Raw genomic sequence first — 144179 nt, 5'->3', positions numbered from 1 at the left:
ACGACGGCGCCATCTGGACCAATTGTTCGACACCAGCGTCGCCAACGGAGTTGGTTGGCACAACAGGACGGCAGTCATCGTGGCGAGGGAGGTCGAGGACACAAAAGCGACGCCTCCTCCTCCCACCCTTTTAGCATTTAAATGGAGGGACCTCTTTACCCCGGGTCTGGTGAAACCATTATCCCACTGTGGGGGATCGAGTCTACAACAAGAAAAAAACAAAAATTGAAGAAGGGACAACGTAGCAGCCGAAACGCCACGCGTCCGACACCCTGCAGCACTCACGTCACGCATGCTGCAAAGCCAGAGGGCAGCCACAGCGGAAACTGTCTCGTCGAGAAGGGGAGGGGAACCAAAAGCGCGACTTTTGTCGTGGCATAGCCACCGCGTGGCGTTTCCCGAATCCCGAAACGTGAAGTGAGAGGGGAAGAAAGGAGAGAGACCAGAAGCCGGCGAATACCAAAAGCGGGCGCTAGAACCGCGGCGCAGAATCTGTAGCCCAACCTCTGTTCAACGCGTTCGGATGGAGCCAACGGCGAGTTGAGAGAGGTCTGTGGCGTGCATAAAAGAGCGTGTAAGTCGCCGCTGCTCAACTATATGCGCGCATACTGTAACCGCGCCGCGCTGGCACCTTTGTTCCGGCGTCGGGGCGCTGCTTCCCGAGCCTGCCTTTCTGAACCCGCTGCGCAGACGCCGCGTAGTCGGCACAAAAGCTTGCCGGGACAGAAATGGGGCTTTCGTATTAAGCCGGGCAGGAGAAGGGGAGAAGGATAAATTCGGTTAGCTGTGACGGGGAAAGAAGGCTGATATGTATAGCTAGACTGAGAACGGGCCCTGGAAGCCCGGCTTTGCTTACAAACTTGTTGGGTTGGTTGGAGGGCTGTAAAAGGAGCAGCGCATAGCACGCTTATGTTAACTATATGGCGCATAAGAGAGGGGTAGGTGTACCGGTATCTTTCCGTAGCCTAATTCGCAAGCGCCAGATACTTTTCTTATTGCCTTTGCAGGACAATGCAAGAAAGTGGATAATCACCTTTGCTCCGGCACATAGTGCGGTTGACTGCGCTTCTTTCTGAGGACACACAAACCAGTCTGCTCGTGCTATCATCACGGATGCTTGGCAGTCCTCGCACCTGTTCAAACAGAGGCGCTAAGCCAGGCTCCTTGCTAGGAATCAGAAATAGTGCCCCGTTTGACTACACATCTCATTTCTCTCTCTATCTCTTTTAGCTATTCAAATAGATACCTGATTTGTAATGTCAACAAGCTGCAGCTGCAAGAAACATACACCGTGACATGATGAGTCGCGGCTCCATCTCGACTACTGTCGCAAACAACTAAAATTTTCAATCCACTTTAGCCGTGTATACGCAGTATCGTAATTAAGTTCCTTTATTGCGAAATCAATTATACGCACCCTCAAGGCGCATTCGTGCCGTCGATGTTGACGCCTCCACCACCGCCGTCGTGCTGACCGAGTTGGAAGGATTCTGCTTCTGTAGACGCGCAGTGCACTTGGCCAGGTTTGGCTTCAAAAGAAAGGCAGGCAAATGGGCTCAATGGCTTCTGCTTGAGCCATCACAGCGTTCTGGCTTCCACTGCGGACATGAGTGCCATTCGCACACACATTAGCTTTCCTGCTGAGCCGCTGTGTGACACCGCTCTGTGGCACATACACTGCGGTCTGAGCAGGACGGACAGGAAACGTCCCACTAAATCTATCTAATGATTTTTTGACACTGACAAACGGCGACTATTTTCCTTCGGTCTCATCTCGTGCACCATCGACGTGCCGCGCCAGCAGCGCCCACTGACGGCGACCCTCATCACGTCAGCGTTGGGTGACGGCCTTCATAGGAACGCTTAATCCTTGCTATCACTTTCAGTGCTTTAACTTCAGGGAAAACTGCAAATTCGTTTACTTGTGAAACCTCTCTTTGGAAGACACCTATTCTTGGCGAATTACACTCGCGAAGGCTGCTGCACAGTAAAAAGAAATATCCGTGTTTACGTCCTCTCTGTAACCAGGAGCTCAAACAGTAGGCAGAGAAAGAAGGAGAGGAGAAAGGCAGAAAGGTTAACCAGAGCAGAAGAATCGGTTGCCTACCGTACACTTGAGGAAGAGGATAGGGAGGTAAAAAGATACGAGAAAGTATATAAAGAGATAGATAAACAGAGGGCACAGATCCCCCACACGATCATATAGTCATGATCACCGGGCAGTACCACAGCGGCACAGGGTCACGTGCACCACCATGAAGACCCAATGAAGGACAAATTCCTTTCTCCAGGTTTGTTGTTGTTAAGAATGTATATCGCGCACAGGTCGTCGCCTTATGCGGCGGTGGCTTATGAGGCGGCATCCTAAAATGGTTGGTTTCGACAATGGTTTGCGCTGTAAATGCCAGCTGTCGCTGTCGCGAGCGATCGGTGAGATTGTCTGCGGTGTCTTAGTGTCCATTCGCGAGGCCAGCCTGGCCAGCATAATTGAATATAATATATCGGATGCCGAGTATTTGCTTCCGCTGATAACAGCCTACACCGGGTTGGGTTCACACTTCAAATTTTTTAGTCTAGTCTGTTAGTGAGCGGCTGCTTCACAACTACGGGCAGAGCCAGCATATTCGATGTTTTGCTTCCACCCTGTATATAAAGGGTGTTTTTAAAGGCGAAACTTTTCTTTGTGGACCTAGCCAGGTTTTGGAGATCGTGGGTGCTGCGTGGCTGTTCTTTAGCACATTAGATCAACCAATCACAGTGGAGGACGCACGTCCCACGCGCCGCTGGTTTTCTTGCACCACCAGCCGATGGCGCTCGCCTCCGCGCATTCACGGCAGCAGCGGCGGCATTCCATCAGCCTCTCTGCAATTCCTGAAAAAATATTTCGTGTCACTTTGTGCGGATATTCAGTAAACACAAATTCGCGTTTTCATTATTTATATAAAGCTTGGCTGTATATAGATTCCAACTCGTTTGATCTGCGGCATTATTAGGCCATACAGATTGTTTTATAATAAAGTACTGAGTGCAACAAATATGGCACTTTTGCAGACGAGTTCCTAAGCAAGGCGGATATACTTTTCCGCTAACGTGAGCTTCAGAAGGCTAACAAACATTCACAAATTAATTTTTTATTAGTGCCTTGGGGGTAGTTGTCTGAATGTCAGATTTCGAGGCAGCGACATTTTCATGCACACTATTTTTTAAATCTCGGAAATCGCTCATAATTCGAGATATTCATCACCAAATTCCAAACCTCAATCGAGGTGATATCGAGACTGAGCGTGTCCCGCTGCGCGTCACACGGCAACGTCCCGCAAAGAAATGTGGGGTGCAGTCTGAATCATAGCATGTCGTGGCAAATCCTGACCCGACACACATCCGCACATGCTTGTCAGGTAGGCAAAGGGTGTCGTATCAGGAGCTGCCGCGACCAGCCGAGACCTTCAGTTTCAAACTTTCTTGCGCTTGTCGTCACGGGGCGTTTCGATCTGATAAGATAAAGGGGCAGCCTTTCCTGCGATCCCGCGGCGCTCGGTTGCGATATTGCCCGAATTTACCGTGGAAATTTGATGACAAACATCTTGAATTAGGTGCTACTTTGGGGATTTAAAAAAATAAAGGTTATTTAAATTGTGAGTGCCTTCGAACTCGCCATTTCAACAATTGCCCCAAAGGCACTAATAAAATCGTGAATTAATAGTTTTTTTTAATTAGTCTTCTGAAGCTCAGGTTATTAGATGCAAAGTATGACAGCTTCGCCCAGAAACTCGTCTGCAGAAACACCACGTTCGCTGCGCTTATAGTCTTATTGAGAAAATTTGTATTAAAAAACACATTGTATATCACTTGCATCAGGTGCGTTAAGCGCGAGCGTGCAGCTCTTATAATTCTTCCTGACTTCCTCTCAATTAAATTTATACCATCGCTCAACACTGTCCAGACGTGCGAAAATTATTTAATGACTGTAGGAGTAATTTATTAAGCGAATTCTCGCTTGCCTCGCCGCTATGTTGATGGTCAGCAACAAAATCATCATTTCATCTCAAATGACCTATTGTTTGTCAATAAGAGGTAGCCGTCACTGAAGCATTTTGCCAAAAGAACTCTCGACAGAAGAAGACATAGTCTTTTCTAGCTATATAGATTGTAGCGGCACCCCTTTCAACTGTAACACTGTCAACGTGATCACAGCGCGAGCATGAGAAACGCAATTCAGGGAGAGATGGCGCGCAGGGTACGCTTCATCGCTTTTATGGTAAATGTTGACTCTCCCCAAGTCGAGCCATAAACCAAGAAGTTCATTTTACTGACAGAGTCCAAGGGTAAATATAATATAGTTAACATCCGATAGGAAAGGACGAGAAATGCGCTCAATGTCAGCCTTGAAAAAAATTTTTCTTGCCTTGGAGTAATGTCGAGAAACACTCCGTGTGCACGCGTCCGTGTTCTATACAGCCAGTGGTGCACGATCGATATCCGAGACGACGTGCCCGCAGAGTCGCGCATGCGCAACCCCGCAGGAGTGAAAAGCCCCGCCCGCCATGGAGTCGCATTGGTAGCGAGGTGAGGGCGGCGAACCGCCGTTATCCACTTGACGTTCCCGAAGAACGGCCACATAGATGATTCGCGGGCAACAAATGCGTACTGGGTCGGGCATTTGCGCAGGCAGCAACTGGACGCGCCAATTAGGCGCCATTTCGCAGCCAGTTCGTATAGACAACAGAATGAACCTGCACAAACTTCAGTGTGAGGACAGTCTGCGGTTGCAGGACAGACAGCAATTTGACACAATTCAGCGCAGTTAAGCACCAGCAGACATTGAAGAGGTCTCTGCAAGCACTATTATCAAGGACGCACGACAAGCCGGAAGCCCGACATGACTGAGCATAGAAAGAAAGAAAATACGTAATCTGCTTCAGCAATGACCTCCATGAGCTAGGCAGCACACCTAACTTGAACAAAACTTCAAAAATAGAGCGGTGTAGGTTAGGCGAATGAAACCAACGGAAAATTTTTCGTAGTCTCTTTGAGTTGCTCAAAATATTTTTTGAAGAGTTGTAAATTAGCTAATTATTTGCGTTTAGTTTTGCAAAATCTGCAAAAATTTGCACAGAAGCAAACCAGGGACGAAAACTGTCAATATGAGAGAATAGCTGAACGCTTCCAAAAAGATATTTGACTTCTTAAATAAATAATATGCTCTTGAAGGCATATATTTCTTGAAGGGACGATATTTATACAGAGTTAGTTATTTTATTGTGCAGTTGCGTAGAGAACAGAACCGTTAAATAGCGCATGCATCTGTAGCGGTAGAGGGGGAGGGGGGGGGGGCTATAGGTGTATTGTGATACGTTTTTGTTCACTGGCCGCAACTTTATCACTCTCAGCTTAGGCTTATAATTATGTGTATTAGGAACTTATGATTGTGCCTATAAGTCGATAGATCGATGCGAATGTATGCGCCGTGGGATGTAAATAATTTCATGAATCATGCGTGCGGATCGAAGAATGGGAAGATCCCGTCTCGCGTGTGGAGTAGCAAATGCACCGAACAAAAAACCTCATATGAACGTGGTAAAAAAAAAATGATCGGCCAGTCCTACTTCCAAGGTACGATTTTTGCACCCATAACATTGTACTTCATGTATTGCCCAAGCTTCCCCCATACGTATATGGCGTTTGGAAGGAGCGCCACGGTGTGTACGTGGTGTACGCCGTTAAACGCTGCAGGGCGTACGCAACTACGCTGCTGGAGCAACGCCATACGTGACGTGCAGTCACCGCAGCAGCAGTCGCGCATGCACTTTGCATTCGAACTCCAACACCACCTCTCTCCCCACCCTTCGCCCACATTCACTGCTCTCCACGGGTGAAGGATCGCAGAGCCGCAAAAAAGGCCCCATTATTGTCTCATTGGATTTTGCGCACAACGGTCTGGAGTCCGGGATTGCCCGCCGGCACCTCATCCTATAACCGTCAGATCGCACTCATAAGCCGTGTAATCAAGCCAGTGCATTGTGCTCAGTGCATTGTGCAAAGTTTGAACACGTGATCTCTCTCTCCTGCGGTCTATACTTTTCTCCACCATCCTTGTCGAGTGTGGCCAAACTCACACAGACCCGTAGGCCTGCGACAGCAGAGGCTGGCCCTTCAGCAGTGGCTGGCGAGTTCCTTCCCCGTTTACGTACTAGCCATGGCAGAGCTCGATCACGAAGCTAGGCTTGGCAGCAAACTAGGCCAACGTGTCGGAACCTACGGGCCTATTTTTTTGTTTTTGTTTTTTCAACTTAAGGTTCTCCATCAAAAAGAACGCATAGCGCCATCGAAACACCACGCTAAATGTGCTGTTCGTTTATTGGAGACACGTTTGAGAGCACTGCAATCCCAAGGCGCAAGCAGGCATGTCACGTGCTTTTTTTTTCTATTCATAATGTGCGGGTTTTCCGTAAGACGTCGGAAAAATTATTACTTAACAAGTACGAAGCTCCAAGCTGCTGAAATACACAATTGCTAGAACGAGAACGTTGCACAATTTTCTTGTTCTAAGGGTTGCCCTAAAATTAATACTTGCGAAGTGAATGATTATTTTTTACTAATAATACAATCAAGCAAGCACGAAAGGCACTGAGTGGCTCTATACAATAGCCAACAGCATGCATTTAATCGTGTCTTCCTACAGTGTATCGGCATATTCTTAAACCTAGACTAAAGTTAGCTGGGACGTCTAGCAACAATATTGTAACTCATAATGTGAATTTACTATGCGTGCCGCTGGAACCCCGCCTCATACGTGGCTTTGTGACATGCGGGCATGATGAGTTGCTAGTTAGCTACAGTCACCGTGTTTCTACATACGTAATAAACATTAACTTCTTCCTACTCCAGGTCCTTCTCATTCTGTTCAACACGTTTACGTCCTCGTTTAAAATACATTCTGTCAACGCGTGAACCCATGACAAGAGATATTGCGTTTGCTATGTTAATTCTATCTTTTGCAAGCACTGTTGCACAGTTTACTGAAGCGAGTGCTCCACCACTTCGTCTCACACGATGAATTTACAGTGTAGTAGGCATGTCGATAACGTTTATGGGCGGTGGCATGTGTTGCTTGTTTCCCAGCAGCTATTGCAACAGGTGCAACGAAGTTGTATTAGAATGCTACGGGCGTCCACAAAACATATTTTATTCATTTCTAAATGTTTCGTGCTTCCTGTATTGTTATTAGCCAATTCGTGCATAGATTTGAACGTCTATGCTTGCTTTTAAAACGGTATTTTTCGAGAGGAAAAAATCCGTCCTATCGCATTATATCAAGAACTCGCAGGTCCTCGAACCCAGGAAGAGATATATGTTAGACTGATGAAGCACTCAAGCTCATAAATAATTCACCAAAAATCAGCCGCTCCTCTCCTGTCGAGGAAATGGGGTAAGCCAAGCTTGTCGTGTGTTTCTTCGGTGTTCCTCGTAACAAATTGCACTCACGAGTACCACGTTGTGCTCTAACCACGACAAGTCACACGCACCGCAGCTCGCTTCGAAGTTCCGGCTGAGAAACTCGCGTTGCAACCTGGCCGTCACACCGGGGAAGTTGGCGCTAACATTATCGAGGCGTGCACCACCAATGTCGGGTACCTGGAGAGTAAGACGACGCTGATGCTTCACCTGGGCTTCGGAAGCCCTGACGCTAGAATCGGCACGTCGACGACGAGCCCTTTCCCGAGCTAAACTTCATTCCGAGTTCGCGACGCCGTTGCTCAAACACAGCCTGCTCCTCGGCGGAACACACCACGCATAGCATTTCCAATCGGTCCAACTTATCTGAGGCAGGGAAGCCCGGAGGAGCGCGCGCCAACTCCCTTTCCTTTCGTTTCCTTCCCCGAGACACACAACACGACCCTGATTGGTCGCGCGCGTCACGTGATCCGGCGCCGGCTCCCTTTCGCGACAGCTGCTCTTTCATTCTTTCTTTCTTACCTTCCTTCTTTCTTGCCCCTGGCTCATACCCGCATATCCAAATCGGGTATACGCCACACATGAGTTTTTGAGCGACTACAATGCCACCAGAACTTGTGAGCCAATACAAGCTTGGTTTGAAAAGTTTCATAAATCTCTGCAGTTCACTCAATATCTCTGCAGCTCGTTTGTTAATTTATTGATGCCGTCACTAACTGGTGTCTTGCCGAGAATTCGTTCCAAGTGGATCTGCCTTGCGAACTACACGGCTACAATTTGTAAATTGTAATATGTGCCATCAGGTAATTAGTTAAAAACTTAATTACTGATTTTCGTTAATTATTTGATTATGCATTTCCATTTCTTGTGCAAGCAATGTCCGTCTCTTCGAGTAGACCAGCTCATTAACTAGAATTAGGCTATCTACCACAGGCAACCTTAAATAAATTTTGAAAGTGTTCGCTGACGCACCCTGTATACTAATCTAGCCATGCACTGCACAAACTGCAGAAACGGTGAGTGTAAGCAACAGTTCAGTGGCACGCAGATTATTTTTCGACACAAAGATCAAGTAACCCGCGAAATAGTCGAGGCGTACCATATTAGAAAAAGGGGTAGCGATTGCGTCAGTCAGACTAAAGTCCCCAGATATTTCTTTGCTTTTTAAACCATTACGCTGTCTGATAGAGAGTATGCGTATCTGGACAGAAAACAATTGCGATAGACTTTTGAGGGGGTAAAGCTTTGGCGCTCCTGTCTTGAATGTTTGAACGCTCTTGAACGTTCCTGTCTTGAATGTTTTTTGCGCATGCGCGAAAATACTGTAACATCTTTATAAATGTTTTTCTGTGCAATAAAAAATCAGTTGAGAGCCAAGCGCTGTCCTGTCTATTTCTTTTCTGTGTCCGTGTCTACAGTGCGCTTCAATCAAAGTCAAATAGAAACAAATGCCTCAAGTTACACTATTATACAACTTGTCGTGATGTCCAGCTGCTTCCGTCAATGTTGGGAGCTTTTGATGAAAGAAGGACCCTAAATACAGGATGAGGAGACATTTCTTGTGCCGTCACCAAAGACGAATGCATGGACATAACGCTTCACCTGTGGGTGATTAATTCATGACCGTAGCAACTGACCACTGTCGAGGGCAGCTGATTCGCTATAGCCTCTAATATTCATAGCCCCCACACAGGCTGCAGCTGACCACCTGTCTTCCGCCGCGGTCGTATATACAAAACGCGCTCGAGACGACGGCTGATTAGGGACTCGAACGACGCGTGCAGGCAAGTCGTGAGAAGTCAGTAGTCGAGAATTGGCCTCTCTTAATGCGCGCGCACATTGCCAACTGCCGCGTCAAAAGCATCGAGCTCGTAGTGACGTGAGAGCTGCTTTCGTGTCGATGAGCGAGTCGTGACTGGCGAGTCAAAGCAAGTGCCTAGCGAGCAAGTAATTACGATTTCTGCCCGGTTGACCAGCCTACACTCGAAATGAGAGCCCTACACGCGGGGATTGCATCGCTTAGCGTGCATTCTTCCGTATCTCCGTGTTTCTAGTAATAAAAAAGCACTTCCTCAGATGTCTATAACAATACACTGCCTTCCTTTTCATGTGTAACGGAATACCCTCATGCGTAGTACAAAATGAAGTACTTTGCCTAAATTTTACCATAGGTATAAACAGCATCGTATGCAGCATGCCTTTACGGGCATACCTACTAACGTGGCTGCCGAAGCCTCATATCATATAAATAAAGTATGGCACAGTTTGTTGTTATTGTTATCGTTCTTTGGCTCAAAAGCCAGCGCCAGTACTTAAAAGAAAAGCTCGTATATACTAGAATTGTTCGCGGGAGTAAATTCCAGCCCATTCTGGTGCTCAAGACACTAGCAAAGGAGGCCAACCAACGGTAAACCACTTCCGAATAAAAAGCTTCGTGAACTTTGCCCAATATCGGGCCCAAAAACGCCAGTACAACGTTTATAACTGCTTGGATAGAACGACGATATCAACAGGAGTGGTGCTTGACCATGATATTAAACGGGACGCTGTAGGGGTCTAAAACTTCGTTACTGTATAGATACCCACAACACATATATTAATTCAAACTATGGAAACACAACTATGGACAAGCTAAAAATGCTGTATGTAAATAACATATGAAGGAGCTCCAGAACCTCTTAAGAGTTCTTACCTAGATCAAAGCAGAGGCGTAAGTCACTCTTAGTTGTATACTTTATAACAAAATAGTTGCGCTGCCAAACATATAAGTGGGAACGTTGCACGACGCGCACGGCAGCCACCTCCGTTCCTTGGCGCCGTGTATCCGCATACGCAGCACTGCATTGTGCATTATTAGAGAGTTTTAGATAAGGAGGCCCCAACGCTTGCGTCTCCCCAATCTAAAACTCTTAAAACTCTCTATTATCATCACACGCAACATTCACCTCACTGCTAGTCCGCAATTCTGCAAGGAGATAGCACGGGAGTGTCGGCTTCTAGGCAGTCATCATCGTAAGGGGCATTCATGAAGTACTCCGCAGGGCAAAGCCTGTTCTGAGATTCTAGATTATATTTAAACACTTTATGCGAAACCGGTATGGCTAAGCGGCTGTTATTTGCTGATACGAGTTTCCTGATTACTATGACATGTGCTTTTCAAAGCATGGGACGAGTGGATGGTTCCAGTAAATACACGTTCTTGGATATAGTAATATGTGTATATGTAGTGTTGTTTGTGTAGATAATGTGTTTGTGTGTATTAGTATGTGTGTTTTGTGAAGTTGTCACTCTGACCAAATCTGACTGATCGGACAGCAAGTCTTTGTCACATTGTATTATACAATCATCACTCATTATCCTCCCCAACTTTCCTGCGTTTTCTCCTTGCCCTTATCCTAGCGCCTATAGTGTGGAGTAGCAGGTCAGAGGCAAACTCCTCAGGCCAACATCTCCCCTTTTTCACTCATTAAATCTTCTTCTTTTCTCCAAAACTAATATTGTCCTGCTTCAACAGAGCCCATTCCCGTCGCCCGATATTCTCTCCTGCCACACTCGGCTGAGTTAGTCTCTTGGCGCTCACATTGGCACCATAACCGAGTGCTAGTTGTCTATTCCACTCAATTCGTCACTTGTTCATCTATTTCACCACCACCTCCAAAATTCGGTAAAAAGAGGGCGATTCTATTACTAATTAGTGCCTTATAAAAGAGCGTCCCCGAATGTAAGAAAACACGTAAATGTCACCTGGTGTATTCACGAAGCAACAATTAAATGAAATTAAATTATGGAGTTTCATGTTCCAAAACTATCGTATTATTACGAGTTACGCTGTAGTAGGAGGACTCGGGGTTCATTTTGACCACTTGGAGTTCTTTAACGTGCCCCTAAATCGAAATACACGAGCATTTTTTTTCTTTATTTCTTCTTTTTAATTCTCCCCGATGCGCCTGCCACGATCGGGATCATACCTGTGATATCAAGCTTAGCAGCCAAGTCACAGCCACTGGGCTGCCGCGATGGGTCACAGAGTATTCTTCGTCGCTGACCGCCAGCCTGCGCTCAGAGGTATGTTCAGAACTAGCACTGCCTAAAATGTTCTCCCACGAACAAATCTAGCTAAAGATCTTTTAAGTGCGGAGTACTTTAGGGGCCCGGAATGTCGTCCCTCGTCGGTGGGTGTTACGCCCAACACAAGGTCTACGCATGACAAAATTACCATAAAATTCCCCTAAAATATGGATAAAATTAAACCAAATAACTATACAATAATATAAAATACGGAAAGCATCATGAAATAACGCATTCATTAACCAAAATTAATGGAAACTCGATCGGAAACGCGAAGCTGATACCGAAACTAGTCAAGAGAGGACGCCGCAGCCTCACAAGTGGAAAAATTGCGCTAGGGCGCGCAGAATGAGAGCCGTACCACAGCCGTTCGTGTAGTAAGGCTAGAGAAACGGTGGAACATGTTCTATTAGAATGTGAAGAAATCTACCCAGCTGCAAGTCTAGGCTCCTAGCTCTGACCCCCTTGAAGCCCTTGGGTTCAGGGATAGCGGTACAAAGTAAAACATGTCTGCCATAGAGACTAGAAAAAGGCGGTTGGAGGTTCGGTGTCAGAAAAGTAGGGAGACCACAAACAACGGAGACGTACAGAAGCAAAGTTACTTCCAGTAAAGGTTTAAAGAGGTTGATGCTTGGAATTCTTTGTGTTTGTTGATGTTTGGAATTCTTTGTGTCAAAAATAAAGGTAGGACATGACACAAAATAATAGGAGCTTGGTGGCGCAACCCACCACCCTGTTTCAAAGGGGACGCTCATAGCATCCATCCATCCATCCATCCATCCATCCATCCATCCATCCAAGGCTACGGGACGCTCTTTCCCGCCATGGGCGCCGAGCAGCAAGCACGCTAGGAGCGACAACGGGCGCTCGATCGCCCGTGAAAGACAGCGCCGACGCAAGGCTCATCAAGCGGTGCTCGCCCGCGAAGCTGTATACTTTCATTGAGGGTCCCGTTGCAGTCTTGTACTTTGGGACCCTCGTCTGTATATTTTATATGCCGTCATTAACATACGATGTAATAATAATATTAATAATAATAAACTGATTTGATTTGATTTGACCTGCTCGCCAGTGCAGGCAAGCAAATCCGAACATCGTGAAAAGAATAGCTAAACACAAGATAAACACATGATAAAACAAAATAAACACAAGTCAAACACAAGGGAAACGCCGGCGAATCACTGCTCCGCCCTTCCTCAGCTTTCACGTTGAGTGGAACTACATTTTTGTAGAGGCCGGCCCCGGGTACGATCAGTTTGTGACTTCTTCAAACTGTAACCACGTTCTCCCGAATGAACCAAGCTTATACATTGACAAAATCGCACCACGCCAATGCCGGAGCGTTGTAGACGTCCGCCGGTGTGGGGCAGCACTGGTGTTGCGATTCGACACACATGGGGCTTCATTCGTGCGCGAGTTGCCCAATCCCGTAAGCGAGAATGCCCACTGCCTTATATGGGTGCAGCCCGATGAAGTCGAGAGCAGGTACAGCCACTCAGACATAGGAAGGCAATCAAATAATGTCGAAATTGACCTGCCCATCGCTAAACTCCGACAAAAAATAATAATAATAAAGTGCCTAATCGTGAGCGAGGGAGCAAAATAAAATAAGTCGCAGATAAATAGCGGAGGCGGCCATTGAAAACAGTCGCGTGTGTTTCATTCACTCGCAGCGTATACGTGACAGGTATGCAGAAACCCGACGGCCCACGTTCTTTCCCACGAACTCCCGTAACATTTCGAGCCACGCCACTAAACTATATTACTACACGACTAAACGGCTTTGATGCGCCCGGAGCTAGCGGGACGGGCGGCCTCACGTTCAGCAGTTCGCTGTCGCAGCATTGGTCTGATTCTTGCTCGCACGTGTCGGACGGCGGCTCCCCCGCCAGTGCACGTGCCCTGCTCCCTGCCTTATTTTTGCCGGCTGCAGTGGCGCCCCCATCCGAGCCCTGAGTCAGCGCATAGGCGCGACGTGATCTGCCAATGCCACGAGTGGCAACAAGAATTTACGCTGACATCCGATGGGAGAGAGCATTTATACAGTGGAGGGAGCGTGGCACCAAGCGGACGTGGGAGGGAATTAAACCTCTCTCGGAAGCTTTCGATATGGAAGGCTGTGCTGCCTTCACTTTGGTGAAGTTTACTTTTGTAGTCGGTCCTTCTTTTCTTTGCGCCTTCATATCTCTAGCGAGTTTGCCCAATGTTCTGTTATCATAACCGCAAACTATGTCCATGCATCTATCCATCCATCCACCCGCCCCACCCATTCTCACCCACCGTCGTATGCGGTCTGGGGGAACCCACACAGCAGTATTAGGCAACCCACCGCTGAGGTAACCCACGCAGGAAAGCTGACAAGTAATCACGAAACGTAGACTGATCTTGCGCCTGTGTAGGCTTCATGATTATGTGTTAGTGTTGCTATATGTCTTTTACATGAGCAGCGCAACTTCAGGCGGTGGCTCTACGATTGAAATATATATATATAATATAGGAGAAGACTGAATATGACTCGAGGTCCTGCGTTATAATTTGATGTCCTTGCGTGTTCGTAAAACAAGCTTGCTCAAGACTCGTTCCATACGGATGACGAAGTTTTCTGTTTCTTTTTAAGTTTTTTTTTTCATTTTCGGCGATAATTTCTTATATAGGTTTACGAATATTCAAGTAAAGAATGCAAGGAGATGATTTATGTCCTTCCATATATACTCCTAATCCATAGAAGCATATAATCGCTTCTTTCCTTTCTTTTCCTGAAACTGCGCATTTGTTCCTGAACCGAATAATCATCAGGATCCGCGTGATGCATTGTTGAGGGGGCATCTGGGAAAGCGGCTGGGCAATTTCCGCGCATGAGTGCGCCAACAAAATTTATGTTCAGATTTAGTTGCCTCTCAACTTCACGCTGCACTGGATGAATTCGATCGTATATACTAGATCGGCTTTCTTCTGTCTTGTCAGACCCACTCGCGCCCTCTGTGTTCCCGTTGTTACACGCTCTGCCATATTTATATAACATACACGTTTTGCGACTCTCACTATACGCGTACTTTCAAGTATTTGTAACTCGTAGAAACGGATCGTAAACTAGACGCTTTGTTGCAGCACACTCGCGTCGTACGGGGCCTGTTTACTTAGTTATAGGACGGCATTTCTCCGGATAATAAAAACGGTTGGGACCGTCACTCGGTACAAAGCGATCGTGATTCTTTTGTTGCTTTGTTGTAGAGCTAAATAGAGCCCTGCCTGTATTATCATTCTGTAAGTTATATTGTTCATCCAACACCGCCATTAGCTTGCCAGGATGTCAGCCAGCCAAACATTCCCGTATTTACATAAAGACAGATCTATGTTCAGCGCATTTCTCGAAATATAATTTGCGAGGGCTTGAATAAAGATGAGCGCATTTCAGTACGCGGTCACCACATAAACCCGGCATTTCCTAATGATACAACAATCGCACATATAACTATGTGAAATAAAGGAAAATTGCATCGTGGTGTTGCCGCGTGATAGCTGTATCTTTCAAGACTTATGCTTCTTCCATGTTCCTACGTCTTGTCATCATCACTGGATTAGGAAAACCAGGAAACTGGAATTTAAACAAACAAGGTCTCATCAGGTTATGTTCAATGGAACCTTGCAACGTTCAAGTCCAACTTTAAGCTGGCTTAACAGGGCTTTTGGGAAATTATCAGAAGGGGTGTAACAACATGGGGTGTTATCCGGCTTAGCGACCTAATACATACTCAGTGTTAAAACCGGGCGCATTATCAGCTACAGAGGCCTTACTGGTAAGAGAGAGTACTGCTTGGCGTCTGAATGTACAAAAACATAGCCTTGAACATCGATGATTTAACAGCATTTGCGAAATGGTACTGCAGTCATTGAAATCAAGCTAAATAAGAAGCAAACTAAAGGTAGCTATTACCTGGGCAACCAAACCCAACAATCACGATGATGAAGTGAATCGCTGTTCAGAAATTCGTGTTGATGCTCTATGGTTGTCCTTGCTTCTGTTCAGTATATTTCGCCTTATTTAGTTAGAGCATTTCGTTTGCTAAGTGGCGAAGACTAGACGGTGCCATCTGAAAGCTCCGACATCTGTTATCAGCATCGTGTCACTTAAAAAAAAGTTGAATAGTTAGATGAGGACGCTTTTGGGAATGAGAAAAGTAAAAAAAAGAAAAAAAATGGAAACGCTTTAAAGTTCTGAATGGTCGTGCCAACGAGAACTATCGGCGCCCTTCAGTGAATGGCGCAGGGAATGTGACGTGGAAGGTAATGACAAAAGGCTCAAACTTATTAGATAAATAAATAAATCGCTGCTAGTATACAGGCGCAATTCAAGCGATTAATGGTCCCTCTAGTTTGATTAAAATTATGGGGTCTTACATGCCAAAACCACCATCTGATTATAAGGCAGTGGGGGACTCCGGAAATTTGGGCATCGCTTCGGTCGCACCGCTGCACCGCTTCGGTCGAGTCATATTTATGGCTATACGGAGGGAGAGAGAGCCATCAAGTAAAAAAAAAAGAGAAAAAGCGTAATCACGAAGGCCGATTCTCACGCTAACGGGGTATAGGTAACGACCCTGTCAATCAGCGGAGCAAGCTATGGGGTGGTCATGCGCATCAAACAGCCTCAGCATCAGACCTGCTTGTCGTGCGCATAGCGCGTTGTGCGAGGCAAAAAGGAAAAAAAGGAAACGTCATGCCTCATTAAATGAAGCGCTGGCTTTCGGCACTTGACCTTCTCCCTCTTCCCACCACGGGCTCATGCACATCCTCTCAGCGAACGCCATCTGGTGTTGTTTCAGATGAACGAAACGCTTTACCGGCATTGACTGCACACGTTGAGCTATGCCTACCCGAGCGCAGCGACTTCATTTTGTGCTTTTGTTTTGCGCATTTTCGCCTGCATACCTGTTTCGTTTTAACGCCAACATCGGTTTATACATATACAGTTGATCATGAAAAACTCTAGCACGTCTAAACCGGTGGGTAAAACGGTCCGTCAACGCCAAGGCGTCTACAAACCATCGCTGCATGCAGCGGCCGGTTTCCGCGGGTATATCGATCTGGTCATTTTTTAATGTAAGCTGCGCAGGAATCGGTAACGTGTATGCAAAGAAATATTGCTTTCATCTTGAAAGTAAAGCAGCACGTGTTGACGGCCCCGTAGAGAGTCGTTTGATAGCATTCGGCGGTGGAGATATTGTAAATGTCTGTGTCAGCACTATTTGCTTCCTCGGTTCCCGAACATTGCTACCTGCACGCGACTCACGAAAATTACAAAAAGAAATCTTGCCTGCGCGGCATCACCTCGTCCTGCCCAATTTTGTAGTTTTATGTTCCTCTGACCACGCCTGGATACGAATTGGTGTGTGTGCATGTGCGTGTGTGTGTGCATGTGTGTGCGCGCAAATGAGCAACGATATGTTATGTAGAATACACTCCAGCTTAGCATAGGGCATCCATGAAAGGGTTTTCCAATAAGGTCACCCGCCGCGGTGGCGTAGTGGCTATGGCAAAGCGTTACTAAGGCCGAGGGCGCGGGATCGAATCCCGGCCGCGGCGGCCCCTTTTCAATGCAGCTGCAATGTAAAAACGCCTGTGTGCCGTGCATTCGGTGCACGTTAAAGAATCGTTAAGGAAACTTTAAAGAATCGTTAAAGGGGGGTCAAAGGTAAGCCGGAGTCTCCCACTAAGACGTGCATCATAATTGAATCGTGGTTTTAGCACGTAACACCTCAGAAGTGAATGAATTTTTTGAAATAGGGTCACTTTTGTACGCAATAAATTAGCATAATGAGTATGAAATCTTACAAGACCGCAAAGGCCAGCCCTGAAGTGCTTATTCACGATTTTCGCGTCTGTTCTTGGTCCTCTGTCCATATACAGTCATGCTTGCATGCAAGGGCGATGTCCAGACTCCACGTATGCAAGCAGGCGAATTGAGGTATAGCGAATTTAAACTCCGAAACGTGTGAGTACAGTATGTCTGAAGTACATAGCAGTGAACAAAATGTCATGTAAGCTTCTAAACGAGGACACAATTGGTCAACCTAACATTCGGTATAACGTCCCAGTTGGGGCGTCACTGGAAGGTTTCGTCATGAGCGGTATATTTTAAAATATTGGATCTTTGGGGAGAGCGATTGCACCTCGTCGTTCTGCTGACTTTAGCGCAACTCAGGATAAGTGAACTAAATGTAGAAAAAGAAAGACGAAAGAAAGCAGAAAGCAGAGGGAGAAGAGGGAGGGAGGGGGGGGGGGGACGGATGCTCTAATGAAACAAGAAGGGGGGGGGGGGCGCTAGTGAATGCATCCTTAACGAGTGTGTGGCTAAATCTTAAAGCCTGTAATTAACAGAGTTGCAAGGCACCGCTGCATCAATGAGCTCATGCAGTTCCCCTTCCTGAAATCCTCTCGATACGCGTAACCGCTTTTTCCCAACGCTCGACGCCTGGCAATAAATGGATCGCGCTTTCTGCCGTAACAGCGAGCGGCGGTAGGGGGGCGTTCCGGGCCAGCGCGCGCTCGCGTTCGCAGTCACGCTCCGTGCTTTGCACTGACCGGCCGATATCAGGAAGACCTGCGGCTTCTGCTGCGACTGCCGCCCATTACCACTATCAGGGTCATTAAATACTTTTGCCACTGTGTGTGTCTCTTTCGGCGCTTTCTCTTTTCCACGCAAAAAGCCGTAGGCTAGTTTGACCTTGGACCTGACTCTACCCCCGATCAGCGCGCGCTTCCCACGATCCCGAATCGGAGATCCCAAATGTGCTGAACTTTCACCGAATGACTTTCATTGCAAGAAGCGCAGGCAAGCATGACCAGTATACCACTGTCGCTTGATGAAAAGGCACGTGCGCCTTTCCATCGAGTGATCGAACCTGTACACACCGGAAGGCGAATTTTGTAATTGCCGCACTACGTCTGCAATAACCGCGGAATATACTGCCACTTTGTAGTGACGGTGAAGATCCTGTGGCAGTAGCAAAACTGTGAATAACTAAATTACCGCTGTATCGTGCGAACTTGTGCCCCCAAAAGAGAACAAGTGACACTCGAGCACAACGATATCGGTGAGCAAATTCGTCGGCCGTCGAAATGTGAGTTCCGGGACAAGAGCGTTGGCTAATTATACATGACGGATCGTACATTCCAGCATAATCGCTGGCGCTCACATTCGTTGGAGAATGTGAAGCACTGTTCTCTTTAAGCATGCAATTTGATTGGGCAATGTTCTTACGCCCCAGAATCGGCGACAACGTTCAGGAAAGTTCTGATACATGTATACACAGGCGCGTCTTGCACCGAGCGATAACTTTGTAACAGTGGGTATAGCGACTGAAGTACGGTCACTGGAAAAGGATAAGCAGAGTGTTCGTGACAACATACTGTAGGGTGCTCGTTCGTTTTGAGTATTTTTGACTATTTTTGACTAGTTTTGACTATCTGCATATTTTTAAAATACAATTGTATGTAGCAGACTTGTGCGACCTTGCATCATTGTGCACAAACCAATTTCCCGTGAAGCTATTTCTTTTGTGCCGCTACAATAAGCACTTCAGTTGCTTGTAATTAAATCACATGATATACATTGTTGCACGGACATGCCATGGTTCGTTGGTAACCTTGGCAGCATTGAACGCTTTCGCGAATTTAATAAGAAATTTTTACAAAGCCAGTAATTCATATGCACCTATTACTTCGCCAGAGCACTGACTGCTCGCATCATTTTCCCGCTAAATTTGATCAAGTTTGTTTTCACCGTTCTATCAAGACAAGCGTATAAATTCTGCGTTGTTCATTAAACGCCGATCCAACACTCTGGATCGCTCGCACACGTAATTTACTGCTAATGCATTAATTAGTCCACACATTTTGACCCTCACCTGCACATTACCTATATAACCTGCCTCACATAAAAAAGTATAGACGAGGTGCCTTGATTAGCTCACCGAGTAGTACACCCACAAGGTAAATCCTTACGAAGCTTGTATCACGCATAAACAAAAAGAAAGAAAAGCCGGGGTTCAGTAATTACTTGCAACGCTTTTAATTAGACCAGGAACGCTAAAAGTTTGCCGTGTACGCGTTGTATTTAACATGACCACCATTTCCACAAAATATGAACTTGGTGTGAAGTACAGTTTTCTCAGTACATTGATAAGTATAGCTGAAAACTGCTGTGACACTTTGGAACACTTGATTGTATATTTTTTGATTACTTTTTTTGTAAAGGCTGCAGTTCATCCACACGCATCTAACTTCACAAATTGATTTTCAGTCGCATTCAAATTCGCACACATATTTTCCCATAGCGATCAGCACTATTTAATCTTCGTTTGATCTTGGCGGCAATTGTAGGTATGCCAACGCAGCGGGCTCAATTGTGCGACGCTCGTTAAATACGCTCCTATTGCTCGGGAGCATTTGCATACGTATTTATTGCAAAAGCCTCAATTAACGCACGCACTTTGAACTTTGCCTAAACATTGCTCAAACCATGCTTCTTTTTCTCGCTTAATGTAAACAAGGTGTGTTGTTTAGTTCACCGAGGTAAACGAAGAACCCCTCTGTAAACCCCTTATGACGCGCATAAATATAGGAGGGGAGGGGGGTGGGATGACAGTTCAGTGATTATTTGCAAAACTTCCAATTAAGTCAGGAACGTGAAAGTTTCGGAACACAATAAACCTAACATTGCCCGTATGTTAACTTAACTTGAAGTTGCTGCCTTCTACAATTATGTAAGTACTCTGCGCAATACTGCGTATAACGGCAATATGACGCGTTAATTGAAACATTTGGTGAAGAAATTTCATGCAAATGCAGTATGTGACCTGCGCGCATTGAACTGCGCGCAGAGATTTGCCATAGATTCTCTCCACCCGCTCAGCATCGCAACATTTCATTTTGGTGCCATTTCCGATTATACCAGGGCTTCGTGCTCGTTAAATACGCTCCTATTGCTCTGGCTTCGCGCTACTCGTAAAAGTCAAATATACAGGGTGATCATTTTTAAGTTACATGGCATTATTTAAGATCACCTGTGGCAGATAGCACAATTCTTGTGCTTAAGCTGGATTATTCGAATAGGCGGACATTACTAGCATGTGAAATCACAATACCTATTCGACTAATTAACAAAAATTCACTAATTAACTTATCAATGAATTACGGTACGACGCATACTTCTATTTAGTAATTGTAGCTTGTCCACTGGAAATGAATGTCCAGGATGACGCCAATTTCGAAATAACATTTCTAAAAGTGTGGAACGAAATACATGAGCGTTCCAGTTACTTTTGGGCTTCAATTCATAAAGGAGCGCTTTCTTTAAAAAAGTAAGTGCAATAACAACGCATTTTTGCGGCTAGCTTGATGGCGCATGTCTCCAAACTGGCGTCGTTCTGGAAATTCATTCCAAGCGGATATGGCTTGCAATCTCGCCAGCTACAATTTGTAAATTGCAATATGTACCCTAAGGTAATTGATTCAGAAGAAGATTAGTGGATTTTGTTAAATAATTGAATATGTGTTACGATTTCTCGTGTAATCCAGCGAAAACACTGGGAATGCGGGAGATGGAAATTCGATACGATGAGCAACACGAAAACAAGGTGAGAGCAGGAGCCAACGTTTCGACAAGCGGACTTGTCTTCTTCAAGGCTACATATGCTCTCCTCGGCACAGTATATATAGGTAGGGTTCTTCCAAAGGGGAGAGAAGGTCTCCTGGTAGTCGGTGGAGTAATAGGCTACTGGTAGTCGGTGGAGTAATTTGAGGCAGCGCCGTGTGTTAACTGTTTGACATGCCATTGTAGGTTCCCCTTTTCGTGGAAGGGGCCTTGACGACGGGAGGGGCTGTATCTTCTCCACTGGAGGTCAGTGAAATGGGGCGGTATCTTCTCCACTGGAGGTCAGTGAACTATCGTGTCTGAAAGAGAGAATAGAAGTAGCGGCAGAAAAATCTGCCACAGGCAATTTTAAAAAAATATGCATAGTTTAAAACATTTGTCGGCCCTTCCACTCCGTGAAGATGGGTGTTAAGAAACAAATTGAGGGTATACATACCCGTTCACAGTGCTGAACGCAGGCAGTTGCTGAACAGTGCTGAACGCAGCAGACACAAGGTCTGCTCTTAAAATGCACTGATAACGCTCGGGAGCACTTGATTACGTAATTTATTGCGAACGCAGCAATTTACCAACATAAGATTTTGCTACATATTACCTGTAACGCGCTTTTTACTTGAGCCAAATATAAACAAGATGCCTAGTTATAAAACCAAATATACACGTACGCCTATATGACACATAAAAGTAGGGAGAAAAGGAGGGTTCTGTAATTAGTTGCAATACTTCTAATTAGGCCGCTAGCTTTCCCTTATTTCCACTGAATGTGAAGTTGGCGTTATGAACATGTGTTTTAGAAGACCATGAGAAACATTGCGGATATTGGTGATATGACCTCGTGGAACGCTTGAATAAGTAAACTTCTACAAGGACTTCAATAGACCCACACAGTTTTAACATTTCACGTTTGTCACCCACAACATGCTCCCTTCTTCAACGAAATTAAACACTGTGTCTCGCATATTTCACCGAGGAGCCCGAGAAAAAGCAACTGCATGTGTGCCTCGTATAAGACGTAAAATTTGGACGAAGACCAGTATTCAGTAAGTATTTTGAAAGCACCGAAGTGAGGTACATACTTCATACTCTCGTTACACGTCATACATACAATGGCCCCAATTTCCTGCAAGTATAAAATTTGTGCAGTTTGTGGTTCTCCCCGAAACATGGGGTAAACGTTTTAAGCATTTCTTATATATAGTACCTCTTAATGGATCAAAAACAAGAATGCAGTAATTTTCATTTAATCTCTAACTGACATAAAACTTCAAAATTTGCCGATAGTACCTCTTAATGGATCAAAAACAAGAATGCAGTAATTTTCATTTAATCTCTAACTGACATAAAACTTCAAAATTTGCCGGCATATTGCCCCTAAAATTTCTCACAATCTCTTAAAATGTAAAGTTCGTGAAAAAATTTTCTTGTTCTTGTCTTTAAAAAACGTGATAACGTGGCATAAAACCTTTTTGAGCGCTTAATTCTAGTCGCATGAACAGCTTCCTGTAAAAAGCTATGGGCGTAGGGAACGCCGCGTTTTTGCAGAAGATTTGCTAGGTAAGATGGACGTACTTTGCCGCTATTAAAGAAAGCTCGTAACACCTAGTTAATAAGTTTTACACATTTTTGCACCTTTCGGGCATTCGTTTACATCCCTACTTTGGAGACAATTGCATTTTAATGCAGTCACATTTCATCTGCGAAATCGCACCTAATTGGACATATTCATCATAAAATTTTACGCCCAGTACAGGCAATATCAAAACCGAGCGCAGCATATATAGGCAGCGCGGTTATCACGACAGACTGAAATACCCCGTGACAAAGTGTGAAATGAAGTTTGAATGATTGTATGTCACGGCAAATACTAATACGGCACGTCGCGGTCAATGTTTGCCAGGCAAGCAGTACAGCAACATCTCAGAAGTGCATGTAACAGGTCTCAGTCGTGTCTCAGAGATTCACAGAAGCACTAAAGACACCTCTGAGGATGCGGTTGTTTCGATGGCTTGCGCTGATGGTCATAGCCCCCATGTTTGAAACACCAATTCCCTTCAATCGAGTAGCACTGCCGAGATTGTAAATAGTATACTAATATGGCATCCTTCGCGACATGCAAAAGCTATTTACATTTGGAGCTCCACAGGTGATGTTCTGGCTGTAAACAAGGAAACAAGAAATTTAAACATTCCGCAGCATTGCACAGTATCTTCTTACTGGCTATATCCAGCGCTTGCATTAGACCTGATGATTCTGTTTTTATATCGGAGGGCCCGCACAAATTAAAAGCAGGCAACCAAGTCGACTCTAATTCCCAGATCACTTGCTGCGCTACAGTACGCACTTCGAAGCCATTTGTAGCCGAACAGGTTGCAATCGCGCTGGCTGTGCTCTATGGTCGCAGAGAGGTAATATATAGCGATTCTAAGGCGGCCATTAAGGCCTACCGAACCGGGATGGTCTCCCCTCAGGCCCTTCGCATTCTCCAAAGCTTGAAAAGTATCTCTCCGCATTCTCTCATTTGATTTCCCGCTCACTTGGGGTCGATTGAGGGCTCTCCCTCTAACCCTAACGAGAGCGCGCACGAGGCCGCGCGAGGACTCACTGACCGCGCCGCCTCCGCAGTCCCCCTACCCCGCGGGGAACCATTGATGACGTATAATGAGATCACTAAGCATTATTATCTGTCAAGACGGGTATTCCCCCTCCCGCACCCTGCCTTATGCAGGGCGCGGGCGGTGACCCTTCGACTTTTACAAGCTCGTGCGTATCCTAACCTTGCGGTTCTTCACGCTATATACCCTGAAAGGTATCCCAGTGCGGACTGCCCTGCCTGTGGAGTAACGGCAACATTTAACCATGTGTTGTGGGAGTGTAAAGCCATCGGCTCCGCCTTCAGCGAGGATAGGTGGGCTGCGCTTTTGGGCAGCTCCGAACTCAACGACCAAACCCTGGCCGTCCAGAGTGCCCGCGATCGGGCCGTCAAGCTCGGCTTGCCGGTCCCTACGTGGGACTAGCCGGGTGGCGCGGGGTGTCCCCTGCGTCTTCTCTGGACCTCAATAAAGTTATTTCACTCACTCACTCACCAATTCAATACCTGGTTGCCTACTGCGAAGTTCGTGAGTTCGTGTCTATACGTATTAAACCAATAACTTAACCTGTAACGTTATATATAACTTAACCTGAAATATGAAATAAATGAAATAACTTAACCTGAATGTTAGACACAAATAAATCTGCCGGGCCTGATGGCATACCAACTGTATTTTTACGACAATATGCCGAGTGGTTATCTTATTACCTTTGTATAATGTATCAAAAATCCTTGAAGTGTTGCTTGCTACCCCAAGACTGGCGCAGTGCAATAGTCGTCCCAATATTTAAGAGTGGTAATCGATTCTTAGTAAATAACTATAGACCTGTATCTCTGACACCTGTATGCTGTAAACTGATTGAACACGTAGTAGCAAAACATATCCGAAAGTTTCTAGACAAAGAAGATTTCTTATGTCGTTTCCAGCATGGCTTCAGATCCGCTCTTTCTACCGTTACGCAACTCATTGAAACAATTCATGATTTTTGTATTTCTTTGAATGCAGGTCAGAAAACTGACGTTATATGTCTCGATATCGCAAGGGCTTAAATTTGAATAAAGTCTCCCATCATAAACTGCTATTTAAAGCAATGTAGGAATCGATACGCAATTGCTTGATTGGATTGGTTCATATTTGTCACATCGTCAACAAGCTGTTAAACTAAAAAACAGTGTGTCGAGGAAATTAGAGGTTTATTCAGGAGTACCGCAGGGCTCTGTATTAGGGCCTCTCATGTTCCTGTTATATATTAATGACTTTGCTTCAGTTGTCGAATCGCCTGTCAAAATTAAGCTTTTTGCCGACGATTGTTTACCTTATTTATACTGTCCAGTTGCATGCCGAGATGACCAGCTTAAAATTAACCACTCTCTTCAATCATTAAGTACGCGGTGCAGAAAATGGGGGATGGAAATTAATTATCAGAAATCCACTTACTCACACATAACAAGAAACAAATCTCCGCTTTTGTTCAAATGTAACATTGAGGAAAAAATTTTGAGCAACGTCACCAGCTTCAAGTACTTGGGCGTAACAATTACAGATAAAATAAATTGGAATCATCATGTAGAAAATGTATGTTTATCAGCATATCAAAAATTGTGCTTCTTGAGGAAAAAAATTCCGAAAGCGACGAGAGACGTGAAATTAATTATTGGCATATAGAACTTATATCCGCCCTATACTCGAATATGCTAGTGCAGTTTGGAGTCCGCATCAAAAGGTTCGTAAGAATAAACTGGAGCGTATTCAGCGTCTCTCTGTACGTTTTATACGCTCGAAATATAGGCGCACAGACTAGTTGACGGACATGTTAACAGTATGTGATTTGAATCATCAGAATTAGGAAGGCAGAAGTGCCGATTAAAAGTTTTTTTAGATAATGCATGAGAACGTAAAAATAAAAAAGAAACATACATAAAGCCCCAGTTTAATGAAGGATACCTACGAACAACTAACTCCCTCCTGGTGTAACCAATAAGAACCCGTACTGATTTGTTTCGTTTTTCTTTTTTCCTGACGCCATAAGCTTATGACACAACTTACCAGAAGAATCTGTGTAGAATAATAATATATGCGATTTTCAAACTTTCATTGATAGTCATTTCTATTAATATGCTGTCATTTGTTAGTTGACCATTGCGTAATGTGGGCTTGTGTTGAGAACTTTATTCATGTACCCTCCCTGTAACGACCCTCAACAGAGGGTCAACAGTATGACAAAATAAAACACTCATAATCAATCCACAGGATGCCACATGAACATCGGTCGATTTGCACCGGTCGATTTGCACCGGTTGATTCCCAATGCATGTGCAAACTTGCAAGTGCCGAGTTATTCGTGGTTCTAACCTCCATCGCATCGCTCAATCACGTGAGTCGACAGAACCCACGAATATTTAAAATCTTTACTTTCGTCCGAAGATTCCTGCTCCTTAAATGGTGACATGCGCAGCGCTCGAGGCTCACAGGGCGACTCTCAGCACCTTTTTCGAAAGGTATAGTGAATCGCTTCGCAGATCCACTCAAATTGAAGACTTCTTTGGCTGTGTGCGCTAGTGTTCATGAACTCGTGTGATGGCAGGGAGCGTGTTACATTGAGCACCTTCAAATTACGTTCCAGTCAACCCTACTTCTCATGCTCTAAACCCTGTGCGACGATAGCCTATCTATCGCATAAATTTCTTTTCATTTGTATGTACATGTAGACCTTAAAGCACGCAGCATTGCTAGAAAATAATAATGTCAGCTACTAAAAGCACAGCGAAAAAGGCGCAATATGAAAAATAGAGAGGTTAACAGGAGTTACCTACTTTGCCACTCTACGCAGTGGAAAGCGAATACAGGGATGAATATAAACAAAACGGGTACATATATATATATATATATATATATACATATATATATATATATACTACAAACTATGAACTTGCGCCCTATCAATTTTTGTTAATCATTGTCAATAGAAAATATATGCACCAAAAGCAGGCTGAATAATATGCCACCTAAATAATCACAACTTGTAGCTAACTTAGATGGTCTGTACTTCTGATGGTGTAATAGGACAGCGTAATGCGTATTAGGAATTAACCAACCAGCCCAGCAAGAAGTAGCGATGCCTTACGACGCTATTTCCTGTACTGGTCTGACTTCACATTCTTTCGCGTCCTATCCCACCCTAATAACCTAACGACCCCACTCTATAGACAGTCTATAGACCAGTAATCACTAAATACAACTTCACTATACTGTTCTCTGCAGACCCTCTGCGGAGCACTGTTAGCCTATAACAAGTAGACGTTTACTTTTACCTGAGGACCGTCTACGATTTCTTTTTTTATCGGCAAGAGGGATACAGAACGGCACAGCCGTCTTTCGCACTTAACCACACCCTCCAAGACTGTCTAATTGAATTTTTGCAAGGCGCGACCAAAACAGTGTTTGCCAGGAAGGAAGTAAAGAAATCCATACTGAAAACTATAAATGTGTGAGCACCGCCAACGAAAGAGGAAAAGTTAGAGGCGAGGCACCATGTGCTCGAAACGTGCGAAATTGAGTACACCTCTCAGATTTCAATTTAGGCCTTCTTTGAGGCATCCGCTTTGGCCTTTCTTCTCTCTAGCTCGCTCTCTCTGTAGGGTACATTTTTTCTGCCCTCTACAACGCAGCATTCTCGCAACTTCGGCGCCTTTGTATAGTGCGTCAAAAGTGAGCTGATATACACAATGTGCCTACATGCACCTTCGTTAAAAGGAGAATTCCGGCCTGCTCGTGGAATTTTTTACCAGCAGGAGTGGAAGCCTCCATGGCTTTTTCTCGGCTTTTACGGTGCTCACTGCGTACTTCTGGGGCGACATTTTGCTTTTACTATATACATAGTCGGGGAGAAGAACTTGTTATAAGCCACCACTTTGCTTTTTCTTTCTCTTTTGCGAGAACGGGAGATTAAGTTCCAAGGGTTTCAAGGGCCTGAAAAAAAAAGAGACCTTTGTTGGGACGTGCCTATTTATCCTTCCAGCTTTCTGCCGTGCCTTCGCTTTGTCGAGTGGATGCGAAGAGTCCGCGTTATAAAATCACTTCTTCGGTGGTCTTCTTGCTGAAGGACAGTTTTCATACAACGGTGCACTATGTGAAAGCCGGCCCGTCTCCCGAACGCTTGGTCTCTCAAAATCAAAATAAGAGTTTGCTTTCTCAGTTGCTTGAACGCGATAGCTAAAAAGTTCAAAACCGTCACGTGGCAGGTTCTAGTTGTCAATGTGCATGTGCCATTAAGCCGCTCGGTCGCCCTGCTGAAGAGCGCCATTGAATTTTTTTTCATAGGTCATTTTTTTATTTTTTCGTGTGTGCGTATCACCGTTCTTTTTCCTTGAGACCGTGGGCCCACGACTGCACTTACGAGTGAAGTATCGGCGCCCAATTTCCAACGTGTCGGGGCCACCTGGCCCGCCTCTGCCTCTCAACGACTAAGAAAGTGTTGGGCTTCAGTCGATGTTCTGAACTGCGACCTGCAGTTTAAAGATACGAACTGTGAACAAAGGAGAGCCAGCGTGGTGCGAGCGAAGAATGTGTCACGGGCTCCTCGAGGTTAAGGCGATCACGTGAAGGGGTCTGATGATGAAATTGATTTCGCTAAAGCTATGTATATACCTTGTTAAACCTTGTGAAAGGTACGTGCAGCCTCAAACAATAAGCAGAGAAAAAAGTTGTCGCAGTTTCACCTGAAAGGCGAAGCATCAATTGCGATAGCAAATTTGTAGAGAGCTATACGGAGTAATGATAGTAGCTTTATCAGCTGTATAAACTTGGACATGCTGCAGCACCGGCAACACGCAGAACTGTTGTCGACGCCGTCGGCGTTTTGCCCGCGTTCGCACAAAATGCGTGCGGCGTTGCTGACTGTTGCCGGAGCCTCTGATATAAATAGGCACTTGGTGCCGCAGCTAAACGTCGCCTCCCTTCCCTCCCCCCCCCCCCCCCCCCCCCCCCCAAGGCCTTTCGTGCATCGGAAGAAGGCGCGTTTGCTCTACATATGGTGATTGTAAAGAAGGAAAGAGACGCCTACTTCTGCAGCCCTTAAGGGAGCACGGCGCAGAACATGCATTTGTTCTCCGCCGTGGGTTCACTCCCCGTGAAAGCGCGCGTCCCTCGCGCCCTTTCACTCTCACATACAGCGTTCGGCGGCGCGCGGCGACGATTTCATCTCCATTGACGTCATACGGAACCTGACGGCGACGGCGACGACGACGCGACGGCAGAAATCTGCTTTGGAGTGTCCATATAATTGCTATCGCAATAAAAAGCCTGAAGGACCCAATGAGTGATTATCTGTAGCATGTTATCACGTGTTCTGGCCTGGCTTCGTCTCAAATAATTACTTAACCCACCTTTGTTTTGCTTTTTCTTGTTTTCATGTGTTATACGAGGTTCGTAGTCAGTTTAACCAGTGTCCTCGGTGAACCAAACAAGGCACCTTGTTTATACTTGTTGAAAATTAGGGGCATCTTATGCCCCCTATCACTGTAATATTGTATTCTGCCCCATATGTGAAGGCGAATTTCAGAGTGTGTGGGCTAAGTACGATATTAGCCGCAAATTGCGTATGGAAGTGATCCGCAGTGTTATAAGTATTTTAGGAACGACACAGGGATTTGTCCTGCCGCCCCGAAAAAGCCATGAGCGAAACCTAGATCAGATTTAGCAAAAAAAAAAGAAAGAAAAGCGAGGGGTGGAGGGAAGAGGGGGGAGCGGAGAGAACGATATGGTCATTGTTTTGGCGAAGTAATATGAGTGTGGATGATTTACTGACTGGGTAAAAAATCTTTAACAAGTTTTCAAAAGCATTATATCCGAGAAAGGTTTCCAGCGAGCCACTCATATACGGGTAAAGCTTTAAATTATCTGATTTAACTACAGGCAACTCAGTTTTGTTGCAATGGTTTGAAAGAAAAATGCTCTGTTTATGATTACGCAAGGTCGCAAAAAGTCTGCTGTCTTCTTTTGTTTCATTTTTTATTATAAGTCAAGCAAAAAATTACCATCGCCCGATGCAAACTAATTTCTTTACGTGCATCATTAAAGACATAGCCAGCCCTACCCCTGTCGAGAAAAGGGGGGTAAGCGACACCTGGGGCAAGACGACGCGGTCGCAGGCGTTCCCTTTCGTTTGCCCTAAACTCAGGGTCGGTGGCTTTTCGCCGACGTTTGGCCTCAACATTGCGCTCCCAGCAACTAGGGATCCACGGCCCTTCGCAGACGTTTCGCCTGGGCTTCGGTAGCCCTCACGCTAGAATCGGCACGTCGATGACGAGCCCTTTCCCGTGCGAGTTCGCGGCGCCGTTACTCAAACGCAGTCTGCTGCTCGGCGGAACGCACCACGCGCGGCTTTCTCATCCGTTCGGCGAAGCTAATCTGAGGCGAGGGAAGCCCGGCGGAGCGCGCGCCAGCCCCCTTTCCTGCCCTTTCCCTCCCCGCGACACACCAAACAACCCTGATTTGTCACGTGATCCGGTGCCGGTGCAGCCCATGCAACCAGTATAGATGGTAAACCAGCGGAGCTGAAATGTGCGGCCCCGGTATGAGCCACACGTGACTTCTTTCTTTCATTCTCTCTTTCTTTATTTCTTTATTCCTTCCTTTCTTGCCTTCCTTCTTTCTTTCTTTCTTTTTTTCTTGTCCCTGGCTCATACCCGCATATCCCTGGCTCATACTCGCATATCCAATGCGGGTATGCGCCACACGTGATTTTATTGTCGCGACCTAACTGACGCGCATGTGATGTTATTGATGTCATGACCTGTCAGTCATGTTAGTAATACATGCGTACTCTTCCATGCCAATTTTTGTATATACCAAGTGAACGAGGCGCGCGTTTTCGACAGGTTTTCGATAGGGTTTTAGCGTGACACCACCACCACCACCGTTGTTCGCTCTTGTGAGGCAATACAAGCTTCGCTTGAAAAAATAAGAACCTTACTTGCAGAAATATTGACAATCCAGAATCAGCGAATTGATGACTTTCCGCTTGTTACGGGCAACGTCAGGGCCTCCATACATACACGAGCAAGTACTGTAGGCGCACGTATGAAGGCTGCCTACGTATGGTGCGATGCCGAGGGCCGCTAACGTAGTACCGTCACACCACGTTGGTGCACGGGATAAGAGCGACGGAGAACCGCAGGCGTTTCCCAGCTCCAAGTATAAGTATTACAGTTAAAGCTAGACGTTTACTGTCCATGACGTCCAGAGCGGTGTTTGCACGTAGCTGCTCAACGGTAACGCTGGAGGCCTTATGCGAAATTTCTGCCACCTATCGGAGGTCTGACGAAGCTACCGATGCGGCGCCATGTTGAAGGCATCTGTCCGAGTCGTATTGCTGTCGTTGCTACAACTGTTTGCTTATATGCGCTTTGATCGTAATAAATCTGCGCATAAAAAATCTCCAACGAATGCTGTACGGACCTATCCGCGTTAATGGCAGTTCCTAATGACTTAGTTGACAGTTATTACGCGCAAGAACTGCTTCACAACGGTAATGAAGCTACAAGTTCGTCACCGAGTCGTATGTGAGCCTGACGTAGTTGAGAACGCAGCAGTGCGCATGGTAACAATCTTCCTCCTTTTGTTTTCAGTGGAGCGCATAAAGCGTTTTCAGTCATCTGAATATAATGGGTGCAGTGTGCGTGAGAGAGAGAGAGAAACAACTTTATTTACGGTTTAACCGGTAAATTAGTTTGCAGGTGGCCTTAAAGGTGGTGGGCAATTTCTTGCCACTACCGTTTCGGCCCAGTTTGTTACTTCTGCTTGCATCTGGTAGTCATGTCGCTGACAGGAGTGACTCCCATGTCTCATGAGAGGGAGTTGGCAGTATTGACTGTGGAGGAGGGTTTCCCTCGCATTCCTAAAGAATGTGATTTTAGGTACCCTCCAAGCAAGTGCAATGTTGGCCCAAGAGGAAAGGCTTTCGCGCACCAAGGCAGGCTTACAAATTCAGTGTGCGAAGGTCATGAAGAGGCTTTAGCGTGCGACGCGCCCAGGCGCAGCGACGACGATACGAGCAAGAAGCTGTCTGAGCAACGTTTGTTTCAGAAAGTTTGAGTGCAGTAGGGTGACGACAGGATCTTTCCGAGATGTGTTAGGTCAATAAAATAAGCGTTTCACTCCGCCGCCTCGGTGACGACGGTGGTCTTGTGGATCTCGCCGCATTGCAGCTAGGCTCTATTTTCCGACGCCGAGGAAACGCTGACAAAAAAATACCTCGACGAAACCAACAATCGCGTACCCACGGTGGAATGTAATTCATTTTCCGGAACTGTATTTCATTGCGATAGCAATTACATGGACACTCAAAGAGAGTTTCTGCCGTCGGTGTCGCCGTCACCGTGAGGTTCCGTATGACGTCAACGGCGATGAAATCGTCGCCGCGCGCCGGACGCTGCATGTGTGAGTGAAAGGGCGCGAGGGACTAGCGCTTTCACGGGGAGCGAAAGCACGGCGGAGAACAAACGCGCGTTCTGCGCCGTGCTTCCTGAAGGTCTGCAGAATTAAGCGTCTCTTTCCTCCTTATATATATATATATATATATATATATAGAGAGAGAGAGAGAGAGAGAGAGCAAACGCGACTTCTTCCGTCGCGCGAAAGGCCGTGGGGGGACGGGAGGGAGGGACGGAAGGAAGGCGACGTTTAGCTGCGGCACCAAATGCGTATTTATATAAAAAAGTTGTCGCAGTTTCACCTGAAAGGCGAAGCATCAACTGCGATAGCAAACTTGTAGAGAGCTATACGGAGTAATGATATTAGCTTTATCAGCTGTATAAACTTGGACATGCAGCAGCATCGGCAACACGCAGAACTGTTGTCGACGCCATCGGCGTTTTGCCCGCGTTCGCTCAAAATGCGTGCGGCGTTGGTGACTGTTGCCGGAGCCTCTGATATAGTAAGTGGTTCGTGAGGAAAGGGAAAGGTTGACGCTATCTTCTGCAGCCCTTGAGGGAGCACGGCTCAGCGCCAACAGGGAGGGGTAAGTGGGAGATATAATAGGCACTTGGTGCCGCAGCTAAACGTCGCCTCCCTTCTCTCCCCCTCCCCCACGGCCTCTAGCACGTCGGAAGAAGGCGCGTTTGCTCTACATATATGGTGATTGTAAAGGAGAAAAGAGACGCCTACTTCTGCAGCCCTAAGCGAGCTAGCGCCAACCTTTCCCTTTCCCTCAAGAAGCACTTATCATCAGCACGGCGCAGAACGCGCGTTTGTTCTCCGCCGTGCGTTCACTCCCTGTGAAAGACGCGCCCCTCGCGCCCTTTCACTCGCACATACAGCGTTCGGCGCGCGGCGACGATTTCATCTTCAAATGACGTCATACGGAACCTCACGGCGACGGCGATGCCGACGGCAGAAATCTGCTTTTGAGTGTCCATATAATTGCTATCGCAATAAAACGTAGCGACGCGAGGAGGTGGTAAACACTTCAGGCGCTGCTCGACGAGTTTCCCCGTTCTGATCTCGTCGAAAACCTCCCGGCCACCCCCAGAGGCCCTGGCAACAGTCACTGACGCCGCGCGCGTTCAGTGCGAACGCGGGCAAAACGGCGACGGCGTCGGCAACAGTTTTGCGCGTTGCTGGTGCTGCTGCATGTCCAAGTTTATACAGCTGATAAAACTACTATTTTTACTCCGTATAGCTCTCTACTAAGCGCAATTGATGCTTCGCCTTTCGGGTGAAACTGCGACACTTTTTTTTTATTTTCATACGAGAAGCGCCAGACACACCTGAAGCTCCTGAAAACATTCCATAGCACATGGAATGCTTGAAAAAATATGCACAATGAACCATATCCCATCATATGGTATCTTGTGAAACTCTACAATCGAAAACAAACTAAAAACAACCGTCTCCAGCCCAATCTGTGTGACCCTATAACACGCACAAGTAGCCCTTTTAGCGTGCATCCGTTATCGAAATGCAATAAATGAACTAATTATTTGAAAAGTTACGTAGGTATGCCCGAGCAGCCGCAATGCGCCTTTAAAGCTCGTATACATGAAGGCAGCTTGTCTGTGAATCAGATGGTAACGTAAACGCAACGAAATCCGTCTCGTTTCGGCATGAAGCAAAATGTGTGATCACGTGCGCAGATAATATAATCGTATTTCCTAAGACGAACGTAAACACGACCTTACTCGTTAGTAACGTGAGCACTGGAGTCGTGAGCCAGAGCACTCGAAACGTCCACAGCGAAGGAAAATAACAATTCGGGGGTAGAGTTTACTGCTTACCTTTTTTCCTAAGGCATCCCGATTTCCTCTCTCTGAAGCAAAAAATGTAAGCAGTAAACTGTGGCTCTTATCAGGCACCGCACGTTGATATGTAGTACGCTGCGTACGCTCACATGCGGATTGCGCTTAGCCTCCAACATGGCGGGTATGCACACGACGGCCGCCAGATGGCAGCAGATTTTGCATAAGGCTAGGGAGCCTACATGCAAGCGCTGTTTGCATGTAGGCACCCTACATAAGGCCTATAGTTTACGTGAGAACAACGCTCATGCGAGCATCGTAAGGCAGAATGCCGCTCTGACTCCACTGCCGACCTGCCTGAGCGGTACTTGATGGTGCCTGTGCTTGGCTTCGTCGTTTTGCAGCCAAACGGCGAGAGCGTCGCTCGCATCTCTGGAGGCCGTCTAACGTACCAAAAAAGAAGCGCACCAGCCTTCTCTCCTTAACTTATTTTCACTCTCACCCTTGCAGCCGCCAAAGATCACGTAACCTCCAGCGTACGGTGCGTGGGCCGCGCATCCACCATTCATACTGGGACACCACTGCGTCGGCGACGGTGCGACCGCACCTATTGTGTCAGTGGCACTCAAATCAGACAATCATGAATTGCGCTATGAACTTCATGGCACGCCTCCTCGTGGCGTCCACAGATCCAGTCTATCCGTTCTCCATCTCTAGGTAATTAATACTGGCTTCCACCTCTCTCTTAACAGTAGTCTGTCTTGCTTTCGGCTGCAGTTGCGGATAAAACGCTTACACCGTGAGAAGATAAATTTTCCGTCTCTCTCTGCTGCATCGTCTTATTCCCAGTTGTTGCGAGATATTGACTTGGCGATCGAAATCTTTCCCAGAGCAATAACGATGGCCTTGCAAGACCTCGTGCAACGTGTGTTGCAGGAGAAACCCGGATATATCGTGCCAATTAAAACATTGCGAACGTGTTCAGACACTGCAGAAAACGACGCTGATTCCGCATCACGAGCGCGCTCCTGACGCTGGCTCGCGCATGCTGGCTCGGGCCTCGACGGAGCAGAGCGGGCAAACGGGAACACCTGCTGCCGCGGTATTGCGTGAGGGGACAGGGCATCGGCGCGACCGCGTGCGCACCCTTTCCATTAGTGCTTCGACGAAGTGGTGCTCACAGTTCACGTTGGCGGCGTCCATACGCTGGCGCTCAACCCGCGTTAACAAAGTGCAACGTCACTGCAACTATTTTACTGTCAATGTCAAAGAACCTTATCATCACACCTCTACAGATATGTATAGGTGACTGGCTCTGTTCTATAAGGAATTAGGCAATGGAACTACAAAAGGTACCGAAATATTCTTTGTGCAACAAGTCCATACCTTCAAGCGCATGCTTTCTTTATTGTAGCGAAGGTTTTTATGCCATCCCTTCTCGTGTTTCGCGCGCGTGCTCTTTCCGTTCCTTGACAATAAGATAGACCTGTCCTGGAGATATTGCAATATAGGGAAGGATTCTACTTTCGGTAAGACTTTTGACATGCCGATTTGGGTCGTTTTCTGTCATGCCCATCTTTGTACTAGTGACCCTTCTGATCATTCTAGACACCTGTTTTACAGATGTCTGAATGCGGTGGAGGTTGACGTAGCATCTTTGGTTTGACTGAACCCACATGCCCAGGGTGCGAATGGTGGTCTTCTCCTCTATCTTTGTCCCAGCCATGTATACCTCTCATTTCTGCTGCACATCCGCTGGGACCAATTGGTTGCCCTTGCCTTTCCATATACTAATTCACTCTGATTTTTGTGGGGCACAGTGCATGCTGCGTTCCATTACGTATGCCTCGATGATGCTTGCGGCTTCCTGCAGTCTCTCCTCCTTTTGCCCCAGCGAGCTTGTGGTAGTCCAGACCGAGATGTCGCCCGCATAAATAGCGGACCGTGTATTCGGCTGGTTCTGCAATGTCCTAGCTAGGCCTAGTATGGCTACGTTGAAGAGGGTTGGAGAGATTACTGCTCCCTGTGGTGTTCCGCGATGTGGCACTTGTATTAATCGTGATTGTAGGGGGCCGATCTTGATTTCAGCCGTGCGATGACTTAGAAAGGCCCTAACGTATTTGTAGATTCTTTCCCCGCCTTTTGTGTCAGCGAGGCCGTCCAGGATCCCCTGATGCCTAACGTTGTCAAAGGCGCCTTTTATTTCAACTGCCATGACAACGTGCTCGCATCCTGCGGTGGGTTGTATCAGCAACTCCTCTTTCAGCTGGAGGAGGACGTCCTGAGCTGAGAGGTGGAGCCTGAAGCCAAAGATGTTGTGCAGCATTAGGTAATTGTTTTCGAGATGGTCCTGGAGCCATTTTTTACCCCCCTCTCGTACAATTTGCCTATACATGGCGTGAGGAAGATGGGCCGCAGGCTTGCTACCTCCAATTTCTTGCCGATCTTTGGGATTAGGTTATACCCCTGACAAACGGGCACTCTAAAGTTCTTTAGGTAAGCGGACATCTACCGGAAAGGCGTTAAAGCGCAGTGACACACGACAAAGGAGTATCTCTCTCCCGGCAAATTTTCTTTGCGGGAAAGAAGATCGGGCATCTACTTTTCGAGCGGAAAGGTGTACTCTCACATACAGCGTGCAGAACTCATCAATAGAGGAAAACCTATTACAGAACTTCGATGACCCGTAAGTATTTTTTTACCTTGGAAAATGTTTTAATTTTTAGCGGTAATGAGATTTGTTGAACAATGAAGATTTATGAACAATGAACAAACGCCTGCTCCACGTCGCTAGCACCGCCATATTGAAATCCGAATAAGCCCATTATGAGCCATAAAAATGGGAAAAAATGTTTGTAGGTTCTACAATCACTTTAGGTAATCTACATGCGCAGCTTCTTGTAAATGTTTTCTCTCTTGTTGCTTTAACAAGCAGCACTTTTTTTCTTTTTTAGCGGCGTTCCTTTGAGGAACCACCTAAAGAAGTTGGTGCGCTGCTGCGTGTCATCGGCGCAACTCCTTTCTGCAAATAGCGCTTCGGAGTAGCAAAAGGGGTTTCCTGCAAAGGACTTTACTTTTGCCCGTGTGTCAAGGGTATTACCTGGACATGTTTCCACTGTGGCGGAATGGTGTCATTCGCTAATGGGGGCGTCCAACGCACGGTTGGGCTTTCCTTGATATTCTGCGTCGTAGGAGCGGGGCGCCATGTCTCCTCCAAAACATTTCTCCTCCACCTCGGCCAGGAATTCCTCCTCCATGCCTGCGTACGTATGGAGCAGGCGTTCTAACGCCTTATTTTTTTTAACCCTTAGTTTTGGTCGGGTCAGTGATAGCTCTGAGTATTCCCCATATTGTGCTCGTACTGAGCGTTCCGTCCATACTGTCGCAAAATTTGTTCGCATTACTATCATCAAATTCTAGGGCATAGTACTCTGCCTCCTTTGTGATTTCAGCAATGCGGATTCCGAGTTTCCTGTTTAGTTTTTTGCCTCTTCCATCGTTTGGTGAGCCCTATGCAGGCTTCCCATGGGTGGAGCAGATGCGGATGGACGCCTGGAGCTTCCTCCGTGGCGGCCACCTTATTGGTGACCGTCGTTTTGTGGCTGCGGAGGTCATCACACCATTCGTCCAAGGTTCCTATGTCGAGATCCGCATCTGTTGTTCGTTCCGTGTACGCGTGCCAATCCGTGACTTCGGCGGCGCCACATTTCCTTCTGATTTTGCGCGTTTCAAAGGAGGTGTTGAGTATGTAGTGATCACTTCCCAGGTGGTTAGAGCGTTCAGCCATAGACAACCAACGAAATTTCTTCCCATTGTTAGGTCGGGACTAGTGTCACTCTGTCCGCTATTGTCTATACTTGTAAGGATTGTGTGAACAGTGCGCTTGAGAAATATGGACAGCTCTGTTCTGCTCTTCATGCTCACATCAATGGTTAATGGACTCCATAAAAAAATTGTTTAGAGGACGGCAGTCTTTCTGAAACTCAGTGTCAGCTGTTTTGTGAAAGGACTTCTAGCGAACTTGTATTAAATAATTGCAGTGGAGTGGACTTGTAGTGAAGGAGAGAGTTACGGATTTGTGAGCTTTGTACTTCTATTTTTTAACTTACTGATTTGCAGAATATTCGTAAAAATAACGTGGCTATGAATCAAGATTCTGCTTCCTACCATTATTAAAATGAACCCTTTTCTCTGGAATGCAACCAGTTTGATTCAAGTGAGTCCCACAGTTGTTTAATGAGATAATGCGTTTTACTTGTATTTGAGCAGCGAAATAAAAGTTACCGCCCCCAGTTACAGCTTCTCCTTAACGCGCGTGCCTATGCAGGACTTCCATTACTTGCCCAAAGGTAAACGTCTGTCCATACCCGCAAAAGTTCTGAGCATATAGGATAAGGGTCTCTCGTGGCTATAAAATGTTACGCACGAGTATAATATCCCCATATTATCTTGCAAGTTCCGAAGTATGTCCTCAAAAAATATGTAATATATGATACACATACAAGCTGAACGTCGTATTGTAAGCTTCAGCGAGTACGATTCGCAGATTTTTGTGCGGTTCGGTGTTTGTTAGGGTTTAGTGCCGAGGTCATGAAAATTTCCTGGGGAGGGCAAAGCAACCTATATATTTAATCGATAATTCTCGAACGGCCCTGCGGTCCTGCCCAGCAGCGAAAATGCTGCAAATGTTCTGATCTTGGATTATACTCTGGGGTTAGGAGCGTCACCAAGGCCAAGTTTTGCACAAATTGGGAAATCATTTTGTATGGGCAATGCTCTCGCGAAGTAAAATGTGTGTGGATCCATTAAAATTCCTAAGAAGTGCTGGACAGCGTTATATGTAGCCAAGGTTTCAAACAGGCCAGTTTTTGTTGTGCGGACAACGTTTCAAAGTATGTGGTTTAATTATATGCAATTGCAATTCTGAAGTGTTCAATAGAAACAGCTGCGCTAGAAACTGTGTGCATGCGTGCATGTTTATGTGCGTGCGCGCGCGCGCGCGCGCGTCTGTGTGTGTGTGTGTGTGTGTGTGTGGCTACGGCGATGCCATGAATGTAGGTTGTCCTGAAGTCCTCATAATGGTCATCACTCATCATTGTAATCTAATACAAAAAATACAATTTCGTCTATGACACGAGAGAGGGACGCGATTGCTTCCCGATGTTACACGCAGCAAGTCTTTCACTGTTCCGTCTGGTTGGAGTATACATGCTCCAAGACTGTGCGCGAGCACTCCTCTTTCGAGAAGAGGTCAACTTCCGTCAGTGTACACAGCATATTCAGGGTCGCCTTCCTATATATGTGCAGTCTGGCACTCCCCGTTTTGAAACAAGTTGAGGAACATGGCATGTTCCTTCTCTTTACTAAAAATGAATCGTAGAAGCACATTAATTAAGCTGGGTGAGTTGGTATCATTGCATGGCAAAAAACCGGCGCACGAACAGAGAAAAGAGGAGGATAGTTATTAAGGCGAAAGCCTTAGGTTTCTTAGGTTTCTGCTCTTGGCGGTGACCTTGACGGAACTGCGTCGTGACGAAAAATGGCCGACGCTGCAAAGAGCACCCATAAAAAATTTGCGCAGCTTGCACTAAGTGGTGCAAGGCTGGAAAAACAGTGGAGCTGGTCATCACCTAGCTTCTTCCAGTTTCGCTAGGCTCGGCTAAGTTTTGCTACGTTCGTCTAAGTTTTGCTACGCTCCGGATGACACTCCCGATGAGCACGCAATCGCCGCATTCGTTTTCGGCTGGCGGCACGACGAGCTTGCAGCTGAGCGGCTTCTTCTTCTATAGTCTTGTACTTCTTCGGCCGTCCCATGTTATATTTACTCAGTTCGAAGTCTACGAGAGTTGTGTGTGCCGCCGTCGCGGCGACATGATCTTATAATCAGTGTCACGTCATGGCCAAGCTTCACAAAGTGTTGTCATGAATAAGCAAAGCAAGAATTGCGACGCGAAGCAATGACATGGCTGGGCGGAGCTGTGTAAGTGATTGCTAGGCGACCGCATTGACGGAGCGGGTCTGCTGGAACGCGGTGTAGGCATTGGAACGCGATGTCGGTGTTGCAAGCTGTGCTATGCAACGCGCAGTGACGTCATTGTTGGCGCGGCGGCGGAGGAGCAATGCCGCAGCTAGGAGAAGCGAGGCGCAGCTGTTGCAGGTGGTTGCTAGGCAACGCAGGTGACGTCATCGTTCAGCAAGGTTTTTTAAAGACGATAGTCTTTCTTGGGGAACTTAAACGCTGAAAATTTGGTCTGTCTGTCTGTCTGTCTGTCTGTCTGTTTGTCTGTCTGTCACCCGATTCAGCCACCCGGCCAAAGTTGGACCACTTGCTTACCGCCCACACTACTTAAACTGGTACGGCTGTTCATACTTGTGAACGTTATCGATCACAAAGTAAATATTACGCATATCTGAGGCGCAACATCACTAGGTAAGTATTAGGAGGTGTGTTCCTTTAATAGAAAATACATAGATACGTAACTCTAAAGACCCTAGTTTCTTAAGCTGCGCTGAAAATGCCATGCTATGCGCGCCGACGAATGACGTTCCACGACTGCGCGCCGACGAGCGCCCTCTGCCATGGAGGAAGGAAACCCTCTGCACAAGCTCATGTTTCCGATGTATCGCCAGATGGCGTCCATGTCTCACGCAGCGCCTCCTCAATTTTATCAATGCCAGCCAGATGCGGCCGATTCAACATAAAGGAAGCGCTGTCTGAGGCAGGCCAAAACAAAAATGGCCGCTTGATGAAATAATGCGGTAAAATGAAATCTGTTCAAACAAACCTCCATTGCATTTATCATGCCAGGACGGAAATGGTACGAGAACAGCATCACGGGTGGCCGCGGATCAGACCAGCACTCATGTAGTACGGCCGGCAGAAGACTATCGTCTTTCGACGACATTTGCAGCGAAGCACGCAGATACGCGGCAATTTTTTGTTAACGCGTCACGGACTGATGGTCGGCCTAAACAGCTCCGCTGTTAAAATGCTCGGCTTGACGTCACATTTTCTTAGGCAGGTTCCTGTAAAAAAAGTAAAATTGTAGCTTGGCAGCGCCCAGCGCAACGTTGGCTTCCGAGACTTGAGGTTTGTTTACGCGACGCTGGTCCGGCGACGCACGCTGGAAAGCGGCCGCAGTATCAGCTGTAGCAGACGATTAGTCGTCCGGCCGCCGACGATGCGAGCGTCCGCTCTTGTGCAAGCGAATACTTCTCTCATTTGTGCCCCGGTGCTGCGGCGGAAGCCCCGGTGCCGGGCGCTGACGCGAAGTGGCGGTCGCTGGGGTGTTGCGGAGCACAGCGTAGCAACACCCCAAATAAAAAAATACTGCTCCAGTCAGGTAGACCGCTCCCTCCCTGATAGTGAGATTATATTTGGATCATCAAAACAGTGATGCGTTTATTTAGGAATAGCATCGAGCCCTTAACAGCAGCCACAGTTGTGCCTACAAGTTTGGCAGGTGACAGTGGTCTGCCTTTTCCCGTCCTTCGGCTATTCTTAAATCACGTTTCAATCACGTTTCAAACAATTAAACAATTAAAACATGTTTTGTTTAATTTTGAGGACTTACTATTGGATGCTGAATTATATGAAACGTGAAAAGTATTAGCTGGTCGCTAAAGTTGGAGGGCAGACGACAAGGTTATCGCTCGCTTTGGAACAACTTGTCGTCTGTTCTTTCTTTTCTTCGCTTGTTCCTGCATTTTAGGTGAGTAAACTTTATTGAGAGATGTAATATGAGTGAATGAAAGCCGTTTATGCAGATTTTATTTTAAGAACGCAGTATTTGTGTAGTCATACCCACGTTTTAGACGAAGCCTCGTTCAACAACAGCCAACACAAGCCTCCCAGACACTCCTTTAAAATCACCATATATATATAAAGCAAACGCGAATTCTTTCGTCGCGCGAAAAGCCATGGGGGGACGGGAGGGAGGGAGGGGATGCGACGTTTAGCTGCGGCACCAAATGCGTATTTATATAAAATATTTTCGCAATTTCACCCGAAAGGCGAAGCATCAATTGCGATAGCAAATTAGTAGAGAGCTAGGGCCGTATTCTAAAACGTTCCACTTCGGCGAAATTTCTTTTTTTGCTTTCAGGCGCGCGCTGATTGGCTGGTTGAGCAAAATTTAATGTCGTCGGGCTCAACCATCCAATCAGCTCATCCAATTTTGCTAAGACAGCCAATCATCGCGTGCCTGAAAGCGAAAAAGAAATTTCGCCGAATTGGAACGTTTCAGAATACGGCCCTTATACGGAACAAGGAGAGTAGTTTTATCAGCTGGATAAACTTGGACATGCAGCAGCACCAGCAACGCGCAGAACGGTTGTCGACGCCATCAGCGTTTTGCCCGCGTTCGCAACGAACGCGCGCTGCGTTAGTGAGTGTTGCCGGTGCCTCTGGGGGCGGCTCAGAGGTTTTCGACGAGATCAGAACGGGAAAGGTGATGGAGCATGCAGTATATAATAGGGTCACTAGGCATATCGAGGATAAAGAGCCCTTTCCACGTAACATGGTAGGCTTCCGGCCGGGTCTCTCCACCCAGGATGTGATACTCCTGATTAAGAGGCAAATTATCGACCGACAAACCCAAGATATTCGGGGAGTATTGGCCCTTGAACTCGCCTAGGTGTTCGATACCATTTCACATAAGTTCGTCCTGGAGGCGGTCGAGAGCATGGGGCTGGGACCAAAGTTCCACGCCTATGTTCGTGCCTTCCTCCGGGACCGCACAGCAACCATAAAGATTGGCCAATTAAAATCGAGGGCCTTTACCCGGGGTGCGAGGGGCACGCCGCAGGGAGTGGTCATTTTGCCTCCCTTGTTCAACGTAGCCATGAAAGGCCTCTCAGAGCGTCTTTCCACTGTAGCGAATACCAACCACGCGATATATGCGGACGACATTACTGTCTGGTGCATGGGAGGTTCGGATGCTGAGGTGGAGGAGGCGCTTCAGTCGGCACTATCTATCACCGAAAGTTTTCTGGGAGGTACGGGGCTTCGACTCTCCCCCTCAAATCGGAGTTGCTTCTCTACAGACTGGTTCGGCCCGGGAGGAGGCCTTTCACGCCGCTTGATCAGGTACAGATTACGCTAACCACAAGGGACGGGCTGTCGATTCCCAGAGTCAACTGTATTAGAGTGTTCGGCTTGCTTCTTGAGTCCAACGGCAGGAATTCACAGGTTTTGGCCCGCATCACCTCCAAGACGGAGAACATGTTCAGGTTGATTTTAAGGGTCTCAAACCGCAGGGGAGGGCTGAGGGAGAGCAATCTCCTTCGGCTCTATCAGGCGTTCCTCATGAGCCATATTAATTACGTCGCATCGGCACTGAATTGGTCTAAAAGCGAAGAGGATAAACTAGACACTTTAATGCAAAAAAGTATCAAAAGGGTGCTGGGACTCCCCATGAGCACCGGCACGGACAGGCTCATGAGCCTGGGCATGCACAACACCCTATCGGAGGTGACTGAGGCACAGAAACTAGTTCAGGTCGCGCGGCTCTCCTCCACCAAGGCTGGGCAGCGTCTCCTACAGTCGCTGGGCTGCCATCATACGGACAGCACCGAACAGAAGGTGTTTTTAACACAGACAGTGAAGGGTACCTACGAGGTGGAACCCTTCCGGCGTAACGTCCATCTGCAGTACAATGTTGGCCGGCGAAAGGCACGGGCCAGGTCTCTGCTTGACTTCGTAGCTAAATCCCCGGGAAAGGTGGCTTTCGTTGATGCGGCGCAGTATGGCCGCTCCGATAGCTTTGCGGCCGTGGTTGTTGATCATCGCGGTCGCGTACTCAACTCAGCTTCCGTTGGGAAGGTGTCTGCCTCCGTAGCAGAGCAGGTAGCAATAGGTCTAGCGATGAAGGATCCTTCGCGTCCTGAGATATTCACTGACTCCACGGCTGCCGTCCGGGCCTTCGCCTCGGGGGTGGTCTCCAGGGAGGCTGCCACTATCCTCAGTTCGAGGGGTGCGGTAGGCTTTCACACAATTACGTCGTTCCCGGCCCACATGGGCTTAGGGGTTCATCCGTCAGTTTCCAACGTCAACGAACTTGCCCATAACGGTGCGCGAAAAATCACGTGCCGCGGCCGTCCGGGCGGGTCCGAAGGCGGGTTCGCGGAGAGCTTCAAGGATCCACTTGGCACCTTTCACGAAGTTACGTCTCACTATCAGCTGTCAAGGCGGAGGTACCCCCTCCCGCATTCCAAGCTCACTAGACCGCATTCGTCCGTTCTCCGGATGCTGCAGGCAGGTTCGTTCCCGTCTCGGAGCACGTTTAGTCACATTGCTGAAGGCATAGATCCAGGATGCCCTAGCTGCAGGGAGAATAAGTGCACACTCGCTCATATGCTCTGGCAGTGCCCAGCGGGACGTGGCGCCAAGTTTCGCTTACAGCAGGACTGGGAGAGGACCCTTAAAAGCGGCGAACTCTCAGTCCAACTCTCGGCAGTCCAGAAGGCCTGCTAACGGGCGGAGGGCCACGGTCTTCCAGTACCGGCGTGGGCGCGGCCAGTAACCGTGGCGGACCCCCCTTTGGGGGGTGTCTGATCGCGGTTCTTCAGGACCAAATAAAGTTCATTTCACCTTCATCAGAACGGGACACTCGTCGAGCAGCGTCGAAAGTCTTTACCGCCTTCTCGCCTTGCAACGTTTTTCTACATATACGCATTTGGTGCCGCCGCTAAACGTCTCCTCCCCTCCCTCCCTCCCGTCCCCCCGTAAATAAAATTGTTTCTCTCTCTCTCCCGTCACCCCATGGTCTTTCGCCTTTCGCGCGACAGAAGAAGTCGCGTTTGCTCTCCATGCGTTCGCTCCCCGTGAAAGCGCGCGTTCCATGCGCACATACAGCATACGGCGTGTGGCGATGATTTCATCGCCGTTGGACTTCATACGGAACCTCACGGCGACGCCGACGGCGGAAATCCGCTTGGAGTGTCCATATAATTTCTATCGCAATAAAACTTGAAGGATTTTTCAGCTTCGCCTTTAAGGCTGGAACGCGATAGCATTCAAAGATCCCTGACTGCTTCTCACGCTTCCCGGCAACTGCAGCTTATGTAACCTGAATGTTTACTGAGAAACGCTGGCGGCGAACGCTATGCATCAAGGCGAGTTTTCTGGGCCAATCCTGGAGGTAGTGCACAGCCGTTCCAAAAAAAATTACATTTTCTGGTTCCTGTTACTGTTTCACGCTTTAATATTTCAGTCTGAGAAGATTTAACATAAAGGCGATGCGCTGTCGGTGTTTCGTTTCATGACATTTGTTTGTGAGCTGCCATTCTCAAAATTCCGAGGAGTAACTTTGTCAAGAATGTAAGAAAAGGTATGAGCAACTGTAGTGATAAAATGTTATGCCACTATAACCAGCAGATACCGCATGTCATATAGCAAGGCGTGGCATATACATTTACTTAAATATTATTTTCTCTAACAACCAGTGGTGCGCTCGGTCATGTTTGACTAGGTTGCCTGCATACAAAGCAGCGTTGCATGTAGGCTCTCTATGTTTAACGGTTGCTAATACGGTGTTCATGTTTTCTCTTCCCTAGCTATATGAACGTGGATTAATACGCCGGACACTTTTCAAAAGCGCTCTCACTTGTGCGCGCTTTGCCTCCCTTTCGCTTCATTGCTACGGAAAGTTGTCAGTGAATATAGCAACGGCGCTACTAAGGTTCAAGGAAAATTATGCGTTCCCTCAAGGCTAACAGAAAAAAAAAACGTCTTGCGTTCAATCTCTGACATGCACAATGTCAAGAAGCCTCAATCCGAACTGCTGTTCCCTGAACGGAGCGTAATCCGCGTGGGACAACGCGAAGACACCGCGGCGTTCCGTTTCACTTTTAGCACACGAAAAGGGCGGAAAATTGCCAAAGTAGTTACCTAGCCCCCCCCCCCCCCCCCCCCCCCGATTGCTGGTGTACCAGACACGCGCCCTCCGGAGGTTTTGGGCCGTACGCTCTCTAAACGCACACATTGTCGCCGTCATTGCGGAGCCCAATACCCACAGCATTGTGCAGGCGTAAGGCCTCGGTCTCTTGAACTGGGGCTCGCATGAGAGAGACACGAAGAAAAGCCTGAGGCTCCGAGCAAAAGGTGCCTTTCACATCTAGGCTCCTATTTCCTCCGCTCTCCCTCTTTCCTATTTTGTCTGCTCGCGTCTGTCTGAAAAAGCCAGCTGAAGTCATGCGCCGCCTTTCATCTGGCTGCGGCAACAAATATGCGCGACCCGTTTCTATTATCGAAAGCATTCTCGCCCCGGAGAAGGGCAAGACTCCGAGTATGTCGCGTCTAGAGAGCTCGATGAGTGGGCATGCCGTACCTGCTTCCCCGTCAACCATGCTGACATACGCACGCACGTGCAGACACACACACACACGCACTTGCGCCTGCTGTCTGTGTGCCGGAGGACGGAGAGTGCACACACACCGACACACATACACACGTACAGACACGTACACACGCATACAAAGTGTACGGACGCGAGGAGGCAGGAGTCGCGACGGTGCCCAACACACGGGAGGGATGTCGGCAGTACACTTATTTTCGCGACCCGCAGCGACAAATGAGCTGACAAATCGGCGCACCACGCCACCGTGTGTGTGCTTACCACCGCAGAGCATGCATGCGGACAGAGAGTGCCGGGCCGGGGAGAACCGAGGCACACGAAGGGAGAGCCTTTCCCGGCCGCTTGACCGGTCGTTTCCCTGAAGCAGGGATGGGGCCCGCCGCTACGTTCTGACCGCGAACGGTGGACAAAGTGGGGACGCGGAGAATGGCGTCTCAAATGGCACCGTTTTTTTTTTCGAGCGCATAGTCTCCTTTGCATGCGTGCAGCCAAACAAAAGAAATAGAGGACACGAAGCGGCTGTCCTCGACTAAGGGGTGCGCCGTCCAGGAGCGGGGCGGGATAAAAATGGAACTACGAAAGGAATGAAAGGCCCGAGAAGCACGGGCGAATGCGGCCGGCGAAAAGGGGCTTGCAGCCCCTCTTGTTGGCGTCTTCGCACTCAAAAGGCGGGGACTTTATCTCGGTAAGTCCCAAAGGCATCCAGGAGTCTATTGATGATGTCCCTTCGGCGACGAAACCACCGCCCGGTTGGCACCGGATCGTGTAGACTTGGCTTGGCTGCGTGCGTATCAGCATTGGCTTTCTGCTTCGTACCGCCGATACCTCAGCTGGCTGGTTTCTGCTAACGCGAGAGGAAGGGAGGAACAGATTGGTGGGGTTAAGAAGACTTGCATGCAGGCGCCCTAGATAGAATGGGGGGGGGGGGGGGGATATGCAATCGCCACCTGGTTTTCGTGACCGCGTCGTCTTCTAAACAGTCAACCGGGCTTGGCTTTATGGCATGAACGCTATTGCTTAACAGATGGCACTTGTGACTACAGTGTTTCCTAAGCGTCGTTCAGGAAAACGAAAGCTAATAGTATGCTAGCAAAGGTGTGTAACTTGCTACTATGTGATGTTAGTTTTGATTACATTTGTATTTTGCGTTGTTGCCACATTTCTTCTATTTTTTTAAATATTTTTGTGAAACGCTGTGATAGCTAAAAGAGCCTGAATGCCACAAAATGCTCACGACACAATTTAAGCAATTTTGTTTTTTCTTCCAACCCCTCCCCCCTCCACCCCCGCCCTCTCGCCAGAACACATGGAAACAAGAGAAATTACGCGAAAGTTTGTGCCATCGAATGTCATCGGTGCTCACGGAGCAAAAACTCCATATGAGCGGAGCAGCAATTCGCACCCCGGTCATTTTGCCTGAATAGAGACCCCAAGATAAGCGCGAACTTCTTTGTCGTGTTCCCGCTGTCCTGCGGTGACCGGTTACCCTCGCTCCCCAGAGGGTCAACAGGGGGCGTAAAGGCCGAGCGCCGCGGAAGCACCCTTCCTCACCTCGGGTTTCTTAGTATATGGGGCGTGCCAGCAGGGTCCTGTGTGTTGAAGACCGTGAGCGCTTACAACAAAGTTCCCTCTTCGTGCATAAATGATCGTGGCGCAGTGGAGGATGACTTCATCACAAACAGCTTCATCTTCCGCATTCTTGTGCCGTCCGATGGACTCGAAAGGGCGCGACTTGTAAAAAAGCGCGAATGCTAAGCACCCGACACGGTCCACGCATTATATGTTTTGCGCTTTCCAGACTAGAACTAAAAGAGAGAGAGAGAGTAAGGAAACGTCGACGGGTGGTCTGCGCGGCAAGAAGTGAAGGAGTCCTACATGTAGCTGGGGACCTGATAAAGTAAATTTTGATGTGGCGCCAAGTGGACGGATGTTGGTTATTGGTGTTGTTGCCTCCTGTGGCCAGCATATCTTCGTTGTCTTTTGAGAACTTTGAGAACTGAGAAAGCCCAAATAATTCAAACTATAATGAAATAATAATGTCTTCTTTCAGTATCAAAAAGTACGCGATACGCATACGTTTCCTCCGCTTTGATTCAGAAAGAATAAAGTGAATAAATATAGTCAGGTTCTATAAGGTAATTCTTCTTCTGTTCACTTCTTGCTCTTAGCTAAGCGTTCGTCATGAGATGCAAGTCAGATGAAGGGGTATTCGCGACATGCGGAATGGAGCATGGATAATGAAAGAAGAGCAAAGGATGCCTCAGACCGGTGCCCAGGTCTTGACAACATGTCCCACTGCCACATCGGAACACCGACGTGGCTTTGAGTGGAGTCGCCTTGGTGTAGTCGGGGACAAGCGCACTAGCGTTAGTCCTCCTCACACGCCGTGGTGTAGTGGGGGCAAGCACACTAGCGTTGGTCCTCCTCACTGAATGAAGGTGTTTGCTGAATGCCTGAACATCCGTCATTACACCGGCGTGTCTCCCGTTCACTCGCATCCGCTGGGCTCGGCTTCGCTGCAGAGTAATCCTCCTCCGACAGTGCGCGGTCTCCAGCGCCAACTCGAAACGGTCGAATAGCTGATATACCGTATCGTTGTTGAGCGTATATGACACAAAGCCTTTATGACACTCGTCGATTCCTGTAATGTGTGAAATGCTATGTGTGATGTTCTTTTACTAAATAAATATTTGAAGCGTCATCCATAACTGTTTGTACCTCCTGTGCATCGAGAAGCATGACCCAACGTCTCAAAAAGAGAAAAGAGGTTCGTTACGTTTTTTCTGCATAATCTCATATTTCGTGCCTAGGCGCGATAAAATTATATATATATAAATCAGCAATGGATGAAAATCAATGTAAAGAAGGACAGCCAGGCGAAAAGGCCTGGCCCTTCCTCGCAGAAGTTTCACGCACCTCCTCTGCACCCCGCCCGCTCACCGCTTGCAGGGTACAATGCACAGCGTGTTCCACTGCCGCCACAACGGCGGAGATGGTATCTACAAAGGCAAACGCCCCACTGTTGCTTTCAGAGCTCGTACTTCGCCCTTTCTCTAGTCGCACGCCCGTGGCTTCAGTCAAAACGAATCGGTCCGCGCGCCAGTGGACGCTCCGAGCACCCTCCAAAGAGCAGTCGTGTACCATGCACGCCACAAGCCCACAATGCATGCACTAGATATGGATCACTGAAAAGTGCAGTCCGCGCTTCACACCCCCTTGCGCTGTACTCAGCGGCTCCGGGTAACAGATGCAGCTTACTGTTTGAAACCGGAGACTCTCATTTGCGCCGAGCGTGCGGGAGAGGCGGGGCAAGCGGAATCAGCAATGCATTCTTGCCATGCTTGTATGAAGGGTGTTCCGATGTCGGGACCTCGAGTGTGACAGCAAAGGAGGGGATGCGGCCGCATCGGCAAAGTGTAGTGAGCAATGTGGCTGCACGTTTTGCGCGTAATAGAACAATGAAGCTGACATAATCCGGACCACTATATCTAGACTGTTTTAATCATTCTTAATTTATCTTCCTGAGAAGCAGTTTTTCCAACTAACGGCAACCTAGTCGCTTTTGGAAACAGCGTTTATGCAAGACAGCAAGAGCCCAGGTTAAAGGGCGTGAGAAATTCTTTGTGCAATTTACCAAACATACGAACAGCATACTGTATGACTACATACCATGTGCTAGCTTTTATGTTTAGTGATGGGAGAAGGATGTATGAGTGGCTGTGCCAATCTGATTTATTGTGTTACAACACAGGCTGTAGAGTTAACTTGAACATTTCTAAGTATTTACGAAATGGGTAAGGTGGCAGTGAGACTCCTCGATGAAGCAACACCTCGGTCGTACTGATGGTATGGCCTGACTATATAATTCCATTTTTGCTTGGTTCAAGTTATCATGGTGTGTTCCAACCTATGAAATGTCACACCATCAAGGCTGAACATCCACCCTTACTTTTCAAAGGCCTAAAAATGATAAACAGTTATGCTTTCAAGCACATGTTGGTAACAAATGTGCACCACCTTCATTTCATAGGAGAAGACAGAGATGATTATGCAAAGCCATGCTGTTGGGCCATGCTTGCAGGAATACATGGAAATCCTGGTGGCTAATACATAAAGTGAACAAGTAACTTTGATTTGTAAAGTTATTTTACTGCACAGAGAGCGCTTCAGTGAGGTTTGTGTTATTGTAAGCAGCACAAAAACGAATGAACGCTTACGTTTGATATGTGGGCTCACGGCACGTGCGAATGCGTACCCGATTTCCCACTACGCATTTCTTTTTTTCTCACGGAACAATTTTATGTTCAGCAGAGCGGCTGACTCACTCTGTATTCATCACTGCAAATTTCTTTGTGCCATTTCACGGTGCCCCAGGGGCTATCTGGATTGGCTTGACTACTTGTGTAGTGACTGGATGATAACAGAACACGTCAACATTGCAGATTTACACAGAGCACTGGGCAATTGTCACAAAGTTCCACCCAAGGAAATATCTGTTGGTTATGAAAATAAGGAATGGCAACAAAAGCTTCCTTACATTCTTGTGCTGCCCTGCACATGGTGCTAATGAACTGATGTCTATAATGCAAACAGTCTGTTCTTTCATTTAGGGTTGGTGCAAGTTGCACAGACACAATGAACATGCATCCATTGCCTACAAACTACTGCTTGCTGGAATTACTGTGTCTGCAGGCATAGCCTAATGTTCTGTCCTGCTTGTGTCCTGCACCATATGAGCCTGCGCTTCATTTCATTGTCATGTACGTGTTTAAGAACGTACGTGATACATTCGAAGTAGTGATGAACAGGATACAGAGGCTCCTTCTAAAACTAGCGATGAAGTTAGACGGGCCTTGCAAGACATGACCAGGGGCAAATCAGCTGGAGAATATGGAATAACAGTCCATTTATTCAAAGATGGAGGAGATATCCTGCTTGAAAAGCTTGCGGCCTTTTATGGACGTGGGCACTAATTGAATGAAACACTAAATAATTATGGTAGAAGTCATAGGCATGAGCATGACTCAGCAAAAATTACAATGACTCAGCGAAAAAGTTTACCACTAAAAAATACTGTAATGGATTCTGACGTGGCTATTAAGTGAAGGAAACACTAAAGGATGATGGCAGAAGTGAGCATGATACAGCAAAAATGACAATGACTCAGCGAAAAAAGATAAACACTGATAATCCCCTGAAATCGGTTCTGACGTGGGTACTAAGTGAAGGAAGCACTAAAGCTTGATCATAGAAGTCATAGTCATGACCATTACGCAGTAAAAAGGACAATGACTCAACGAAAAAAAAATTAACACTCAAAAACCAATGGAATGGGTTCTGAGATGGTACTAAGTGAACGAAACACTAAATGATGATAGTAGAAGTAGTAGTCATGAGCATGACTCAGCAAAAGTGACAGTGACTCAGCCAAAAAAGATTAACTCAAAAACCACTGAAATCAGTTCGGACGTGGGCACTAAGTGAAGGAAACACTAAAAGATAGTGGCATTAGTCATAGTCATGACCATGACTCAGCAAAAATTACAATGACTCAGCGAAAAACGATCAACACAAAAACCAATGGAATGGGTTCGGATGTGGTGCTAAGTGAACGGAAAGGCTAAAGGTTGATTGTTGAAGTCATAGTCATGAGCATGACTAGGGCTTTCGCCTTAAGGTCCCTTAGGCGTAGCTAAAGGGACTCTTGCATACTCATGACATGAATCTTATGACATGCATGTCATCTAGGTCATGAAACAACCGCCTATGTCTTGGTGCTCTCATGGTCGTTTCGTTAACTTAGTAAGCTCCCCGCACACTGCTTCGCATAACATTGATTCCCACAGGGCGTAGGATCTGCCGGCTTTTTTAATTTGTGCGTATACAGGGCGCAGTTCATATAACGAAGGCGGAGACACTCAGCTGATGTACACCATACATAAATCCGAATTCAGTCGCTTTTTCAGCATGATTAGGTGTCCAAGTGGGCAGACCATTGCACCTGCGTACAACCACTTCCTCAGACACCTTACTTTGCCTGACGCACAGCACAGCAGCATTGTACCCGCTTAATATAGTGTATGGCCTTTAACGCAGTCAGCACGGTGTTTCTTTTAAATTCGAAGCATTTCTTGGCGCAGATTTGCCACTTTGACAGTATCCATCTATCTATCTATCTATCTATCTATCTATCTATCTATCTATCTATCTATCTATCTAGCCACCTACGTCTTGGTGCTCTCATGGTCGTTTCGTTAACTTGGTATTTACCAAAATTGGCATAGTATTGCAAAAGTGTATGGCGAACATAAATGATACGTCATGACATGAATAACATGACACGTGTGTCATATAGGCCATGAAACAGCTGGCTACGTCTTAGTGCTCTCATAGTCGTTTCGTTAACTTGGTGGGTACCAAAATTGGCATAATATGACGACAGGGTATGAAGCTCATGACATAAATATGCGTGCCATGTAGGTCATGGCACAGCCGCCAAAAATGACAGTGACTCATCGAAAAAGATTAACACTCAAAAACCACTAAACTCGGTTCTGACGTGGTATACTAAAGCAAGCAAACATTAAAGGATGATGGTAGAAGTCATAGTCATGAGCATGGCTCTGCAAAAATGACAATGAATCAGCAAGTTTAACACTGAAAAAACACTTAAATGAGTTCTGACGTGGGTACTAAGTGAAGTAAACACTAGAGGGTGGTGGTAGAAGGCATAGTCATGAGCATGAAACACGAAAAATGACAGTGACTCAGCGAAAAAAGATTAACACAAAAACTAATTGAATGGATTCTGATGTGGCACTAAGTGAAGGAAAAGGCTAAAGATTGATGACTAAGGCCTTAGGTATCTTAGGCGCAGCTAAAGGGACTCGTGAGGACTCATGAGATGAATGTCATGACATACGTGTCATGTAGGTCATGAAACAGCCGCCTACATCTTGGTGCTCTCGTAGTCGTTTCGTTAACTTGGTAGGCTCCCCGCACACTGCTTCGCATAACATCGATTCCCACAGGGCGTGGGATCTGCCAGTTTTTTTTATATTGTCATAAATAAAATTAAATTGTGCATGAGTACGGCTCGTCTTCCGCACGTTGTCCGCTTCGACACGCCGGCAAAAATCCTGCCCGGTTATATGTCATTGCCAAACAGCTCAACCTTTTTTTTTTTTTTTTGGACGACATTCGCTGCGGCAACTTTGTGGCTTTGGCGTTTCGGCCGCGCCTGTCGCATTCCGACGGAAAGACATTGCAAAAACCATTCTGTCATTCTTTGGGTGCGCGTCAAGGAACCTCAGGTCGTGAGAATTAATCCGGAGGTCTCCATTACAGCGTCCTTCATAATCCACTGCAATTTCGGGACGCTGAGTTACGCAATATAATTTTAAGGCGAAATCCTTAAGTGGCTCGTTGCAATATTACTCATACCCGAAAAAAGCGGCGAGTAGTCCAGTGATACAAAAAATGTAGTGAGTAAAACAAAAAATATTATCAGGAGCAATGGATCCTGCCCGAAAAAAAGCGGCGTCTGCTCCAGTGATGCAATAAATAGGTTGAAAAATTATCGTCATGAGGAATGGCTCATACCCTTGTAAGCAAACAAAGGTGCCAAATTATATATATAAAATTTGGTGCCAAATTATATATAATAAACACCGTGTTTTCGGTGTTTATTTTTATTGAAAACCGGCGTGTAATTATCGGAGTTTAAATTACTGGCAGAAATTCGGCGTTTATTGGAGTTTATTTCCCGTAAATCCCCAATTCTCCGAAATTCGGAGTTTTGCATTATTCTCAAAACCCATCATAGGTCAATTCATATCTGAATACTAAAATATCAAAACACACGAAGCACATTTTATTTTTCCTAGAACGTTTGTTTCAATGGACAAAAACGTATACGCACAAGCGAAATACTTGAACACAGAACACCTTTAATTTTGCGTATAACAACCTTAGCTTAAAGCTTATTGTAAAGCACGCAAGCATAATTTGCGAGATGCTGTCAGTGATCGAAGCAAGCTCCTTTCTATTGACCACTCTCAGCTTTGAAAACGCCCTTTCAACGTTAGCGCTAGAAACAGGAAGCGCCAGAAGACGCAGCGCGCAGCGAGAAAGCACTGGCCGCTGGACATTGTGAAGTCTCCAAAACGACAGCGGTTTAACAATGCTACGTATTTCATAGCACTGATAGTTCACAAAATCACTCAGGAGCTGGCTCAAGTCGTCAGTTTCAAGAAGCACTGATTGAAAAATAGAGGCATAGGTTTCGAACGCGCGGGAAACCCCTGCTTCACATTTGGGTTCACAATTTGAACACAGTACCAAAACGATTCTTTGGTGTCTGTCTCCACTTTTCGGCGACAGCAGCATAGTATCCGTTAAAGTCTGCGACAGTCGTTAAGCGTTGATTCTCGTCAAGGAGGTCCAACATACTTGTGACATCTGATTCGAAGACCTCGGCTGGATCGCGCCATTGACTGATGACTGCGTGCAAACGGATCACCAGTATGAGATAAACTTGGTGTATCAGGGTACCCTCTGCCTCAAGTTACTTAATGATTGAGATCACGGCACACGCATTGGTCTTCAGAAACCTCATGTTAACGAGCAAGTCGTGCACAGCTTCAGGCGATGAAACAAGACTCCTGAGCTTTTCACACTTCGTCCCCTTGGCATCGTCACTGCTCAATGAAAGACAAAAAAATATATTCTAGAGCTTCATAAAAAGAGAATCACCTCGTCGGACATACGGTTTTCAGCGACTTGATGGTCATACCCCTGACCAAGCAAATCGGAGTTTATCGGATAAATCCGAATTGTCAAAAAGTTTACTTGCGAATGTTTATCGGATTTTTTCGGATAAAACCGAAAACACGGAGCCCTATATATACATAAGTATGTTAGAACGGGATACTGCCTGCGAAGCTTTCGTCAAGCTTCTTATTGCTTTGTAGAGTTGTTATACTCAAAGTGTGTGCTGCTGTAATGCGTAAAAACAAGAATTAGACGTGCATGTGCCACGAAATAAAAATTGCTACTACTTTCACCTTTCTCCGAAACAGCCACCCAGAAAAAGCAATCTACATGGCTGGTAACACGAGTGCGCTTCATGTATGTATAGAAATCACCTGAAAGAAAAGGTTCGTGGTTAAGACCAAGAGCCAAGCAATTACATGCCATGCTATGTTTCATAGTGGCCTGAAGTGGTCTGTATGGACAATATGGTAGAAACCTAACTCCCGCAACGGAAGCAACCGACAATCGTTATGAAGTTATGACGAGGCGCGCATAGTTCGCGAAACCCTTCCGTTCACCACAACGTCGCATTGAAACCATGCATGAAGGAGTTCTTTACAGCCCCAATTGGAATGGCTATAACATACTCGAGGCACTATAGTGCAGCTTCGTCATGCAACATCGTCACGCAACTACCGTCTGCGGGACGATGTCTCGAACCACAATCGTGTTTAATTACACGAACTAAGATCTATTCGCTGCGTCAGCCCATAAGAGACCCCCTCGTATACCAGCCTCAGAAACAAAACACTATACCTATATGCGAGCCTCATATGATAATTCACTTGATTTTTGACCTCCTTCTGTGAATGCTGATATGTGTCTCATACCACCAAAGAATTAGGCTTCGGCTTCTTGCTGGCTGCAGCCATATGGTCTAAAAGACATATTTCGCCAAAAAAGTTGCGCCGAGCAGCTGTGCCAGTTTCGCCAAGTACATCGGCCAGAACGGTTCCCCAAGCAACAAGCGACACTAAGTTGTTGAACTGACTAGAGCTGGGCTACAAGCTCTAGTCAGTTCAACAACAACATAGAATAAATATTGGTCCGTGCCTTTTTGTGAGCGGCAAACTGCTTAAAGCTTCAATTAGATTTACTTAAAATAACCGCCGCTTAAAATTAGCTCGTTAAGAACGGCTTAATATTGGGAAGTGGTTCAAAAAGCAAACGGTACTGGTAGAGTCTATACTGGTGTGTTGTTTAGTCCTCGTGCTACTGCGAAACGTTTCTGTGAATAAATGCGAAAATTCAATATTTTGCCAATCAACAGCTTGCCGTGAGCACAAAAGATTTAGTGGATTAAAATCAAGATAAATGTTGTAGAAGTCCTATAGAGCCAGCGTTTCTTACATGATTGTTGCACCACGGCAAGCACGGTCGCTTACCTAGATTATTCCGTCCTGTTTTCGTGGTGATGCTTTTATTATCCACGTCAACTACCGCTGCAGAGTGTAGAACTGCGCATGAAAAACTCACACCGCTCCGGACTGACCTCCGATGGCCGGCACTGTAACGTTGCCTTTGAGAAATATATTGTTGTTTATAAAATAAGCTCTTTCAATAAATTTTGACGAACGAAGACATCGCCAAAATATATTTGAGAGGACTGTCATAAGTGCAGCGGCATAGTGAACGAGAGCGAACAAACGGAAATGTTGCAGAAGGCGCCCGGAAGCAGCCCGAACTGCAGCAGACGACAAACACCAATCCTTACCATGTCGTCATGCGAGCGGCGGTTGCAGCGCTGCTTTTGTTCGTTCTTGGGGCCAATAACGGAGCGGCGTAAAACATGCGTTTCGATAGCATTTTTCCCCTCAAGTACACATACTCACAGAAGCTACATATGTCAGTCTAACGGACGAGGAAAGCCGGATGCGGCCAGCGGAAATGAATAGAAATATTTGTCGGTTCAACAAACTTATAGTAAATTCCACTGGCGGATCCAGAGCAAGATCGCATGTTCCACTGGGCGATTTGGGGCAACTTGCTCCGCGACGGAGCGCTCCGCGTTGATCCGTCTTATAGAGCCGGATTTCGCCGGAACTCCAGCTACTAGGCGCCGTCACTTCCGGAACAATCGGGTACGTCGGTTGCTTGCAGCGCTTTTTCAAGCGCTGTCTGGTAACCCTGTGGCGTTGTTTACAGTTCTGAAATGGCGTCGTTCGACCCTGCCGGATTGCTCGTTGCTTTGAGCGACAGCGACAGTTCGCACAGTTCCTCTTCAGAAAGCAGCAGCAGCAGCGATGAGGATGAGTCGTACGTACTGTACGAAATTTTATTTAATGAAATGTTTGCAGGGCCTCCGCACAAACGCCCCAAAATCGTCGGCTACGTCGAAGAAGACGCGAAGTGCAGTTGCCTCTGTGCCTAGAACCCCCAACGTGGTCTAATGCGAGATTGGCAACATGGGTAACCGGATGCGTGCGACAACTTCCGCTGCAATCCCTGCCGGAGCGTGTTTATTTTTTACTGGTCGATCGGGATCGGGTCGCTCCGCGGCGGATTTTCTTGCTCCGTCGTGGATTCGGCACACCGCTCCAGATCCGCCAGTGGAATTCACTATTAGACGTGCCGGCAAAATCACACCCGTCTATTTCATGCTTCAACATAGCGGAGCCGTATTGACGTTGCCGTCTAGACAGCGCGGCCTTGCAGTGTGTGCAATTACCGATAGTTGCAGGTGTGCATGCATGCGAATCATTTTTTACTGAACCTTGTCAACGCGGTCGAAAGTTTCCCAGACAAAGCCAAGTTCCCCGTTGAACAGTGACTGCAGCGAACAATCCGCTACATAGTGAATCAAGAGCAACACATTGAGAATAACATTCGCATTGCGAAGCGGTTTTTATTTTCGCGCAGCTCCCATGCTCCGTAAGCATAGACCCTTGCCACTCCACATGACAGCTGTCTAAAACGGTAGTCGCGTATTGCTACTCATATAGATACATCTTTACTATATCACCAACAACATAAGCATCGGCAACAGCTACACGAACTGCGTGTATGCCACACGCAATCGCCGACGGTGAGCAATCCACATAAAACGACAGCCTCGGAAGCACAAATGTATCTACAAATAGCTATGCGAATCCTCTGTGCTAGCTTGGTTATGTGGTTTATAGTATAGGGTGCTTGGTTTTCCTTAGATGTACCCGGGTTCGATTCCCAGTTTATGTGTGATGCGTGTTATCAATTTCCTATAATGTGGTTCTATGCATTCGTTAGAAATCGTGCGCAAAAGGGTTCTGGGTAGCACCTGCCTTTAATAAAATTTTTTTCATAAAGATGTCCCATTGGGTCACATAATATTGAGCCACTTATTAAACAGGACAGATTTGATCTGCTATACTGCATAAAGATTTAACGGTATGGGGTTCGTTTTATAAGCGGCTCTATTCTGCAATGGATGGGGTCGTTTAAATTCGAACCGAATATGCAAAAGCCGCATAAAATAGACCGCATACACAGTAGGCCAACTTGCAGTGAGCCATTTATTAGAGTCTAAACTTTTATTTACTTTCTGTGCTATATGTGTTGTTTTAAGCCGGTAATGTTTAAGAGTTCACTGACTTCATGCATCCTGTGCAAGCTTCCTTTTTATCTAGGGAAAAGAATGAAAAGAGTACATACATGTCGATGATGCTGACAAAATCAAGCATTCTCAAGACGATCATTCTTGACTGTCACGATTGCTGAGGGAGGGTTCATTCCTGTCATGGCACTTAGTTTTTATGCACTTTGACTATAGGCCATACTAGAGCACTGCACGGGCTCGGGCTTACCCAAAAGCCCTAGCCCGGCCCGGCCCGGCCGTGGGCCGGGCCGGGCCGGGTAGGGCAGTTTTATCATGGGCGCGGGCCAGGCTCGGGCACGGCATGTCTTTTTTGACCCGGGCCCGGGCCGGGCTCGGGTATTTTGACGCAGGCCCGGGCCAGGCTTAGACTTTCTGGTGGTGTGCATGTAACGTGCAGCGAGTTATCCTCACGCGTCTGGACTCTGAAAAACCTGTTGCCCCGGCGCAGCTGGAAACTAGCAGTGCTACTCCTGTGTGCTTCCCTTTTCTTCTTCCGTCGTATTTTGCGCTGTTTGAACAGAATGTAAAAGTCTACAAAGACCGAAGTCGCCTCAAACCAAAGGATGCCTTCGTATTCTTTACCTGTAATTAATGCTTTCAGTGCGGTGCAAGCGCGTTCGCTACTTGCTGATTCTTCAAAGACGATTTGGTAAAATGATGACTGGTAAGATAAGATTATTCGTCACGTGGCTGAAATATGCACAGCGTCCATTCATGATTGCACGCATGTTCTCAACAGTCCGCCTAGCAGCAGCGCATTGCGCTGCATCATGGAGGAACGAGAAGCTCTCTTTCTCCATTTACTCCATCCATGCGCTGCGCTCACGACCGGTCGTGACTGCGCTTCGGCTATAGTGTACTAGAATACGGTTGAGTGGGACCAGCGGCTGGGGCGGCGCATGCTTTGCAGTGAGGTGCCCGACGTGGAAAAATACTGTGGCGGTGCTGCGATCGATAGAAGTGGACTGGGCCGCATCAAGGTCGCGCCGATGGAAACTGCTGGCGATACTGCTCGGCAGGGTCATTCGTACTACTTCGCGCACTGCTATTTGAGCTCAGACCGCTCAAATGGTGTTCATAATTGTATATGACATGTATTTATGCCTTAAGAATAAATTCCTTTCATTCTATTATATATTTTATTTTTTAATGCCACTCGGTGATCTTTTTCGGTGTCGGGCCGGGTTCGGGCCGGGCTCGGACCGGTCTCGGGCCTAAGGTAAAGGGATGGCAGGCCGGGCCGGGCAGGCAACGTAGATGATTTCCGGGCCCGGGCCAGGCCCGGGTCTCGCCATAAAACCTTTGGCAGGGCTCGGGCGGGCTGCCCACGTAAAAACGGGCCCGGGCCGGGCCCGGGCTGAAAAATTCGGCCCGTGCAGTGCTCCAGGCCGTACATTATTTAAATGCTGAATGAGTTATGACGAAGTAGGGAAGGGGCAGCATATTGGCCACTCAAGGCTTTTTTTGCATGGGCATTGTTGCCTTGTGTTACTCAGGTATGCTGTACAAACTTTTAATTCTAGCATTTTTGCATACATTTCTTTAACCTTTTTATCTTCCTCAAAACTTCTCTCTCAACCCGCCGTGGTGGCGTAGTGGCTTTGGTGTTGCGCTGCTCAGCCCGAGGTTGCGGGATCGAATCCCGGCCGCGGCAGCAGCATTGCGATGCGGGCGAAATGCAAAAATACCCGTGTACCGTGCATTGGGGGCACGTTAAAGAACCCCCGGTGGTCAAAATTAACCCGCAGTCCCCTACTACGGCCTGCCTCATAATCATATCCCGGTTTTTGGCACGTGAAACGCCCCAACTTAATTTTTTTAACTTGTCTATCTACCTTGTACTCCTACTTATGTTTGTAACAGATCCAGTCGTATCAATATCTTCCCTGCTTTTTTTCCGCCAATACTCTAAACGTCTCTTGCTTATCTCGACTGCTGACCGGTTGATGCCTCCGTCCACCTTAAATAAAAAAGCTTTGGCTATAAGCGCACCTAGCGGACACGGCAAAACACACCAGCCTCAGATGGCTACGTGAGCACTGCCGAGTCTGGGAGGCCATGACCTCATTTTTGGTTCTGTATTTGTGACCAATAACATCGCATGTACCGAGTGATTTCATGCATGCGCTTGCGCCGCTGGTCACGTGTTGCGACGACGAGTGCACGAAGCTATTGTTTCACTATGTTATAGTTGCATTTAAATTCATAATGATTATCTTTCAACCTGTAACTTAGCGCAACAATCGTGGTAATGGTGAAATGGGGATTATAACTTTATCGTTTGTCAATTTGTGCTTCTTAATACCCAAGCAAATGGGCATCGTGAATAAACTTTCTGCCGTGGCTTTCCAGACAGCCGAGAAGAAGACAATCGCAGACAAGAATTTTCTTCAGCAATATTGTGAGCAAGGTTGCAGACGCAGCGTACAACTGAAAACGTGTAGAAGCTGCAATATACAAGTAATGGAGAATACTCGGAAACGAATGATGTGCTGGCAATAAACATTTACACAAGAACAACAAGACACACAATATTTGCCCAAATAGCCAGATAATTAAGAAAACTACGCAAACAAATCAGCAATAAATTTACTCAGAATTACTCAACATTATATTTACTCAAGCTTTCGGCTTAAAAAGCACATTTAAGTTCAAGCTCAGTTTCAGGTAATGAATATGAAATGTAGCATCCCATAGGCATGATTGCACAATATCACTTATCACTAAGGCTTACTTACGCTGCATCCTCTAACAAGTCTGTCTGTGCTATATAAACATTTACGAAAAGAAAGAGAAAGTGATGCTTCTGTTGGTTCCATCACGTTCGCGCCGGCCGAGTAGTTTCGGACGCCGCCAGTTTCCAAAACGCGATGAGTTGGCGACATACGGCTTGCGTGGCCTTCCTAACTTTTCTTTTATCAGCATGAAATAAAGAGTTTGGCCTAAGAGAAGGCCAATTATGTGAAAGTATGTTAACCAGACAAATAAAGAAATAAAGGCAACGAAACCACTAAATTCATCAAGAACAAATCCAGAGATTGCGAAAAAAGAATGAGCAAAGGAAAATCTAACATACAAAATTTACTGTATGTCTATATTCCAAATTTGCATGCACTCCCCTCCTTTTCGAAATTCTTCAGCTTTACATATAATGCACTATAGGCAAACGGCCCCGATGCCTGAAGTGATTCTGAAGACGTGCCTGTTTTTAGGGAGTTCATGAGCAGAACTTACTCCAGAACTGGCCTATTGCAAATAATTTGGGCATGTTGATAAATGACAGAATAAGGTCATGCAGGTCCAGCGCACGTGTTGGAATCTGTGAAAAGAAGCTTTCATGAAATTGTTACTTAAATGCTATAAAACTAAATGTGATCTCCATAATTGTCTTTGGTATGATGCAATGCTTATTTTTATGCACCGCACAGGTCACAGCTGTAATGTGATGCAGCGTTTATGCTCTGCACTTTTACAATCTAAGTCAGAATTACAAACAGCTGCTCATGCAAATGCTCATTGTCTGACGTCAACGCAGTGATGTCGCAAGGACGGTGGCGAATATGTTCGTCGAGGGACGAATGTCGAGGACAGATATTTATGCTGAGAAAAGCACGACCGTGACGAAAGAGAGGGGTAATGTTGACCAATATTTTTCTCATTTCATTCCTGCGTTCATGGCCGAATGGAAACATGGCGCGTGCGCACAAGGTTCTCCCGCGAACGTCATCTCATGAATGAGCACGTGATGCATGACGTGAGGCACGCGCCTATTCGATAAGACAGCAGCAGCAGCAGCAGCAGCAGCCATATTCAGTAAAGCCCGAGAAGGTTCACTAAGATAGCTTCACATTAAATGCCCATAACTTCCAGGCATGCTTTCTTTTGGCAGCGACGCTTAACTCGTGGACTTCGTTGTGAACAGTCTCGCACGTCGTACGAAGTTGCAAGTTCGCGGTTCCAATTCTCATGCATCGCACGACTCTGCGGTTGCAAGAAAGGCCCAAGTCCCTTTCATATTCAAAAAGTGAATAAGATGGGAGTCAACACACTCTTATTGGCGGCCTTACTAGGCCACCAATTTTTTCATCAATTCCAATGCGTATGCGAACCTAGTCAGCTGCCTCGAATCCACTCAGTGTTGAATCTGTTTTTAACAGCTGAGACGCGTTCTCAGGTATGAGGCCGCTTAACTGCATATTCGCTTTTCCAGGGAGTCGAACCCCCTTTTCTTTCTATTTTCCCCTGAGGGAGGCAAGAACAGCGGGACGGGGTTGCGGTCACGTTGTATATGAAAGCAGCTGTGACGAAACTGTCCGTGGGCGGTCGGCAACGGTTGCTACGGAGTCAACAGAGTCTTCGCGGAGTCAACGAACCCGACGCGGAAGGAATAGGAGGCTAGACGGCGCTCGCGCTTCTCGCACGTGCGTTCCCGGTATTGCACAAAGAACGCGACCGAGAGGAGCTCGAAAGCGTTTCGTATACACAAAGTTCGGGATCAAACGTTCAAACTGAACGGTGGGGAGTGAACGGTGTTTTCGCATTCTCTAAAGCACCATCCGCTGTTCCTAGCATGAGCTCCCCGCGGTGAACGCGGCTCAGCTAATTGCATTCCAGGAAGTGAACGCACCGGCGTGCGCAGCTCCACGATTCTTCAACGCACCGTCCAGTGATTACAAAAGGGCAAACGACGCGTAACGTGGCTCCAAGTGTGCGTGTGGCCTGCAGAAACGTGCGTGCGGGGACTTTACGTGGTGGTGACAACCTCACATTGGGATCGCGTCGTGGGGTGTCGTTGTCTGGAGGAGATTTTCGTCAAACGGAGCAGGATTCAAGTTGTCGTGGCACGTGCTCACACCGTAAGGACACGCTTGTCAGAACGCAGAGGACAGGCATTGTCGAAATACCTGCCTGTCCTCTCTTCTTCTTTCTCGTGCATGTGACGTTGATTATAGCACTAAAGGGTTTTGCCGTGGCATCGTGGGAGGCTCAGTTATGGTAGGGGAGATTGGAGTTTAGCATGCGATGTCAACAGACCATTCTCAAAAAAGAAAACGAAAATTTTGAAAAAGGAAGGCAAGTCGACTTTTACGCTTTAATGCTATAGCTTTTGAAAGCACGCGACTCGGTGGCAAATAACGGCTGTATGTTGACGACGTGTAGAGAGAACGGGAGGCTTAAAGAAGAGGGAACGTGTGTGGGTATTTCAACCTGCAGTCTACAGGTTTTGCCGTAGTTGAGGTCGTTGACCGGCGTGATGTGGTTAGACTTCGCAGCCCAGTCAGCGAAGAAAGCGCGCGCCACTGTAACTTCCGTGCCATCATGACGCGAATAATTTGCATCGCGGTGCAAACCTGCACTCACGGCGAGAAAGACGGCGCTGCAATTTTCTCTTCGATTTTCCTCGTTTAAAAGTCACATACTGCTACCATTGCCAAGCATCATACAGCTACGTCGGTTCCACGGCTTCATGTTCTGGTTATGAGCGCCATGTCCTGAGTTTAGTACCCGGCCACATTCAGATAAATAGTGGAACAAAACTCACGAACCCTGGTTTCCGGGCCATTTTAGAACCCTGGTGTTGTCAAGGGAGATGCTCAGTCCCCCAGCATTGCGCCTGCCGTAAGTGCTACCGCGGGGAGTTAAAATGAATGGGTCATGTAATCAATCCAGCTATGCGTGACTAAGATGTGCTTGACAAGTCGAAAAAAAAGCATATCACAAAAGCTTCATTGACCTTGCCATGTTCGCAATTGCCGAATGCAGTCGCGATCGCGCAAGAAAAAGCGCGCTCGTAGGCTCCTTCCGTCATGATCGTAGATGAACTTGCAGAGCTTACACGTCGTGTGCCGTGGTTGCCAAATTAGTCGATGCCAAGGGGAGAGCAGATAGGAGTATTTCGCAGGCAGTACTCTGATGAACCATGGTGTTGCAAAGCTACCTGCAGTCTTTGCTCATGTTATGCTGTTCACATTGTCTCTGTCCCAAGGGACGGTAATTACATATTTCACATACCCGATTACATTGTCAACAATTTCAACAAAACAACGGAGTCCCTGGATCATCGGAGGCTTGAAGTTACCAACAATGACCGAGCACGGGAAGCCTGCAGCTAACATCTCCACAAGAGGTACTTGTCTTCGTCAGGGGCGCCGACGAAGGCAAACCTCCTTTCAAACCAGTTGGTCACTATCAGTGAATGTGGCTGTGAGTGCTTCTTTCCGGTGCTGATTTCAATGAACAACAACGATGTAGACGTTGATAGTTTTTGTTCAAGCTTGCAGCCGCGCGCTTAGAATATAGGACAGCAGCTAAAACGGCACGCCGCATGCACCAGCAAAGTGCCTTGTTCGACTGAGTCGTATGCAGTATGTAGGGTCGGAAATATTGCAACCAACACTTCTTGAATTTGCTCAGGACGAACTGGTGGGCTATTTAGTATACTGCATGGTGACTTGATCCCAGAGGACAATAAATTGACAGGCAACGACAGAGTAGCGCTTGTCTGCTCAGTAGTGCGGGTCTGCATGCCGCGCTTTTTGGTGTCTGCTCTGTCGGTCCCTGTCAATTTATTGTGCGCTCCGGTCAAATAGACATAACTTCCTGAGTTATTTTTTTTTACTTCACATCACAACAACGGCACCCATTTACTTCCTCCGCGGATTTCATTTTCCATGAATGTGCTTCAAGCTTACGTAGAAGTAAGAACGGCAAAGCGCGTGGTGTGTTCTCCGCGTGAGTCTCACCTGTACCAAATGCTCGTACACTCAATCATTGTAAAAAGACAGTCTCTATAATATAAGCCCCCAATTTCATATTTTTTGGCTGTGCATAAAATAGGCTTCATCTGCAAGCATTACAACGCTCAATACTACCGTGTGAAAACGCTTACTTTATTATAAAGTATGTTTGAATCGCCACGACAGAATGTGGTCATGTCTTTCCGGTAAGAATGCAGCCGCATCAAGACACCTCTTGCCTTCTCACGGAAATAAAATGGCGTCCCAAATCATTTACTTGGATAAGATGTAATTAGGCTCAAGTATAATAAATGTACCCTCCTTCAGGGAGAACGGGAACTCCAAACCAACTGAAATAATTATTTCGCGAGCAGGATTTATTTTTAAAAAAACGTGGCCATGACTCCATTGTTTTTTCTTTCCTTTTTTTCTTGCTTTTTTGTGCAGTACTCGTGCTAAGCAGTGTCACTAGCATTCTAGGCAAAGAAGAGACCGAATTCACAAACCTTTGTCCTCGTAAATGCGGTCTGCCATTGGATTACACCGGCGCCAACAATATGCGCAGCATCATGCAGGATTGGCTGGCATTTGCTGGATTGGGCCAGCATTGGCTGGACTGACTGACATCGCTATACCGTTGTTACGCCATAGTGCAACGGCTTTTTTGTGAATATACGGGTCCTGAAGTTCATTTTTCTTGCTTGCACAGACTCTAATCCACTTTCCAGTTGCGAAAGTGATGAATAAAAATAATGAAAAAAACGTGCAAATATTTCAACGATATTTATTTTTCGAAATATGTACATATAGTTCTCTCGCCTCCTCCACTCGAAAGAATTAAAACCTATTGCACAACCTTGCGAAAGCATATTTTCTCATTACCCTCTGAGTATACAACACCCTGGCTTCCATGGTATATTACTGTATCATATATTTGCTAAAGTTCGTTTTCAAGATTATTGATTCCCCTTGACTGTCGCCACATAGCAGTCGCATGCACAAAGTGGCTCTTTTGGTAAAGCCGGAGAATTACGTCGGCAATCCACAGGTCGGATACGTATGAAAATTGGTACCCACTGCGTCCGACCAAATTACGCTTTAATTTCCCAACATTGCCTAGCTCGTTCATTCCTGAATATTTCATGTGACTGTCGTACAATTAGCGTAGCACAAGCCGACGGTCCTATAAGAAATGCTTGTTCTAGAAACAGCAGATCGGTTGTTTACCCTTTTCGAAGTGCATTGAAGGGAAACGCACTAGGAGGGCTTCGTATATAGTATAAGAAACAAATCAAAGCAGCCTATAGAGCCCACATAATGGAAAGCATGGTCCAGTTCAGTTCGCAGAAGTTCAACTTCCTTGCAAATTCGGTCTGGGTAGCAAAGCAGAAAGTTGGTTCATTGACAAGCATGAATGTGCGCCATTTTTAATGTGTATTTTATGATCCACTTTCTACATATTTTTTCAGATAAGCGAAAAAAAAACGGGCCGTCCTGGTTCTAATATAGGTAATTATTGGTCTGCATTATTTTGCCAGTTTCACTATCAAAAATATACAGGCACAGTTTAAAAATAGAACCCAATTGGTTTTCCTTTATTTCTTTTTAGCATGCATAGCGGCCATTCTTGTGATCAAGGTTATGGGAAAAAATGACTTGTACACCAGGTGTTCAAACAATGACATGCGCCGTATACGTGTTTCAGACACTTACGTATGCCGCTATATTTGCAAGGCATAGAGGTTCCGCGGCGTTACAGTCGCATACCTGAGAGTGAAACAAACAATTAACGCCTCAAGTGCGTTTTATACATGGAGTGTATTCAGCGACAAGCAAGCTTGGCCGTGGCTCTGGCTAGGAAGCACAAACTGTGACCATGAAACAATACATGTGACCAGTACCTATGCGCATTTATTCTAAGCCATGCCTCCTTCAAAATTTCAACCATGCTTAAGCAATCGTCATAACATTGTCAACTTTGATACAAAGTATTTACACAAACAACGACTAGTAAAATGCAATTCGTCTCGTCTCTGTTTTGCAAAGGAACGTCTTCTGTACACACACGTCGAGCCAGCACATCACAAGCCTTGATTGGGCTGCCTTGCTTTAGCGTAGAGTGTTGCATAGGCCTTGTCGATGGGCTTCTTTCGAGTCTCTGGCCGCTAGCGTTGACACTTATAAACACAGGGGCAGCAGTCCACAGAAGCACCTCAACCAAGCACAGCACACACCCGCATGGGAAATCGCTGGAACACCTCTTTGTACGCAGGACCTTGGACGCCGATTTTGTTGTTTCTCGCGCTACATGCTGTCGATGAACTTGATAGGCCTGTCTGAAACAAGTGCAACCATAAATAAGGGCTTCGTTAGAAACAGCGAAAGTATAGACCTGCAGAATCTCTTTCAGCATTCTAATTTCACGCAACGTTTAGAGTAGTTAAAATGGCGCTAATGTAGCCACGTTAGGTAAAAGAAATTTGCGAACATGCGTTGTTTTGCACCATGCCGTCCCAAAACTTTCTGCCTCAGCTGCGTTAATTCAAACCGTTATACCTTGCTTCATTCGTTCTTTATTCAAAGCAATTTCCCGTGCTTGCAAGCGCTGATTGAATGGGGTTAGTTTTCCATAAAACACATCTTCATTAACGTTCAATATATGCTTGCACTTTCATTGGCTGATTCCACTCAGTCACAGTCCTTATTGGGAAAAAGATGCCGGGCTTATTTGGTAGATTGTAACCGTGATGCGCACCGGTGTAACCGATTCTTCTTTCTTCATATAATCTTCCCCATATTACGAAGCGCTGGTAATCAACCGCTTTGTTATTGGCGAGTTAACAACCTTAATATGCCTTGATATTTTTGGAGTTTTTTTATTAATAGCTCTCGGCTGTGTTCAAAATCGGCTGAAGATATACTGGGTATCAGATTTAAGCTTTCTGGAATGTTTAAAGATCGCCTGTTGCAGATAACATAGGTCTAACCTTTGAGCTGCATTATACAGAGAAGGGGACATTACTTCCATGAGAAATTGAAACAATTATTCAACTGATTAACTAAAGTTCACTAATTAACTTCTGACTTAATTACTTTGCGGCAGCTATTGCACTTTACGAATTGTAGCCGGTGAGCATGTCAGGCGCATTTACTTGAAATGAATTTCCAGAATGACACCAGTTTGGAGATATGCGCCATCACAATCGCCGCAGAAATGCACTGCTTTTCCACTTACTTATTTAACGAAACACTCTTTATGCATGCTGGCACAAAGGTAACTAGAGCGCGCAGGAATTTCGTTCCACACTTTGCGAAATAATATCTCGAAACATGGTGTAATCCGGGAAATTCATTTCAAGCTCACCAGTTACAATTCGTGAACTGAAATATGTGCCGAAAAGTAATTAATTAGGAAGTTCATTAGTGAATTTTTGATAATTATATGAATATGTGGTTTAATTTCTTGTGGTAGTAATGTCAGCGTTTACGATTAATCCAGCTCAAGGACAAGAATTGTGCTATCTGCTACAGGCGATATATAAAAATTCTGCCTAACTTAAATATGATCACCTCGTATACATATATTTATAATGCATAACATTGGTAGCATATATATAACAGCCACGAGTTGATCACCTAGCGTTATAAGTATGTTAACATACCAGCTCATCTTAGGATGAATTATCTTTGGCTGCGATGACTCGGCACAACACACGGGATATTCTGGGCTTCAGCTATTGCCGCCCGCCCATATATTTACTCACGATACTGTACCAACGCTTTTCCCATGAATGAGCAAGCGAAGTTGCAGTAGAAACATGCTTTCTTATGTAATATAACTTACTTGTACGCGTTCGGCGACGTCGAAGCAGTCGCGGTCCTGCAGAGGTCCATCAGCAAAACACACCAAACGAGACGGAGCTGCACGCACGTGCTATGTGCTCGAGGACGATTTCTTGGGAGCCACGAGCAGATGCGTGGGCAAGTCAGTCAGTGAGCTCCCACAGCTCGTCACGAGAATTCTGTGTTCTATGTCCAGGACGTCTGGCGTTTCCGTAGGACGTGCAGCGAAGTCAGAGGAGCATCGGCCACAGGAAGAGTGCCGCAGGTACACGTTTGCGATCAGCCTTGCACGAGGTGCAACGCTACCTGTCGGTGCGGAGTCCTGCGGCGATAGCCGTCTCTGCGGTCAGACCTGCGTGAGGGCGAGAAAGGGATGTCATGTATGAAGGCATAGCCCCTATACATGTAATTTTCGCAATTCACTAACGGCGTCGTCTTCACCATAGCTGCAGTTCTTTAATGACTTCCTTATAAGAAAAGTTATCCGATGATATTGGCCGAAGTAACGTGGTAACGAATGACTTGAAGTCATTCGCTTACTGCTCATACAAAGGAGTATTTCGTAAATTTTATTTATTTTTCCTTATCTTAGTAAGAATAAGCTAAATATCATATAGGCCGGGTCCAATGCTCCAAGACCCATGAAATCCGGCTGTTCATACAGTTCCTGAAAAAAAAATGTACAACTAGGCGCTCACTTGAGCCACTGCGGCAATTTTATGAGATATCACGTATAAAGCATGCTCAACTGCAAAAGCTTTGTTCGGCACTCACACTGAGCTGATGCACTGTACCCTCCTTTAAACATTATGTTAGATTAGCTTAGATTAGGTATATCGAACTTCTACACGAACTCCGGTAACTGAGCCACTGAGTAACAATAGCTGAGTATCAGTAACTGGTTCGAACAAGACTGTTCAAAAGCCCGAACTGAGGGACCACTGTTATGACAGGCGGTTTACATATACGGGAAGTTCGACTGACCGTTTAGAGCACATATGCATGGCAGCGCTATAAAGTTCATCTAAGGCAAATTAATCATGTGTCGTCTCAGGCCTTACCACAAAAAATACTAAAATTAAATAAAGCTTTTCGGCATCCATACGGGCATGTTGTTCACACAATGTTCAAGTAGCGTTTGAACAAAGAGTCTGCAAGGGTATTCTTCTTTTTCTTTTTTGTGCAGTTATGTACACATATCTTTTGTGCTCGAACTATTCCTCCTGGCCAGATGGCTATATTGCGTCAAACTCTTCATCACACAAACTCATTCTTACTGTTCGAACTTGGTTATGACCCGTCACGGTAGCTTGGTGTTAAAGCCATTGCGCTCCGGCGCTAAAGGTCGCGGGTTTGGTCCCTGCCGCGGCAGTCGCATTTCGATGGCGGCAACGCCCATGTACTTAGGTTTAGGTACACGTTAAACAACCCCCGGAGGTCCAAATTAATCCGAAGTACCTCGCTGCAGTGTGCCTCATAACAATATTCTGGTTTTAGCACATAGGGTAACATGAGGAACAAATGGGAACTAATACACTGTTCGGACGCTCAACCTATCGGAAAAAGGACAGGAGTGGCTCGAATTTCTCGAGGTGCACTCAGCCAGGTGCACGTCAGGAGTGCGGAAACTAGTTAAGCTTTCATGTGAACTTTTAAGCAATGTCGCCGGCAAAGCTACAGTGACGAAGCTTCACGGAGGTGACGCCAGTGGGCTTTGTCAAAAGTACTTCACACGTGCGGTGTGGAGTAAACGTATCCAGTGCAAGTCTTTTCCCAAAGTATGTTCTCCAAGCGTGAACCATAACTGTATGCTACCTCTAAGTTATTGCCGCGCACACAAAACCTTCTGGAGTGCTTCAGCAGCTGACCATATGCGAAGAAATATGCGAATGGCACAATAAAGGATTGAAGCACTAAAACAAGCAGAACGACTAATTACCCCCCCCCCCCCCCGTAAAAAATTTCAGAACCGTTTATACCATAAAAAAATTATGGAGTTTTACGTGCCAAAACCACGATCTGATGGTGAGGTACGCAGTATAGTGGGGGACTCCGGAAAATTTGGACCACCTGGGGTTCTTTAACGCGCACCTAAATCCAAGTACACGGGTGTCTTCGCATGGCGCCTTCATCGAAATGCGACCGCCGTGGCCGGGATTTGATCCCGCGGCCTCGTGCTTAGCAGCCCAACACCATAGCCACTAAACAACCACGGCGGGTGCAGTTTGCACTATAGAGATTATCGATATGGATATTACACCTCTGCAATACATCTTTCTTTTTCGAGGTAATAAACAGTGTCGATACTGAGCCGCGGAAGATATTGAAATGTGTTGAGGCGGACGTACCATCACCGGCTCAGAAGCCTCCTGTCCTGTACATGTCGACGAGCAGCTTCGCGATAGGTATGGCGCCGATGGTCTTTCGGAAGAACAGTTCTTCGATTGCCACCGGCGACACGGTGCGGAGGCAAGGCAGGGAGAGCAGCAGCTTGCCGAAGCGACCCATCTGCGTCGGGTGCGATGTCTGCATGTAGCGGAACAGGGTCGCCTGCGCCTGGTCTTGCATGGCCGCCACGGCCTCGGCATCCCTCAGAGCGTGCGATTCTGACGTCTGGTTGTCGAAGGCTGCAGATGCACGAGGGAGAAAACGACAGTGCTTCTCAGTTTTCGAATCGTACAGCACTTCTATCATCATCCTCATCAGCCTATATTTATGTCCACTGCAGGACGAAGGCCTCTGCCTGCGATTTCCAATTACCCCTGTCTTGCGCTAGTTGATTCCAACCTGCGCCCGTTCATTTCCCACCTTCATCACCGCACCTAGTTTTCTGCCGTCCTCGACTGCGCTTCCCTTCTCTTGGTACCCATTCTGTAACTCTAATGGTCCACAGGTTATTTACCCTACGCATTACGTGGCCTGCCCAGCTCCATTTTTTTTCTCTTAATGTCAATTAGAATATCAGCTATCCCCGTTTGCTCTCTGATCCATACCGCTCTCTTCCTGTCTCTTAACGTTAGGCCTATCATTGTTCGTTCCATCGCTCTTTGTGCGGTCCTTAACTGCTTCTCGAGCTTCCTTGTTAACCTCCAAGTTTCTGCCCTGTATGTAAGCACTTATATATATAGAGGCTTAAATACATCAGCATCCCAAACAAATGAGTGAGATAGAGATAGAAAGCAAGGAGAGGAGAGCATATGCGGACATGCATGCTTTCTTTATATGCATATGCGGACATCATGCACGAGTAATTGGCCACGCGCGACTGGACAATCAATAATTCAAGCAGGTTCATTATTGTGATACGTGTAATTCGTCTTACGCAACTAACTCTGCCTCCGGCTGTGTACCTCACACCATGTATAACATCACTGAACCATGCATCCACACTCACTGTCTATAAATTGACGCATAGACGAGAGCCTCCACTCGAAACAAAAAAAAATGTCACAGTTTCGCCCTAAGGGCGAAGCAATGAATGCGATAGCAACACAGCAATGTCATACGAAGTAAGGTGAGCGGCTTTGGTAGCAATATGAATTGTAGTAAACATGAGCTGATTAAGTAAGCAGGTGTGCTGCGGCGTAAGTAGACCGACATGAAGAGAGACTCGATGACCACGAGAAGGCGCGTTTTAAACGGTGGTGTTGATGAGAAGCGCTTCCCGTGGGCAGCGCGTGCGAAGGGACACACCTGTAGCGCTGCACTGCCGATCCGGGCAGCATTGCATGTGTAGCGTGCGTTGGAAAATGTGGCCCGACTATTACTAACTGAATGAACAAGCGTGGTGTGAGCGCGCACAAACAAACATGAATAGATCACACTGAATGACTGCAGACAACGACTGTCAAAACGCTGGCAGCAAGCGCATACGCCGCAGCGGGCGAAGGAACGTGCGGTCTATCGCTTCAACGGAAACTGAGCGGCGAATGCACAGCGCATAAAGGTCAGAGCCGTGTGGAGATAAGAGACGGTGCGGGCGAGCGACGAGCGCGGTTGTTGGCAGAGTAGAAGTGCGCCCCCCCCCCCCCCCCCCCCCGCTCCCTCCGGCGCTGGCTTCCCGCTTCCTTGCTCGCGCGCGTGCGATATTGAGTGCGTTCGCTCTCCGTGATAGCGCGCGTCCCCGCACGCTTCCGCTCGGGCATACGGCGCGCGGCGAAGATTTTATCTATACGGAACCTCACGGCGACGGCGACGGCAGAAATCCGGTTGAAGTGTCCATATAATTGCTATCGCAATAAAACAAAAACGCTGCCAGGGGCACAAATCCAATAGAATAAACATCTTGTACACATGTGAGCTACATCTCAATTGCTTGTTTAATTTTTATGTGCTTTAATTTTTTCTCTACGCATAATTATTTTTGTCAACGTGATGGAAGTGTTCCCTTCGGTTCCAGGGCAGTTCAAGGCTGGTTGATAATTCTTCCGACGAAATTGCGTTTTCTGTAGTATTAACCTATACGTATTGACCTAAGTTTATTCAATGAACAAAATAAGGCGTGTTCAATGTCTTCATCACCCACATGCCACTACTCCGTGTGTGTCTGCCGCCTAACTGATCGAATGAATTGCCATTGATGCTGCACTGCAAATGTGGTGCACTTGCGCGATATCCTGCATTTGTAACTCTATTCCTGGCCATCCTATTGTTTGTCAACCGCTAGATGACGCGGGAAAAAGCAGGAAGTCTTCCATCGCATGCTTGCAAGCCGCAAGAAAACAAATAAATAAAAGTGATGACTCACTGGTCTTGAAGAGCACGATGGCTTTAATGCACGTGTACTCCGTCGCGTCCACCTGCAAGTCCTTAAACTTGGCGACGACGTCCTGAAAGTTTCGTATCTCCGCCATGAGTGTCACCACGCGGTCAGACGTCGACGGCTCCGAGGAGAGACCTGTGCGAAACACGGTGGCAAATATTTACATAATGGCTCATCCAAGTAGCGGCATTACAGTGAAGAAAACCTTAATCTCCGAGGCAGTGTGCGAATAGCTTTAACCGCGACTAATCAAATGCAATGAGGAAAACGGGTTTGATGAATTGGCCTGTTGTTCTATAGCACCCTGTCAAATTGCGCCATATTATCTAATTCCGCCCCGCTCGCATTCTGAATCAATCAGAGAGTATGCACGCCGTACGAGCCAATCAAATCTGAAAATATATGAATTTGAAAATATTGTCACGAGCCTGCGCTGAGAAAGAAGTTAGCTGAGGCTTAGAAAAATAGTTAAGGCAGGCACGTTGTTGAGGCAACAACAACAGCACGCTCTCTGGAATTAAAATGCCGGCGCTGCGAAAATATACACTATTCAGAAATTATATCAAACCACAAGCATTTCTCCTTCTACGGACGTATCTGTACATAAGAGATAACTTTCCATCCTTAGGGTGCAAAGTTGGACTTGACGATGAATCGTGACCAATAGGTTGAGCACGAGGTAGAGAAGACATGGAAAGGGGTCAGTACTCGCACAGCGCCGAGATTCAAAAGGCTTCATTCGAATAAAGATCGCTTATCATATACACACCCGTAATCGCACTAGCAGGTCACATGATCGTGTCCCTCCTGCCTTCCTCGCGGTATACCCTTAGTTAACCTCAATACGGATACGCCATCACTTAAGCGAGATGGAAAGATAGGCCGCCTGCAACACGCGATCCGCTGATCAGTCGTACTCACTGGGAATCATTTATATCGCATGCAGACATTTTACCAAGTTAAAGAGCTCCAGGTGATCCTGAATTATTCCGGAGCCCACCACTATAAGGCGTGCCTCGTAATCACATCGTGGTCTGCGCACGTAATCTCCGTGAATATGAATTTTTACAGCTATTTAAATGTTGTCTGAAGCGACAGGCACCGCCACCGTGTAACGAAACTCGGTGCGATGAGCTGTATGCCTGGATGCGTTTGCGCGGCTGAATCCTAGGTGTCGTGCGCACGGCATTCAGACAGCGTTTATTTGTTACACTCTGCAATGAGCCGAAGTACAAGCAGGAATTTATTTAAAGAACACCAGCTTTCAATTTGTCCCAGCACTGTCGAGAGTGCGGCTGCTCGCCAAGGCATGGACAGATCGAGGGTTTTCTTCAAAACAAGCGGATCAGTGAGCGCTCGAAATCGCCGGCACCGTTTTGCATAAACGACAACAAAAGCACGTGTGTGAGCCGCGCACACGCAAGAAGCGAGATAGATGGCGTATGTGCAGTAGCACATAATTTCGGTCTTGGGATCTGACCGTCGTCCGCGTGCTGGCACTTCAGTTCGCCATTTATAAAAGCGCATGATTTAGGTTGTTGATGTATATATATATATATATATATATATATATATATATATATATATATATAATAAAACATTTTCATTTCGTAGCAAGCACACGCCCTGTGTTGTTCAGTCGACTTTGTCCATTCGCCATTTTTTCTAACAGTGAATGCATACCATCAATTAGCCCGATTCGCCACTTTAATGACGCTGTGTGGGCAATGCAGCGGAAAGTAAAACCGGGATATTCACCAAATACAACAACAACAAGAACAACAACGATGTAAGAACCACAATGTCATCTCTAGATTGATGTTCTACCTCAGTTTTCTTACCGGCTGCGGCAAGAAGCGGCGCCACTTCGATGGGAAGCATAAACTGCGCCGCCGACAGCACAAACAGCTCCCGCCATCCTTCTTCCAGTAGGAGTACCTGGGAGAAATAAGTTTTTCTTTTTCAAGGATTGAACAAAACAGACCTCAGAAGGCCTTACGAACGGAGTAATACATCATCATCCGCCTATATTTTATGTCCACTGCAGGACGAAGGCCTCTCCCTGCGATCTCCAATTACCCCTGTCTTGCGCTAGGGTATTCCAACTTGCGCCTGCAAATTTCCTAACTTCATCATCCCATCTGGTTTTCTGCCGACCTCGACTGCGCTTCCCTTCTCTTGGTATCCATTCTGTAACCCTAATGGTACACCGGTTATCCATCCTACGCATTACATGGCCTGCCCAGCTCCATTTCTTCCGCTTAATGTCAACTAGAATATCGGCTATCCCCGTTTGTTCTCTGATCCACACCGCTCTCTTCCTGTCTCTTAACGTTAGTCCTATAATTTTTCGTTCCATCGCTCTTTCTGCGGTCCTTAACTTGTTCTCGAGCTTCTTTGTTAACCTCCAAGTTTCTGCCCCATATGTTAGCACCGGCAGAATGCAATGATTGTACACTTTTCTTTTCGACGACAGTGGTATAAGCTCCCAGTCAGGCTTTGGTAATGCCTGCCGTATGCACTCCGACCCAATTTTATTCTTCTGTAAATTTCTTTCTCGTGATCAGGGTCCCCTGTGAGTAATTGACCGAGATAAACGTACTCCTTTACAAACTCTAAAGGCTGACTGGCGATCCTGAATTCTTGTTCCCTTGCCAGGCTATTGAACATTATCTTTGTCTTCTGCATATTCATCTTCAACCCAATTCTTACACTTTCTCGATTAAGGCCATTAGTCATTTGCTGCAATTCGTCTCCATTGTTGCTGAATAGGACAACATGTCATCTGCAAACCGAAGGTTGCTGAGATATTCGCCGTTGATCCTCACTCCTAAGCCTTCCCAGTCTAAGAGCTTGAAATCTTCTTCTAAGCATGCAGTGAATAGCATTGGAGAGATTGTGTCTCCTTGCCTGACCCCTTTCTTGATAGGTAACTTTCTACTTTTTTTGTGGAGCACCAAGGTAGCTGTGGAATCCTTGTAGATGTTTGCTAAGATATTCACATATGTCTCCTGTACTCCTTGATTACGCAATGCCTCTATGACTGCTGGTATCTCTACTGAATCAAATGCCTTTTCATAATCTATGAAAGCCATGTAGAGAGGTTGATTGTACTCCGCAGATTTCTCGATTACCTGATTTATGACATGGATATGATCCATCGTAGAATATCCCTTCCTGAAGCCAGCCTGTTCTCTTGGTTGGCTGAAGTCAAGTGTTGCCCTGATTCTATTGGAAATTATCATGGTGAATATTTTATACAATACTGAAAGCAAGCTAATGGGTCTATAATTCTTCAGTTCTTTAACGTCTCCCTTCTTATGGATTAGTATAATGTTGGCGTTCTTCCAGCTCTCTGGTACACATGAAGTTGTGAGGCATTGCGTATAAAGGGCCGCAAGCTTTTCAATCATGATATCTCCTCCATCTTTGAATAAATCTACTGTTATTCCATCTTCTCCAGCAGCTTTTCCCCTGGTGATGTCTTTCAAGGCCCTTCCAACTTCAGCGCTAGTTATAGAAGGAGCCTCTGTATCCGGTTCATCACTATTTTGAATGAAAGTAGCTTGGCTGTTTTGGGCACTGTACAGGTCAGTATAGAATTCTTCCGCTGCTTTTACTATGTCATCGAAATTGCTGATGATATTACCATGCTTATCTTTCAGTGCATACATCTTGCCTTGTCCTATGCCAAGCTTTCTTCTTACTGATTTAATGCTGCGTCCATATTTTACGGCTTCCTCAATCTTTCCCACGTTATAATTTCGAATATCCCTTACTTTTTTCTTGTTGATTAGTTAAACATCATTAAACTTCCGAGCAAATTCAATATGACTGACAGAAAATTCTCGCCGATGCATTTTCTATATATAATATCCGCCCGGTAAAAAATTCACGGATGTGTTTGATAGCTATTTCTTTACCGCAATAGCTACTATCTTATTACCGCAGTCGGATAGTTCACATAACTGGCACGGTCAGTAAAAGCCAATCAGCCATCGGCCTATTCGGCATCTTGTGCGTTCGTAGAATTTTCTCTTTATAATTTTTCGATATCACCTGTAGAAGGTATCACAATTCCAATCCTTCAACCAGGCTACTCGAAAATGCTGGCATTACTTCCACGAGAACCACAAATGCATAATGTAATAATTTACAAAACTTCGCTAATCATGTTTCTTGCACTAATTACTTTACTCCACATATTGCAAGTTTGCGAGGCATATCCACCTGCAACGAAGTCTCATGCAGACGTTATTCGGGCAAAATGTTTCTCTCTCTTCGTCGTCCAGTGCATGATGATATGAAGCGCCACTTTCGCCTAATCCTCGCATACATAGTCCAATCCATGCAGAACCAATATCCCGTGCCGGGCTTCGTAAAGCGCAATACTTATCGGTGCTTGACACAGAAATGTATGTATCTGCGCGTATACGCGAAGCGAAGCGACGGAACGAGCAACGAGGCCTCCTCCCCTACCTGATCCTTCATCGGTAGCAAGTTGATTGCCGTCACAGTCTTCATCCACTTGACGTTCATGAAGAGGAGTCGCGCCGCAGACTCGCAGATGGTTTCCGGAAAGGCGGCCAGGAATTCGTGAGGGTACTGCGAATGTGGAAGTTGCCACCGTGAGCTGTTCTGTGTCATATCCGAATGCACATGTGTGTAATGCGTATCACACACACACACACACACACACACACACACACACACACACACACACACACACACACACACACACACATATATATATATATATATATATATATATATATATATATATATATATGTGTGTGTGTGTGTGTGTGTGTGTGTGTGTGTGTGTGTGTGTGTGTGTGTGTATAAAGAACAAGCTACTATACTGGGAGCATGCGTGACAAGCACTGTGGGGGTTACTGTACCGTATGCGCTCTTGGTACTTAAAGGGACACTAAAGGATAATACTAAGCTGTGCTAGGTAAATCGACTTCGTCACGAAGTCTATCAACGTTTTCTGCGTGCCACTATGGCACTTCGTTGAGTAGAAGATTGGCGCACAAGGTTCCGCTGCTGCTCAATTCAAACCACCGGCGCCAAAACGGGCGAGTTGACGCAATCTCCACGTGTCCCCTGTCTCAGGCGCTCTCTGTGAATCGCCCAGTGCTGACGGCACAGGAGAGGTACCATAGCCCACCACAGGTGGCACCACTGATTTGCCATTTTCGTCATTTTCTCTTTTACAAAAACATTTTTCGCTCGCACGCAGTGACAAATTTTATTTCGGTAGCCTAATTTTTCAATCTAGCTCGATCTAAAGTTTTCCTTTAGTGTTTTTTAATGTACTGGATAGCGCTTCATGGATTGGGAAGATCGCAGTTCACCTTGTTCTCATAGAGCTTCCGATTATTGCACTTCCGACAAGACGCCGTGGACCCCGGAGACTTAGCTGTAGTTTCTTCATTGTTTATATATATATATATATATATATATATATATATATATATATATATAGCGGCACGTGATGCGTTGGCATTGCTATATGAAAGAGCGAACATGGTGATCCGACCATCTCCCACCGATTGCGGAAATTACGACACGTATTTGCACCTTAATCAGTTATAAGCCTGTAACCCGCGGGACTTTTTTACTGGTTCCGATAAAGAACACCGGAAGGCATAATGCAGATTGATGTTGCTCTAAATTCCATTCATTTTATCATCCACCGTTCATGGTCGTCTGACCTACGGTGATTAGATGGGCGGAGCATCACCTGAGCTAAATATACTGACGAAGCGCGAAAAGGACTCACATTTCAGTAGAATCGTTATATTATTCAGGGCGCGCTTTGCTATTTTCCTTTCAACCTGACACGTGTGTGTGAACTGTCCCTGTACCTTAGTGCAGTACTGCAGTAGCTACCACGCCTTGCTGTATGCACTGGGAGGTCTTCGCTGTTATGTCGCAGACATCCCTACGTCAGACTGTCTCTGTCAGCGTCTTAAAAATGTGCAAGTGTGAATGCTGTATTCCAACAACTTGGCGCTGATAAGAAGAGGGACCACCGCTGCATTAAGCCACAGGCAGTACAGCTCACCGCACGGCACCTGTATAGTCCTTTACAGCACTGGCGCATACCTTCGGCGTCGGATGGCAGAGTCCCGCTCCTGGCAGTGGCCTCAGCGCCGGCGACGAGTAAAGGGCAGCGGCAGCCGCAACGCTGCATGCGGCATCGGGTGTCACGCCCGCGGAGCCCAGCAGCGCCGGGTGGAAAGCGACGAACGGGCTACCGGCGCCCGCCGCGGCCACCGCTGCTCCGGCGGCGCTCAGAACCCCGGCGGTTCCGCCAGGTGACAGCGCGGAGGAGGGACCCGGAGGCCCGAAGCTCGGGGGCCTCAGCCCGCCCTCTTTCAAGTACAGCGCCACCTGACGGCGTAGCGTCGAGTTCCGAGGTCCGCGCTCGTGCTGAACAGCTACGTCAAGAGAATGCAACGGACACTTGTACTCAGTGTCTCCTGGTAAACAACAGTCACTGCTTCAGTATCTCAAGTGTTTCGGCGACGGCTGTGTTAAACTAACAATAGTGGGGAATGCGACAAACAAAAGGGGGGAGGGGGTTGACGGCCAAGATTTATGACGGTGGCGGACTTCAGATATTATGTGATAACCATGCACCAGTAACGATACCCAATCACTTAAACTTCTCCCATTAGCTTCTGAAGTAGTTAACGCCCACGTATAGCCACTGCAGAACTTTTCAATGGTCAGTGTTAATCTTCAGTTTTAAGATTGTTTCTAAATGCCAGTACCGAATAGAATTGGCTTTCCAGGCTGCGTTTTCCAAGGAAAGCTTTAGTTAGGCGCTGCGCGAGGAAAGTACGTGAAACATCTGTGTATTTCGCTGCCGATTTTAAGGATGGATATTTCACATCTGCTGTTACGCTCACGCTGTTCACATCTTTACTTACGCGTGGATAACGAAATTACAACACGCATGTTGCTATTTCTCGATATCTACCTAATAAAACAGCTTATTGGGAATTATCGTACAACGCTACATGCCCGCCATTGTTCTGAATCTTCGCCAGCAAAAAAAACTGACAGTTTGTCTCGAATCACATTTATAAATTTCGGAGATCAACTTTGTCGAAAATGCCGTAGACGAAGATGCGGTTGAACGTGAGATGACGGTCTAATTGTGTCAAGATCTCGGCTATACATATATATACGAAGATTACTTCAAAGGAAATATTGTTATCCACTCACGGGTACAGCACGAAGCCACAGAGGAAACACTTAGTGTTGCCTGTGTGACTTCTTGATACTCCTCAGTGGGTCACAATTTTTCCATTTCATAAGGCCTAATTCCTACACCTTGCGAGTGTCCGCAGTATACCGATTTGCGACAGACATGGCCTCCAAAATCGCGCGCGCACTGCCTGCGCCCGCGATTTCGGAGGTCATGTTACAAAGGTATTCGATCGCACTGACCTTCCCTGTTCATGCCGGCCTCGATGCACTTGCGCAGGCGACAGGCGCGGCACTGGTTGCGGTGCGTCTTGTCCACCGGGCATCCGTTGGCCGCCGCGCCACGGGCCTTGCACACGTACTGCCGGTTGCGGCGGATGGAGCGCTGCGCGCAGGACGAGATCATGGTTTCGTGTAAGCCCTTGTTGGCTCAGGCGCACTTTGCAATTTGTCTAATGATGTTCGCGACATGCGGAAGAGGTAGATAATGGAATGTGTCTCACCTTGAAGAAGCCAGCACACCTGCAAGAAGGAGAAAAAAAGAAATAAGAAAACATTCGGCAGACAGCGACGGTATTTACAAGTATAGAACGGTTCCTCCACAGACCTAACACAATAGCGGGATTCAACACATGTTATACTGTTTTTGTAATGGTTCCGTCTCGTTCTAAACATCAGGCCATATTCATCGATTAGGAAATACGACCTACACGGGCGGAAACGGGCTATAATAGTATTATCAGTGACTATTTCTTTCGTGTGTCTTCTCGACAGAGAGCAAAATGTTAATCAGGAAAATTCCAAGAGGTCGCTTGGCGGAGGATCTTTGTCCCTTCGCTGTGGCGAAAAAAAAAAGAAATCTTTTAGATACAGACTGATGTAGCCGCTAAATACTCGGTTGTTCCCTGTACTCGAACAGAAGCGGCTGTTGTGCGCGACTACACCATAATAAGCTTTACATGTGTCCATGTTAAGGCATATTTTTCGTCCGAGAGAAGGCGTACTTAGTGCGGCCGCCACTGGGTCACGCACATCAAGTCTGCCGCGCCATCATCCACCTCTCACCCTCCCCTCCCGGTTCAAAAAAAAAAAATGAAGCCCCCACTCCCGTCAAGCGACCTATCCGCCACCACTGAGACGCAGACAATGGCGCCGCGCCATATGTCACTCGCAGTCGCCGTCACCGAGCTCCCCAAATCACTCCCCGCTTCCCGCGACTCCCCATCCACGACGCTCGCGAATAGCTTTGCCCTCCTTTCCCGTTCGTGCCCCATTCATGCTCCCCCTTAAGCGACCGGGCGTTATTATGTCAAGCTACGCAATTATGCCAATTGCATGCACGCGCCCTCGCAGCGGCGTTTTCGCGACCGCTCACCAGGGGGCCACAACCACTGGCTATATCATCATCGGTGCAGTACCACGTGGGTGGGACACAACCCGAAAGACGAGCGGAGCATGCTCGTAGAAGCGTGGCACGGCATACCGTATAGTACTACATGTGGCGATAATGTCGCCTCGTCAATCCGGAGAGTATACAGCTGCTACTGTGAGCTAGATAGGGCCGCGCTCGCCAGTCGTCTGAAGACTGGACTTTGATATTGCTACCCTAGTCAAGCAAGGACGGCGGCTGTAGCTTCAATGTACAGGAGCCTACGGACAAGGCACGCTCAATGCGCGATACCTGTGTCAATGAACACTTTAGTTACGCACTAGTACCCCACGCTGGGCGCCAATGTGGGCAAGGCCCGGAAGCCAGCCTTTGCTAAGTGTTCCGGGCCAGTCCTGCGCATGCAGCTATTCTGCCTCTTCCCCGCTGGCGATGTCGCTGTGGCTGCTTGTTGCGCCGGCTCAGTGGCGAACAGTTCCCGCAAGACGTTGCGCGCTGTATGACATCCTTCCTCACTTTCAAGAAGCCGATTCTATCGCTGTCGCTGAGCCTGTTGAATCAGCCCGTGACACATGCAACTGCAGACTGTACGCCCCTCTCCGCGCGCCGTTCAAGAGCGACGCGGGACCTTTCTGTGGCATCGGGAAGCTATAGGCGATCTCACGGTGGCGCTTGGCTATATACCCCTCGTGCTTTTTTCCTTTTCTCCTCCTTCTCTCCCTTGCGGGCCGCTAATCTGCAGCCTCTGCCGTGCTGCACGCAACTGTCACAGCGGCGCGCGTGCGCTGGGCCGCCGAATCTGACGTGAAATGGCCGCACAAAACGCGCCCGCCGGCTTAGCGCCCACTCAAACGGTTCGTTCGTGCGAAACCGGCCTCGTAGACACGACACAAACACACACAAAGAAAAATTATAAAGCTCAACTCTGGAGACAGAAAGCACAAGGGTGGCGTGTTCTATAATCCGCCGCTGTTTGATCCTGCACGCCGGGAGAGAGTATTCGACCGGATGGCTTACGCGTGCCCTGATGGCTTTGAGCCGCCGTATATGTGTTGTATAGTGTCGAGCCAGCTCCTGTGTCGCGCCTCCTGTGGCGAAGTTCTGCTACACTTTGCGTCGCTTTGTTCACTCGGGCTCCCTCGTCCATTCAGATTTCCGCGCGCTCGCGTGTGCCAAGTTATAAAGACAGCTTTTTAGACCGCGCACAGCTCTTTTCACCAGCGTTATATTTGGAATAGCTACACTGCGCCAGTAGGGGCAGCGATCAACGTTATGGAAGGCTAGATATCCCTCGCCAAGCAACTCTGTGCTTCGTGCCCAAACGTTCGACCCCCTTCAACCACTGCCTTCGATATTAGGAGCTAGAAGTTAGACGGCCGGAAATAAATCGGTCGGTATAAGGTTACCGTTGTACGCAGTAAATACGAGCATGAGTTAGTTGTCGCCCCTCCGTTTGAGATGGTCCAAAAATAGAAAAGCGGATTGAAAGGCTCGCGTTTTGTCGTCATGCGTGCATCGCCACTTGCCAAATAACGTTGCAAGATGGCTCAAAACTACCGCACGCTTGTACTAGAGGCACGCGTGTTATACAGCTTACCGCGCGCAAGTGTTGCAAGAAAAGTTGAGATCGTTTCTTTAAGAACTCACGGCAAGTACGAACTTATTGTTAACCTGGTAAGAATCGCATGTAAAGCTCACTCTCTTCGTGGCTTCGTTTCTTCAGACACAGACTGTACATTTCCCTAACTTCAGAGCCGAACCATCCTTCACGCCAGAGCGCATGCTCAGCGTATAAGAGGTTATTACGAACACACGTATATGTAAGGCTTACGCGTACAAATATATAGCCACCTGAGTCCCATGGGCACTTTTCACGCGCTCCGTTCGTTCGCGAGGAAACAGCGGGATTTGAAACAGGCTATCCCTGCGGGAGGTTGCATGATTCCCTTTATCCTTGCCTTTTTTTTTATTTTTCGCTTGTACTTCACCAACTCCGGCGTTAGCCAAATGTTAGACCGAGAGAGGAAACGGTCCGAACCTGATTTCGCAGCAGCCAACGACAAAGCGCGCAGCAGCGGATATTCACGGTCGCATTTAGGGAATAAGTGGTGGAGGGGGAAAGACGCGAGGAGGGTTCTCGTAGTCATTATGCTAGGGTGCGGGGTTGACGCCAGCTACAGGCAGCAACGCCCGAGTCCGTGAAAGCTTTGTACGGTTTCGCGCCATGTCCGCAGCAGTCCTCACTGCTTCTTTCGCCGTCGAGCCCCCTCGCTCGACACCCCGCAGTCCAGTCCCCCCTGTGCCCCTCCCCCTCCCCCTCCTTTCCTCTCCTCGTGAATTTAAAGCGAGGGGTGGGACGGCCCGTCACCCATTATTTCCAGCTGCAAGGCGGGGGGACCCCCTGCCTCTACTTTTCTGGAAGGGACAAGCTCCGCTCGGGGCTTCGGCTTCGTTTCGGGCTCAGTAAAATCCGCGCTCGGTTCCCAAAATTTTACAAATTTCTTTCCTTATATTACACTTTCGTTATCATTACGATTATCATCGTCGCCATCTAAGGCTGCAGCCGACCGACTTTTGAAGAATGAAACGCGAGCTTCGTGAAACGTTCCCGTTTTTTTTTTTCTTTTCTTTCCTCTGCTCTTCTTTTTTATATCTTCTGTGGTAACACAGCTGATCGCGTTCGCCTCCCCCTTTTCATGCGCCAGGGGCACGTTTTCACTAGGGTGCACACAGGTAGGTCCTTCCTTGACGAAAATTTGGCTATATGCGTTCACGGCCTTATCGGTGGCGATAAGGAATAATTTCGTATTGCGGGCGTTGTGTGTGCAGCGGACCAGCGCGAGTCACGTATCCCCGGTTCAGTGACGTCATGCGATTCGCAAAAAAACTTTGCATTGCCAAAAAAAAGCAAGAAATTGATTATCTTCGCCAGTCACTTCCGGCCGGTATACACGTTTAAGCCTATGACGACAGTGCGTCCGCGGGACAGGGGCTTTTGCAAGGAGCTGACTGGACTCGACTCAAACGACTGAAGCCGGTAAGACAGCACGTAATGAAACAAGCTGCGTTTTTAATAGGCCTTACGGCTTCGGCTCCTGTTGTGTTTTAATTGAACTCTTCGACTGTCTTGTATAAAGTAGCTTTGCAGTTTCAGTACGCATGCGCGCACAATTACAATGGTTGCAGAATATAGCGAAGTGCGTTTTGAAAACTATGCTAGGTTGCCCGCAACGACACTTAGATCCAGGAACCGTGTTCACTTTGTTCGGACACGCACAATACGTTAGGCATAGCGACTACACACTCACCCATCGCAGGCGAATATCCCATAGTGCTTTCCAGAAGAATGATCCAGGCACACCTTGCACGGAATATCCAGTAAGATGCGACCTACACACACGGAGACAGAAAGAGAGAGAGAATGAGATAACATGTACTTGTTGTAACGCTTTGTCCGCATCACAGTTCTATGAGCAACTGGTGATCATGATCAGGCAAATCCATGTTCTCCTCTATATTGTGACGTAGCGATAACGCTGTGCAAAGCCATGCACACGCTCAAGTGAAGCAACATACGCCCCCTTGCTCGGGGCTATATAATCTACGGTTTTCTTCAATAAACGTTCTTTCCCACACCCGCACCCGTCTCGAGCGTGCTACATATATATAATAATTATATAATATATAAATTAAATATATATTATATAAATTCAAGGGGCGACGCCATGCACATTATTGTCTGCACACAGGCCATGGACATTGATGGCTGGCAATATTGAAACATGCGCTTTTGTGCATTTCAGCGATTCGCACAGGATGAACTTTTTTCTTCTTCGTTTCCTAGGGAAAATGCAGTTCAAGCCCATATATGAGGAGATAATTACGCTGCATATCATAATCCAGATGATATATTATACTGCCACTAAATAAGCGTCAAAGAGAACGCAAATTTGACAGAATGAGGGCTCGTGGAAAACGCTTATATGAGTTTGCTTTGAAGATACGTGCTGGTGTTTGGCCTGTTTGGTTGGTATGGACTGTATACATTATTGGCGAACGCGAAGGGACAACAAAAAGACAGAAAAAACGTACACGAGAGCGGAAACGCTAACCGTCCGTTTTCTTTATATGGAGGGCGGCTATCTATAAAAGCGAGAACGCAAACGAAAATGTTAGTGCTAATTTTTATATTCGCGTTCTGGATTTTATAGATGGCGTAGCCTTCGTAAAAGTTGGCACAAATTTCCAGCGCATTCCCGCGCACTACAGTTAATCTTCAGCGAGCATTCCTTCCTCAACCACAGGTAACATTTATTTGTCTTGAAATGGTCACAATCGCGATAGTGACAGAAGAAAAATTGCGAACGCCCTATTTGCATTCATTAGAGAACAATCGCTGAACACCTGAAGTTAGCAATAACTTAGAAGAAAGAAAAAATCACCGCCCAAGCACTCTGCACGGGCGGTTAACCAGCGAAGCTGAAACGTGCGGCCCAGTATTTATCACTAGGTTAATCGCGACGGTACAATTAACTCTTTTTTAATTATTGGTTACGTCTTTGTGTTTATTAATGAGGTTACACAGCACGTTCGGCTGCGACGGAGAAAACGACGTCACTGACGGTGCCCGCAGTCCGCCGCTGTCGCATTGCCGCTTGTGATCCTTCAAAATTATATTGCTTCCAAATTAAATCTGTCCGTCACGTAAAACAATGAATGGCTCATACCCCCTTAAGCAATGGATCATACCCCCGTAAAGGCGGCCTCCCCATTGTACGACGTCCGAAGAGAAGTGAAATTCTACGCTGGAATGATGAGCGGCAACAGAGCCAGCTGTGAAAGAAGACGACGACGCTCGAGCCTTTACTGATGATGATAGTTTATGCGTACACACGACGGACGGACGAATCGGTTAGCCATATACGGCTTCGCTGTATATAAAAAGCAGGGAGACTGAATGCACAGCCCCATGCAAGACGTGAAGGTGTTGCTCCTATAATCGAGGCATTCGTGCCGACGATGTCCTCCTATATACGCGTGTAGAAGGAGCGTCACGTGCAGGGAATGAAGTATAATTTGCGCACTCTTCTCCATTGTGACCGTCACGGCTGATAGTGAATCACACGCAGGCACAATGATTCACCCATGTTTTGCCATTCAGTGTCTTTATTGCTCAGGACTTGTTTTGTGGTTTTTCGTCCCCTAATTTGTCATCGGGGATGGCATGCCTGCCAAGAAACATGATACCAGAATGTTGCACCACAGAAACGTAATCGAAATAGCGTAGTCTGCATTTAACGCCTGCAACTAGGACCGTTATTTTACAGATACTGGCTTTACGTACAGTCGTTCAGATGAGGTGCCTGGCGTTCACTCATTTTGTCCTGTTTGTGGCATACTCGCCAATGCGTTTACACGCCTGCGTGGTTGTAAGGCAACGAATACAGAAAAGATGGTTGTTTTTTTTCAAATTACAAAGAATTCTTCCTCCCTACATGAGCTATCACACTAAAAAGACCAATAATATCCTTTTTTTTTCCTTGGCAAAGCGAACGTAGTAAACATATAGCAAACTTAGAGCCTCGAAGTCAGGTATTGTTTTCCTTCCGGGCTTTTTACACTCCAACTCGATAGAGCAATCGTTCATGCCAGAATGCGGCTTCTTCGCTTTTTGCAATCGATTTAAAGCCGCGTGATTCCTTTCAATATATTGAGCTAGGGGAAGAGCCGCGGTCACGCAACACTTAATATATTACGAGCCCTTTTCTTTTTTGAGATATTGTGCATTTTTTGCGTGACTCACGTTTAGTACACATTTCCCCTCTGAATATGTATACGTGGCAGGTTTGCTTTCAATGCTACACCTATAAGTTTCCTCGAGAGTGGCGCGCCCATAGAAAAGGCACGTCTGCCGGCTATGTATGTCATGTCAATTCTTTACTTCCGCGATTTTTTTTTATTTCAGTTTCTTTTCATTTTTATGATCGAGTTGCCGCTACAAACACCAAGCGATCGTGCATGAGAGATTCAAAACATGCTGCACGTAGCGTGTTGGTCCGAGTGAATGTTGGTAGGAAGAAACTGCCACGCGAACAATTGGGTTTTTCTGAAGCGACATGAATTCAACGCACGCTTGTGATTTATCCGCTATACTCGACGGCAAACATTTCTGTCTTTTTTCAAGTGTCGTGGCTGCTGCGTTATTTTGTAATTCATGAACTTCCATTGCAGGAGGCTTCTCCATTGAAGAAAGAAGTTTCCATCGGGAAACGCTGCTCGTTCCCTGCATATATATAGGGAGTCGTTTTCCACCTCACGCCGAATCTTGACACCCGCCTTCCGTATATATAGATAAACTTAACAAACTTTTGAATCTTGAGACGCCACGAAATGCCAGAAGGATCGAGAGAGAGTCACGCATAGTCGCACAGCATGCATTCCGTTCCGTGGTATATATAGAAAACCGAGGGGTATATACACAAAACCGACAGGAGACATATTCGACTCTGCACTACGCTGAGATTGCGTCGTGGCGAATTACTTTCCTCGGCACATAGGTACGAATTGCATATACACGTAACACAAAACATTGAAGACCAGTTGCGCCATCTGTCGGGCATTTGTGAGCATGGCAATAGGGCAATCCCGCACTATATGTACTATATGCCTCCCTCCACCGGGCGCCGGCCTGAAAAGGTGAGCGAGGAAACGACTTTGTCAACTTCCAGACGAGCATGCAGTGGCTCGAAGAGAACGTGTCTGTGCCCGTCGAGATGCACGCGTGAAACTTTTTGAGCTATAGTGCGCGCACTGGCTCGAAACGTTTGAAGGGAAAAAAGGCTCGAAGTTCGCTTCGTAGTTTCTATGTAGGCGCTTGCCTTTTTGAATGAAAAAAAGCCTTTGCGCGGTGGCCGCTAGGGGGCGCTGTAAATTAAGAGTCGTTGCTCGCATGACGACGACGCATCACGTGGTCCTTTGACGCCGCAGACTGTGGCGAGGCTTTCTCGTTTAGCGGCTACGCAAAGCCGCTTCTGTCTCGTCGCCCGCGCTCTCGGCTAATTGACCAAGTCGTGCGTATATGCACGTATACGCGCATCCTTTTTTCGAAGAGCCCATCCGGCAGCTGCGAGAGGAACCCCGGAAAGCGATGGTCCCTTTCATTGGACTTCTGGTGGCAAACGTATATAAAGTTTCCATTCACTTCACTTCGTGAGTTAAAGACAATCAGGGACACGAGCCAACAACGACATCGGGCCGTGTAGTGATATTTGCCGTATATCCTGTCTGCAGTTCCTGCTTTCATTCTTGTCCGTTTTTTTTTTTTTTTGCTCTTATAATAATTGAGAGTCAGAAGCTCGACAAATCTTCGCATGCAAACATTTTTTTTTTCTCTCTCTCTCTCTCTCTCTTCATTGTGGGGGGCATGAGACGATGACACTGTGAATGACTTTTAACATCAGTTCACAAGGGTAGCTGGTTAAGCCAGTTGATGAATATGTTTTGAAAAGGGGAATGCCTGTACAGGCTGCGAACGAGACAATACCAAAGGCACTACAAAAATCAAGTTAATCTAGGAATCCACTGCTTTGTATTCACATATTTTTGCGTCTTCGTCTCGGTTTTCGTGTCTCCATTCTGCTTGATGGCATTTCGCTGCTCAACACGTTACTTTGGCTCGACCCCCTGGAGTCTTGGTTGGTCCATGTGACGGAATGCCAGGGTTGTCGTGGTTTTCTCTAAAACTGGAACAGAAACCCAATATCTGCAACTATCACAATTACATGTGCTGTTCTTATGCTGCACAAATTAAGCGACGCACAAGCACGAAAGAATTGGTTAAAGCATATTTACCGTCACAAGTACTAAGGTTACGATTAAAAAGGGTTATATATACTCCGTTTTCATCACGATCGCATATTTCTCTCGTCATACTCTCATAATCTGCTTTTACTGGGAATTAGTGACCCGTGGAGACGCGGATCGCGCCCCACACTCGATCGTTCGGGCGTGTATATGGTGAAGCTGCACGCAAAGGCAGCGTACGTGAAAAGGCGTTCCCACACGTGCGTCATGCGACACCACGGCGCCACGATTTGCAGACCGAGTGGCGACACCGTCTCGGGGTCACGGGATTCGGCAACAAACGCCATGGGAGTGTAATGCGAGGGGAGGTGCCGATGGCGTGTTTAACGAGGGTCGGCGAGTTTCATGCGGTTCAAGCCATAGCCGCTGCACACACCTGGACGTTCAGCTTGCTTACTATATACTCCGGGGGTGGTTAGTTGCGTGCACGTTGCGTGAGACACGTGTTCGTGTTCGCGCGCCCCCTGTGAAATCGTTCACGCCGTGCAGTATGTTCGAGGGTGGCCAGGTGTGAAAGGGAGCAAGTCTTCTATGGCATTCAGATGCACGCAATTACGGAAGCCCCGTCGGGTCATCCAGTTCTCTTTTCTGTGTATCCCCGCTGCATGCGGTTCGTTGTATCGTAGGTAAGGAAGAATCTGCACGTACTGGCCTAGTCAATATTTCAGATCGATGTGTCAATGGCATAGTGTTGCACTTTATCCCAGGTCACGTGCAGCAGCTGCACGCAGCTCTGGAGTCCCATGCAAGTCTGTACCGGGCTGTATAGTTAACGTCACAGTATACCCATGTACCAACTTGCACAGTTTGCTGAAATTCTCAACTTGATGTGCGCGACTGCACAAGACTGATCGCCAGTCCGTCGGGTCATCTTTAGTGAAAAGAGTACACAGCTATACTGTCAAGAAGTAAGAATCACGAATCACTTCATTTGTGCAGTCCTCTGTAATACGTTTTTTTTCCGTCCATCATCGTTGCGTAAAAACTTGTGCGCTAGAATGTACGACTTTCGGTCCCTGCAGATACAGCGCAAACACAAGGCTTGTTGTAGCTCGCGTTCACTACAGCACGTGAGATAATATTAACAGTGGCTATCACGTTACGCTGATATAGCACGAGGTCACGGGTTCAAATCACGGACTCCCCGCCCGCGCTTCTCGATGCGGCCGAAATTCAAGATACCCTGTGTATACCGCGCATAGGGCGCCCGTTAAGATCCCCAGGTAGTCCGAATGAATCTCAAGTCCGCCATTAATGCCTGTCTCATAATCATATCGTGGTTCTGTATCGCGAAACCCCAACGATTTCTTCTAATTATATTAACCCGAACACGGTGATAAACCAGGCCTTATAGAGGCTTCCCTGCCCCTGCATACCTGATTCATTTTGATTCTCCGCACACGGGAAGTGATGAAATGAGCCGGGAGAATTTGGAGGACGCTTAAGCTTCGCCTTTAATAGTGGAACGCGACAGCATTCAAATATCCCTGGCTGCTTATCAGGCTTCCCGGCAACTGCAGCTTTCTCTTTTTCTCCAACTTCACCTCTCCATGCGGCTCCCTAGGCTGCCGACGAGGCGAGCGCCATCTGGATGTTATCTTTGCAAGGAGCGAACCACGGCGCCCCACTATGTGAGTGGTAGAAATGCTGGAAAAGTGGCTTGTGTTTGAGTTTCCGCGTAAGAGAATGCTGTTTTCTCGTATATTCAAATTACAATCCGACGCTATCACGTCTGTAGGTTGTGGTTACGTTGTACTTTACGATTTTTCTAACGCATTTTGCTTTGAGAAATTCGATTAGTTCGCCAACGCCTCTACGCCACACCCTGCCTAGTCGGGGTAGTTCAGGATGATTTTCTTGGCCGCGGACGCCGACGCCGAGACTGACACCGACGCCGTATTTTCTGCGACCAGGGCCATTAACGCTATCGCGTTAAAAATCACGACCACGCGTACATCAGCTGGTCAAAACTTTCAATAACAAAATACGCTGAGTAAAAAAAATCATGAGCGTATACGCGCGCAAAGGCGCGTTCGTTTGGCAATAGTTTTGCAAGTCCTTATTCAAGCCGCGCGTGGTTCCTGAGCGGGAAGCCAGATTCGGCGCGTCGCTAAATCTGATGAAGTTATACGAAGACGTTTGTCAATATTTCTCTCCACTGCATTTATAACGAGCCGTCGTTCGTTAAGCGGCCAAGCACATACACAGTCCACAGCTGCGAGAATCGCGCGGTGTCTGTCGCACGGACGCGCTCAAGCTCAAGGTTTATTAGCGCGTCGAGAAGGAGTGGAAAAGAGGGAAGAAAAACTTTATTTAGCAGTTGACATAGTTCAGCGTTATGGCTAAGCGAGATCCTTAAGCCTATACCCAACAATGAGTGCGCGACACCTTATATAGAGCCGCGTGCGTCACAAAGCGTGCTTACAAGATGCCGGTGACGCGGCCGTAATTCTGTCGCCTGAAGCCGAGTTCGCAAGTTGAGAAGGGTTCAAATGGAGGGGGGGGGGGGGGGGGGGGCGAGTGGCGCTACCGATGCAAGTTTCGACGAGTGACATACACAGCGCAGCTTGTGCTCACATATATATCGGCGCTACAGGAACAGTTAGGCAACATGCGCGCACGCTGCGCAGAAACAATAATTATTGCTTGGCGCGCGCGCCGGCCGCGTTATACGGTACGCACGTAGCACGACGTTCTGTCGTATACGTGAGACCGCCGATATAGCGCAGAAGGTCGTATAACAGTCAGTCACACTTCGTGCCCGCCGAACGCCGCCACTGGCTGATTTAGTGTATAAACGTGGCGCCGAAATAACTTGAGCTCGCGAGGCAGTCGCGAACGACGCGTTGACTGTACACGCACGCACATACACGGTGCCCACGAAGGGCTACATAGTAGTATATGATGTCACCCGGGGCGAGCTACCCGTCGCCATTCGCTTTCCTGTCGCCAAGGTGCGCTATTCGAGAGCGTGCACCAAGGCACAATGACGCATGCGCCGCTCGCACGCATGTATATATATATATACAGAGAGAGAGACAGAGAGAGTCGATTACAAGTGTTCGCGGAACCTGCAGAAATTATCATGAAATAAATATTCACACACTTAACTAAATCAAAAATACTATTTTATTAACGTTCCGGCTGCGGTGGTCCGGCCTTCATCTGTGTGTGTGTGTGTGTGTGTGTGTGTGTGTGTGTGTTGTGTGTGTGTGTGTGTGCGTGTGCGTGTGCGTGTGTGTGTGCGTGCGTGTGTGTGTGTGTGTGTGTGTGTGTGTGTGTGTGTGTGTGTGTGTGTGTGTGTGTGTGTGTGTGTGTGTGTGTGTGTGTGTGTGTGTGTGTGTGTGTGTGTGTGTGTGTGTGTGTGTGTGTGTGTGTGTGTGTCATCAAGGATAAAGGAAGATGTGCCATCTTTGAATCTGTACCTTTGCATGCGTATACATTGCGCAATATTAAGTGCGATGAGTTCTTTGTTTCTCTGTAAAGTATTACCCTTTACGCAATGCGGGGTTACCAGGAACGAGGCCAACTGTAGCAACGCTGCAGGCGACATCTTCTAGTCCTTTGTCCATACCGCAACTTGCTAGAAACGTTATATTGGTTTTCTTCATTTTCGTTCGACGAAAATGAAGACAATGACTGCGTGTTAGCGAATATGTCGCTGCCGACGCTTTACGCCACCACCTAAGTAGAATGCCGTTTTTCACTGCAATAATAACGGTTCCCTCACTGTTTAAAGCCTGCGCTACGAGATGGCGCCAACCTGAATACTCCCGTTTACGTCTCCGAAAACCCGGTATTTATAGTAAATCCTAATACTGTACGGACAGGCTAAAACTGTTTGATGCAGGACGTTTAAGCGAAACGGTTCCATTGGAAGCATACAGCTATAGGACATAGTGAAGACGGAAACTTGGCAAGAAAAAAAAAAAGTCGTGGAGCTACATCATTATTTCCATTAGTTAAATTTCAGTGGTCGACTTTTTCTTCAGTGAGCAACTTTATCATGCATGCTGTAATTACCTTATTGAAGCCTGTTAGAGTTCAAGACACGAGCTCGTATTGGTTCGCATCCTGAGACAGCTTGGAAATTCGAGATACCCGCCCCCAAATTCACTTACAAAATGGACGGGTGTTTTCTACGCCTTCGTACCGCGTGGTTTAAGGAAGGTGTTAAGAGGAAATTATACAGACGGCTATGCACTCCCTTTATGTATAAAGAACGGCTGCACGCTGCTCCAAAAGCGCCTCGGTCTATTCATTCAATTAGACAAAAAAACGTGCTCGCGAAGGAGTCACATTCGAAACGAAGCATCAGCGAAATGCTATTAACGAGTGCCGTGCCTTCGCAGGCCTGTCTCGCTATTTTAAAAGCCCAAAGACCCAACTAACGAGACGCGAACCCTTCTCCACGACAGTGGGCCGGGTCTTTGTATAGAGCGTAGTTGTGCGCCTTGGCCGCGAGAGGTCGCGCCCTGTCGTCACACAAGCAAGAAATATTCTCGTATGTATCTCTAAGCGCTCCCGTTGTATATATAATAAGTTCTACAGCGCACGTCTCACGAACAAAGCTCGCATCAACAACTCCGTGCGTTTCTCTGCGAGGAAATCACATGTCATGACTTTGCGACGAACGGAGAACATATATAAGACACTCGACAGGGCGCGCTGCGCCCGTCAGGTGACTCGCTTTTACGCTGTCGCTAATTTGGCTGCAGCCAAAATTGGATGGGCGCCTGATCTTCGATAGCTCAAAGGATGCCTTCTTTCAAAGGCTGTCAGTTCTATGATGCGATCGACGGCCTCGTTATCGAATAGCTTCAATTGCGTGCCTTCTTCTGAGGCCATAACGCCACCAGTCGGGCCGCTAGCTGCGTATATGCAGTGCGAAGTAATTATATCGAATCCGCATACATGGCGTATCTGCCTTCATCCATTTGATGAAAAACATAATTGTATCAACTCAAATGGTCTCAACTTCCTGCAAATTTAAGCTCGGTTCCACATTACACGTTCTCCTATATAGGGCACCGGGAAAAACACGCGCACAAATGAAAACGCCGTCATTCACCAACACGCGTTAAACTGTATACGCACATCAACGATAACGTGACCTCACGTGGACATCATGTGACCCAACGCGGAGATTACGTCAACTCCCCCGTATTGGCGCGGGCGGTTCAAATCGAGGAGCGAGAGCGGGATCTTAATTAGGCGGCCATATTGTACGCGACAAAGTGATGTATTCGAGGGTTTAACTTGTTTTGTAAACCTATTAGCTTTACGGAATGCCGTGTTTCCGGAAAGCTATACTGCAACAACAACGCTGTTAGCGACATCGATGCATCACCGTGGTGACGCAGTGTCTAACCAGTGAGCACGCAAACCTTGACTGCAGGATACCTATTCTATATTCTACTTCACTGCTGGCGTAAAGCATTGCACAGCGACATAATCGTTAATGCTCAGTATAACTTTACGATTTTTTCAAGAATAACACTGACGCGACACAAACACTTTTCCAATACATTGTAGTTGGGCAAAACGCCACAAGACTTCGTTACCAACATTGCTACTGCCGTCCACGGCTCCGGTAACCCGGTAACCCACAAACTTTTACGGAGAAACTTAAACTGTCTATTTGTGCACGGATAACGACGGTAGACTTCTAGACGAATAATGTACCAATCTAGATCGCCGTTTTTTCCTTCAGTGTCTCTCTAGAGGAACGAGAAACACCAAATCAAGGTTGGACTGACAAAGTATTATTTTAATTCTTTTTTTTTTCGTTAAATCAGCGCTAAGGAGTCGATTATTGAAAAAGAAAATGAAGCTGAAACTTCAGTTTTCTTTTTTTTCTAAAACTTCCCCCCCGAATTTTCCAAGAAATACGAGGTATAGAAACGTCACTTGGATAACTGAGAATGGGCAACGTCGCCCACGACGCAGTCACTCACAACTGTCGAGGCGTCGCAATCATCACATTCTAAGTTTGCTCTCGCATATATACTTAGAGAGTTAGCGAGTTCCTTTTGAAAGTGATGATATTGTATGTAAGGAGGCACGTATATAGCGTTTGGCTGGATTAAATTTTCACCACGAGTGTACTTCACGGAGCATGATGTTCACGCTTACAGCTGGAACTTTCTCGGCACAGTCAGCTCATAGTACATCACTTATACAGACGCTTCTCGACTTGCTCTTTGACGAGGGTCTGAGTATAAAAAGACGAAAACGTTGTGCAGAATTGATCAACAATGTTTGTCAATGTGAATGAATAGCCGGACGCGTCTAGAAAACTGTTGGCTTTGGGACAGGATTGATGCGCTTGAAGTTGTATATTTGTTCGCAGTGAGGACATGTATATAGGTAGCCTATGTTGTATCATTCCGTTATTGCGAAGAGAACAGGGCCATTAACCAGCACATTTGTATACATGTAGTCAGACAATATGGTTATGTGAGACCTCATGACCTTTGCGTGGGCGGCGAAAGTGCAACCACCACCGCCGACCACCAACGAAAACGGACAAAAGAGGCGAAGAACGCTATTCGCTTTAACAGCTCATAAATCTATACATATAAAGGGCATTCGCAAATAGACTGTTTAAAAGATTTGTCCTTCGCGTCCTTAATAAACGGCTCTCTCGACTCAAGTTCCAACTGATGTAAACATATCCAGGCATTTTTTACATTACCCGTTCGGCTATTTGTCGAACTTCACCGCATTGCACCAGCGTACCTCAATTGGCAGTATTTAAAAAAAGTTATATTTCGAAAGGCTGCCCGAACACCAAAGAATTTCAATTAGCAACGTCGAGTAGGTGCGCCCTTCTAACAACATGCGTAGTTAAGGCACTTATTCGTTACTTTCCTGTAACGTTATAGAAGTGTTTTAATCCTCACTAAAACACTACTATAACTCGGCAAAGATGTTACGGCTAAGTGCCGTAAAACACACGTTATTGAAATATAAAAATGCGTACCCTCTCGAGTACGCCCTTTTGTAGTTGATGAAATTTGGGCAGTCTTCAATAATATCATTTTGTGAAAAGGCTGCCCACTACTTTTTGCTGGTGCACTGCGGTGAAGTTCGACAGATAGTCGGAGCGACAATGTCCAAAATGCCTGGACATGGGTCATCACCAACGAATAGCATAAATCATGCAAATGAGAATGTTTTCATGCGGAGAATGCCCATTGCCATGCGCGCTTCGCGTAAAAGCAGATGGTTGGGAGCACGAACTCGGTATGTACTAAAACACAAATATCATCAGCAATACTTGGTAAATGTGTTGTATTATTACTATTAACCATGGATAGCGCATTCCTCTCAATGCTCACGACAGACATAAAAGCAGTAAATATGTCGCCTTGCCGCAGGAGCCTCGATTTCCTAACGGAAAGAGCCGAGACAACTGTATTCACTATACAGTATATCTGCTTTGTCACTCGACATATCGCCGTTATATTGCGTCTCACGTTCGATTAAGCCTGACACGAAAGACAAAGGAGAAATAGTGCCAGCAGATGTGGTATGTGAAGCGCGTTCCAGAAAACTGCTCGCATACTAACAGCAATATTCGTCACAGCGCAAACGGGATCCACTGCTACGTGATATTCCGTAATTTTCTTTCTTTTTTTTCCCACACTTATTGCGTCGCCTACAATCACGGGTGCCTGCCGATCTCTATTGTCGACGAGCCTTTTCTCCTTTTTTTTTTGCTTTTTTTCTTTCGTTATTTCTGGGTATTCCATGGAAAGCAGGAACCGCGCCGTAGCATATTCAACCTTTCGCCTCGGCGCCCAATGTTCAGAGAAACCAAGCGGGGCCCCGCTCACTTCAACGGCATTCTGTCGTCGTAAATCTTCCTTTCTTCAAGCGGCGTCAAGGGCGCATACGCGGAAGGCCAAATGTGAGCAGTGACACGGCGCAGCAGAGAGCGGGAAAGGTGCGGTGGGCACAGTTCTGGGGGTGGGGGGGGGGGAGGCAGTCGTCAGCAATGGAGCATAATTAGGGCGAGCCAATTCCATTAGGCCATCAAGAAGAAGAGACCCGCGGTTTGCTCGCAGTATATAGCGGAGAAGACGTCTTCTCGGCGTGCCGATACTGCGCGCTTGAATAGACGGCAAAGTTCGCGCGCTAGCTCGACAGCGAGCTTTCAAAAGCGCGCCGTCGATGCAACAGCTGCTCCCGCTTCCGACGCGGTTGCACGAGTGGAAAGAAGGACGCCGACAGAGAGAGAGAGAGTGGAGGAGCACGCTCTCGCGCAATCACGCGGTTCCCGCGCATTCGTCGTTTCCATTTTCGCTTCTCCATCACGTGGCGTGTGAAACGCCGCGAGGCGACGCAATTGACGTTCCGCCGCCTCAACGTCATTGCAGGCACGGCGGCGAGGCTAGTTTTTGCCGGTGGCGAAGTGACAGCGGAGGCGCTGGCGTCAAAAGCGCGCCGACGCCGTCGCGAAGTTTCTTATGCGCGCGGCACTCACGGGCGTCGTTCGCGGAAGCGGCGCGTTTTCGACGCCGCGTGAGTGAACGCTCGCGCGCGTTTGTGCGCGCGCAAGGCGCGTGAGAGAAGAAGCATTCTGCCCGCAGAACGTGCACGCATCAAGAGGGCGCGCTCCGGGAACTGCCCTTGTGGCTTGCGCGCGCTGCTTTCTCTCGAGTCACGGAGCGCGCGCCGGGTTAGCGCTCAAGCGCGGCTATAGCCCGGAGCCCGAGTTCGCCGAACTCGTTGACGAGTCTCGGCTGACGGTTTGTTCCGCGGGTCACGAAGCGCCCAGCCTGCCGGCGACGCTCTACGCAATAAGGCCGCTCTAGTGACGTACAGTAACCTTTCCGGCTTGTCTTTCTTGCTCTTGTTTTCTTTGCCTCTCCCGGCACCTTTCAACCGCACGGTGTCCTCCTCGTGCGACAGGAACGAACCGAAACGAACTGTATACCGAGAATTCCAGACGCACCATGAAGCAGCGTCTGTTTTGTGTGTTTCCCGACGAAGCATGCAGGTCTAACAGAGAAGCCGAAGCTGCATTCTCCGCTCGCCACTTGGTTTTCTCCTAGCTCATTTTGTTTCATTCGCGGTCGCAAGCGCGGGTCAATGGAAAAAGAAAAAAGAAAAGACGCGTCCGCGCTTCCCTTTATTCCAGGCGTGTTCCCGAACCGAATAACTCCTTCAGCCTCGATTTCTTTTTGTTTGTTTGCCACATAGGTCTTTACCGGACGTTCTCTCCTGAGCGCTTGCGCAATCCACTCCGCAGAAACATTAAGGCGCATCTTAAGCATCCAGTTGTTCGGCTATGCCTATACATGTATAAGTAAAGTAACATGAAAGTTTAATCACGGCGACTGACAACCACAACGGCTAAAACTGTCACAACTCTGCATATATACGTAGGAAACTTTCATGCAGATTTCATGAAAAACAAGGTAATTTCGCATCGTCATCGGGGAGTGTACCAAGGAACGGTGCAGCGCAATGCTCCGCACGGAGCATTAATTGTGCTGTTCTTGTGGCACGTTGTTTTCTGCTGCAGTCATCCCTTTTACCGGGGCATTCCCACGTTAATCGGTAAACGTAAATTAAGGTGTCCTATGCAGAAGGGGCGCCGGTCTGCGTTCCTGCTATAGGATAGAAGATGCGCCGGAACGCGAGGCTGGGGATGGTATACTTTAGATTGGAAACGGTGCCACGTGGCAGCTTCTGCAATGGTTTGTTTCGTGTGTGGCGGCGGAGAGTGTGTTCTGCAAGACAGCCTGCAGTGTTGTAGCATGTGTGCGTACGTGCTACATCGTACCAGCCCAGGGCCGGTTAATGTAAGAATTCCTTCCACTCGATTCTATATGCCACGCACTCTTATATCTAGCGCTCACGGCCGACTGATCCCGTTCATATATCGTGGAGGGAGCGACGCCCTGACGAAGCGATGCAAGCCATTGAAATAGGATAGATTACATTACTACGTTGCTAGTTAGTGCTAATAAAGCCATATCCAACTGCAGGCAAATAGAAGTTGAGATCGAAGACTAACTTAGATGTTGTTCATTGCAGCCCACGAAAGATAAAACACAGCAAGAACGCGTGCACTTACTATCACATATACATGCAGAGTAGGCCGGATCGCGGGCTGTCGCTTAAGAGAGAGATACTTTTTTTTTTTAGAGGAAAGACAGTGAGGTCGCCCTGAGCTATAATAGTTTTTTTTTCTTAAGTCATGTGTCAGACATTTGTGCTCTATTTATATACTTCAATTATATTTTTGTGCACTTTGCTCTTATGTTTGTTGCTGCTTTTTAGTCCTATAGCCCTGTGCAATACTTTCCATTTCCCTTCTTGCCCTGTATATTTTGCATTTCTTAAATAACCTTGTTCATCTCCCTTACTCAATGGCCTCTGGGCCTTGTAAGGTATTGTAAATAAATAAATAAATGATCTGGCCTGGCACTCTGCACAGGGGAAAAAGGAAAGGGAACACAAAAGGGTGATGGAAGATGACGAGGAGAGAAAGAAGGGATGCATATTATATACAACCATGCACGTAACGCATGGTTTCCACAACTTCTTGAGTATAGTCCGGTGCTCTTCAGATAGTCTATGCAGAACAGCCCTTGCTGGCTATCGCATGCATGATTCGCTCATTGCCAGTGAGACATGTATGCCAAGATGTCCTGACTGGGTGGACTCGTGACGTACGAGGGTGGTCTGAAAAGTTCTCGGCCTGATGTAGAAAAAAGCGTTTTGGACCTTCAAAATTATTTTTATTTTTCAACATAGTCTCCTCTAAACTTTACACACTTGGTCCATCGATGTTCCAGAGCCAGGATTCCGTCCTTAAAATGACTTTGTGGAAGTTCTGAAAAGTATTCATCCACAGCAGCAATCGCTTCTTCATTTGGTGAAAAACGTTGCCCACCAAGAAAGATTTTGAGTTTTGGGAACAGGTGGTAGTCCGACGGGGCCAAGTCAGGAGAATAGGGTGGGTGGTCCAACAATTCGTATTTCAAATCGTGCAATTTAGCCATTACAAGATGCCCTTCGTGCACCGGTGCATTGTCTTGATGAAACAGGATTTTCTTCTTCTGCAAACCAGGTCTTTTCTCAAAAATTTTCTGATCCAATTGAGTTAAAAGGTCCGAATAATACTCCCCAGTTATGGTTTTACCCTTTTCAAGATAATCCACAAGCATAATGCCTTCAGCGTCCCCAAAACAGAGGCCATCACCTTTCCTGCGGAGGGAACTGACTTGGCTTTCTTTGGTGCAGACGACCCGGCTTCAGTCCACTGCTTTGATTTTGGTTTCGATACCGGTGTGTAATGGTCAATCCAAGTTTCATCCATTGTTATAAATCTGCGCAAAAAGTCTGCTGGATTTTTCTTATACAGCTCCAAAGCATGCTGTGACATCGTCATGCGGTTGCGTTTTTTCTCAGGAGTAAGGATGCGCGGCACCCATCTTGCACAAAGCTTGTTCATGTGTAGTTCGTTAAGCAAAATGTGACCTACACGTTCCACTGAGATGCCAACAGCCTCGGCAATTTCGCGCAACTTCACTCTCCTGTTTCCAAAACCATATCGTGCACACGGTCAATCAATTCAGGAGTTGTTGCACTTTTTGGGCGCCCTTCGCGCGGGTCATCTTCAATCCTCTCTCTCCCCCGCTTAAACTCAGCAGCCCATTTCTTGACTGTGGAGTATGAAGGTGAATCTTGCTTGTAAACTTTAACAAACCTTTGGTGAATTTCAGTCGGAGATAAACCTTCTTTTACAAAGAACTTTATCACAGCAGGGTGCTCACTTAAGCTTCTCCATTCCTTACGGTGCTTTACACTACACCCACTGTGATCGACTGTCAAAGCCAAACTGCTAATCGGCACTAGATGGCGTTTCATCTGAGGCTTGCAGAGGCTTGCTTGTATGAAAGTGCACATGAGTGCTGCAAGTTCTAGCTCGCGTGATTCTTATTGAGGCCGAGAACTTTTCAGACCACCCTCGTATGTCGCTTTCGATGTAGGATTTTGTAAACATTCCATGATATTTGACCTTGTGGATTGGTTCGACATGCTTCTTGCGAGTCTTATATATATCCTTGATTAGGCTGTCTGGAGGGCGAGTGCTGGCGGTGAGGACTATAAACTCGCCGCCAGCAGGCGCGTGACAAGTGCTAAATCACATGAGACAGAAAGGGGAGACAAGGAGGAGTTTATTGACGCAAGAGTTGCGTGGCGTCATATTCAGCCTATATTTATGTCCACTGCAGGAGGAAGGCCTCTCCCTGCGATCTCCCATTAGCCCTGCATTGCGCTAGCTGATTCCAACTTGCGCCTGCATATTTCCTTACTTCGTCACCCCCGTAGTTTTCTGCCGTCCCCGACTACACTTCCGTTCTCTTGGTATCTGTTCTGTAACTCTAATGGTCCACCGGTTATCCATCCTACGCATTACATGGTCTATTGCCATTACATGCATCATGGCGTACAGGTATACAAACAGTCCGCAAGAACAGCAGCGTGGGAAGCCCATTGCGCTCCCCACACAGGTTTACTATAAACAAACGCACACAAACAAAGGACTGAACTGCACCCTGTATATGGTGCGATTACAAACCACAGGAAATAAGATCGAGCGAAATCATAACTGCGCTTGCCCAGCTTCCACACTGCCCAGCTTCCTCTATAAATCATGTATAACTTTCGGTGTTATTCAGGCTACCCCACAAATGCTTGTACAAAAATTTCTTCAGGAATTATTGAAGGAAACAACACTCAATGCCAACATAGCATTCATTTTTCAGAATAGTGCTTTTCTTTTTTCATCCAACTTCATGCACTGCTATGCAAAAACAACTTTACACAAGAGAAACTCGAGCCCTATATCACTGGCGCTCTAGATCCTCCTCGTAAATTTAACGCACCAACATTTTTCGTGTTGTATAGACACAGGAGGAAAATAAACGTTGTATAGCGAAGCAAACAAGGCGGCCGCACGGAAACGCGAGCACTGTCGTGAAAACACATGCGTGCAATTATCACGCCAGCATATAGCAGATAAGCATATAGCGAAAAAAATTAGGCGTTCGCATTGTTAGCATGTCGTAAGCAGAACTCTTTTCATGGCGATCCCGTTGGCGCCGCCATGTTAGATGACGTGGTGACGTGCCCATTGCTTGCTTCAGCTGCCTGCCTTGCCTCCATGTTTCCATGCATGTGTATGACTCCGGCGCCTCAGCCAACCTCTGTTTCGGCGGATATCGTAGAGACGGTGACTGGGTTGACGACAAGAAGCCTTGGCCACAGATTCAGAAGACACGTAAGCGCTTCCCGAGCTCATTGTGCAAACTTAGCAGCGTATATACAGCGCTTGTATACCATAAAAGCGGGTCTAGAAATGTATTCCAAGCCATACAAACTTTCCACTTATGCATTAAATTAGAATGAGCATGTTTTTCTCTTCGTTCTTTATTTAGCAAAACACTTTGAAGAAGCGGCTTGTCGTGTTTCTGACCCAGTAACGTTCTTGAGTGCGGTCACTATATGATTGTTCATTTTCTCCCTATATAATCGCTCACGGCTGTGCTCAGTTTCGACATATCTGTTCTTATATACTGTGCAGAAGGCTTGGAAAGTGGATTTTCTGTATTTGGTAATTGCTTGTAGCAGAGACGTATTATCGCTAGTCACTCACTTTGTGGACCGTCACGAAACGTCCAGCTTCGAGCATTCGTGTGCTGTCGTTGTATCAGTCGCCGTCACGAGCTTCGCGACGCATTGATTCAAGAGTGCGTACATTCAGTTATCCTTGATACGTTTGGTTAGACGTTCGCTGATAGAGTGGGCGTAAGTTTGCGATTTGGTTGGGGTGAATGCGTGTAGATAATCTTATCCGAAACATTGAAGCACTGCGTCGTCATTATTTTGTACATTGCGAGAGTACTTGCGCAGGACACGTGAGGCACATACACGTACGCCATAGACATGCCCCTGCCATCGTGCTGTATGGCTATCGACTGCGCATGCGCGGTCCGCACGCGGTGAGTTCGAAGGCCTGGCGTCTCCACTTAATCGACGTTCCAGACTCCACTTAATCGGCGTTCTACTCCGCACTTCGGGCCCAAACGTTTAGCCCGCACACACTATGAGCGCACTATAACCTTCTTGGTGAGCTACTGCATGCACTGCATGGCATGCAGTGGAACGGACAGTATAAACGTAAAGCCACAACCACGCTGGAAATTTAAGCGCAGTGTTCGCGTTCCAGTATAGGCTGTGGCCAAGATTAAGGTCACCTAGTATTTCACTGGCTAAGTGCTGACGCTTTTCCATCTGTCTCATCTCCCGTGTCATCGAGGTTCGACGCCTGCATAGCCACTTCCGAGACGCCAACACTGCAGCTGCCAAGATGCTGTTCGTTATGTCCATCAGCAGTTACGTTGTGTGCTGCGTCACGCCAACATGCTGCATCCGAGTGTATAATCTTATGCAACACCATCCGATGAGTTCCAAGCGTAACGGTAAACCTGGCTACTACTGCCAATGTATCGCTCTGCGGCCGAAATTAGCTCCATTTTTTCTCACTGTCCTCCTCTTCTGTCCGCTCCATTTAGAACGTGTCCAGTCCCATCGCTATTTCCTTCAAATTCCGCGTCGCTGATGAAATAGGCGGATAAACTAACGAAACGAAGAAAGATCAGGTGAAAATGTAGCCCGTTCTGTTCTCTGCAGCTTTCTCCACGCCACATCTTGATTTGTGCCGACGCCGCCATATAGAACACGTAACCACACCCGGTCAATACACAAACCCGCCTTCTATTCGCCTCCCCTTATTGTCTTCTCTCCCGCTCCTTGCCAAATGTTCTAACGGCACGGCTTCTCGCATTGGCAGCTGTCTGCCTAGACGACGCACAACAACAATGGCAGTCGGGGAGGGGAGAGCCATTAGGTTCAAAAAGGTGCCTCATTCTCGTTAACTCCGCCGGCGCGCGCGCCCCGGCTTGCGATATGGACCGACAGCTTGACGTTTTGTTTCTTTCTTACTCGGGAGTCGTTGAAGAAAAGGGAGTCTCGATTCCCGAAGGCAGCGTGACAACATTTGGCGCTCATGGTGCGACCCGCCGTCTCTCACGGAGCCGTCACTCGGGCATTGAAGCGAGCGACAACCCCATGCTCCGCGTTCGACGAAGCCACGTGCGCGCAGGCGTCAAGTCCGCGGCCGCGCTAAGGTTAGTTAGGGTTAAGTTGGGGGTAATGAAAGCGCGCGCTTTCTCGAGGGGAAAGAAGGAAGGGGGAGGAGGAGGGGGGGGGCGTTCTCGGCGCAGCTTCGATGACTCGTCGCGCAGGCTGTCGCCGTGCGCTGTCACGACGGCGCGGAGACAAAGGAAATTGAGCGACGGCGAACGAAATTGTGGCAACGAGGAGAAGGTTGCGGCGTGCCCTATTGACGGCTATACGACACCCGTCGTCTAGTGTTATTTTTTTTTTTTCGCCCGAGTTTATATGCGCGCGTCATTGTGGAGTTAAGAAGGCTGCTGCTGCTGCTGCTCATGACGGCGAGGATATGTGGGGCAGCGCGACTAGATGGCTTTACGAGACGTTGGCTGCCTCGTAAAGTATTTGTGGGTGCGCGCAGTGAGTCGATTTAATGAACGCCGCCGTGTGGCGCATGCATGTGGCTAGGCGCTCGCGCTTCCAACACTTCGAAACGTAGCTGCGCGGATCGAAATGAGTGCAGCTTGAGGCGGTCGCGAGCGTCTGTCATGGGCAGATGACTCTTCATGTAGAATCGGTTTACGCGTGTCTTTATGTCACGTCACCACTGAAGCGAACACTATACGTTGAAGAAAACATTAAGAGACAAGCTTCTGCGAATCGGATTACTTTTGCCTGGACCGGAGGCTTTCCATCCCTGTAACAAAAAGACGGAAGCAGAGTGCCGACGCCTCCTGCAAATTGGCGCCAGCACTATATAGCTTCTCTCGACGCCTCGATAGTGAGACGTTAATAATAATACTGTAAATATTATGAACGCAACAGATAATGTAAGAAACGAAAACATGGCTACTTCAGTAAACATTTGACACTACACGAAAAGGCCAATCCATAAATACCAAATATTACAAGTGTACATGCGGGAGCACATATGGCCGGGCGCACGCTGGCGCTACATATATGGTCAAATCTGCGATGTATTCCATGTAATATTTACGTCATATTTTTTTCGCAAAATGTATATCAGGCCTATATACAGGCGCGTTCATATTATTAATGCGATAATGCATGGTGCGTCGCATCCACATGTATAAATGGCAGCAATGCTGTTAAAGGCGAATTGCATGCATGTATACACCATGCATGGAGAAATAATATACATCAAGTTTGGTATAAGTCGTCTCACGCGGTGCAGGTTAACGAGCCGGGTGATGAGCCAAGAACAGGCGTTGGTTTGTTTCGACCAGTGGGGGATGTGCCATTTGTAAGCGCTTTTATTATACCCTGATGCACTAATAAATGCGATACATATGTACGCTATGTCGCATTCATGTAAACATGGCTAATTTAATATCGAAATATATGACGCAGACAGATGGATTTCTTTCATATGTGACTCACTATACTCTCAGAATCGGCGATGCCGTTACCATGCATGCTGTATGAAGCGGAGTACTGCGTAACAAGTTTACATTGGTAAAGTGTCCTTGAAGACCTCTATTTTGTTGGTATTGCCGACAATATGTATTATAGACGAGAAAACTGAAGGTCTAAGATCTATTTTTCGAATTTATCTCCGCGGGGGTCGTTATATACGTCATGCGATGTGGCGTTACGGATTTCAAAGGATTTTTTTTTCGTATTTGGGGTGTTGCGGAATAGCTTGGTCCATTTATGGCGGAAAAAAAATTCACTACACACAAGGGAAGACGCCGTCAAAATCGATGACGTCAGCTCGAGCAGTTGTGAGAACTTTAAGGAGGTGTCGCCACCGATGCATGTGCCCTTTTTGAGTCTCTTTTTTTGCTTCCAACGCTGCTGCTCGCGGCAAGAGTGTCTCTTTTTATTATATTGGTATTGTAGCAGGATAATTTAGAAACAGAGCCGAAAATGTATTTTTCTTTAGTGCCCCCTAATATCTCTTCTGCAAGTACCCCTAAACTATAGTGAGTGCACACAAGACAGGAAAACGACGAGCAAAGAGGCGACAAACATCTCCGAGCCCAAAGAAGCCCCAATTACGTAGCGCGTTAACGTTCCGAGGAAGCATCCGTGCCCTGCTCCCGGTAACTACGAGGCATAAATTAATCTCGGAGAGGCAATCTGGGACGCTGACGCGGAGTGCGCGCGTGTATGTCTTTATAACGCGGCGTAATGAGAAGCGCGCGTCGAGTCACGTGTGTTTATACAGGACAGCGACGCTGCAGCTGTCTTCTTCGTGTGTGTACACACCATGCCAGAGCGAGAATCGTAAAAAAAGGCCGGGCGAGGAGTAAATTGTGCGGCCTGCACAAACGTAAACGCGAATACATGCAAGGGGTGATACGTTCCTGCTGACGACGAGGAGGTGTTATACGCGGGCCCAATGCCGTATGCATACTCTGCAACGTGCTCTGAAGGAAAACTAAGATTATTTATTTATTTATTTATTTATTTATTTATTTATTTATTTATTTATTTATTTATTTATTTATTTATTTATTTATCTATTTACAAATACCTCAAAAGTCTTCAAGAAGGTATTCTGTAAGGGGGGAAGTATGCGTAAACATATTCGTAAGAAATTAGGAGGCAAAAAACAAAACACAAAAGCATCAGTACAGTAAGAGGAATATTCACGCAACGCAGCAGCATGGGACGCTAATACGATGTTAGGAAATACAACATCAAGAGCAATAACATTAAGAACAGTAAACACAATCTAACATTAAAAGAGTAAGGATCACTGAAATTCTTTTATTAGCTTGTAGAAAAATGCAGGAAAGCAAAGGGAGGGCAAGACCTATTAATGACTGTTCAAAAGGCATATTGATCGATTATAGAAGATTGCGAAATGCACCGTGTTTCGATTGGCAAGCGATGTTGTCTCGGAGATCGTTCCGTAAACGGTTCTGTTATCGCAAGTATATTATAAGGCCGCGGCAAGCCATTCGTGCGGAAGCCGGCGAGGTGGAGAAAAGTTCGTGAAAAAGGAAGTTAAGTAAGGAGAAAGTTATAATCAAATCTTCAGCAGCGAAGCTTTCTATATCTAAGAAATCCGAATGGGTTTCCTTTGTGACTTAGTGCTAGAAGTCTGACGGATGTTAATTTTCCTTTTCACAAGAACGCAGAAAGACTGTGCGCGCAGGATAAAAGAAAAAGAGACGGGACACACTTCGAGCTAAACGTGGACACGCTTGAACGCACCTAACGCCAGTGCATGCTTTGGCTTGGTTAAATTTCCCTGTTCTCATTGCCCTTACTGACTATGGGCAAGGTTTTTCATGGAATTATAAAAGCGGACATTTAGTTCTGACAGCAAAACAACATTAGCGCGAACGTTTGCGGAATAATCAAAGAAATTTCAAATAGCAACTTTTAGTATTGTATGTAATACTAAAACTTGAAACCTGACTGTTCACTAGTTCAGTAAATTACCACGCTAGCTATATGATATATACTATAGGCATCCAGAGTCATCCTTAATATATATAGTTTGCAGAGCTTGATATTTGCATGCCGTGCAACGACAACTCAGGCTCCTTTCGAACAGGAAGACTGAATGCCGTTTGCATCGAATCTTATCATTTCGTTGCTATGCGCAGGAAAACATTAATTCTATTGTGTCGAAATAACGTTTTAAATCGAAAACGCTGACGCCAAACATTCGAAAGTCTTTCAGGATCTAACACGTATACACTTTCCACTGAAGAACACCAGGAACCAAATATAGGAACAACAAGTATCAAAAAATGTCCACATCAAAAGCGTTCCATCTTTAAGCAGTCACTGATATTTTCTTTTTAAACGCGAACCTGCAGTGAGTTTTACCTCATAAGAGAAAGACAACTTCTGCGCGCATTCTTTCTGCTGTGTAGGCCATGTTTTCTGTTGACGGCTGACTTAAGATTCGCATTTCGATCAGTATTGTTTAGAGTTCATTGGGTTGAGAATTGCTCCGTTATTTAATTAAACGCGATAAAAAATACATGTGCCATATAAATCTCAGTAACTAATTCTAATAGAACTGCGCGTATACTTCGGAATGTTTTGCACACCGACTGACTTATTTGTTGTCTTTATTCCTGCTCCCATGGCCACCACTTTATGTGAATGACATTAATTTCTCCCCAGGTGGTACCGCACGAACCCAATTTGATTTGATGGACCGGAGTTTATTACCATTAAATGACATTAAATTGTCCCGTGTGAAAAAAAAAGGAGTCTCTTTCCAGCGTTCAGATACAATTCCCATTACTAACGCGTTTGTTCAGGTGACGTAACTGTGGCTCTGAGAGAGAAACAACTTGAACATTTCTTTCGATACCTGCTGTGTTTTGAACGCAGCAAAGATTTCTTTCACCGAGATCTCATTTTCGGGAGCAGTGAACATTATAAATCAGCATATATGCATTCGCACAGAGCGCGCATATCAGAATATGCATACGCTTATGCTAAACAATCTCCATAAGCAGGCATACGATATTTCGGCCCTTTCTTTCAGCAAACTTTGGTCGACGGGCCGGTTATTGTGCCTATTCATCTACTCGAGACATTGCAGTGTATTCTCCCATGCATGAGTGCCAAAGCAGGAATGAAAAACAAGTACCAACAAAGGTAAGAACTAAATTTAATTTCCTGCCCCGTGCCCTGCAGAGTGGTATATTCGAATACTGTTACCCCGGTAAGCTTCTCTGCTTTGAATTAACAGCCCTCCCATCTCTCTCACTCGCTCATTTTCAGGCCTTATATTATATATATATATATATATATATACATGGCTGGGCAAATATTACAAAGCGTTAACTACGAATCGAATACTACACCCTAAATATTCATATTCACAAGATAACTATTTGGTACTTTCGAATTTTGACAAGTAGCCCAATATTTCGGAACAACCGATTGTTAAAGTCTCGTTACTGTTCTTCGTCTGCTACACAAAGTATAGCGAATCATCGGAAGTGAGACAATGACAAAAGTTTTATTATCGGTTTTGCGGCGGAAGCGTATACGTGTAATTACGTGACACTTTGTTCATTTTGCTTGCTTGTCTGCCATTTAGGGACTTTTCTATTCATGTAGCAGTTTTATCTTTTACGCTACAATCTGCGATGTATTCCTAGCTACGGGCCCTTTCATATGTGTCTGCGGCACGCAAGTCCTTGAGCAGCTTCTTTTATTTTTGTTTTTTTTTGTCTCAGACATCTGATCTTTTTTCTATAAACGTTTATTTTGCGTTTTAGGAAAGCTGGTCGTACAGCAGCCAAACTTTCTTGGAGAGCTTGTTTGTAGGTGCACGCTCTAAAGTTGTTGAAAGGTGATCGGTGCAATTTCTTTTTTTTTTTTTTTAGGACATCTGGGATCTTGCGTTGCAAGCTGATCCTTTGCCCCAGCTGTCTGTTTTGCAGTAGTAAATGTAGCCATAGTACCCAATTATTCGGAAGTAAATATTCCTGCTATAAATCCATGCGTCGGCGTTTGACTGTTCTATATTCGATTCTATATATTCGATACTGACTATTCGCATTCGAATCGTATTCGAAAATTCTGATCTTTGATATGAATAAATGTTAGCTTTCCTGCCTTGACGCAAGTTCACACTGTTGTCAGTGCTGTAACGCTAATGCGGTGCATAAACGTGCTAGAATGCGCGGTATATCTCCACAACGATGATCTATATACACTCCATGGCAAGAAATATTTGAATGTCGATAGTGCTCGAAACAAAAAGCCACAGCAACAACGACGACGACGAGGAAAAAACAAAAACGAATGAAGAGAAATTAAACGCTGATTGTGGTGTCATCAAAACTATGACAGGCGCTTTCTTATGAGAGGGCAGTTCTTTCTCTTTTTCTGCTCGATGTTTGTTTGACATTTCGTAATCCTTTGGTCAAAACCCAACCTGGACGCTGACACTTCAATATTATGTGCAACATTGTCTAGTCGAGATAATTACAATTATAATCAGTGCTTAACTCTCAGTATGTATGTGTGTATGTGTGTCGTACATACAGGTACACCCGTGAGCAAAAGTATACGGACCAGGGGTTGCGCGATCAAAGCAATTTTTTCCTCTGCCTGTGAACGCAACTTGAAACTGAGGACTGCGGTCCAAACTTGGAATAGCGAACTTTCCAGTGTACTCGTCAATTCCAGTTTATGCTTGTTGCTTACGAAGAAATTAAGTTTTTTCGGAAACCCTGTGGTCCGTATACTTTTGCTCACGGGTGTACGTGGGAATGAATGAATGAATGTGCGCTTGTGTCTGAACAAGAAGTTCAATTCAAATATTTTGTAGTGAACGATCAGGCACAGTACATTTTATAGCACACAGCAATACAATTACCGAGAACATGGTAGCTGCTCATGCATGACTTTAAGTCCTAATTCTTATACCATGATATCACTTGAAAATCTAACAGAAAATCGGATCGATTGGTTTTGGCTATTTGAGCTCAACAGCAAACAAGAAACTTGATTGCACTTTATATTCGGTTTAGCGCCCGCAAAACCTTCATCTTAATAAGGGAAACATTTATTATTATTATTATTATTATTATTATTATTATTATTATTATTATTATATTACTATTATGCACTAGCACAGAAATTCAAGCTATAGCCCATGAAAGAAGGATATATAACGCAAGCGAAATCCAAATCCGTGGCTCAAATTTTTATCGGTATGCAGACTGTTTACAGTTGGCAGTGCCGTTAGCAGGGTGAGGTTTATAGGAGTTCTGACACACCGAGAAATTATTGCTGTGGCAAAATAAAGTTTAGCACAACTTACATATGCGTTACTATATGCACATGTAAAAATATGTAACATCTTTATACTATATTACACGCCAGGCGATGCGCTTGATTCACGCGACAAAGTATGTGAATATTTCAAGATGGCCGTCGCTCCTGCCGAATATAATTGCTGGGTACGACCCTTAATTCTCTTCATCAGTCAAATACGTGATAAAGCATTAATGACAACACACTGCTGAGTTATGCTTTAGCATGCAATCATCATGTGTTATTTCTCGAAGAACTAAATTTTAGCGGAGTTGGGGAAAACAGCAATAACTTAACCGTTTATTGCATCCCCAGAGAGAGCGTGTACGACCTTACGTCATGCGACTAGCTTAACTGCTACAAGCATCTATTTTTTTTTAATACCGCCAGTCAAAGTGCGACCTGTTCCACATAAGTACGCCGCCTATCGGCAATAATATGTCGAACGATTTCCTAAGTCTTAGCTTGAATAGGCTGACCGGTAGATGCAAACGCGGTTATGAAACGTTGCCTCAACTGGGCGTGCATCGGTGGCAAAGTCACTACTAATCAATCAATTATTTAACAATGCGTGCTTACAGTGTCGGCGCTCACAGAACGAAGTGGCAGATGCGAATTTTGTAATATACAAGTCAATAAACACAAATTCTAGCAGACGCTTTCGTCTATGTGTATATTTTAAAGACAGGGACACTAAATTGCTGACCAGTGTCAGTTCTTCCCACCTCCTCACTGTTATGACAAATACACAAACGAACTCTGTTCCTAACGAATTCGGCTATTCACAAATGCAGAGCACATGCACGTGTACCAATAAACAGGTACTCACTGGACGTTCCCGGCGGTTTGTTTCCCCCGGCGGCCATCTCTGTCTGCGATGCGGCGAACAACAGACTGCGGCGTAAACCCTCCGTGACTACGTTGCTCGGCCGTGCGCCAAAGTAGACGAAGGAAACCACCGGCGACGACTCCGGGACGATAAAGGAAGCCGTCGGGTTTCCGAGGCGAGCGGATGAGCACCGACGAATGGTGGTGAAGCAGCAGCGGAGCAGCGGAGGAGGCAATGAGTCCTCGGTATACAAAAATTACAAAGCGCGCGCGCGCGCAATCACAAGTCGGCGAACAACCCCGCACGAGGTCAAAAACGAGCGCTACGTCGCCACTCTGAAGCGGCCAACCGACGACTGCCGTCTGAGGCACACACTCGTGGACGAGTCGGTGTGTGCCGGCCAGCGCCCGCCTCTTCCCTCGGGGAGCATCTGAGGGAGGCGGGCGCGCCGCGGCTTTGCGCCGCCTTCCCGCCCAACGTCATTGGCCGCGCGCGGTGGCGTCGATTCATCTCGGACAATGGAGGCGGCGGCGGTTGCCTGCCGCACGGCAGCCGCCGGCTGCGCGCAGCGGATCAGCGAGAGCGGATGGACGACGCATTCTCCTCCTCCTCCTCACCAGCGGCGTCAAACGCAGTCGAGGCATCAGAAGTGAACACGGCGACGGCGCAATCGCTGCGGTCCTCCCTCCCTCCCCGCCGCTCCACCGGTACCGCGTCAACGGAGAGAGAGCGGGAGGGATGCTCCGTTGAAGCTGGTACCCCTGCCGCGCCGTTCCGGACACCGTCCGCCGCACTCCGTCAATGGAGGCAAGGATGAAAAGAGAGGCGCGACTCGGGCTGTTTGTGCGAGGCGGCTCCGGCGGCAGCACGCGGAAGGCGGGCTACGTTGCATTTCGCCCCCTGCAAGCGCGCGATGGGGCATCTGGCGCGAGTCTTTTGCCTGCCCCGCGCAGTCGCCGCTGCTGTGTTGGTGCTCGCCGACCCTCCTCGCCCGTCGCGTCACGCCGCTTCTGACGGGGTGGTCGTCGTGCGGCCACGGATGGTAGCGGACAACTGGTCCCGGTGTTGTGTGCGTGTCGGTCCCGTTGGGAGAAACGGATCGACCGGAAAGAGGATGAAAGACGCGACGGTTGCGGCGTTGCGGTAGAGTTCCGTTGCTCGCTTCTTTTTCTGTTGGCGCATTCGGAAGCGCAGGTTGAGGACGACCAGTCGTAGTTCGTGGGAAGGTCGGCTGGTGCTTAGAGTTCGGTGGAGATATGCACTGCTGCAGGTGACAGTTTAGTTAATGCAAGCAGCAGGCGGTTCGTGTACAACGGCTGTATTACTAAAGGCAGCACAGCTTTTGAGGAAGGATGGAAAAGAAATCGTGGGGCGCTCTATATAAGTAACGAAATGAATTATAGAAAGACGCTCAGTGGCGCGGCTGGGCCGACAGCAACGACGGTATGCGCTACAACAGCACCTCGTATTCGATTGTTCGAGTAAGAAATGTTGAACTTGAATTCAAGGAGTACATTTTTCAGCATGCGGCTTTTCTTTAGAGCCCGCGGCTCATATCGGTTACGTCGACAACCTAATCATCGACTACCAACCTACTATACCAAAACAGATGCGGGAGAACGGCGTGCTTTGCATGAGCACATTTTGGTGTGGTATTTAATTCAGGCTGCCCATACGCGCGTTCTGTGGATATACCTATGTGTAAGCAATAGTTCGTAATAAAGAAAGAATCTGACTTGTGGCATTTGCAGTGCTGAAGCAACTCAATTTCAGCTGCTTTTTATGCACATGTTTTCTTTTTTATTCACAGACCTCTATAAAGCGCAGAGAAAACTTCGCTTTAAAGAGAGGGTGACATTCGGGTAATGAGAACTGACGGGGCATGAATTCTCACCTTCTCATTGCGCAAAAATCTATATACTCCCACAGGACACGCATGCCCTTATTTCCCCGCGTACCTGCACCTTTCCTCACAATCTTTCTCAGGTGGCGCAATTCATTTTCCGGAGACTTCGGGCATGCAGCGGTGACACCCACACCAGCCATCACTCGGGTTTGGGGTAAACCATGTTAAGACCAAGTCGAGTTTGCGAAGTGCTCCGCTCCGGCGTCGGCAACGTGCCCTGCAGGACAACGACAGTCCGCGAAAGAGTACACAGAGGTGTGAAGTTAACAATGTGGCGTTGCAACCCGAATGAATAAAAAAAAAATAAGAGAAAGACATGGTGATGGCTGATAAGGCGATATGCGGAGCGAAAAGAGTGGTACAAAGTGTGAAAATGAAACTGTAATGACGAAACACTGCATGACAATGCTGGTCGTCATCGCGGCATTCTATGTATAGCGGCCTTGCATGGCTGTCGGACGTGAAAGTGAGTGCCAGGGGACGGGATTAAAAAAAAAAAACATTATGGCGAATTGGGAGACGCGGGGAGGTTAGACAACGGCTCAGGCCAAGTAGAACAAAAACAACAAATCCCGTGATATGGTCTACAGCGAAAATGATTTAATGTTATCCAGTAACATGGAGATGACCATGCATATCAGTGCTTGTACGTTGTATCGTCTTCATTTTAAATGTGTATATTATTGCTGCGCGTGGTGAGGCTGGACAATTCGTCGAATAAACAAACGTGTACGTACTATCGACCAAAAAAAGTTTACGGACCACAGGATCTCAGAGAACGCTAAATATCCGAGCAGCCTTTAAAAGTAGCCAGTAAAACTGTACATCACAATGTCGTTCGCATATATTCCAGTAGATGCTAGACATGGGAATAGCAGGATTCGTTTTGAGGCTGCGGAGATATTCAGCTTTCTGGAAGATCCCTTGGTCCGCAAACTTTTTTGGTCGTTTGTACATTGACATCCCGTTTGTTTCCCTCATCGACCTCTTCCGTTCCTGTCCCTCCCGACCTTTCTCTTTACCCCGCGGTGAGGTGGGGATAATCTGTTCCTGCCAACCTCTCATCACGTCTGTTGATTAAAACTTCTAAATCTCTCCCCCTTCCCGTGTCGCTGTTATTCCCTGCATATATACTTCTTGACGTAAAGCAGTGTCTCCTTGCAGAGAAAATGCCACCAACTGGCTCATCAGAATGACAATTAATTATTTCCTTGATAGGTGTATGCTAATCTGACAATTGATACATCAAAGCCGGCGAAAGGGTGTGCGAGTTCCCACACCCTCGTTCAGACGCAGCAGCAGTTGCTGCTGCGTTTGAGCGCGCTCATGGCTGGCTGTATATTTAGTGACTGTTCCCATGCAGGCTACGCTAATCAGCAGCACGGCGTCAGCTCCGGAGCCGTATTTACAAACATCTATATAGCCGACCTCCATTGTGGAACCGGTATAAGGTGACGTAAGGAGCAAAAATGATGCATTACCGGTTAAAAAAAGAAGCGCGCCTGCAACTTTTTGCCTATTTGAATGAGATTGACGCAAGGTAGCAGCTATTTCATAACAATTGGTCATTGCATGCTTCAAAGCAAATTCTGGTCTCCGATACACGTTGCGTTGCATTCACATGTGACGTCGTCGCCGCCATCGCGCATTGGCCTTCACCGCCGCAGGAGAACCATTGCGGAGCTACCCTTAACAGCTTCGCTGTAGAACACATTAGTGTCATATTTCCGGTGCATGTTCTGCCACTCTGCACCTACACTCATACCCACTATATGACACGCATCGCAACGAACACTTTTGCTTATGAGCGAAAAGAATAAGGGGAGCCGAGGAGTTTTTATTAGTTACAAGCACACACACACACAAGAAAACAAGATAAAGGCAATGAGGTTAGCCTTATAGTAAACACAAAAATACCTGATAGAGTGGACGGCCGCAGCCATAGCCTAATTGGTACACCATCGCACGCGTAATGGGGAAGACGTGAGTTCGGCTTCCACGTGCGGCATGTTGTCTTTTGATTCAGTTTAATTTTCTTTTTTTCTTATATTATTACACATTTAAACTTGAAAAGAGCACTTTAACGGACACTAAACAAATACAATCATTCAGCTTAAGCTTTATGTAATAAAGCATTCTTTAAAATGTATATTTTTGTTAATTTCATGGTTTAGGGTTAATAATAAAGTGAAGCTGAAGATTAAAGCTGAAGTTTTTTTTTTTTTTTTTCGCGTCAGAACCCCAGCGCCGGTACGTCATCATGACGCCGTGAATTTGAAAGTATCTTTATGGTATTTGGTCTTCCGTAGCTAAGTGAATTTTTTTTAACTTGCCAAGTTCGGTCTTTGGTTCTTGATCTCCGTCTTCACAGATGAATGATCTCCGTCTTCACAGATGAACGGCGCTCATCAACCAACAGCGGCAGTTTCTTGTGAACAACAAACAACCCGAGCAGAGGCTGTCCAAATCCATGACGTTCACGGCGAGCTCGGTTCGTGAACTTCAAACGGCTCCTGACCAGGTCTGGCCATTTTGAGCTGACAAGCGCAGTGCATAGAATGCGCCCTAATGGTCGTGTCTGCCAAGTATTACATCGCTATATGCGCGCCGCGGAAAGAGCTGACATTTCAAACCAAACGCAGTCTGCCCTTCTCCTCGAGGGTGCCGAGCTCCCAGCCGGAGAGTGGCGTATATATCGCAAGTGCGCTACGTACATCGCCGTGCTGTGACGTCACCAACAGGGACCCGTGACTTTAAGAATTATTCAGGGCAACATCTGTTATTTGTGTAATCTGTTGCTTCAACAGACGAATTAAAGTTTAGCGAGATAATAAAACTTACAAACCGAATGTCCGCGTATTTTAGTTTTACTTCGTACTGTAGCAAGAGCTGTATTTCCGTTTCGTCTGCTTGTTCCAGTCGCGCTCGATCGCAGACAACGAAACTACATGATTCTCTGCCGTGTTCCAGCGCGCGATCATGCTCTGCGATGCGCTTGTGTCTGCTTCGGTGTTCGTGTAGCACTGACTTATACCGATAGTCGGGTGTTCTCGTACACAGCGCGCAAAATTGTGCTCTGCGCGAAACGAGACAAACGCAATAGCTTGTGCGCGACACCATCAGCGCAAGTACGCCACGCAAAAAAAAAAGGAAAAAAAAAAAAAAAAACACGGGGAAAAGAGAGAGAGAGAGAGAGAGGCGGGGCCCGTGACGTATGCGTCACGCGATCCTCGAGCTCCGGTAGGGGAGAACGCAGGGGAGGAATTTCGCTTGCGGAGGCTAGACAGGGCAAGTGGAGAGAGAGTTCACGTTGGCGGTGAAGCTCGCCAACTGAAATCATGGGTTCGCGGCACTGAAATATTTCTATCTCGGCTAATAATGAACCAATTTGAAACATTCTTGCGGTAGAACGCTCCCTAGAGGGCAAGTAACAACTTCCAGCGTATGACCAAAATTTTCTATATGGCCTTTTCTATATGGCCGTAAAGCGTTGCAACCCGACTTTCGTTTTTGCGTTTCTTCTAGCCTATAACAATCCTCACCAGTGGCGTTCTTTTTTTCTGAAAAAAAAAAACATTTACTCACACAACACAAATTACTTTTTCTGTTTGGGGTCCCCTTAATTTTACCCTATATGCTTTAATTTCCTTCATTCATTCTCGGTTGATCCTATAATTCGTAGCGATTCCTTCTACTCGGTTCTATGCCACTCGTATCATCTATGCACCGTTCACGGCCGGCGGATCCCGCTGATAACGCCAGTAGATCGCCTCTCTGATCATTGACTAAACACGAAAAGCGCAAAAAAAAAGTAATAGCACAGAAAAAGGCGTCGCTACAAAATCGCAGTCTTGGTTTCCCGGGCTTGTAACTTTTCGGCGTACGGATTTATACTGCATAGCAGTTTCTGGGAAACAGTGTTGGAAGCATCCTTCACATCTTTCACCTACATGCTTGATCTTTCTCGTTATTTATTGTCCGCCTGCATGGTCTCGGTAAAATCAGAATACTTTGAACGTCAAATGATGGATATTACAGTTCCCATGCATTGCAGCAGATGCGTTCAAATATCAGCCTTCGTGCGTCGTGAAAAACAACGGCAAAAAGCATTCAACGGCTTTTGAGAGCTCAGCCGTTTTGCACGCAGAGCTGCATGACGAGAATTCTTTACTGTACGCGAAACGCGCCCGTGATTTCACTCACTATTAACAAAAAACAAAAGTGTGGGCAGCTTGCACTAGTGCATGGTGCAAGGCTGGAGTAAACAGCGGAGCTGGTGATCGTCCTAATTTGTTCCATTTTACTATATGTAGGCTTGGCTAAGTTTTGCTATAGGAAATGCTAAGTGTTGCTAGGCACGGTATATCCCGAATCGGCTCGCCGCCGACTCTCAGATTCTCGCTTGGCCGTGCGACGCGCTTCAAGATCTTCGGGTGTCCGGATCTTCTTTGGTCGTCCCATGTCAAGGCCACATGCACTCGCCACAGATTCAACAAGAGTTCTGCCACCATCGCGGCGGCTCCGAGCTTTTATCTCGCCGGTGACGTCACGGCCAAGCTGCGCCTCCACACTTGCCAGGGCGTGGCTGGTCGAAACCTGCCAAGCCGCCGCCAGAAGCGCCAGCTGAAGTCACGGACCCCGCGTGCATTTGGCGCGAATGAGGGAAACGGGGAAACGCGGACGGCGCCGGCAGCAGCTCTGCGCGTTGCCTCGTTGGTGCTGCTACAATTTCTTTCGTTCTCTCTCAATCTCATTTTCTCTTTCCCTCTCCCGAGCGTAGCGCGCACCGTGCGCATGCTCCCCTATACTCTCCTTAACGTCCCATGTCAAGGCAACATGTGCGCGGCACGCAGAGGAGGCGAAACAGACGCCGATCCGCGAGGTGGCTGCTAGGCAACGCACGGTGACGTCATCGCCAGGCGCAGTTTTTTGTTCGCACTACGCGGCCTAACCAAGAGCTAACCAAAAAGTGGCGCGTGTCTTTGCGTCTTCGCGGTTTGAGGCGCGTTCGTTCATTAGAAAGTATACATGCATGGTTCTCGGTATCGAACGTTCTACGCAAAAAGTCGTCAGACATCGCATCTCTTCCTCGCGAAAACCAAAGCGTCACGAATGCGCGAACACGCTGGGCATTGCCGTGAACGTGAACGACCGCAAGCGGCACGAGAGAGGTGCCGCATCCCTGGTGCGGTCTGTAGGTGCATGGACCGCGAAAGATTGTTTATATAACGATGCGGGAGAGGCATACCAACGAAAGAATTCACACAGACAGCACAAACACAGCCAGCACAGGTACGCGCACGCACGCAAGACAAGCACACACACACATACACACACAAAATACACACATGTCAGACACAATAGACATATCAACCGGCGCATTTTCTCCTTTTTCTACATTTAATATAATAAAAAAAGGAAACACACATATACAGGGATACAAAATTCGCACAATACACATGCAAGACATATGTACACAAAACGCACACAAGGCACACAAACATATAAAGGCTGTTCAAAATTAAGCTTTGCGGAAATTTAAAAAAAAATCTCCTGCGGAAGGTAGCATAATTCTTATCATTGAGCTGGGTTATTCGATGAGGCAGACATTAGGAGCAAAAAAGATCGAAACACCTATTCAACTAATTAGCAAAAATTCACTAATTAACTTAAGTTAATTACTTTACGACACATATTACAATTTACAAATTGTAGCCGGTGAGCTTGTCAGGCGTATCCACTTGGAATGAATATCTAGAATGACACCAGTTTGGAGATATGCACCATCAAACTCGCCGTAAAAATGCACGGTTCTACTTTTTTTACCAAAATGCTGTTTTATTCATTGCAGCACTAAAGTAACTGGAACGCCCATGTATTTCGTCCCACACTTTGGGAAATAATATTTCGAAACTGGTGTCATCCTGGAAATTCATTTCAAGTGGATGCGTCTTGCAGACTCACCGGCTACAATTCGTAAATCGCAATATGTGTCGTAAAGTAATTAACTAAGATGTTCATTAGTCAATTTTTGTTAATTACTTGAATATGTGTTTCGATTTCTCGTGCTACTCATATCCGCCTCCTCGAATAACCCAGCTCAACGATAAGAATTATGCTACCTGCCACAGGCGACTTTTAAAAATTCCGCAAAGCTTAATTTTGAACACCCGGTATATATAAAAGAATCAGAAAACCGGGGGAGTTGAAAACTATCAATTTTTGCGCAACGCCAGAACTAACAAAGAACAGAAAGAAGACGGGACCAAAGTTGAACTAACGACTGAAATTTTATTTAGAAGCAACAGACTACATAACATTCAAAACGAATTATGTGGATGACGTGTACGATACACGTCAAAGAATCACGAACGATCAGTAAACGCAACCGCGGCTTTCGTTAAAGAAACTGAACTTTGACTATAACACGCATTCCATTTTCCTTGATGATGTGCGCCTCTCTCTCTCTCTCTCTGTGTGTGTGTGTATAGTACGTGCCACTGAAGCTACTCTGCTCCGCGGTCCACCACCAGTTGCACTTCGCTACGGACGTGTTCCGAGTGAGCTTCTGACGAACACTTTGCAATGTGGTGAACGCGGTTTTAACATGAATCCTGGACGTCAAAGAGGCGCGACGTAATGCCAACACATTTCTCTCGCATTTGCCACTAAATGTTCACTCAGTGTTTGTTTATTAGATAATGAGACTCCGCGAAAACAGGCCACCAAAGGGCTGGCTATCCCAATAATCAAAAATCAACTTAGGCGATTAAGGAATGCAAGAAAGAAACAAGAAAAGAAAGGAACAGAGGCATACAAAATAATAATACAGCTTCAGTGATTACGAAAGGACTGCCGAGGTTACCGCAAGCACGTCATCACTCGCACCAATATTTCTTCTTCAGTTCGCGGTATTTTCCAGCCTATACTCCTTGGGCCGTCGTGCTGTTGACACACCAGGTCATGTCCGCGGCTCTTACACGAGCACATGTGGCATGTGTCCTATATATGACAAGTCTTCCTCTTTCGGCGTGGAGACCCAATGTGCTCGAGCGAGCGAGCCTTTTACGCGCACTTGGCGAACGCTATTTCGAAGGCACGCGTTTTTTTTTTTTCAGGTAACCACTAAAAGAGCGACTGCGAATACAGAGCCAAGATAAGTTGGATGCGTGAAATGAACTCCCGAGAGAGGCGCAGAGTAAAAGTTCTCTACGCGCCGTATACAGACACGCACAGTGCCCGGGAATAAACTATATATGAGGCGAGCGCAAGGCATACGGCGCCGCGAGCGGCTTCCGAGAAGTCTCCTAGTCAAAGCCGAAGCCAGAGCCGTGAATAGCGGACGAGTTCACGCGCTTCACAGAATAACTTGGCCTCAATTGAGACCCCAGCCGCGCTCTCCTTTTTGGTGACGGCACGCTGCAATGGCGCGTGATAAATCAAGACGTCGCAGTTGCATGGCGTCCGCGCGCAGCTGCGTACATATATGTGTGAGGACCATATATAGCGAGCTTGAAGAGAGCGCCGCGCGCCTCTTCAAACTCGGCGGTCCTTTTAAATTTAATTGTGTAATATGCGCGGGGCCTCTATTTTCGGCGTTGAATAGGCGCGGCGCGGCGTGAATGACGCGGCGGGCATAGCCAACCGTGGATTAGGCGCTTTGGCTGCTTCAGATCAACTTAAGTGTTCAAAGGAAATAGACCGCAGAAGCGGTTTCATTGGCAGGAAAGCTTGAAGAGCATGGAAGCGCTGGCGTATGTGCCGCTGAAAGGCTTGGACGACTTCTTTAGGTTGCTTGACGTATATTCTCTCACTTCGGAAGTATCCAGTTGACGAGTACTATCGGGGCAGCCTGCACTGTAAAATAATTTACACCCTCAAATAAGAAGAGGTTGTAAATCAATCTATTATTGACACCATTACACCAAAAAAAAAGTGTCGGGGTGGGTTATATACCGATATACACCCTCATTCATTTGTAGGAGTATTAATTAATTTTCAGTGTAGAGAGCCTTTGATAGCGGGCAACTTGCGTTTTCCCGTCTTTGCTCTGTCCGCGTATAGTCACTCCACAGTTTTGGGGGTATATAGTTCAAAAGCTTCTTCGTGTTTTGTTTGTTTTCGTGGTTGTGAGAAACAATGTTGAAGTACGGCCTGCCGGTGCTCGTGGAGTCTGAACTCACACGTAGAGCGTGGTGCATCTTATATGCGGTAAGCTATATATATATATATACCACGTTGGCGGTCGTTCGCGGGTCTTTTTTGAAAAAACAGGCGAACTTGTACGTGCGAGCCATGCCTCTGTATGAGTCATGCGACGCTGCACAGAACAATAAGTGAAGTCGCGTTGGAGGTCTTCGGCACGCAATTTACGAGAAAAACGATCGGAATGCGAGCTCGATTTTGTGTACGAACTGATGTGTCACGCGATTATTGAACCCGAGAAAGGGCGGTATGCTTTTCTTGAACCGGGACTGACGCCTTATTGGGGTGGTCGCTCTACCATCTGAACTAACCTTGGAGGCAGCAGGTCGAAGAGCGAGGGCGAATTGACCGACAACTCGAAGCACTATGACACTGAATATGGTAAATCAGTTCTGCGGATACCCGGCAGGTGAAGGAAACTAAATGAAAAGCAAAGTTGGCCAATTTTCCCTTTCAACTTCGTGTATAAAATTATTGAGCACATTGTAGCTGACTACATTACTGGTTTCTTGAATGAGCGCAAGCTTTTTATCCTCTTTCCAACAAAGCTCAAGAAAGAGGTTCTCGATGGTCGCCCAAATATGCCCGGGCATTCATTATTTTTGCTTCTATTCCTCACAGGGCTGGCCAGGTAGGCGTTACATTTCTGGATTTTCGAAAGGCTTGTGATGCAGTTCCCCACGCCAAATTAATTTTGAAATTTCAATTTCTTGGCCTTTCTAGCTTCCTTATATCCTGGGCCTCGGCTTATTTAACTGCTCGCAGTAAGTATGTAATAATTAATGGGCAACACTCTGATCATCTTCCAGTCACCTCCGGTGTTCCTCAAAGAAGCATGCTTGGCCCACTAGTGTCTGTCATTTACTGCAACGGTATTGTAGACGTAATAGATGCCCCATAAATATTCGCCTGTTTGCCCACGATTATATCATTTTGAACGATATTAACACAGTTAAAGATCAACTTACACTCAATTTATCCTTCAACAATATTCGTGAGTGAAGCAACAAATGGGGGATGAAACTCGACTTCAACAAATCGGTGCTCCTATATACATATATATGAACGAGAAGAAAGGGAACCGAGGGGCCCGATTATTATTAATCATATCATAAGAAGCCAACAAACAATGACACCAAGGACAACATAGGGGAAATTACTTGCACTTACTCATTGAATGAAAGAAATGGTAAATAAATCGAAATGAAAATGGAGTGGTGGTGCTGACTAACACTCCCAGGGTTAGTTCTAGCTGTAAAACGTAAATACCCCAGAAAGTTGATGGGAAGACGGCTCCGCGGTAGCTCAATGGTAAGAGCATCGCACGCGTAATGCGAAGGACGTGGGATCGGTCCCCACCAGCGGACAGTTGTTTTTTCATACATTTTCATTTCCATTTATTTATCATGTCTTTAATTCAATTAGTAAGTACAAGTTATTTCCCCTAGGTTGTCCTTGGTGTCATTGTTTGTTGGCTTCTTATGATTATATATATATATATATATATATATATATATATATACCGCAATCTTTGTTGCTTCATTGGCCAAGACACTTTAAGACACTTTAACAGAAATGAACGACTACAAGTATCTCACAATTACAGTTACTAACAACCTAACTGGAACAGCCCTATTACTAACACTGCCTCTCCTGCTTCTAGAAAACTCTGCGTACTATAGCCCATAAGCAGTTGTATCTTCTGAACATGAAGGCATCAGCTTATACCACCTTTATTCGACCCGAACTGGAATATTCTTGCGTTATTTCGGTTCCATTCCCTAAAGCTAACACTAAAGTCCTTGCGAATATATATAGCTGAGTCATTCATTGTATTTTCTCGAATTACGGCCGGGAGGAGTCATTATAACCAAGCTATTGTGCGCTAATGGATTTCACACCCTTCAAACGAGGCGAGAAATACTGCGACTGAAATTTCTTTGCTCATTAATAAACCACAAACGTTCTCTAGATCCTAGCCAATACGACACTATTTCTGCTTCCAGAGAAAGACCGTCATTCCCACCCTCCTGATATCTCCTTAGGTTGTCAGGAGAAACATATTAAAGGTTTTCCTTTTGGTGCGGAACTATAGCAGAATGGAACGTCATACCTTATCATTATCGAAACTCTGTAGAAACACTTGAAACTCACGTTCTCAATAGTTCGTTCTAGTTAAACTTGCTGCTGTGTGCTACTTTATTTGATTTCTTTAAGTATATTTTTTTTATAAAGTTATATATTAGTGTTTTAGCCTATTATATTGCGTATTTATCAATGTACATTGCCTCTCCTATTTGGGCGGCCTGTAGTATTATGTGAATATGTAAGATTTATGGTGGCCGGCAAATCACGAACTAATCCTACAAACGAAAAGCTATGTAAATTCGGTCCCATCATCATCTGCTGCATACGATTGCCCGTCAGTCAATAACGTCAGACCGTTACATGCAGTTTCTCCAGATGCAATAGTGAAGGACCTTTGAATGCAGTGTTTTCAGTGGAAGTACTCAGCAGGTAAAAAAGAGTTTGCCTACTCTAAGGACCGTAGTCATAGATGTATCTTGGTGTCAAAACACGCCGCAGGTATTTTATATATTCCCATGGGAGCAGTCTCCTCAGAAGGATAAACATGTTACGAACGGGCTGCACCAGTGACCAGACACCTTCGGGACTACAATCATCCATGGCTATACGCTAACGATTCTGCGGCACGCTAAAGCGCATGATGATGACTATATTTAGAAATGACAAACAAGTGTAAGAAGAGAATTAGTGAAACCTCCTTTATGCAGGTGCGCATTAGTTACAAGGAGTAATTTACAGGCTCGTCGTGCCCATCGGCGAAGGTTCGTCAATACGGCTCACATGAAGCCAAGGAAATCAAGCCTTGCGCACGTACAGTCAGGGCCAAAAACTTGTGGGATGCTTGGAAAAAACAGGACATTATCTGAGCCTGGCCACGCAGCAGGGGTTTCAAAATGTTGTAATTTCGAGTGTTGTATAATGTTTTGATGCTTGCAAAACAAAACTAAGCTGATATTTGACTTTTTTTTTTCGCGTCACCCGTACCGCGCTGGCGTTTTATCTTGCCTGTACATATTTTTATCCTTAGCCTCGGTAATTCAAAATCCCGATGAATGCGAACGAGTGCCCACTCAGTTATTTTAAAGGGTTGGTATGTATTAGCGGAAGCAAGTAACTTAGCGTACCGAGGTAGAACGTTTGGTCGGTAACGACGCGATGGTTAAAAAGCAAACCATCGGTTCTCTTTGTGCACATTGCTGACAGGCATCCGCTATTTCGCACTATACTCTTGCTGAAACTTCTTATTTGAGGGTAAGACGACTGGAAATCTCACTATTAGGTGGTTTTCGAAACGGGGCTTTGCTGAGCGGCTTCTAGTCTGCCTAAAGATAGCGTCAGCCACACTGCGCATACATATAGAAAAACCCCCAACTCTGCTTGCGTCCTTTTGTACTCCCCTTTCTGTTCCTTGTGTACAACCAGCCGGTATACCGTCCCCTAACTTTGGGCACGCTGTTTCTAAATCTCCCTATTTTGCCGTGACAGCCCGCGACCGAAGAGGAGTGCGGCGCTACCCCCACTAAATACCGGAGGGGATCTTCGGTCGTTTGTATCCAACCAGCACTCGCTTACGAGTTTGTCACGGCTTCTCTGCCGTCCTGGCGACGTGTCTTTTGCCAAGTCGCATCCCCTTATCCCACCTCGGAGATTTTATCGCTCGGAAATCTGCACGGCGGCGCCCCGCACCACGACTAGCGAGCTTTGTACGAAGGTGGTAGGTCTTCCGTCCCCTGTGTGTTAAAAAAGAAGAAAAGATAGAAGAAAGAGATAGAAAGGAACGAAGAGCGAAATAAGGCAGTCAGTTAGAGGTGAAGACCAGGCTTGAAAGAAGCCAAAGAGTTCCGGCCGATTTTTTTTTTTTTTTTTGTTAATCTGTTTTCTCTTTTCTTCTGTGGTTTTTTTTTCTCTCTCTCTCTCTCTCGGAGGGACAGCACGGCCAGAAAGAACTCCTGTTGGCCTGACCACAGCATCAGGGTGGTCAGGGGCAATAACACATGCCATTATTCTTAGTTGTGGCAGTGCTTGCGGTTTCTCTTGTTCTATTGCTTTGTACCCTTTCTTTCTTTCTTTTTATTTATTTATTTCTTTCTTTCTTACCTGACAACATCGTGTGGACCGTAAGCTAACGTGCTGTGAGTGTTTAAAAAGTGTAGTATTTTCACACTGTTTCTCAACTGACAATAACAACCATCTTTCGTTTTTCCCACGCCCTTCAAAGCAGAAAAAGTAGAAAACGCCAGCATCGGCTTCATCATCATCATCAACCTATATTTATGCCCACTGCAGCGTCGGCTTACACACCAGTTATGTTATAACACGTAACATCTCATTTATTGGCATCTTTTGCCATATCAACGCCTCCCTGCATATTATTACGAAAAAGCAGATGATAAAGAGAGCAGCAATCGCGAGAAAGATGGCGATGGGCTCGTGGCGCACTTAATTTTAATTCGCGGTTTTATTTTGACTATTTTTATGCACTTTACTTATTGCCTCATTCAAAAACTTTCATTTCTAAGTTGCACTATATAAATTGTTAATGCCCTCGTCTTCTTCCGGTAAATTTAACCTCCCGATTCCTGGCCAATCCACCACTGTATAGCTATGCTCCACGCGATCAATCAAGTGAACAGCAACAATTTTCCGCCTTGGGCTCTGGCGAGCCTGCTCTTGAAAATACACGGTAAGCAATCTCTTTCTTTGTGTTTATCCACACTGGAACAATATTTTTCCGCAACTTGGGTTTTCGCTATATAACCGGGATCAACCGATATACGATCGCGCTAACGTAATACGACAATTACTACTACCTTTTCCTTTTCTTGTTGCATTTTACCATTCGAACAAGTTCTCGAAAGAAATGTAGTCACCATATCATACTTAGCCTTTTTGAGAAACTACTCCTGTTACACGGGCTCATAGTGCGTGTTCCGTGAAGTGAGGGATGTCACCTTCGAAATCATTCTATAGATAGGCAGGGGCCCACTACGTTCTTCGCGATGAATTTGTTCGCAGGTTTTGTACTTTGTATATCATATATCTCGCAACATGCTTTGTCACATTATCTAATATTCGATCCCTCTCTTGCATGTATAAGGCGAAGACGCTTTTATGTTCTTGTTATTCCATCACACACACACACACACACACACACACACACGCACACGCACACGCACACGCACACGCACACACACGCACACACACACACACACACACACACACACACACACACACACACACACACACACACACACACACACACACACACACACACACACACACACACACACACACACACCCACATTTAATGCTCATTGGGGAATTTAGGGGACTAAATATATATATATAGTGTGGGCCAAACGTTCATGTTATGAACGCGTGAACACCGCTCTATGGAAGATTGCTCGAATTTCCCAGAAAATTGAGAAAAACCTGAATTAACGCAGTGTTCCAGCACCACCAACAAATGAACTAAGCGTGCACAAACCAGGTGTTGGGATCCCTTTAAATGAAGCGTAAGCAATCACAACTGTAAATGACGACGTGATGCCCCAAATCTTTGCTGTTTGTTAACACTTTCTTTACCAATGGAAATAGTTGTTACCTTGCGTTACCATGTGCGTATACGTTTGACAAAAGCCATTAATATTGCAGTGCTCCGGACGTATGGAGCCAGCTAAGCGTTCTAGCTAAATATACATGCCCATAGTTGGTATTCCTTCAGTAAGAATGAATGCGCCAACCAAAGATAACCGTAATAATTTTCAAGGATGGCGCGATGTCACAAGTTCTTGTCGTTGATTGACACTTTGTTCGCCAGCGGCAACAGTTCTTGCAGTGATACGTATACGTCTTTTAGAACCGCACTGCAGACCCTGGAGGCTTCGTGGAAGATTGTAGCTTTAACTACAGCATACACCACACTACTAAATATTTATTTTTTATTTTGTGAGGAGACGATCAATCACCTCCTCTGTGAATGTCCCCATTACAATTCGGCTAGCAAAGTGCTCGCGACCTCTTTATAAAAACTGGACGATCGCTCCTTCACAGAGAAAAAAGTGTTAGGACACTGGTCCAGATCGGTTTAGGCCCTCAAGGCCTTAAGAGCTCTGGTAAAATTCTTAAGGGCTTGTGAATCGTGCGACCGATTTTGAACGTTCCATCGCGAAGGTTCGCTTTTTTGTGTGAACGTTCCTCACTGTAATATTTTATTTGCTAAAGGCCTGTCCCTGTGATCTCTAATTACCCCTGTCTGGCGCTAGCTGATTCCAACTTGTGCCTGCAAATTTCCTAGCTTCATCACCCCATCTAGTTTTCTGCCGTTCTCGACTGCGCTTCCCTTCTCTTCGTATCCATTCTATCCACTGGTGATCCATCCTACGCATGCAGTGTCCTGCCCAGCTCCATTTCTTTCCACTTAATGTGAACTAGAATATCGGATATCCTCGTTTGTTCTCTGATCCACGCCTCTCTCTTCCTGTCTCTTAACGTTAGGCCTAACATTTTTCGTTCAATCACTCTTTGTGCGATCCTTAACTTGTTCTCGAGCTTCTTTGTTAACCTCCAAGTTTCATCCTTATATATAAGCTCCTGTAGAATGCAATGATTGGACACTTTTCTTTTCAACGACAGTGGTAAGCTCCTAGTCAGGATATGGCGATGCCTGAATAAAATTTGGTTGGAGTGCACTCCAACCCCATTTTATTCTGTAAATTTCTTTCTCATGACAGGGTCCCCTCTGAGTAATTGGCGTAGATAAACGTACTCTTTTACAGACTCTAGAGGCTGACTGGCGATCCTGAATTCTTGTTCCATTACCAGGCTATTTAACATTATCTTTGTCTTCTGCATAATAATCTCCAACCCCACTCTTACACTTTCTCGGTTAACGTCCTCATTTATTTGCTGGAATTCGTCCCCATTGTTGCTGAATAGGACAATGTCATCTGCAAACCGAAGGTTGCTGAGATATTCGCCGTTCATCCTCACTCCTAAACCTTCCCAGTCTAAGAGCTTGAATACTTCTTGTAAGCATGCAGGGAATAGCATTGAAGAGATTGTGTCTACTTGCCTGACCCCTTTCTTGATAGGTATCTTTAAACGTTTTTTTTGTGAAGAACCAAGGTAGCTGTGCAATGAAATCTATAACGACGTCATTCAGTCATGCGCAACTCCTCCTCCTAGGCGACATTAAGGTACGCCCACCCCTCATGTAAAACCCCGAAAAGGGTATTTGAGGTACTACTACTAAATAAATAAATAAATCCTGGTGGATATTTGCCAACATATTCACGTATGTCTCCTGTACTCCTTAATGACACAATGCCTCTATGACTGCTGGTATCTCTACTGAATCAAATGATTTTTTATAATCTATGAAAGCCATATAGAGAGGTTGATTTTACTCCGCAGATTTCTCTATTACCTGATTGATGACATGGATATGATCCATCGTAGAATATGTCTTCCTGAAGCCAGCCTGTTCTCTTGGTTGGCTGAAGTCAACTGTTGCCCTGATTCTATTGGAAATTATCTGGGTAAATATTTTATACAACATTGAGAGTAAGCTAATGGGTCTTTAATTCTTCAATTCTTTAACGTCTCCTTTCTTACGGATGAGTATAATGTTGGCGTTCTTCCAGCTTTCTGGTACACTTGAAGTTGTGAGGCATTGCGTATATAGGGCTGCAAGCTTTTCAAGCATAATATCTCCTCCATCTTTGATTAAATCGACTGTTATTCCATGTTTTCCAGGAGCTTTTCCTCTGGTCATGTTTTCCAAGGCCCTTCCAACTTCATCGCTAGTTATAGAAGGAGCCTTTGTATCCTGTTCATCACTACTTCGAATGAGCGTAGCTTGGCTGCTCTGGGCACTGTACATATCAATACATATAGATTTCTTCTGCTGCTTTTACTATGTCATCGAAATTGCTGATGATATTACGCTGCTTATCTTTCAGTGCATACATTTTGCCTTGTCGTATGCCAAGTTTTCTTCTCACTGATTTCTATTCTTCTCACAAAATAATGTATGCAGCGTTAACCAAGGTGTTTCTGACAAGTTAACTTGCACTTTTTCGGAAACCCAATAATTATGTTCGTGAAAGTATGTGACAATACAGCGGAATACAGTTTCGAAACGCCACGTGCACATTTGCCGTGCGAAAAATCGTCGGCTCCAGCCTTCGTTATAGTAAATACTGGAGGCAACCCTCTATGTAGCATTACTAGGCAAATTTGCTTGACGGAAAAAGATTAGGACAAATGAAAGATTGGGCGTTTTAGAATGGTAAAGTGACACTAAGAGATGTGCTTAATTCGTTTTACCTATTAAACAGTGTATTTTTGTAAATTTCATTGTGCGAATTTTTCTCTAAGAATTAAGTTCTTGTTTGTAATTTTAAAAGAGAATGAAGTCTGACCCTCAAAAATACTTTTTGTTCTAATTGACGACGTCATTGTGACGTCACGGGCGTGAATAAATTTTTTCGTATTGGGCTGTTGTGGTTTATTTCGCAAATTTTCTCGCGTCTTGCCAAGTTCGATGTTTCTTTCCTTTGAAGTACGACGCAATTCATAATTACCAATAATAATACTACTACTAATAATAAAGAAACGTGGGCAGCTTGCACTAGTGGTGCAAGGCTGGAGTAAACAGCGGAGCTGGTGATCGACCTAGCTTTTCTTCCAGGTTTTACAAGACTTGGCTAAGTTTTGCTAGGAAATGCTAAGTGGCTGGTAGGCACGGTATTCCGAATCTGCTCACCGCCGACGCACAGATTCTCACTTGGCCGCGCGACGCGCTTCAAGATGAGCGGCTTCTTCGGGTGTCTGGTCCTCTTTGGTCGTCCCATGTTTAAGTGTACATGTGCTCGCCACAGAGTCAACGAGAGTTCTGCCGCCGTCGCGGCGGCTCCGAGATTTATCTCCCCGCTGACGTCACGGCAAAGCTGCGCCTCCACACTTGCCGGGGCTTGACTGGTCGAAATCTGCCGAGCCGACGCCAGAGGCGCCTGCTGCAGTCACGGACATCGCGCGCGTTCGGCGCGAACGCGGGGAAACGGGGAAACGCGCACGGCGTCTGCAGCAGTTCTGCGCGTTCCCTCGTTGTTGCTGCTACAAAGTTTCTTTGTCTCTCTCTCGCTCTCATTTTCTCTTCCCTCTCTCGAGCATTGCGCGCGCCGCGCGAATGCTGTCCTTCTCTGTCCTTCCCTCTCCTTAACGGCACAGAGAGGGGTGGAAGCACACGCCGCTCAGCGAGGCGGTTGCTAAGCAACCTAGGTGACTCATTGGTCAGCGATGTTTTGCGGCTTGCGGAACAGCTTACGGCTGGCTTAAACAACTCCGCTGTTAAAATCATTGGATCCAAATATATGCCATCAAAATCACTGACGTCATAGCAAGCCGCTGCGGAAACTTCGATGCTGCGTCCCCACTAGTCTTTGATACACACGCCTTTTCTTGCCCCTGAAGCCTCCTCTCACGGCAAGGGTGGCTTTCCTGGTATTGCAGGACGGCAATTCACTAACGCCGGTCACCTTACTTTATCTGTTATAGTATCCCTTTAAACCAACTAGTCGGACAGGAGTCCGTCTACTAAATCATTACAACATGGAAACAAAGAAATGACGACAAAGAAAATAACGAGGAATAAATGGAGGTGACGTACTAACAACGAGGGCATAATTGCGAAGGCATGGCAATGATGGATCGATGACGACTGCATGAAGACGGCGGCGTAGGGACGACGGATTACATGACGACAACGCATTGACGACGACGAAGCGATGACGATGGCATGACCGCGAAGGTGTGATGGCCTAGTAGGACTGATGACGAGAACGAAGGCGACGACGACGGAGAAAGAATGTCGATCACGGCATACGTTTCTTTTGGAGCTGACGTCCGCGCTCATATATGTCTATGATGGATAACCTGCCGCCTCGGGCTATCTCGCGTTGCACTATACCTGTTCTTGGTTGCACTATACCTGGGGCTGGACAATCGTGCAAAAGCAGCAGCAGCCAGAACCCTAATAATGTGTGTATGCGTGGAGGAAAGGGAGGGAGTGGAGGAGGTGAGAGGCAGTAAGAGTTTCGCTTTATAGGGAAATTGCTCTCTATCAGAGAGTAGCCATTTTGTAAAAACCTGCGCGATTCTTTCCCTGGCATGCGTTTTATAGATAGGTTAGGATGATTTGGAAGGCTTGTAGTATAATGTACAGTGCAAGTGCTCGTCGGTTCGTTGTCTTCACTAAGCCATGTCGTTAAGAGAGATGAGGTGCTCGACCGTGCCGCATGTCACACTCCTCTCCTGAGCACACGCTGAATAGAACCCGTGTGTGACCATTTCATTCCCTATTTCCTCGGCTAGCCAAGGGGCGGCGCCAAAAATCGCTGCCTGCAGTGCTGCTTGTTGCATAGTGTCGCGAGCAATAGGAAGCGTAACACCGAATTTGTTTTAGTGCTTAGCATACATGGTCTTGTACCAGACACTTTGCAGGAGATAGGGTGTATGGTAGGTATAGGTTCCTGTCATGCATTGTTTCGGATCTCTTCAATAACAATTTTAATAAAAAATCTAGTTTATGCTGTGTGGATTGAACGTTGGTACAGCAGTGCGGCATGACGAGGCGCTAGCCATAGAGCCTATTGCTTATTGGATCGATCGCGCGCATCTTCACGCATAGGCTACTTTTCTCGCGCCAAGGCGAACTATAGTTCTTTCAGGCGTCTGGTGCGTGCGGCACGTCGCATAGCACGAGCAAGAGCGCGAGCATCAGTTTCCATTCAGACACAAACTCTCGAATGAAACGCGCAATATTAGCACCATCGCTCGAGCGCGACATGTCACATGCAAGAAGTTGCTAATAAAAGCGAGAGCGCGCCAGTTAGCGATTCTTGCCTCGTGACTTCTAGCGCTTATTTTAAGAGGGATGTTATACTGAATCTCCTTCGGGATTGACCCAAGTCGTAAGGAAACAGTCAACATTTGTTCACAAACACGCATGCACGCAAACACTTTCACGCACACACACACGCACGCGCGCGCACACACACACGGACACACACACACACACACACACACACACATGCACACACGCACGCACACACACAGACACACGCGCACCACCAAGCGATTCCGCCAAACACCGGTTAATCTTTATTTCCGTTGAACAGCGGCTCATACTAAAGAGCACACATGTTGACATGTTGACCCGGTTCCCTGATCACACTGCAGGCTGCCCGATGCTCTACCCGTTAGAGCACGGTCTTCTAGTAACCCAAGTTGGCAGGAAAACGGTAGAAGCAAATAGATAGATAGGTAGATAGATAGATAGATAGAAGATAGATAGATAGATACATAGATAGATAGATAGATAGATAGATAGATAGATAGATAGATAGAGAGATAGATAGAGAGATAGATAGATAGATAGATAGATAGATAGATAGATAGATAGATAGATAGATAGATAGATAGATAGATAGATAGATAGATAGATAGCCATCGAAATGTGGGTTACTACCCTAAGAAGGCTAATCGCATTAAAAACATTGGTAGATCTGGTAACGCTTTGGAGAACCCCAGACGGTCCTGGAGAGCAAGCTGGCCGCCAAATTGCAAAAATGCTTTGAGTAACTTTTGATGCGTGAATTGAAATCTGACAACTTATTATGTAATAATAAGTTTTCCTGTTGAACATTTAGTCACATTGTAAACTCTTGTACGTATGTGTGTTAAGCTAGCACAGCCCCTTGATGGCGGTGTCTCCGTTCCCTTTCATACTGCTTGAGGGGGTACACTCAGAAGAGCCAAGAGCTAAACAGGCAGTGGAACAAGAACCGCCGGACACCGAGACCGTATACATCCGCACAAGGAAACGAGCCGCCCGCGAAACGTGGGCGGGTCAGGGCCCATTACCTCGTCAAATTACACAGGCGGCACTTGGCGCTCCTTCTCTCATCACTTCCGCGATGACACCGGACCTGAGAGTGCCAGGCCTCGGAAAGTAATGGTTTAAGAGACATTATAGGTGCAGAGCGGATACGCCGCGGCATGTTTCAGAAAACGCACACACAGTGCTTCGTCGGGATCCTTGGGACCATTGTTTGCGAAACGTGAGCCGAAAGGTGGATTATACTCTTCGGCTCGTACACACTGAGTTGGAAAGGGTGATCGGCTAGCAAGGTTGAGGAAGGAATGAAAGGAAGAAAAGAATTCCACGGGACCAGAGGAAGTCACGTGTCTTCCGGAAGTGCTTTTTCTCCGCTCGTGCAATACGCCGTATTGTGCGTATTTGCTCGGGCCAAGCGAAGACGGCTCTTCAGTCGGTTACGGTAACCACCGGCCTTAGACCCTCGCCACCGGTAGAGCAGCCGTGATTCAGCGGCGCTTCCTGCCGAGGCCATTTTACCCGCCCGGCGGCTATTAAAGCCGCTTCCTCGCCGGCTCATCATCGGCGCAGGAAGTGAAGCGTTGAAAAGTCGGTCGCGCGTTCTGCACGAGAGAAGCGCCGGCAGGCGGCGCGTCATGCACGTGCCTCGGTGGGGGCGCTTCGCTCGCATGGCCGGTGTCATCCCGGCTGCTGCTACTGGGGCTTCCGGGCACGAGCGGCGCGTGTGCCCGACGCACGTGCGAGGAAGTCGCTTCCGAAATGGCCGCCGGACGTGCTGCAGAAGTGGGAGGAAAGGCGAGCGGCGGGGGTCTTCCTCTTCCGATCATCACTGCGGAAACCGTGGGCGCGCGGGAGGGACACGGACTCTTTCGTTCACACTGAGGGTCCCCTCCCCTTCTGGCGTTCACAGTTCTACCTGGAAAAAAGAAGCAAAGAGAGTTCGTGGGTCGCCTGTGTTCTCTGATTTGTCTGCTGTAGTTGCGCTGGGAACTCTACGAAACAAGAAAGCACCTAGTAATAAAGCGACATCTTGAATCAGGTCGAATTGATGATGATGATGATGATAATATATGATGTTTAATGGCGCAAGGGCCACGTCTCTGAAAATTAATCAGAATTCTGAAAACAAATGACGTTCGAAAAGCAGCACTGGAAAGAGTGAGGAAGCACTAAATAAAAGTCACCAAGGAATACACTGAACATTGGCGTGTACGAAATCTATGCTGACCAAGATAAAAAGAACAATGTAATTACCAGCTTATATAGTAAAGGACAGCAGAGTATTTCTACTACTATACTGGACTGTACAGTACAATAACAGAAACATATCGAAGGCTCGCGCTTAGTAGGAAGAAACTTAGAACACCTTTACACATCTAAGGCGGACGCGCACCAAGGGAATATAGAAGCAGCAGTAAAAGATGGCATAACTGGTCGATATTTTCAGGTTCATACGCAAAATGTCATGGGTTAAAGGGTGCGCGATACTTATTAGAGTGACAACAAAATTCTGACCCATAATAAAGAGATGTTAATGAATGGAAGAAATGGAAGTGCATTACTTTGCTTTCTTTATTACACAAAACATTTACAAAGGTCATACCTGAGCACACTTCACATGAGTCAGTCGAGATATCAAGCTGAATTCAAAAAGGGATATTCTACAATGGATGACACCGATACATCAAAAAAGCAATTCGAAAATCTACAGAGTATAACCAGCCCCTATGCTGCGTTCATAGATTAAAAAAAAAGCGATCTTTATGTATGGTTACCAGAAGTAACTGAGACATTGCGAGGTCAATAATTAAAAAAAGCGACCATACAGGAATATCCTGGTAACTATGCGCAAATGTTCCGCAGCTACCGTAATGCTTCCGAAGGAAGTGGAGAAGTACTGCTCAACACTGGTGTCACGAAACGAGAAACAATATCTGCAATGTTATTCACTGCCTCTTTGAAAGAAGTGTTGAAGATGCTTGATCGACATCGATTAAGGGTAAAGATCAAGAATGAATCCCTCTGTAGCGTGCAGTTTCCAGATGACACTGTCTTGTTCACTAAAGTTGGGAACAAAGAAGACGACGTAGCTGCTGCTAGCCTGTCTGAGTAGCTCTGCCTACATTTATCGTTATTATCGTTATTTTTTGGTAATCTTACTGGTCAGAACTGTTCAAAACGTCGGTCGACTCGAAAAGGTGCCTTCCGTATCGGATACCGACGGGTGCTGCGCCACCCGCCGCCTCACAAGGTGCTAGAAGGACCCAAGCTGGCACCGACGAGCACTCCGCCATGAGCCTCCCAAGCGGTGACACCGGGTCAGAAACGCCAGCTGGTTTGTACAAGCCAGTCCTGACTGCAAGCGACATAGACACTGGTGAATCTGAAGATGAGTCAACTATCATCGAGGATGACAAAGTGGCGAACATTTCAGACCTCGACATGGACGAGGATGGTTTCCGAGTTGTGCGCCATCGTAAGGACAGGGCGGATGGCATTCCAGTGTTAATCACTGCAGCATCCGAAATAGTTGATTTAAGGCAAGTGAACCCTATTGTCCTGTATTCTGAGCTTGAAACAATTCTTGGTGGAGCACCAGTGAAGAGCCACTTCACAGCACAGGGAGCGTTGCTCTTAGATGTAGAGACAGAAGGACAAGCCATCATCCTTCTAGAGGACCAAGAATATTAGCGGCATAGCCATATCTGCCCGTGTCCCACACAGTTATATGAAAAACACGTGCATTGTTAGAGGAGTTCCAAAATGGAATTCAGATGAAGAGCTGCTCCCCTACCTGAGACCTCAGGGGGTCATCATCATCATCAGCCTATATTTTATGTCCACTGCAGGACGAAGGCCTCTCCCTGCGATCTCCGATTACCCCTGTCTTGCGCTAGCGTATTCCAACTTGCGCCTGCAAATTTCCTAACTTCGTCAACCCATCTGGTTTTCTGCCGTCCTCGACTGCGCTTTCATTCTCTTGGTATCCATTCAGTAACCCTAATGGTTCACCGGTTATCCATCGTACGCATTACATGGCCTGCCCAGCTCCATTTCTTGCGCTTAATGTCAACTAGAATATCGGCTATCCCTGTTCGTTCTCTGATCCACACCGCTCTCTTCCTGTCTCTTAACGTTAGTCCTAAGATTTTTCGTTCCATCGCTCTTTGTGCGGTCCTCAGGGAGTATTCCATGCAAAAAGAATCATCCGTCGGGTCCAAACCTCGTCATCTGAATGGGAGTCAAGGCGCACTAACTCGGTGGTTCTCACATTTGCTCCAAATTCTGAACGCCCGGAGAAGATCAACCTTGGTTTCACCAGACACGAGCGTGTCGACTACGTGGAGACACCACCATGCTGTTTTAAGTGTCAGCTCTTCGGACATATCGATAAGTACTGTCGTGGGGAACAGAGGTGCAAGCGCTGTGGGGGACCTCATGATTTTAAGACGTGTGCAAGTAAAGAAAACTCTGTGTGTGCAAACTGCGGCGGCGACCATCCTGCTAGCTACGGTCGATGTCCTGCGCGGACAGCTGCTCAGCGCAGGAATAAGATGTTTGTTTTGGGTCCAAAGAATGCAAGCGCACCATCGAACACGAAGAAGACGCCCAGCGCGCCACAACTAATTCGTTCGGAAAGAGAGTACACATCTTATTTCCTGCGTCTCACACCGATGAACGAAGTTATTGAGCCAACGCAAACGGTCACCGCCGCTGAGAAAGCTGTTCCAAAAGAGTCCGAAAAGCGCACCTATGCGGCCGCAGTCAACCGACCTCAAGCACCACTTGCAAGCAGTCAGCAGGAAAACTGCCAGCATGTGATACGCGCTTTGTTCACGGCACTACGTTCCCACGTCGCGAAGATGCCTGCGAGTTCAACGAAGGATATGCTGGAAGCAGTGCTGGCTCTTGAGTCAGTAATACTCTGCTCTGCTTCCACATACCCTCAGTAGCATAATGGCAATTTCTCGGCCACTTGGTCCTTTCCGTCGTCCAAAAGTGCCCTTAATAATGCAATGGAAGTGCGCGGGTATTCTACAGCGTCTATGTGAACTCAGCCTTTTCCTTCGAGACATACCTGTACCAATTCTAGCCCTCTCGGAGACCAGTCTCCATAATGGAAGGACGATCCCAGGGTACATCAGACATTGAAATCCGAGTATACCGTCATTTGCTAATGGAAGTGCGATGTTATACATCAGGCGAGAAATACCTCACGTTGCCTTACCAGGGCAAGACATTTGTTCTACCTACTTGGAAGTCACCGCTGTGCAAGTGTGCTTAGGAAACCGAAAATTCAGTGTGGTGTCGGTGTATATAAGTCCACGCAGGAAGGTTTTCATCATGGCGTTTATAAAGGACCTTTGCATTCGTTGCCTATCTCCTATTCAGAATAATCTGTGGTGATTTTAACGCACATCATTCGCTTTGGGGAGATAAGATTGCAGATTTCCGAGGCAAGGAACTTGTCGCAGCCGCGGATGTTGCTGACATATGTATTGCAAACGATGGCAAACCGACTTTCCTCAGACCACTAAATTCATGGAGTGCCATAGACCTCGTGATCTATTCTACAGACCTTTTCGTATCGTCGACAACAGCCCCAGACAGGATGGGCAGCGACCATTTTCCGATCTTCACCAACATCACCGGATTTCACACTGCTGGACGACAATTCTGTGCTGTGACACGCTGGGACACATACAGAGAAGCGTTGGATGAATCCCCTGGTGAGCTGTTCGCAGATATGCTGCGGAGCAAGAGAGTAGCGACCTCAATTTGAAACTGCCAGATCATTTCCCAACTCCTGATTTGAAACTAAAGAACCTTGCGCAGCGCGTAGGAGAGCGGAGCGGAATCTAATGAGAAAAACGGGAAATCCCTCTGCGAAAACTGAATACAACAGGACAAACGCTGTCATTCGTCGTCACACAGGAAGGTTAAGACGAGTTCAATGGGCTGCTATCTGTGAGAGTTTATCGGTGTTTACTCCCATGACAAGGATATGGGGAGTAATGAATAGCTTATCCGTAAAGATTCGCCCGCACAGGCCATTCAAAGCACTTGCTTTAAAGCAAGGAAAAGATTTACAATCCCTTGCAGAAGATTTTGCAGACGTATACACATCTGGCAGATCAGCAGGAGTATCGAACCCTCTGTTGTCTCACCATTCCATACCATGGATACGCCATTCACCTTTCGTGAGTTGGATTTGGCGCTTAGCAAATTAAGAAGACGCTGTGCTGTGGGTCCCGATTCTATCAGCAATCAGATGCTGACAAATCTGCCACACGAACGAACACGAGCCCTTATGGACATATTTAGTCACGTCTGGAGCACAGGAGAGTTCCCAGAAGCGTGAAAGATAGCATGGGTGGTGCCAGTGCTTAAGTCCGGAAAGGATCCTGCGAACCTCGCCTCATATCGGCCACTATCGCTAACATCATGCGTATCAAAGTTGATGGAAAGACTAATATGTACGACGTTAACATGGTATATTGAGCAAGGAAATAGAATGCCATCGTGTATGACCGGATTTCGTCCATGGTTGAGGGCCCAGGACAGTGTCTTAGATTTACTAAGCCATATCGAGCACCATCGCGCAGACGGCCTCTCCACACTCGCCATCTTTATGGACGTTGCCAAGGCATACGACTGTGTGCTTCATACAGGCATCATCAATGGACTCCGAACCATGGGCGTCTCGGGAAACTCTCTTCGATTCGTCCATGAATTTCTCAGAGATCGATGTGTCCAAGTTAAGCTCGGAAATATAATGAGTGATAAGCGAGGAATTTCCCTCGGCGTCCCGCAAGGAAGTGTCCTATCTCCCTTGCTTTTTAACGTTGCCATGACCAGCCTTCCAGATGCACTGAAAGTAGGTCGGATGGCAGTTAAACTGTCCATCTATGCAGATGACATCTGCATTTGCATCACAGGGTACCAACACAAACGGTTGTCCCGGATAGCCCAGAGCGCAATCTCCACTATTGAACGCCACTTATAGATGTTTGGCCTATCTTTATCAGCGGAAAAATCTGCCTACATACTTTTCCCGGGAGTGAGACGTACGCCTGATGCTGAATATCAGAGGGCATTCAATTCTTCATGCAACTCATGTTCGATTCCTGGGCGTCACCATCGACAGCAAGCTACTATGGCGTCGTGCGGTCGAAAGTGTTGTGGCTGCATCAGTGCAAAGGGTCAACGCACTTCGTCGACTGGCAGGTGTACGTTGGGGAAACAATTCCATGTCCATGCTTAAACTGAACGCTGCACTGACAACAAGCCGCATTCTCTATCAGCTCCCTTTCATATCACCGCCATCGAGTCAATTCGAGCGCTTGGAGGCAGTGCACAGAAAGGGACTTCGCTTGGCGATGGGAGTTCCACAGGCGGCTTCAAACAAGAAAGTCACTAATGAGGCAGAGCCTCTTCCACTCCGCCTCTTGGCATCTCAGGCGTTGGTGACGCAGCTATTACGGCTGGGCGAGTCCCGCGCAGGCACGGCGCTTCTCCGGCGGCTAAGAGCAAGAACTCGCTCTCATTTCCACGCGGTGCTGAACACTTTCCAATTTTATTGCGATAGCAATTATATGGACACTTCAACCGGATTTCTGCCGTCGCCGTCGCCGTGAGGTTCCGTATAGATAAAATCTTCACCGCGCGCCGTATGCCCGAGCGGAAGCGTGCTGGAACGCGCGCTATCACGGAGAGCGAACGCACTCAATCTCCCACGCGCAAGCAACGAAGCGGGAAGCCAGCGCCCGAGGGAGCGGGGGGGGGGGGGGGGGGGCACTTCTACTGTGCCAACAACCGCGCTCGTCGCTCGACCGCGCGGTCTCTTCTCGCTCCCACGCGCAAGCAAGGAAGCGGGAAGCCAGCGCCGGAGGGAGCGGGGGGGGGGGGGGGGGCGCACTTTTCCTCTGCCAACAACCGCGCTCGTCGCTCGCCGCACCGTCTCTTATCTCTACACGGCTCTGACCTTTATGCACTGTGCGTTCGCCGCTCAGTTTCTGTTGAAGCGATAGACCGCACGTACCTTCGCCCGCTGCTGCGGCGTATATATGCGCTTGCTGCCAGCGTTTTGACAGTCGTTGTCTGCAGTCATTCAGTGTGATCTATTCATGTTTGTTTGTGCGCGCTCACACCACGCTTGTTCATTCAGTTAGTAATAGTCGGGCCACATTTTCCAACGCACGCGACACATGCAATGCTGCCCGGGTCGGCAGTGCAGCGCTACAGGTGTGTCCCTTCGCACGCGCTGCCCACGGGAAGCGCTTCTCATCAACACCACCGTTTCACACGCGCCTTCTCGTGGTCATCGAGTCTCTCTTCATGTCGGTCTACTTACGCCGCAGCACACCTGCTTACTTAATCAGCTCATGTTTACTACAATTCATATTGCTACCAAAGCCGCTCACCTTACTTCGTATGACATTGCTGTGTTGCTATCGCATTCATTGCTTCGCCCTTAGGGCGAAACTGTGACATTTTTTGGGGGGATTGGAACGGCCTAAACGAAGTCGCCTTGACCCGTAATGATCTTTTTCGGACGTTACCTGCAGCCTCAGTGTACCCCTCTTACCGGCGAAACGCACCATTTCAACTGCAGAAGCAAAGTTTATTGTGCTGGACCACTTGAGCACAACGGTTCAAAGCCACCTATAAGTGCACACAGACGGTTCAGTGTGCGCACAAACAGATAGTTGTGCAGCGGCATTCTGCATACCATCCCCTGATGTGTCATGGTCTGGCCGACTGGATCACGTAGTTTCCTCTACAACAGTAGAAAGCACCGCAATCACCGCGGCTTTGCGGAAACTACGGGCCTTTTCTGCACGAGATGTCGTGGTGCTGACGGATTTCAAGTCAGCGTTACAGAGATTACATCGTGGCCTACCTCTAGAGAAACTTACAAGGCAACTTCTGGTACTGATTAACGATCTAACAAGCAAAGGATATAACATAAGGTTTCAGTGAATACCATCACGCGTAGGAATTGATGGAAACGAGAAAGCTGACGCCCTTGCACGCCTAGCGTTGACATGTGTCCCAAAAGTGAAAGGTCCAAAAGCTTTCCAGAACCCTAAGGGTGCAATCCGCCTTCACTTTAGGGACATCCACAAGAATCCCCATTAAGCCTGTGTGACTCATGGATTTACCCGCGAAGATGCGACGCTTTTATACCGCATCACACCGACTCCGCGTACACCCTGCAGCTTAGTTATTCAAGACTGGGCTAAGCACTTCCCCACTCTGTGCTTCCTGTGGTGACATTGGTGACATCGAACATTTCAGTTGGCTATGCCCGCAGTTTGACACAGAAAGAAAAGCGATGGTCGACAGCCTACAAAAGAGCGGTCTTACGCACAGGACCTTTGAAGACGTCATTTTCCCCGGAGGGCCCGTGACAATCAGGAAGAGAGCGCAACGACTGCTGATAGCCTTCCTGCGAGACACGGGACTCATCGACACATGGTGACACACCCCTGATCTCAACTCGAAGGAGGATCAGGCGGAACAATTGCCGGCTATGTATGCCAGGCTAACCCCACCTGCTTCAACATCACCACCACCATCACCACCACCACCCGTTCACTAAAGTTACAGACAACTTGCCACAAATGCCTTTGGAATTGAAAAGGCATATTTAGCTTAACCCCCGTATTCTGCATAACGCTCCTCCACTCAACCCTCCATCTCTACTCAAG

General features: G+C 46.8%; 1 protein-coding gene across 1 annotated transcript; it reads right to left on the bottom strand.

The window, feature by feature from the left end:
• Positions 1-66302: 66302 nt before the first annotated feature.
• On the bottom strand, positions 66303-113948 carry LOC119462836 (nuclear receptor subfamily 2 group E member 1-like). Its single transcript, XM_037724061.2, has 11 exons — positions 113366-113948; positions 86010-86091; positions 81818-81836; positions 81558-81699; positions 80205-80539; positions 78570-78695; positions 75932-76028; positions 74076-74225; positions 71677-71955; positions 69330-69680; positions 66303-67821 (listed from the first exon to the last, which is right to left on the bottom strand). The coding sequence occupies exons 1-9, from the start codon at positions 113400-113402 to the stop codon at positions 71687-71689; spliced, it is 1257 nt and encodes a 418-aa protein (XP_037579989.1). The 5' UTR covers positions 113403-113948; the 3' UTR covers positions 66303-67821; positions 69330-69680; positions 71677-71686.
• Positions 113949-144179: the final 30231 nt, after the last annotated feature.

Source organism: Dermacentor silvarum, chromosome 8, assembly GCF_013339745.2.
Source record: "Dermacentor silvarum isolate Dsil-2018 chromosome 8, BIME_Dsil_1.4, whole genome shotgun sequence".
Lineage (NCBI taxonomy): Eukaryota > Metazoa > Arthropoda > Arachnida > Ixodida > Ixodidae > Dermacentor > Dermacentor silvarum.
This window is presented reverse-complemented; position numbering and strand designations above follow the sequence as displayed.

What these genes read in the sequence shown, in the direction of transcription:
- LOC119462836 (XM_037724061.2), bottom strand. Translation starts at nt 113,402, where the DNA reads ATGGCCGCCGGGGGAAACAAACCGCCGGGAACGTCCA. An exon ending in TCTGCCATCCGACGCCGAAG is followed by an intron (nt 78,696 to 80,204) that starts GTATGCGCCAGT and finishes CCACATTCGCAG; the next exon opens with TACCCTCACGAATTCCTGGC. An exon ending in GCCGCTTCTTGCCGCAGCCG is followed by an intron (nt 74,226 to 75,931) that starts GTAAGAAAACTG and finishes TGTTTCGCACAG; the next exon opens with GTCTCTCCTCGGAGCCGTCG.